The sequence below is a fragment of the Xiphophorus hellerii genome, chromosome 18, assembly GCF_003331165.1.
Source record: "Xiphophorus hellerii strain 12219 chromosome 18, Xiphophorus_hellerii-4.1, whole genome shotgun sequence".
Taxonomy (NCBI): domain Eukaryota; kingdom Metazoa; phylum Chordata; class Actinopteri; order Cyprinodontiformes; family Poeciliidae; genus Xiphophorus; species Xiphophorus hellerii.
The window spans coordinates 34334997-34442295 of NC_045689.1; the positions used below are offsets into that span (position 1 = coordinate 34334997).

The 107299-nt window shown below is 41.1% G+C and overlaps 2 protein-coding genes and 1 long non-coding RNA gene across 4 annotated transcripts; 2 read left to right on the forward strand and 1 right to left on the reverse strand.

Annotated features, from left to right (window-relative positions):
* Window positions 1-479: 479 nt before the first annotated feature.
* LOC116737496 (A disintegrin and metalloproteinase with thrombospondin motifs 15) lies at window positions 480-54758 on the reverse strand. The gene is made up of 8 exons (XM_032590672.1): window positions 53777-54758; window positions 47755-47887; window positions 39097-39264; window positions 35480-35763; window positions 35209-35386; window positions 7913-8088; window positions 3333-3508; window positions 480-1728 (listed from the first exon to the last, which is right to left on the reverse strand). Exons 1-8 carry the CDS (start codon window positions 54686-54688, stop codon window positions 954-956), a joined length of 2802 nt encoding a protein of 933 aa, XP_032446563.1. The 5' UTR covers window positions 54689-54758; the 3' UTR covers window positions 480-953.
* Window positions 27897-28320, forward strand: LOC116737497 (uncharacterized). Its single transcript, XR_004342835.1, has 2 exons — window positions 27897-28109; window positions 28240-28320. It is a non-coding gene; the product is annotated as an uncharacterized LOC116737497 (long non-coding RNA).
* Window positions 54759-61202: 6444 nt separating the features above from the next.
* LOC116737495 (A disintegrin and metalloproteinase with thrombospondin motifs 8) lies at window positions 61203-90246 on the forward strand. Of its 2 annotated transcripts, none has more exons than XM_032590669.1 (9): window positions 61203-62189; window positions 65933-66172; window positions 75515-75647; window positions 75762-75929; window positions 76692-76984; window positions 80339-80525; window positions 85841-86013; window positions 86929-87107; window positions 87694-90246. In XM_032590669.1, exons 1-9 carry the CDS (start codon window positions 61434-61436, stop codon window positions 88430-88432), a joined length of 2868 nt encoding a protein of 955 aa, XP_032446560.1. In that variant the 5' UTR covers window positions 61203-61433; the 3' UTR covers window positions 88433-90246. The 2 variants fall into 2 exon arrangements, with proteins under 2 accessions (XP_032446560.1, XP_032446561.1); XM_032590670.1 differs by having other exon boundaries at window positions 86932-87107.
* The last annotated feature ends 17053 nt before the right edge of the window (window positions 90247-107299 follow it).

Sequence of the window (107299 nt, forward strand, 5' to 3'; positions counted from 1 at the left end):
AGCCTGGCTTTGACGCAGCAAAGACGCACACATTACGCGTGGTTACACATGCAGCTGGTGGATTCATGTCAAAGCAAACCCAAAAATGCCTTATTTCCTTATGACAGGACACGTGTTGGCTACACATCAGTGGCTTTAGATTTAGTCTCCGAGTTGACCAGTCAGAAATATTCCAGAAAGAATACAGGCATGTCAAAACGAGCTCAAGTTGCTCTCTGGATATTACTGGCTCCGAAAAAGCCATTTCATAACATTATTGGTCTAATGAGGTGTCAATCAAAAGGGTGGGCTCTAGGCTGCCCAATAAAACCGTCGTAATGGACACCGGCAGAGTTTACAGAGGAGAAAAAGGCAGAGAATTCAGACAACCTAGATTTGTCCCATGGATGGGATGCCGCCAGTTAAGGAGTTAGAGTCTTAACATTTTTCTGGAAAATATACTTAACAGATGGATCAATCAAAAACTGATCTGACTGATGTCACATTAAGTTGGAGTATTTTTACTAGTCAGTCATTTGCACAAAGACCAGAAAGGACCAGTTACATGATTGTTCCATCAGTTCTCCAGTAACATGACAAGTAGCGAGGTTGATCTCACCAACCCTGATTTTTGGTATTAAAATTTCAGCCTGTGCCATTAAGACAAATTATTTAAGGTAGGGTTCTCATGTCTCACTAAACTGTATTGTCTGGAATGAAATGCACTCATGCGGACACAAGCATCATTCTGATAAAAATACAGAATAAAAAAAATACAGTAGACTAAATCAAAATTTGTGCCAGATGGGTTTAACATTTTTTGTCTTTAGTAAACAAATATCTTTCAATACAGTGGTGTATCTGAAACCCCATCACATACGGACTGTTTTCAAGAGTTCTTGCTCTTAACACAGCAGTGGAATTGTAACAATAATTTGAGAAGATTTCAATAAACCCCTAGAGTTTCTTTGGCACTAACATGATGTCAGGTTGCAAAGGTCCAGTTCCTGAGGCTTCTTCTTTCCAGAGCAGTGGTTTCTTGGCAGATTAAGTCCATTCTCAGTTGTGCAGCACACTGAACGTCTTTTAAAGCCTCTTCCACAGGACTTAGAGCACTGAGACCAGGTTCCTACGTTCCATATTGGACATGGATCCCCACAGGCTCTTACTGCTGCCGGCCTTTTAGTAATGTCACAATCAGTTGCAAGACGTCCTTCTGTGCTCTGACATTGAACGAACCGCTTCTGTAGACCATTTCCGCAAGTAACTGTACATGAATCCCACCCTGCTGTTTTCCAGTGACTAACAAGTCTCTTACCTATCACCTTATTCTTAATTACTGTATTTTTGCCATCGATCAAGACACTGTTCTGTGGCTTGTGGCTTTTCTCTTTCTGAAGAGTCTTTTCATCTTTATGCTCCTTTGACATGTAGAAGGAGTAGCGGATCCTGGGAGGAGTCATCTTCCCCACAGAGAGCACCTCTACAGTTAGAGGTTCTTGCAGAGGTCTGGTGGCCTGGAGAATCTCCACAGATGTAGAGGTGCCACTGTAGCGTAGCAGGGTGCCTTTAAGTAGAAGGTCTCGCTCTACAGCTGACACTACATAGTTGCCATTCAGAAGGTATTTACCATGGCGATTCTTCACAGCGAGGTAGTTTTCATCACTGACCATTCCTCTGTATCCCCGTTGGCGGATGTCAATATTAGAGGCTCCAGTGGGCAGCGTCACCACAAAGTTATAACCATTACTGAAAAGCAAGAAAGAACATTTTAAACATGACCTTTCCACATCTTACTAGTAAAAAATAAAACACTAAATGCTACGAATTATAGAGCATGTGAAGTGATTCAAGGAATTTCACCCAAAATAGGGCAAGATTTGTTCTAGACATTCAACTCCAGAGAAGATATGGAAACCTCTATTTGTTATAAATCTGTTGAAATCTAGACTCAGAAATCTGGATACAGAAAAAAGTCCAGGTCATGATAGGAATAGCTTAACAAAAACACATCGCTTTCTGCCAAGAAAACCAAGGGAGCAAAGAATGTCGACTATTTCCAAGGACTGCTCTGATGGTGTTCCAAAAAGACTGTTTCCTGTTATGCCATGTTTGGAAAAAAACACGGTAACACTTTATTTGACGGGGTGTGCATAAGGCTGACATGACACTGTCATAAACATGACATAACATCTGTCATGAACATGAAGGAGTCTTTATGAATGTCTATGACTGTTGTCACGAAGTGTCATTCGGCAAGTAATGACACTCAATGCAAAGTTGCTTTAAGAGTTGGATTAATAGTCCAAGTGCCAACTTTGCATGATTTTGTAAATGACAATTTAATACAAAGTTGGCTCTTTTAATGGACTTTCAATGCAACTTTTAAAATAACTTTGCATTAAAAGTGTCATTATTTACCGAATGACACTTCTGACAACAGTCATAGATATTCATAAAGTTCCTAGCAGGTGTTATGTAATGTTTATGACAGGTGTTATTTCAGTCTTATGCACACCTTGCCAAATAAAGTGTTACGAAAAACACTTGCTACATTGATCTAAACATGAGGCAATTTTGTGTAAATCAAGTTCTGCCACGCTTTTAGGTAGATTTCTTGTTTTGATGAGCTCCCGTACTTACTGTAATAGTGCATGTACATAAGGATCAATGATATGAAATGCCAGCATGGGGTGAATTAGTTTTCAGTGATATTACTGCCTCATTAAGATGTTTGTTGTGCCTTACTACATATATAAAATCAATACAGTGTGAACAAAAAAAGTTGTCAAACACCAGGTGGAATTTCTGCTGAACTACATAGGAGCGACTTCTCAGTGAAATTCTGGTAAAAATGTTGTTAAAGGGTTAATGGAGGAGCCATGTTATGACTTCCTGATGACAGAGTTTTTAAAGAGACAGAGACCCAATTTCAAAGTCAAAGTTTTTTCCAAGTCATATTTCAGAATCAGAATGCCTTATTTTGTTGTTGCCGTTTTCATCAGATTAGGTGAATTTATTTGATATTATATAGCATTTTTATAGCAACTGAACTTAACACGGTTACTCAATTATCCGTTAAATGGCAGTGTGCACTTGTAAAACACATCATGCTGTCCCTTCAATAGCTATCCAAACACAAGCAGACAGTTTTTAACTGCTTCCCTGATTAATGGTGGTTTTTACAGTTGTTATGATGTTGTTTTGCACTAATCTTATAATAACTTCACAAAACAGCTGCATTTATTCTGTGAGTAAATTACACCGATATTTATATTTTTACTGCTTATAGGCAATTGGTTGCACTGTGTTTGATTTAGGTGTATCAGAGTTCAGGAGGCTTGAATACTTACACAGGCTTTGTGAACATCCCTGAGATCTTCTTGCAGCTCTGGTTGTCCCCACCACACACACCACATTTGTCAAACTTCTTGTCAGAGTCCAGCTTGCCATCGCAGCCTGCCTTGATGCATATACCCTGAACACACACGGCTGAGGTGTCAGGGGAGCACGGCGTCCCATCCACAACCTGCCACATTCAGATCACCATATTCAAACGTTGTGATATTGTTTCAGTCTTCTGCCCTAAAGACACATGAATGAAACTTCATACACCTGAGAGGATGTACAGTACAGTAAGTATACACAAGACGCTGGCTAGCATTTTTACAACAACCCTGTTTCCTTGCTGAGTGTGTAAATTGTACTGACAGACTGCAGTTAAGTGGCTCTGGCTTGTGTGTCTCACTGCATGGAGTTGAAACTGCATCTAAAAGTCTAATAGCTGATATGCATCTATTCTGAATACAGTCCTATTAACTACAGAGTCCACTCTTTTAACCCTAACCCTAACTGGAAAATATTTGAAGAAAACCTCATTGCATTGTGAAAGAAGTCAGAATGTTATTTGCCTTAAATTTTAAAAGTCCCACACTCCTGTTAAACTTCCAGGTTTTTATTGAGCTAAAATTAAGACCATGATAAATCAGTTCAGAACTTTTGACTGTGATATTCTTTACAATTCAGGAAAAATAAACAACTTAATCAGAGAAAAATATATAAAAGATGACAAAAAACTTCAATGGCATGATTTCATAAGTCTTAAATTAAAACTTTGATTTAATTCCAGCATTTAGACTTTTTGAGTTCAAAACTGCCATCAGTGATGATCCTACTTCTCTGAGCCTCTCGAAAGATGGAGAAGCAAATGCACAAATTTGCTCCCAGCTGGTAAACTTGCTTCATTGTTCAAGCATCCATGACCACCCCTACACACATGCAAACTTGCACGCCTACACACAGTGGCGCAAAAAGTGGGTATGCACTATATGCAACGCATAGGAGAGCTGCTCTAGAGGGGGCGCAAAAACGATGTGGGGAATTTTTTTTCTAGTCAGCATTTTATGTACTTGACCGCTGTTTGTGTATGAAATGATCGATTTCATACACAAACAGCACTGATTAGGCGTCCCTCCCCTCCTGCCAGCCGCTCTCCCCTCCCGTACAGGTAGCTTGGGCAGCGGCCTTTCGAGAAAGTGCTGAGGCACATTTTTTTTCTTTTAAATTTGTAGTAATGCCTGGACAACAGGGAGCTAAAGATGGGGAGCAGATAAAAACTCTGGGGCAGAAAACGGAAGACGGGGAGGAAAAGCCAACACGAAGCTTTTCTTCGTGTTGGAGAGACGAAGAAAAGCTTTTCAAAGTGGTTGAAAGACAGTAGGTAAGTAATGTCAGTGTAACAACAAGAGAGTTGTAAATATTCAGGTTAGCTTAAGCTAGGCTACAATGACAGGCGGTTGTTTTCTCCGCCCGTATTGAACCAATACGGGACGCGATTTATTCCGTATTGCTATAAATGTCTGATAGACACACCAATCACACACATCTCAACAATAAGTGTTATAATAATGACCAAAACAAAACACGGGAAATATTAAGGTTAGCTAAATTGTCGTTGCGGGACCTAAATAAGAACTGACGCTGTTGTCATGGTTGCTTAGAGACTGACACTACGCAGCCGCGGTGAGCTGCTATCAACCCTCGTCTTTTTAAAATGTCCACCGATACGGACTTCTTCTACGGACACACAAGCCACAAGCTTTTACAGACGGTGGTCCGTAGAAGCAAAACCTCTGGCAAAAATAGAGACGGTAGTGGGAAAGAACAAATCATAAACATAGATTAATAGTAAATAAATACATATTGTGAATAGAAACCGTTTATTTTTTCAACATTAAAAACATTTGTTAGGATTGTGTATAGAAGAATGTTGATATCTTTTATAAATACAGTGTTTTGTGGTCAATATTATTTCACTATTTTATTAATGTGGGTTGCCAATTTGGATAAGGCTTCCTATCAAATTATAAGAATGATAGAAAACATGCTAACAAAATGCTTCAGACCTGCAGCCCAGAAGTCGCTCTTTGGCTCATATATTAAATGATGAAATATTGCCCTGTTTGTTGTTTCATTCTTTTTTATTGCTTTCTAGGCTGTAATTTATTCACACATATGTACATTTATTATTATTGATACTTTAATTAAAGATGAGTTGTACAAGTTTATGACATGGAGGAAGGGAAGGGCGCCGGTGACATGTTAGCATACACCTCAGAAAGTATGTAGTTGCGCCCCTGCATACACACACGCACACTGAAAGTTTGAACTGATCAGGGAGGCTAACTGTATCTGCATTTCAATTACAAATGTGCACAAAACGTCAACATTCTTCTGACATTGAAGATGCAATTTCACAATTGCTGTGTTTCCATTAAAATAAGAAACACAATTAAAATCACATGTGAGTAAGTTTGTTTAGGCGATAAATCAATAAAAACATGCTGCACCATGATCCTCCAATTACTTCCTGTCATCTTCTCCTTTTTTTGTGTCTATCAAGTGACTCCTGTGATGCAAAAAACTTTCTGCTGCAGTTTTGGAAATAAACCAATTGCAATAAAAACACCCACCTCATCATAGCACCATTTTCCATTTAGCAAATTTATTTGACAATTGTTAAATTGCACAATTATATGATCAATGGAAATGCCGCTGCTAAGAGTAATGGAGTTAATGTAACAATTCTCTATATTTAGACAAATGATCTGCAAGTCGCTTAGAGTTTTAAATGTTGCCAAATCTGTTTTAAAAAGACAACAAATACATTTTGATAAACATCTACTTTAGGAAATTTGTCATTATTTTATATAATCACAATTTTACGCCTGTTTTTAGGTCTTGAAATAAATAAAACATAAAACTTTTGAAAACAGAGGATGGATATGTTTTCTTCTATGTTGATAATTATGGAAAATAATAAAGAACATAGTTTACAACAAAATGACCAGACAAATAGATCTAAAAAATATTACTGGTACTTTTAGTGTCATTCTGTTATGGACGTACCAAGCAATCATTATTGAGAAAACCCCTGCTAAAGCATTTGTTGTAACCCAGTAAACCCTCGCTATAACGCGCTTCACCTTTCACGGCCTCGCTGCTTCACTGAGTTTTTTGTGCAGTTTTTTTTCACAGTGTACTGTGCTCTGCGTCCTGATTGGCTAAACAGTCTCCGCGCTTCTTCTCTACCTGTGCGCCAATAACGTTACGGTATTTAAATATACGTAATACAGCTTGGCAAATTTTGGCAAATATTTTTGCCCAGAAGAAAAAAGAGCAACAATAACTACCGATAACTATGTTCTCTCGAAAAAACACACCTGCACCACAGGCTTCAGAAGAAAAAGCCACTAGAGAGCGGAGTGAGGTCGCAGTGTCACAGTCAGAGGAACAGTGAAATACGCAAGTCACAATTTGTCCTACTGTACTTCGTATTGATGATTAAAATGATTAAAATACTGTAGTTATTTGTAAGAAAGCGTTCTATTTGTTAAAAAAATGTTTAGGCCTGAAAACAGGTTTTGTTCTTTGGTTTCAATGTAGAGTATTTAATTATGCTTTATAATAATTGTAAAAAATAAAGGTAACTACTTCACGGATTTGGCCTATCACGGGTTCTTTTCAGAACGCAACCCCCGCGAAAAACGAGGGTTCACTGTAAACATATATTTTAAAAATAGTAGTGTATTTATCAGTTTCAGCCAAGTGTCATTGCTGAACGTCCAAAGAGCCAATTGTGGCTTTGGAGCCATAGGTTGCAGACCCCTGGCGTAGGCTTAAGAAGTAAGCTTGAAGACAGAAGACTTTCCAAAGAAAACCTCCAGGTTTGGCTAAAATTTTACTAAGCTTTGCTGGAGAATGTGTCTGGTGAGACCAGACTGAACATTTTGGGTTATAATTGCAAAAGGTATGTTTGACACAGACGCAGCATCAAAAGAACACTATGCCTACAGTGAAACATGATAGAGGCAGCATCATGCTCCGTGGTTAGTTTTTGGTTTTGACTCAAATCTTTAATGTGTCTGCTAGAAAGTTCAGGATGAAGCAAGATTTAAATTTTCCAGCATCACAGTGAATCCAAATTACCAAAATATTTGCTTCCCCAGAAAAAAATATCACATCTGGATCTTCCTAACCAGAGAAATCCAACACCAAAAAGAGGAAAATCATCTGAGATCTGCAGTCAGGAAATGTCTTCATAATCTGGTAGAGTTTTGCCAGGTAGCCTAAAAGACCAGAGTAGATGGATATAAAAACTCCAGATGTAGCAAAATGTGCACTTATGCCACTATTGTTGCTTTTTGTTTTGTATGTTTACCCTTTTTTCTCCAAACAGACTTTTTCACAGTATTTTATCTTTTGATTTGTATGGCTAGTCCCAATATATATAACACATTTTCATACGTCTCAAAAACCTGGAATTTTATCAGTGGCTTGTTGACAAAAATGAGAGCTGGAGTATTTCTATGAAGGAGATACAATCAAACAGTGAGCCTTCCTGGGCCAAGTGTTTGAATGGCTGTGGGCAGACCTTTGGTGAAAGAACATAGAAGTATCCAGTTCCATTGGCTCGGCAGATAAGCTTGCACTTATCCTTAGGAGAGATGCCGGAATACTTAGGAATCCAAACCACACTGGATCCCAGTCTGCTAGTGTTCAGGTTTAAGCCGTTGAATGCCTCACACTGCTCCTCGCGGAAACGTTTGCCTGGAGTAAGAAAAACAAACAAAAAATGCACAAAATCTTTGCATTAACTAAAAACTTAATCTATGTAATCAGATGAACTGGGGCAGATTTTACAAACAGCATGAATAAAGATTAACCTGATGCTTTCATGAATATTGCTTAACTTTGCCTTAACAGAATTGGTAAAACTCCCCATTAACAAACTGCTGAAATATTCAAAAAGTACTTCCGAAGTTTAAATAATATTGAATATATCTTCACGTTAATGTAATTGCTATGGCCTTTGAATTATCAAAGCAGACAAAAACTGCTTTGATTTGATTAAAAAAATAATATTTTTGTGTCTGAGAAAAATGACCAAACCAGTCCAATGCAGAGCCAGACGTACCAGCAAGAACCTTTAACCAAAATAACAAAGTTGAGTGGTTGACAGTATCAAGGGTGTTGCTAAGATGAAATAAAACTAACATAGAACATGTTTCTGCATCAGTAGACACTGTGGTTTACATTTACTAAAAGATTGTCTGAAATGGATTTGAGATCTGCAGCCAACAGAAGCAGAGTGACATGGGTTCTACAATGTTTTTCTAGGACAATTTGGAGATAGGACAAAATTTACAAATCCGGATGGGTCCGTGTATTTTCAGGCAGTACGTTTTTTCGTTTATTAAACCAAAATCAGAAATCGGACAACTACTCGACTCGTTATCCGATTTCCCATTTAGTGCACAAAATGGAAATGGAAAAAACGGACAACGAGCGCTCAATTTAAATTTTTATAATTTCATTTTTGATAAGCGGTCTGATCCGTAAGTTCTCTCTGTCCAGCTTTCACACATAGACATCATACAGGCTGCAGACAGACAAGCTTGTTCATATCAGGCTGTCTACTGTAGTATTTTCTGCCAGCCACCAGTCAGTTCAAATACTGTGAGAAACAAACAATACCGGACATCTGGCCACTGAGAAAAATGGTTAGCCTGAGTTTTTATTTTGAAAAGACACAGCTCAGGGGCGTGGCTTTCCACACCATCCTGTAGCCATACCTGTCTCGTCTCCGGACCAGCAAGATGGCCTCCATTGCACTGTGCTACCAGCAGTGGTAAATAGAGCTAAGTACACTATTAAATTGTCACAAAAAGTTGTTTTTAGACTAGAAAGTAGTCCTCATCGCTTTCACCTATCAACTTAGTGAATCCACAATTAGGCTTCTTTGAAATGTGCTCTGGAGTTTTCGGAGCAACGTAGCTCTGCTAACGGGGCCAGGCGGCTCCAGGCTCAGCGGGCGAGTGGAGTGTGTTCTCCCCTTAACCACGGCCTGATCTCAGCAAGTCACCTTGTCGTGTTCCGCTGCTTGTTGTCCGTTCGTAGCGGCTGAAAGTTTGATATGAAGAATTTAATGTGTTTGTATATATACCGTTTGACACGTGTATCAAAATATAATATCCCTCTCTGGAGATTTTTATACTTCTGAAGATGTTAGTATCTTCTAAACCTTGACACAATGTTTTCTTCCAATACCTGTTACTAATATTCCCTTCCTCTGATTTTTTTTTTTAGTTTGTAAATTCATATTTTTGTGTATGTGAAATATACACTTCCCTTCAATTGGCTTCTTGCGTGCAGTGTGAACTTTTTAAAAATTATTATTTATTTTTTATTGTTTCATACAGGCGGCTCTTCAGGAGGAGAGGCCACAGCTCCAGGTTTGGATGCAGTTTCCCAGAATCTCCCAGTGATCCTCTTGCTCCTCCTGACATCGTCTTCTTCACTGTCTCCTCATCTTGTATATACTTAGATTAAAGGAATATTTGTTCATGATTCGTCAAACATGCTTGTATGTTAATGTAATAAATACTGTATATTTTTATGAATACATTTTAGTCCTGTTTATTTTATAAGATATAAGTTTATCATCAGTTTACTGATAAGAGAAAATAAGTTTGGTAAATGTCTAGTAAGTATTGTAAATAAATCCTCCAGTTATAAAGCACCAACTGGCTGGATACAGGCTGAAAATTTTTTATATGTATATGTATACATACATATTATATGTAATAATTATTTTGCTTCTTGCTTATCCAGAGCAAAGGAATAATGGAGAGAATCAATTCAAAAGTTATTTGTTATGTTCAATCGAGACCAATAATTTATAAGCAAATCTCATGAAGGGGGCAAAGGTTTTCATATTTTGTTGGACAGTCATACTTCACTGATAAAAGTGTGAAAAAGTATCATGTGGTGATAAACCACAGAAGAGAACCTGGGCCCCTTAACATTTAGCTAACACCAGCATTATTATTTCTTTAGATTAAAGTCAGTATTCTGACTTTTTTCCATGGCACTAATTCTATTCCTAGATAATTATTTATTTAGCTGAGCTTTTAATAATCTCATAGCATTGGCGCATTATTTCAAACTTTTCCTACTTGGTAGATATGGGAAATAGCTACATTTTTATTGTATCTTTTGCATAATCATATTTTTCTCCATGTGTGTTCGTGACGTAACATTTTATAATCGTTAAATGTGCAGCAAAAATTAGTGGTGGTAGAGGGCCGCACTGGGTTCAACTCGGGGAATGTTTTCTGTCTGACGCGAGTTTCAAACCAACTCCAGGTCACGTCTTTGTTCAATCAATGGTTGATTTATGTTTAGATTTTCTTGCTTTGAACGTTGAGACAAGGACTGAGACACAGACTGACCAGGTCAATAATGCATAACAGCTAACATAATTCGATAAGGCAACATAACCCGGTCAACAGAAATTATGACGACCCCGCAAACCCAACTTCCTGATACATACAAAGCCAGTGCGCCAGTAACCTGCCATTCATACCTGGTGATGGTCACGCCCACATAGACACACCCACCAGGGGCGCTGCCAGGAATCTTGGGCCCCATGACAAAAAATTTAATTGGACCCCCCCACGCAGCTGCTGTTACAATTTTTTGAGTCTATCTGACCTATCAAAAGTGTCACAATTTTAAAGGCTTGCAACTGTCTTGCTTTCTTTGTTCCAATACTGATAACTAGCACAATATTTACTGCTCATGAATTTTATATGCAACAGTCCACATACAGTATGCAAGTAGGTTGCTTAAATTTGTTCTATTAGTTTTAGATTACTGAAATGTCTCTCCCCACCAGTAACAGTCATAGGCAACATGCAAAATATACATGAAACAATCCAGACTTCTCATAAAATGCTTTGTAGTTGCATTTTATTCAAGCTGCAGTATATAACTTTAATAAAAAATATGTTTTCTCAATATTTGTTAAAGCTGTCACCATGTTGTGACAGTTTGTTATGAGACAGATAATCTGTGAAAACAATCAATCTCCTCCACCTGCTCCCTGAATTACTATTGTAACGTTCTGGCCAAAACAACCAATCAGAACCAGTAGGAGGGTCTTAGCGCTGTCAATCAACTCATTCACTCACTGCTAGGCCTGTTGCGATAAACGGTAAATCAATTAATCGTACGATAAATTAAAACTATCGACGTCATTTTAATTATCGGCATTATCGTCTATTCCGGCCTTTTTCTCTTTCTGTTAATGACACCGAATGAAAAAAGGCTCAACTCCGGTGCTCTCCACTGACTCCTCCCTTCCTCATTTCCTTAGTGTAAAGCCCAGCGCACACTATCTTATCCTACACGATCTTAGAGCTGTCGGCCGATTGTCGGCCCATTTTCAAAACCTGAGACCACACATTAGCCGACAGAAATCCTAGGTATAACGGTTCGATCGGATTCGTTCCTGCCGTGTGGTTTCCAACAATGGGCACAAAATAATGGCTACAAGTCCAGTGAACTAATTTTAAAACTGGGCATTAATCAATGCTTTACTACAATCTACCTGCAATGCATGTTGCTAGTGTCAGCGTAAAGTCCTGACTGAATGAAAATCATTAGAACCTAACGAAGAACAGCTGAAAAGTTACCGGGTTTATCAACTGCGGTAGCAATTTCGCTCCAACTCCTCCTCTTGTCATTTCTATATTCTTTGCATGTTGAATAAACATTAATGTTGTTTCCACATATCATCTCCGATGTCCGCTGGACTTCGGGTTGCGCCGTGTCAGCTGTTTGGGATTCCCCTCCGTAATTTCAGAAAGCACGAGGAGAATCCGCGCTTTCTGATTGGCTGCCTGTCACATTCAAGAGGCTGCGTTAAAGCGCCCAGTCGGGGAAAACCCCTGATTTGGATCGGAGCGGCCACGATGATCTACCGTAACACACCACGCAATCTTAGAAAGACCAACGTTCTAAGATTGTTGTAAGGGGAAAAATAGCCGCAAAAAATCGTGTAGTGTGAAATATTGCATCAGGTAGTCGATGGGCCCATCTTCTCTATTTAAATCTAATTATTACTGAAGGGCAACATAGTATACAGACTTCATAATCTGCACTCTTTTGGTTGAATGCAGTATTTATTTCCACTTTGGCTTTATGTTGTTTAGTTTTTTTTTTCAAGTGAGTTTTTTGTTAATGGAGACTGAGAATCCATTTTATTTTTGTTTGTTTTGTTTATTTTGTTTATCAGCTCAAGTGTTAAGTGTTCTTTTGAAAATAAAGTATATCTATCTTTGGCAGGAAATCGCCTGCATTATTACGTCATTTCCATTAAATCAGTGTAAAAAGGTCTTCAAACAATATTATCGTTTATCGCAATAATTTTTGAGACAATTAATCGTTGAGCAAAATTTGCTATCGTGACAGGCCTACTCACTGCTAAATGTGCTAATGGCGGAGAAACAACTTATCATTAAGTTAAGCTTAGGGATGAGCAGCTAGTGTTATAGTACCCGAGACCGGTCTTGGTCTAAAGACCATTTTTTGATGGTCTCGGTCTCAGGAGTTGAGGACTCGGGATTTTATTTCAAGACCAGTCAAGACCGCAACTGTGGAAGTATCACTGAACTTACAGCATACTGTCCAGTTTATTTGTTAACATCTTTGTTTTCACTGGATGCAAAATGCACCGACTAAACTCCAAGCAATAACATGACTTACCAATTACATGTTTGTTACTCTTCCACTCCCCACCTTTCACTCGCACGCAGCGCTCCAAGACATGCGCAGTGGGTTTTTTTGAGCGGCAGAAGATGTTTGTCTAATCATCAGTAATAGAATTGCGCTGCATATTTCATAAGAAATCCGATGGCGACAGCTAATTCAGCAGTGCTTCACTTTCACAGACGGTGGGGACTACGTCTAACTTTTTTGTCACTTAGAAAGAAGCTCAAAGAAAGGTAAGCTCCATTGACGTGATGTTAGCAAAGCTAGCTGTACAGAGACACATAAGCATTTGTGATGAAAAAAAAGTCACTCACTGTGCTGAATTATTGTGTAAAGGTGTTTACTAACGTGTCGCATATATGGGACAACACTGTGTCCAAAAGTCTGCAAACTAGTGATGTGACATTCATGAACGATCTGATTCTTCTGAACAGCTCTTTACTAAGAAGATAGGACTGGAGCCTCACTGAGAGCCGTACTTTGTTTTTGTAATGCTCTGCACACACTGCAGTAGCTATCATTATTCCATTTAATTATATAATTGATATTTATTTAATTAGCAAATAAAAAATACAAGAACGAAAGAACACACAGAGCATGTGCATTGCTCATTGATTGTTTTCGTGCAAATGTCTGCCTTCCAGTGGTGGAGAAAGTACTCGAACCTTAAGTAAAAGTACAAATAAACAGACAAAAATGTACTCTAGTAAAAGTGAAAGTACCACATTAACATTTGTACTTAAGTAAAAGTAAAAAAGTACTGGCTTTTAAAAATACTTCAGTATTAAAAGTAAAAGTGTTGCAGGTCTCGGGTGGAGGGACAGGCAAACAGATGCAGATAACCTGTTTTAACAGGAAAAGAACAAATGAGCCACAGGAGACGGTGTTGCTGTGCTGGTAGCTCTCATCCGAATTTAATCCAGATTATAACAATAAAGTCATCATACAACCCTGAAAATTGTGACTATACATTCACACTTCCACTAGTTCCTCTATAACACAACACCAGCTTATTACTATATCAGGAATTGTAAATAAATGCACCTTACAGGCGGTTATATAAAACATACGCATTCTTCGCGTACCATCTGAGGAAATCCTCCGAGCAGCTAACCGAGAGCTTATTAGCAAACCGCATAATGACGACATAAAATAACACAAACCAAATACACAGGGGACCAACGTCGCGACACTTAGTAGAACGACCATGTTTATTACGTAACAGTTTTCAGTTTAGACCTGGACCAACCTGTTTTAACAGGAAAAGAACAAATGAGCCACAGGAGACGGTGTTGCTGTGCTGGTAGCTCTCATCCGAATGGAAGGGAGCTTCCTCGACACCGCAATGATGCACCGTCAGTCCCGCAAGAGCCCGCTTCTGCCATCTAGCGGCGCACCCGTGTTACTGCGTGACATTGCTCCCCAAAACCTCAAAACAACTAAGATCACAATTTAAACTAGGAGGGCCAGGTTTTCGATTTCTCGCTGGATGGGCCAAAACAAGGCCACAAGACCCTGTCCAAACTGACCTTTGTGCGCCAGTAATGGCTTTATTTACAGAACAATAGTGCTTGATGAAACCAGATTATAGGATGCAGGCTAAAGTTCTTCAGGTCAAATGTAAAACGACCCTTATCTGGTCATTACCGGGGTAATTACCGACCTCCCCCCTGAAAGTCCTGATAGAGGGTCAAAAGACCCTGATTACAAAAACTGAGATTAGCATCCCTTCTTCAATTGTGAATGTGGTCGTTGACCGTCAGGCCAGAAGGTAGGGATGTGAATAGTCCATGTTGGGGGTGGGTATCTATGATATCTACAACTAGTCAGTTTAGTTTTAGTTTTGAAGCATACATGAAGTGTTTTTGGAGAGATGTGACCTTTTGCCAAATGTACATAGAGTTTGCAAAACATACAATCTGTTTCAAGAAATGTGCAAAGGTTTTTCTAAAAGAAATTAGTAATGTTTTTCTTTGAAATAAAGCTAAGAGGGTATAAAATGACAGTTCAGAAATAAACTAACCAAATCAACCTCAAAAAAATAAAAGGGTCTTTCGACCCTGGACAATCTCAGGGTCAAAAGACCCTGATTACAAAAACTGAGATTAGCATCCCTTCTTCAATTGTGAATGTGGTCGTTGACCGTCAGGCCAGAAGGTAGGGATGTGAATAGTCCATGTTGGGGGTGGGTATCTATGATACCTACAACTAGTCAGTTTAGTTTTAGTTTTGAAGCATACATGAAGTGTTTTTGGAGAGATGTGACCTTTTGCCAAATGTACATAGAGTTTGCAAAACATACAATCTGTTTCAAGAAATGTGCAAAGGTTTTTCTAAAAGAAATTAGTAATGTTTTTCTTTGAAATAAAGCTAAGTGGGTATAAAATGACAGTTCAGAAATAAACTAACCAAATCAACCTCAAAAAAATATATCCTGATAGAGGGTCAAAAGACCCTGATTACAAAAACTGAGATTAGCATCCCTTCTTCAATTGTGAATGTGGTCGTTGACCGTCAGGCCAGAAGGTAGGGGTGTGAATAGTCCATGTTGGGGGTGGGTATCTATGATACCTACAACTAGTCAGTTTAGTTTTAGTTTTGAAGCATACATGAAGTGTTTTTGGAGAGATGTGACCTTTTGCCAAATGTACATAGAGTTTGCAAAACATACAATCTGTTTCAAGAAATGTGCAAAGGTTTTTCTAAAAGAAATTAGTAATGTTTTTCTTTGAAATAAAGCTAAGAGGGTATAAAATGACAGTTCAGAAATAAACTAACCAAATCAACCTCAAAAAAATATATCCTGATAGAGGGTCAAAAGACCCTGATTACAAAAACTGAGATTAGCATCCCTTCTTCAATTGTGAATGTGGTCGTTGACCGTCAGGCCAGAAGGTAGGGGTGTGAATAGTCCATGTTGGGGGTGGGTATCTATGATACCTACAACTAGTCAGTTTAGTTTTAGTTTTGAAGCATACATGAAGTGTTTTTGGAGAGATGTGACCTTTTGCTAAATGTACATAGAGTTTGCAAAACATACAATCTGTTTCAAGAAATGTGCAAAGGTTTTTCTAAAAGAAATTAGTAATGTTTTTCTTTGAAATAAAGCTAAGAGGGTATAAAATGACAGTTCAGAAATAAACTAACCAAATCAACCTCAAAAAAACATGAAAAAAGTGTAAGCAAAAGAGCCATTGACCGTCGGGCCAGAAGGTGGGAGTGGAAAATGCTGTGGAGTATAAATAGGGGACTGCTTCACTGTAGTCCACATCACTGTAGTCCACATCACTGTAGTCCACAAGAAACAAAATGCAGAAGAGGCTCTCCGCTCAGCAGGCATTGGAACTGATTCAGAGCAGTGCCAGCCCTTGGGATTCAGATGGAGAAGACATCAACCTTCAACTGGATTCGGACTCTGAGCTGTCTTCAGGTTAGATTTCTCAACCTACCTAATATATTTTCCTGACTATTTCTTATTTAGAACAAAACAAAAAGTTAATTTGAAATTGTTTATCTTGCAGATGAGGAGACTCTCCCTCCACCTCCACCACAAAAGAGAGCTCGTTTGGGGAGTGAGCCGTCAGAGACAGCGAAAGATGGCACAGTGTGGCGTGAACAGCAAGTGGGGACACATCTCCATGTCACTCCTATAGAGCCATACGCCACAGATGGAGAGCCAAGCGCTAAGGCCAGACGAAGTATCCGGAGTCGCCTTCAGAGCTTCCTCTGTTTCATCACCATTGGCATGCTTCGTAGCATTCAAGAATGGACTACTCAACATGCACGTCACACTGAGCAGCAGGATTGGTTCATGGGTCTCCCGGAACTAATGGCATTTATTTCCGTCGTCATCTTGCGGGGGGTGAACAAAGTACCATCACTAGGTGACAGCTGGTCAGCAAACCTGGGAAACCCAAGGATCATTGCAACTATGGCCCGAAGCCGCTTCAAAAACATCATGCGACACCTACGTTTTGATGACATGCTTACACGCAGAGAGCGAGCGGAGACCGATAAGTTTGCTGCAATCTCCGATGTTTGGGGATCGTTTGTCACCAACTGCATCGCATCCTTCAACCCTGGTCGACACATCACTATTGATGAACAGCTTTATCCATCAAAGACTCGCTGCTGTTTCCTGCAATACATAGCAACAAAACCGGACAAGTTTGGCATCAAGTTTTGGGTGGCTTGCGACTTGAAGTCAAAGTATATCTGCAATGTCTTCCCATATCTCGGCAAGGACCCCAGTCATCCCAGCGGGGAGAGACTGTCCGAGTCTGTAGTGATGAGGCTGATGGAACCGTTCATGGACAAGGGCAGAACTGTAACCATGGACAATTTCTTCACATCACTGTCACTTGCACAACGACTGCTTAGCCGGAAAACCACTATCCTCGGCACAATCAACAAGAGACGCCGGGAAATTCCTCAATCCACTTCACAGACGGATCGCACTGCATTCACCACTCAGGTGTTTTCAACCACTGGTGCCACGCTGACGGTGTATGCGCCCAAAAGGAAGAAGGCCGTTTACATTCTCAGCAGCATGCACAGCGTGGTTGAGACTGAGGATACCACCAAAAGGAAGCCAAACACGGTCACGGATTACAACAAAACAAAGTGTGGTGTGGATGTGATGGACCAAATGGTGCGGGAGTACAGCGTGCGTGCAGGAACACGGAGATGGCCAGTTGCGGTGTTCTACAATATGATTGACATGGCAGCACTGAATGCACATGTGCTGTATCAGGCATGCTTTGGGGTGAAGGAGAGACGGGTAGACTTCCTTGTTGAACTTGCTAAAGAGTTGGGTAACTTTCATGTGAATGAGAAGAAGGCACACAAGGAAAAACTGCTTCGGGAACAACCTTCCACACCCAGCCCAGGCAAAAGGGCGAAGTGTCAGGTCAACCATCGATGCAAGACCGATAATGCGACTGTGAGATGCGTTGACTGCTACAGGTACACATGTGGCAAATGCACCAGGGTCATACCCTGGCAGTGCCAGGTATGTTCTGACAGTGCAGACGGACTGTGAGTGCTGAAATGCCAGTCACACAAGGACATGCCACTCAGCCCCCCATGTGCCTAGTGTAAATATGTGTGGAATTGTTTTATTTCTTGTATTTTTTGTGTCGTTTTTAATGACAAGAATAAAACGCATTTAACCAAATAACAGTTGTTCTTTTGTATATTTCTCATGCTAGAATTTCAGTCCTCTTGACTTAGACACAAATACTTCTGGTCATTGCTCACAGCTGTACCTGGCTGTAAAATGTCTAATTCTCCATTTAAAATATTATAATGAATTCATTGAGCTTGGGTGCGCCAGTAATGGCCTTATTTACAGAACAAAAGCGCCTGTTGAAAACAGTTAATAGGATGATAGCTTAAATCCTTCAGGCCAGTTGGACTATCTCCAGACTGAATAGGTATATGTCACAATGGACAACCTTCAGCCAATTGTACAACTGTGATATGCGTTGAGGCCATTACCAAGGTACTTAAGGGTACTTAGGCCATTTGGCCATCTCTAGCCTGAATATGAGTGTTGTCTACGTGGGCAACCTTCGGCCCTTCTAGTGTCCACCAAATGTGACCACACTTTGTGGGGGTCACACACTCCCCAACAAAGAAATTGACTCCTAGCATTAAAGAAAACATAAAACTTTCAGTCTTGAACTTAAACCCCCCTACAAATATTGCATCTTGAACTTCGGGGTTTTTTTTTTTTTTTTTTTATATAGATATATTCATAGGTGTATTAGTATTCGTTTCAATATGTGAAGGAAGGGACAGTGTATGGAATCATGACAGGATAAGATAGTGATATGTATGGTGTATGACAGGGTATGTAATGTGTTGCTGGGACAGAGGGTATTCCCCATGGTAGAAATGCTGGTGTCCCACAAAGTCCAATAGTGTTCACTGACCCCTGAGGCTGGTAAGATGGCTGGCCAAGGTACTCATATGTCGTTGGGGGCCTCCTCTCTCGCGCTGATCGCCTGGCCGATTGACACTGGGGTGAGGTAGGTCGGTCGTCATTGGCGTCCCATATGGCTGGGCCATCTTCCTCTCCAGTGTCCACTTCATCATCATCTTTTGCTACTTGTACATAGTCATTGCCACCTGCCCATTCCAGCTCCTGCTCACTGGACTGATTTTCCTTCCTCATCACAGGCTCCTCTGCTGTGGGCGTAGGCTGCAGTCTGGCTCCCCCTGGTGGTGTAGTTTCCTGAGTCGATTTGCCCGGGGATGGGGAAATCACTGCTTGTCTCTGGGGCATGTGGGGAATCATGGTGGGAGATCTGTGTGATTCAGCTGATCTGGACACTCTTAGCCAGTATTGTGTTCTGGAAATACCATCATCAGAGTCAGACGAGTCACTTTGTTGGCATGGTTCTCTCCTTCCATGCTGTTCTGTTTGACTCTTTCTCCTGCGTCTCCCTCTGGTTGCTGCTTTGTTTGGTAGCTGTTCATGTATGCCCACAGGCAAATCAGTTACAAGGTGGAGGAGATTTCTGTGAAGGGTACGTGTTTTACTGCAACCCGTTTCGGGACATACTTTGTAAACGGGGCTTTCATTCACCTGTTCTTTGACGACATGCACTGTTTGTTCCCAATAGGACCTCAGCTTTCCTGGCCCTCCTCTTTCACCCATGTTACGAACCAAGACCCTGTCACCGGGCTGCAGAACGACTCCCTTCACATGACGGTCATACTGCCTCTTGCCTCGTGCGCTGGACTGCTGGCTGTTCTGACCTGCTATTCTGTAGGCCTCTCTCATCCTCGCAGCCCATTTGTCTGCATATTCTTGGGGTGTTTCTGGCTTCTTTTCTGGGAACAGACCAAAAAGCAGATCTACTGGAAGGCGAGGGTGGCGCCCAAACATGAGGTAATGGGGAGAAACCTGTAGCCTCGTGTCTAGTGCAGTTGTATGCATGCACAATCTGTGGTAGGTGTTCCTTCCAATTACTCTTTTCTTCCTCCTGCAGTGTTCTCAACATCTGGAGCAGCGTCCTGTTGAATCTCTCAGCTGGGTTGCCCTGTGGATGGTACGGGGTCGTTCTGGAGTGGTTCACACCTGTCAGCTTCTGCAGAGTTGCAAACAGGGCATTTTCAAATTCCCGCCCCTGGTCATGGTGCAGTTTACCTGGGAACCCAAACCGCGGGATAAAGTCATTAAATATTTTTTCTGCAGTTGTCCGTCCTGATTTATTTCGTGTTGCATACACCTGAGCAAACCTACTGAAGTGGTCTACACATACAAGTATGTAGTCGTACCCTCCTCTACTCTGCTCCAGGTGCATGAAATCTATGGACACAAGTTCAAGTGGTGCACTGGTCACAATGCTCCCCATCGGTGCTCTGTCATGAGTCACAGGTTTCTTTTGCTTTATGCAAGGGCACTGTCTGGTAACATAGGCCTCAATGTCTTTTTTCATGTAGGGCCAATAGAAGCGTTCTCTTGCTAATCCAATGACTCTCTCTGCTCCTAAATGACCCATGTCATTGTGCAGGTGTTTAAGCACAAGAGGTCGATACTCTGCGGGTAAGACTAGCTGTTTCCGCCCCCCAGCTCTCCTGTACAGCAAATCAGACTCTATGTGCAACTTTCCCCATTCATGCATCAATCTTCTCACAGGGGTACTGACTTTCTTCCTGTCTTCTTCTGTGAGCACTGCTTTTGACTGTTTCAGCTTTATAATCTCTTTTATGACCTCATCTCGCCTCTGGGCTCTCACCAGTTCATTTTGACTAATGGTAGGTAATGTCGAACCCGTTGAGTCTGGATCTTGGGCCAGGTTGAGAGAAGCAACGTAGGCAACATCATGCTTTTTGGCAGCCTCACTTCCTTCCCACACAGAATGGATGGCATCCCTGTTGAGTTCCTCAGTGCATTCCTCTACATAGTTGTTGATGTCAAGTGGGAGACGAGAAAGAGTGTCAGCATCTGCGTTGACTTTTCCTGGTCTGTATTTTATACTGAACCTGAAGTCAGCAAGCTCCCCCACCCACCTGTGGCCAGCTGCATTCAGTTTTGCTGTGCCCATCACATAAGTAAGTGGATTATTGTCCGTATACACAGTAAAGTGTGGTGCATAGAACAAATAATCCCTGAATTTTTCGCATACCGCCCATTTTAACGCCAGGAACTCCAGCTTCCCAGAGTGGAGGTTGTAGTTCCTTTCAGCGGGAGTCAATGTCCTCGAGCCATATGAAATGACTTTTAGTTTTCCACTCTGTCGCTGGTATAAGACTGCACCAAGTCCCTGTTGGCTGGCATCTGTGTGCAGGACAAAGGGCAGCTCAAAATCAGGATAAGACAATACAGGTGGATGTGAAAGGATATCGATCAGCTGCTCGAGGGTGGTCTTGTGAGCATCGCTCCACTGGATGGGGGTTTTTGATGACAGCTGTGCTCCGTTACCCTTTTTCCCTTTCCTCTGTGGAGTATCTGGGAGTCCTTTAACTTGTAGCAGCTCATACAGTGGCTTGGCAATTCTGGAGAAGTCTTGAATATAGGTTCGATAATAACTCAAGAACCCCAGTAATTGCCGTACCTCTCCCACTGTGGTAGGTTTTTTTTCTTTGAGAGATACTACAGCCTGTATGTCTCGCGGGTCCACCCTCACACCCTCAGCTGAGACTAACCTTCCTAGGTATCTGACCTCTTTCTTGAACAGCTCACATTTTGTAGGCCGCAGTTTAACTCCATGGTGTTGCAGAGCTCTCAGAACACGACGTACTGCATCAACATGTTCACTGAAAGATTGAGAATAACACAGAATGTCATCAAGATAAGGAATACAGCATTTGTCACGTAATGTGGTGAGCATCTCCTCCATGCTGCGCTGGAATGCAGCAGGGGCATTGCTGAGGCCAAACGGTATCCGCACCCATTCATATTGTCCCCAAGGAGATATGAAAGCTGTCATGTGGCGGGACCCTTCAGCCATGTAGCCTTGGTGGTATGCCTTCCCCTGATCGAGAATAGTAAACCAACTCTGGCCTCCAAGGGTGTCCAAGAGGTCCTGGATTCGAGGCAGTGGGTGTCGATCAGGTACCGTTTTCTGGTTCAACAACCTGTAATCAATGCACAGCCTGAGTGTCCCGTCTCGTTTCCTGACACAGACTACTGGTGCTGCATAGGGCGACCTTGACTTAACGATCCAGCCTTTGGCAAGAAGATCTTGGATGTACTGCTTGACCTCTTGGTAGAGTGGCTTGGGGATGGAGGTGTAGGACTTTTGGACAGGAACCTCATCTTTGAGATTGATGACCATTTGGAGACTAGGTATGTCACCAATGTCATTATCATTTTGAGCAAAAGCCCCTGATTCCTCCCACAGCATCTTTTTCACCTCTTCTTGTTGCTCATCTGTTAGGTGGCTGACATCCACCGGCGGGTGCCACAGTGGTGTGGAAGGTGGAGCCTGCTGTTGGTTGTTTACTAGCCGGGGATTAATAGTGTTTACATAGGTGAAGTTCTCACCACTTTTAGGACAATCTGTCTCTACGACTTTAACAATTGCTTCAATGCTGCCTAGGACGGTTCGCCCTGGCAAGGTCACATCATGTTTGGAGTGATTTGCAATAGGTACTTTGATGAAGGGCCTGTCTGTTTTGTGAGTCACCACTAATCCTGCCCCAATACTCAAGCTCTCTAACCTCACACTGTTAAGTGCGGGCTCAAAAAGCACAAATGGCTCCGGGGGGTTAATGTCTGCTGGCACACGGCATGTAATGTAAGCTACATGGCCTGCTGCAATGGTGACTTTCTTAAAGCCCATTTTCACTGTAGCATTTTCTTCTTTTGGAACCTTCTGAGTCTGAATAAAATTGACTATAGTCTCTACACTGCCATTATCAATCTCCATTGCACCAGCAAGGAGGGTAGACAGAGTGGACATAAGCTTAGGTTGACTCTCATTATTTTTAATGAGCACCTGGATGACATTAAAGCCAATTATCGGCCTATCTAACACTAGGCGACTAACTAAAAACGGCACCCGAATGGATAAGTCTGGATCATTATTACCTTGCAGGTTCACCACCACTTCCACCCACCCATCATATGGAATGTCATCACCAGTGACTGCAGAAACATGCAGAGGGTCATCCAGTAGTTCACTGAGAGGTCGAACATCTTCACCCGGTAAGTACTTTTCCTTCCAGGCACGGTCGAGTAGGCTCACATTAGCTCCTGTGTCCAGTAGGACGGTGGCAGCTTAACTATATGGCTTTCATTAGATTTATCTTGTGCTGTTGTTGTGTTTTGGTTGGGTTGGGACGTTTGTTCGTACCCGGTCAGAGGTTGTCCCCCTGCCTCGACCGGGTCCCGTTTCCCGACTGCTTTGTTCTCTTCAAACAACCAACAGCTCGGTGGCCTTCCTCCCCACAAATGAAGCAGTGACTGCAATCACGATTAGCCAGTGTGACACATTTAGGACAACCATATGACTTTTGTGTTTTTCTCAAGGGCCTGGGTTGGTCAGATTGACCGTGATGAGTGGGGGAGGCATGTTGCTCCAGTTTTTGGGTCTGTGTCACTAACAGTTTCAAGGATTCCATTGCCTGGGTTAGGGCTTCAACTTGTGTACTCAGTCTCTGTATTTTATCGTCACTATTGTTCACAGTCGTGTTAACTTGGGCTTCAACTTGTGATCTCTGGCTAGGATCAGCCTGGGCGCTGTGTGTTTGAGTTACTTTGCGTGTCATGGTGCGACCCAACCTGCGCCTTCTCTCACTTTCCTCAGTTGTAGTCTTGATTACTTGTCGCAGCAGAGCCTCATCAGATACGGTAGGTTGGGAAAGGAGTGGCTTGAGCTCCTGTCTAACATGCTCGTATTTCTCCCCAATTCCCTGACATATTGTGTTTAAGAATATGCATTGTATTGTAGATGCGTCATATTTGACAGCTGAAGCTGTATGTTTAACTGTGAACATTATTCTTTGTTTGAGCCCAACCATTCTATATAAAAATTGCTGTGGTGTTTTGTTTTCATGTTGTTTAGCACACATTAGGTCTTGAAAAAGTTCTGTTCCGCTCTTTTCACCAAGATGGGACTGGAGGAAGCTTTTCAGCTCCGTGATGGTGAGGTCATCTTTGTTTGTCAACATATCTCTGAAGTTGCCAGGTTTGATTGCACGGAGAACCCCTCTTATGACCTCGCCCTCAGTATGTTTCTCTTTGAGTCCTTCGTCAATTTGTTTACATATGCAGTTATATGTGATGTCAGAGGTAGTGTCACTTACTTGGCCTCCATGTATCCTGAACTCTTTTCGCTGGAGATAGGCCAGACCTTGTAGAGAGACCAACCTCTCTGGCGTATTGTGTGGTGGGAGATTGACAGAACTCTGATGATGAGGAAGACTACTGGGCTGGGTCCCTGAAGGGTCTCCAACCTGATGGCGACCTAGTAGGCCAGTTTCCACAGATGTCGCCGCCGTGACAGTACATTCTTGTATCTTCTTGCCCAGCTCTTCATACATCAGTTGTAGCTGCTCCATATTTGGCGTGGCCCTGTGAGTGTGTGAGCTGGGATTTTGCGATTTTGTAGTGAAATGTGTTGATGCGATGTGTACTGTCGAGGTGGATGTTTGCAAATCATTATCTGAAATGATAGGCATTTCAGCTGAATCATCCTTTTCCATCACACTCAAAACAACATCATTCAATGACAACAAATGACCCAAACCCTCATCCTCAGACTTGGCCAAGTCCTCAGACTGCATAAATGTAAGGATATAATCTATGCAGCTTTCTTCATCAGCTGAACTCAGCTTGTCAGCTCCAGGCTGCTCTGTTCCCAACGTCCTGGCAACCTCATAGGCCTGAGAACCAGACAGCTGGAATATATTCTTTTTGATGCCCCAGATCAGTTCCTTGTGTGTTACTGACATAGTGTGCGTTAACGTGCAGCCCCGGATACCAGTTTGGTTCCCTTGAAGATCAAGACCCTCTTCCTCTGGTCCTCTTCCCTGGACACCAAATGGCCCACCCCTTAGCAGCAGTCGCGTCGCCTTGCTTCTGTGGTCACACACTGGATGGCACCTCACTACAGCCGTAGGTGGTTATCCTGGTCCCGGTGTTCATGTATCACTGGATCAGCAGCCGGTACATCTAAAGCAGTGGCGCCGATCCCGGACGAGCCCCCATGAATCTGTTGCAGGTCTCGGGTGGAGGGACAGGCAAACAGATGCAGATAACCTGTTTTAACAGGAAAAGAACAAATGAGCCACAGGAGACGGTGTTGCTGTGCTGGTAGCTCTCATCCGAATTTAATCCAGATTATAACAATAAAGTCATCATACAACCCTGAAAATTGTGACTATACATTCACACTTCCACTAGTTCCTCTATAACACAACACCAGCTTATTACTATATCAGGAATTGTAAATAAATGCACCTTACAGGCGATTATATAAAACATACGCATTCTTCGCGTACCATCTGAGGAAATCCTCCGAGCAGCTAACCGAGAGCTTATTAGCAAACCGCATAATGACGACATAAAATAACACAAACCAAATACACAGGGGACCAACGTCGCGACACTTAGTAGAACGACCATGTTTATTACGTAACAGTTTTCAGTTTAGACCTGGACCAACCTGTTTTAACAGGAAAAGAACAAATGAGCCACAGGAGACGGTGTTGCTGTGCTGGTAGCTCTCATCCGAATGGAAGGGAGCTTCCTCGACACCGCAATGATGCACCGTCAGTCCCGCAAGAGCCCGCTTCTGCCATCTAGCGGCGCACCCGTGTTACTGCGTGACATTGCTCCCCAAAACCTCAAAACAACTAAGATCACAATTTAATCCACCAAATGTGACCACACTTTGTGGGGTTCACAAAAGCACTTGCTGAATGTAATACCTAATTGCTAATACAATGTCATTAAGTGTAGCTATCGTATTTAATTTCAATACATCAGCAATACATTTAATGAACAATGCCACAGATAAAGCATGTTTGTATTGTGTTTACTCTCTGTGACGCGATTTAAATCTAGATTTACATGCAACCAAGGACGTAGTCAAGACCACCTAACCCAAGACCAAGACCAGCGCCCCCCGCCACATGACGAAATAAAATGTGAAATATGATCAAAATTGCTTCTCAAATTGATCTGAAAGATCCACATTCCCATAAAAACACATAGATATTAAATACTTAGAGCTGAAATAAGTTTAACCAATATCATCAATTCAAACTCTTCTTCATTCCGCTTTGCTTCCATCTCTGTGCTACAAACCGCAGTGGTCTCATGCCATCTCTAAAAAGAAAACGCCCTGGGCGTTTGCCCCTATTGCCCATGTCAGAAACCACAACTATCTGCACCATTACACATAGTGTCAAGAAAGCCCGAGCTCATCCCACTTCCCCATGCTGGAGATTTAAGTTTAACAGTAATAATAAATAAAGTTATCTTTAAAATGAATCACTCAAGTGACATCTAGGCCCAACAGTAGACTTGAATGTCAATAAAATCAATCTGGTTGTGTTTGTGTTGTTTTTGTCTCCTGCAATCTTTGCTTTAATTCTACATCTTTTTTCTATCTAATCATAAGAAATCATAGTCAGACAGAGAGAGTCATGAAACAGGAAGAGCAGGTTTCCTGGAAAAAGAGGAAGTAAGTTTCCAGCCTGCAGATTTATAAAAATAGCTGAGACCATTCCTTATTTTAAAGCATGAAAGTTTTAAAGAATTAAATCTAAACATTTTGAGTAATTGGATAAGATTCAAAGTAAAATACTTATATTAATATTGGTTTACTTATAATAATACTTACACTTACATTTGTGGGAACACTTACAAGAAAAACAAGTAACTGTAACTTTGGTATCAAATAATTAGAATCATGGATTATTCTTGGTTTCTTTTCAGAAAACATCTGTAATAACTCACATTAAGATTATAATAAGAGTAATTAATAAGTTATGGTTATAAAATTACAAATGAATACTAAATCAGAGAAGCTAAAGAAGTTATAAATGTGATTTTGACATTGAACTTGAAATGGTGTAAAAAGGTGTAACTGCAATTAAACATCACTGATAAACATATCAGTGATGGTAGATGGTAGGTGAAAGGTTAAGGGAAAAAGGGGAACTAACAGGAGAGCAGAGATGATCAGCGCCTTATTTGGAAACAGATTGTTGAACAACGTAAATGTTTCAGAGAAAGGGTTGTGCAGGCAATGGACATAGGAGGTTGAGCAACCCTGAGACATTAGCACAGACATCAGGACATAATGTCTCTAAGACAGTGATGGGTATGAGATCATCTGTCTAAGCAGTCAGCCAATTAAACAAGCACAGCAACAGTGCTAGCCAATGCAAACGCACCAAAAGGGTGGATAAACCCTATAAAAGGTGGGTGCAAAAGAGGAATCTTTGGTTGGATCCTCCAGGCAGCTTCGAGCCAAGATCGAGATGGACAAAGAACTCTGCAGCTGAAGAAGAGCCGGGGCCACAGAGCCGAAGACTGACCTGCGCATGGGGACCAACCGTCAGCCCCGCAACATGTGGCTTCAAATTGCACTTCTCTCATCGGCTGGGTTCAGACCACAAAGACAAAGATGAAGATAAAGGCAAAGACAAAGAAGAAGAACTGGTGCCTTCCTTCCTGCCAGCACCCAAGTTGTGTGTGACTTCACCATCCATGCGGAGAAGAAGCTCATCAGACCTACAGCGATCCCTGCCTTCGTCGATCAACTTCCTCCTCCTGCTGCAACACCTTCTTCATCATCAGGCCAGGTCTGGGGTTCGAAACGCCATACTCCGTCTGTCTCTCTCTGTCAAGTTAAACAGCAAATGGTGTATTTGTATGAGTGCAATACCATCTCCACCCAGCTGGCACATGGCTCACAGAAAATCAAGCACACCCGTCTCTCCCACTCAGGCCTTCAGGGACCTATAAAGCAACTCGGCACACCTGTGTTTGAGATAATCTCTACAAACAAAGACCTCATCTTCAAGCTCCTGCAGAAACACCACTGGTAGGAACTGAACTTTAAATCTGTATTCAGAGGACCTTGCTGGCTTTACAAAATGGATTTATGAAGTAGTTCATTTTGTTTATTTTCTTTTGATGACTTAAAAAGTAATTTGTACTTTGTGTGTTTGTAGGTTTTCAACCTGCTCAGGTGTCATGTATTGGAAAGAACAGTGATTTAAAGAAAAGAAAAGAAAAGAGAAATAAAATAAAGAGATGACACTGAGAAGAGTTGGTCCGGGATTTCTTTGATGGGAGCAAGCCTTGTCAAGTTTGGGCAGAAGCTAAGGTGTTTTGTAAAGACTAAAAACTTGACACTCTCAAAGGTTCCCTTTTTTAGTTCTCAGTGTCAGCAGTAGGGAAAGATAGACTAGATGATTGATTTTACTTATTTGATTATTTCTGCTACTGAATTAAGCTGTACTGACCCTTGCAAAAACGCCTTACTAATAAAATATTTAGCTTAAAGAAAATCTAAAAGATGTTGTGGACATTCAATTAATGAGTCACCTTAAAGTTCTTTTGATGGTTGTAAAATAGCTGTGATGTTTGATTCTGGAGAGGAAAAAGTGGAAAATGTTTTATAGGTTGCTGGTAGCCCATATGTAAAACATCATCCTTGGGACTCGCTGAGTCACTAAAACCTACCTGGTTCAATACCAAGAGCAAGTTGTAATAAAGAAAACGAGCGGCCGTTAACAGGTGTGCTCTGTGAAACTAGTTGGCTGTAGGCTGATCAGTCTGGCTAATTCACAGGGGGAAGAAGGTTGGGACACCTGGATGTAGGTCGTCAGAAACCAGGCAAATCATTTCTCGATGCCAGCTTAAACAGAGTTTACTTCAGTTCTGGACAGGATAAATCCCAGCAGATTTAGGAAACTCAATTAACCCGTTAGAAGGAGAGCTGGTGTTAAAGAATGTATTGAATCTCCCTGGCTTGTCCATCTATGCCCCGATTTGTCAGAATTCAGCATTTAAGCCAGGTAATATGGATGTAGTTTTTAAGCACTGGTTAAATAAGGGGATAGTTGCTGTTAAGGATTTATACAGTAATAATCACTTTGCTTCCTTCACGCAACTACAATCAAAATTTGGTCTTCCTTCTAGCCATTTTTTCAGGTACTTGCAAGCTCGGAACTTTGTAAAACAGCACCTCCCCCACTATGAAACCTTACCGGCACAGCATAGTTTCTACGAGCTTATAAGAAAGCCCTCTACCTCTAAAAACCTAATTTCTCAGTTTGTTAATCTTTTCAGTTCATCCCCATCTACTAGGCATATAAAAGAGGCCTGGGCTTCTGATCTACTTGGTGAGATTTCGGATGAGCAATGGGATTTGTCTCTTTCAAGAATCAAGACCTGCTCCATTAACTCTAGACTGCAACTTATTCAATTCAAAGTTATCCATCGGCTGCACTTTTCTAAAACTAAACTCAATAGGCTATTCCCCTGCGTCTCACCAAAATGCGACAAATGTAAATTAGATGATGGGACTCTGGGTCACATGTTTTGCTCCTGTCCTAAACTAATGGACTTCTGGTGCAAGATTTTTGAATTTTATAGCAATGCTTATGGCAAGCCTCTATGTCCGGATAGGCATTTGATCATTTTGGGTTGCTCTAAATCCTCTCTTGCTCTTCCCATGTCCCTACAACAGTCTCTAATGTTTGGTTTAGTGGTAGCAAAGCGGGTTATTCTACGGGAATGGAAATCCTCTACCCAGCCTTGTTTTAAGAAATGGCTTAATGATATGGTGTCCTGTATCTATCTTGAGGAGATTCGATACTCTTTGTCTGACAATCATCAGAAGTTCCTGGATGTGTGGGGTCCTTTCAATAGATACATACAAAATAATAGGCTAAAATAACTGTCGTTTACATCTGGTCCTGTATTTTCTAATAATTTATTTTACTCATTTACCGTTTCGTCATGTTTATTGTGATTATAACTTGTGTTCATCTTTTCTTGTTATTCCATATTCCATGGTGGGCTGTCTGTTTCAATGTCCTCAGAAATGTCTCTTACTCGCTTGGACTCTGTCTCATGCTCGATAACACTCTACAATCTGATGTGCATTTTATCCTCTTATCAGACCCTTTGTTAGCTGACAGTGTTTTGATTGTTCTGTTCTGTGGATTTTTGTTTTGATGACTCTGGTTAGTTTTTTTTAATTTTTTTTATCCTTGTTGTTTTGTCCTCTAATTTGCCTGTTTATTCTTGAAAATCATAAATTAAAAAAAAAAAAAAAAAAGAAAAAAAAAAAAGAAGGAGAGCTGGTTAGCACATCTCCCCTCTCAGAAGAGGAAGGAAAGAGTGAGAGAGTAGAGAAAGAACGGGGGTGTTGCGCAACAACAGGTGGCGCCCGAACAGGGACCTGAAGTAAACAGGGACTCAGGACGAATAATAGTAGGAAGGGCCCTCGTTTCTAGGTGTGTAAAAACAGAAGTGTGATTCTGAATAGCGCAATTAGTGTGATAATCCTAAGGGAGTAGGATTGTCGGTGACTGTCCGAGAGAGGACCGCAGTCACCACCCTCGCAGTAACTGTATGGCGTACAGGTGGAAACAGATTGTTGAACAACGTAAATGTTGTTCAAAAATCTTATCCTTTTATTGAGGATAAGTGACCAGATAAAGATCAATTAAGACAATGCCCTAATGGTAAACAACACTCAACTATAAACACTGTCCAAGGCGCAACAAGCAAGAAGTAACCAAGCAGAAGGAGCGCATTGTGATTCTTCTCACCCTCACCCGCTGGAACATCTGCCACCATGACGGGTGACAGTGAGCATGCTCTGCGTGCTCTTACATTCTTGTTTTATTTATTTGCCAATTAAATAAATCTATATATATTAATTAAATAAAATAACTACTGCAATGTAAGAGTCGTTCAGAAGAATTGGATCGTTCAGTACAGTACAGACCAAAAGTTTGGACACACCTTTCTAATTTAATGGGTTTTCTTTATTTTCATGACTATTTATAAGGCAAGAAATCCCACTTATTAACCTGACAGGGGACACCTATGAAGTGAAAACCATTTCAGGTGACTACCTCTTGAAGCTCATCAAGAAAATGCAGAGTGTGTGCAAAGCAGTAATCACAGCAAAAGGTTGCTACTTTGAAGAAACTAGAATATAAGGGGTATTTTCAGTTGTTTTACACTTTTTTGTTTAGTGCATATTTCCACATGTGTTATTCATAGTTTTGATGCCTTCAGTGTGAATCTACAATGTAAATAGTCATGAAAATAAAGGAAACTCATTGAATTAAAAGGTGTATATATATATATATACAGTACAGACCAACAGTTTGGACACAACTGTGTGTCCAAACTGTTGGTCTGTACTGTGTATATATATATATATATAGCAGACTTTTGGTCACAGCGTTGCCACATATATGCAACAAGTTAGTCAACACCTCCGCACAACAATTAAGCAAAATGAGTGACAATGTTTTTTCATGCGACATATGTGTCTCTGTACAGCTAGCTTTGTTCACATAGCTTACCTTTCTTTAAGCTTCTTTTCCAAGTGAGATAAAAGTTGGACATAGTCCCCACCATCTGTGAAAGCGAAGCGCTGCTGAATTTACATGTCGCCATATCTAATGATTTATGAAGCGATATGCTATTATTGACGATTAAACAGACATCTTTTCCCGCTTAGAGAAAATCACTGCGCATGTCTTGGAGCGCCGCGTGTGACTGAAAGGGGAAGGTGATGGGTAACAACAGACACACGTAATTAGTAAATCGCGTTATTGCTTGGATTTTACAGCCCCACCTTAAGTCCCTGAACTTCACATTTTAACGGAATAAAGCGCAATGCGACTTGAACGTAACGAGCAACGTGACGTTTTTGTAGAAATGTAGTGAAGTAGAAAGTACAGATACTTACGGTAAAATGTAGTGGAGTAAAGTCGAAAGTATCCAAGATAAAATCTACTTAAATAAAGTACAGATGCATGAAAATTGTACTTAAGTAGGTACTTGTACTTCGTTACTTCCCACCACTGCTGCCATTATGGCAGACATTACAGCATTGTGCTGGCTGGCTTCATGTAGTGGGAGAGAGTGTGAACATGGTGTCATGTAGTGCGGGGCACTGGTCTTTGTCTTGAGCTCTTGGGTTAGGTGGTCTTGACTACAACACTGTGAGCAGCCACATGAGATTATGATTGACAGCACTAACACTCTCCTGTCTCAGATTAGCTGTTTCTAGATAGTACTGGGAGAAGGAAGAGGAAATAGATTTTTCACAGATTATCTCTCATACCATACTGTCACAACATAATGACAGTTTTAACAAATATGTAAAAAAAAAAAAAAAAAATTATAAAAGTTACATACTGCAGCCTCTCAATGAGAGGTCATTTAGGAGAGGACGGGTCAGGAGGGACATGAGTTAGAGCTGCTGCTGACTGACTCATCTGTTGTTAAATGTGGTAAAAGATACAGGGACAAGAGTCAAAGCTGCCTGCTCACCTGTCACATCAATAATTACTTATTTAATTCATATGGCTCTTACAACTGGTATTCTTCATAAAGGAAAAACTTAAAAAACTATAGGGTTTAAATGACTGGCAGAATGTTCTACTCGCAGTTTGAGCGTCTTGAATTGTAGTTTTTAAACTAGAGCAGATTAAAGACTCTGAAGGTTGTAAAAAATTGGGTGGACTAGCCCTGTAAACATTTACTGAATCGGAAGCTACATTCAGAAGCCAACTTTAGCTTTGAATACAAAACAGTGTTAGAATATAAGCTCTGTGAAGGTATCATGATGAAATTATTTATACTTGTATTAATTGCCGTTTTGGACGAGTGTACACAGTGTGCAGGGCAGAGAGAACTTCTGGGTCAGAACAAGCTTGTCAAAAATGAAATTATAAAAATCGAAATTGAGCATTCGTTATCCGTTTTTCCCATTTTCATTTTGTGCACTAAATAGAAAATTGGATAATGAGCCGAGCAGTTATATGATTTCTGATTTTGGCTTAATAAACAAAAAAAGAAAAAAAACTGTCTGTTTTCGTTTTTTTTCATTTTTCCTTTCAAATTAAAAAATGAACTGCCTCAAAATACACGGACCTGGGTGGCATCAAGATTACATTTCTTAGTTCTAAAATAAGAGGGAACACGGAAAAACTGCAAAACTTGAACAAATTTGAAAGAGGGTAAGTACCTCTTCACAGCATCACATAAAAACAACATTACAATTAAAACTATTTCGATCATAAATCAAAATAGAGTTTACTAACATCCATCCATTTTCTAACACCCTTCTCCATAGAGAGGTCAGGAGGTCCTGGTGCCTATCTCCAGGTAAAGTTCTGGGCAAGAGGCAGGGTCACCTGGACAGGTCGTCAGTCTGTCGCAGGGCAACACAGAGACAGACAGGACAAGCAACCATGCACACACGCACACACACCTAGGGAGAATTTAGAGAAACCAATCAACCTGACAGTCTTGTTTTTGGACTGTGGGAGGAAGCCAGAGTATCCGGAGAGAACCCACCATGCACAGGGAGCACATGCAAACTCCATAAAGAAAGACCCCGGGCCGGGAATCAAACCCTGGTCCTTCTTGCTGCTATCAACAGTGCTACCAACTACGCCACTGTGCAGCCAGTTTACTAGCATAATAAAGTAATTATGTCATTACATAATGAAAAACTGTGTAGTCTGTAAGTTTCTAATCTGTCATTATGTGTACAAAAATACACAACAAATTTCACATCCCATTTAGTTACCAATGATGAGCCAATATGAGAAAACAGAACTAGATCGGCTGTAGCACTACAAACTCTCAGTAGTTGTTTTCTGGTTGGCTTTTCTCACATTGTTGTGAAGAGATTTTGTTGTATTACACCACCATTGTAATACAATGGTGGTGTAATACAACAATACCACACCATTGCTTGGGTTCTTTGAGTTCTACTTTTAATGTTAAATGAGAGTTTTCCTTTCACTGCAATGGATGGTATGAGGGATAACTGCAGAGGTAACAGCTCAAGGCTGTCAGCTGTTGACAAGTGCTTATTTAGGAAGAGTATTGTTGCAAAGTAACTTGGTGCAAACATCTGGGTTTCCTTTGATAGGCATAATAAACTGAACATTGTTTTATTAGTACAAGCAAATTAGAATGGATGTAATTGACTTTGAATCTGTCTATATGATTGGATTAAACTGACTACATAGTTCGGTATGTAATTTGAACCCACCACTCTCAATGTAGAATGACCATTAGTGGACAGCCTTTGTGGAGTACTTAAAATCTTTACCTTGTGAAAGTGTAGAATAAACAGGCCTCTAAATTAAAAAGACAGGTAAAATATTCTCATTAGTTTATCCCGCCTTGCTGCCCCCAATCCTTTTTTTCTTCTTTTCTTTTTTTTTATTATTTCTGTCTTTCTTCTCTTATCCCTGTGTGGGTTTTCACGTTTTTAAAAAAAGATTGGTGAAGTTATGAAAATTATGAAAAATGAATATATGTGAATAACTTTATATAATTTCTTGATAAACAAATGATAAAAATAAATAATGACCATTACAGAAATGACCAGATAAAATGGCAACAGTTGCTTCACAAAGGCCATTGCAGATGTTTTTCCATCTGATAACTGTAAGGCCAGTAAACTGCCTAAACTTGGTGGTCACAGTTATTATCAATTATTCAAGTGCATCACTTCATCTAGAGTTGTCCTCTAAAATCCCATCAAAGCAACAGGCGGTGTTCTTACAGATTTTCTATTTTGGTGTTATGTTACTTTAAGAAATGCCGATGGAGTGGCATGAACACTTCTGACAAGGCTGAAATTATTTTTGAATATTGTTTTCATTATGCCCTGATACATGAAACCCTAGAATGGAAATAAGGTACACTTTCTGAATATGCAAGTCTTTTAAAGGAGTTTCCAGGCACAGTGGCATTTTATAGCAAAATCAATTAATGATGTTAAGGCAACACCAGGTATGTAGTTGATGTGGGAATAACGTTATAACATGGTGTAAAACTCAGAAAAGTTGGTTTTACATAAAACTGCCACCTTAAGCAATGAGCCAACCTATTGAGTTCAGTATACCTGGACTTGAGGTTACCTGTTTCAGGACAAGCGTTGAGGTTACATGAGCGGTATTTGATGCGAAGGCCATAGCAATATTTCCCACCATTTTCAGGGACTGGATTGTCACACTCTCTCCTGGCCAGCTGAACACCTCCACCACAACTTCTTGAGCAGTCTCCAAATCCACCCCACTTCCCCCACCGGCCATCCACCTTAGTCAAAAGGAAGACCAGGCAGCATGCTTCACTGGTCAATGATAACAATGTTCATCTTAGACAGAGCATCGCTTTATTTCCCTGTCTCACCTTGACGTTCATTGTGCTGTGCTTGTCAACACAGGCGCCTCTGTTGCAGACTTTGCTGTAGACGCAACTGGTACCGTCAGCCCACGGAAAGTGTCGGGTCTGACAGACCTGCTGTCCACGAACGTTCCCAGTGCACCACAGCTTAGCACATGGTTGCATGTATGGGCAGGGCTTGGAGCCCAGGCCGAAAGCCAGCTCACACTGACGGTGCAGGCTGTAGCTGGAGCCAGGCAGGCTGTCCTGGAGGGTGAGCTGCTTCTGAGGCTGGTCCAACAGGCAGTCACCTGCAGAGGCAAACAAGATGATGTACAAACAGTCAGGCAGCAGATGAGGGAGTTAGCATAGCAGGAGGTCTCTGAAGAAGGGGCCCAGTCCAAGTCCAGAGAATTTGTGGTTGAACTTTAAAAAGGCTGTTTAGATTCAGGTGTTTGTCAGATTCACTCTACGTTGGGCTGCAGTCACCACTAAAACATCTTTAACTTGTCCTGTGTTCTGTTCAGTGATATTATATTTGCTATTATCATAGGCGCATAGGTCTGTCATGGCAATAGGTTTTGCTAGATGGTAAATTACCCCAGAAGTTGTTGTGATAAATGATTACATAAATTGTTGTTTTGAGACCATTTTCAAGTAATGTAATGGTGAATGGCATAATAATAAGATAACACTGATCTGATCAATGATACTTTATTGATCCCCTAAGATTGTTATCCTGAGGCTATAGTGGCTATAGTGCGTTATAAAAATTAAAAAGAATAAATTAATAATAAGGAACAATAGTAATGCAATTAATTATAATAAATTATATTTAGTTTTTATTATAAGAAATATAATAATGCAAGATCATATTCTCAAAGATCAGCAAACTGTCATGGTGAGAGGTTACCAGGACTCGAAGGCAAGCAACAACTACGGACACCAAACGCAGTTTAACAGATTTATTGAATAGTTGAGTGCAATGGGGAGAGAATGGAGAGGCGTTGATCTGCAGCAGCAGGGAGGAACCGGGCCAGAGGAGGAACTGAGGAAAGGTGAGCGATTAAACAGGGAAGCAAATGAAGGGAGTGATGGTGTAACCTGGTGATGGCTTACTGTCTGAGGGTTAGGATGAGCAGAGGTGGGTACATGGGTTTCCCAGCAATTGGTGCAGTGTGGGATTTCCAGGTGGAGGAGTTCCAGTATGAGACTGAGGGTGGACAGGCAGCAGCTGGCTGGTGGTCATGGAGGTATTCAGGAGCTAGGCCTAGCGGAGCAGCGAGGATCAGGTAATTCAGGTAGTCTGAGCACCAAGGAGTGATCAGAGCTGGTTCTCACTGTTGAAACAAAATCATCTGGCATCTGCCTCAGGGAAGCCGCTCCTATTTAAGGCCTTCGCTGATTGGTCTTGATGAGCACCAGCTGGATCCCATCAGCCTGCCACCCTGTAAATGTAGAGAAACCACTCCCCTGCAAAACCCAACACAAACTTTAAATTCTAATGAACATTTAATAATGGACTGCTTAAAAATGTCCTTGCAGAAACAATAAATAAAATGAACTATGAAATCTGTAAACAATATTGTCCTTCAGGGCTAGTTGAAAAGAAAGCATCAGACTGAAGATTTTTATCGTCCAGTTTTTGGTAGAGAGAAAGAAAGTAGAAAATGATATATCATGCAAATGGAAATGATTGAGCTTGTTTTAATTTATCATGCAATTAGTTGATTTTATACTTATTGAGGCAGGCCTTATTGTTGCTGTGGATTCTCCTTTTTATTTGTTTTCTGTTTTAGGCATTCTCTATCTTCAACACACATGATTTCAATTGATGGCTTATTCACAAGCTTTTGTTGAACTGCCATTATCCGAATCACATTTGTTAAAGCAAGGAAACATCTAAAACCTGCAGGGCCGCATGCCTTGAGGACCAGGCTTAGGAAACACTGTTATAGGGTGTTGACTTGGGTTCTCTCATTGCTTCTTTCTCTTCTCTATTCCTACTTCCTTCTTTCTTTTGAAACTTTTTCTCACCTTTTCTTCTTTTTTGGTCTCTGTGAAAAAATATATGTATATATATGTATATATGTATCAAGAGGGGAATCATGACAAAAGCTGTAATGCTCCACTTGTGAACGTAAATCTATTTAGCCTCACATTGACACTTAGACAACAATTCTGAGTGCCACAGAGCCAGATAGAACATAAAAAAACAAGCCTGGACATATCAACCTCAGCATTGGAGGAAGAGTACATCCATGGTGGAGATTTACTGATTTTTATTTCTGTTTGGCCTGAATTATAAACAGGTTAAATCAATGCTTTGTAAAACATAATGTTTTCAAAATGAATGAGATATCTGAAGAGAGTTCTTAGTACACAGGGAAACATTCAACACAAATCGTTTAATTTATGAACAACCAACTTTTTGGTACTCTGGATAATTTAACAGGCATTACGTTGGTCTGCGCCTGTTGTCGGAACATGTTGTTTCCCCATCGACATGTTCCTCCTACAGCTTGTTTCTGGCTCATAACCAACACTATGCTTCTGACACAGAGGAACTATGGCAGCAGTAAAAGACCAAACATAACCGGCTGGAGGAACCACATCTCAATGGAGAAAGGCTGATCGATGTAACTCCGCCACAGTGAGTTGTAGGAACTCAGCAAACAGGAAGTTCTGGATTTTTCAAACATTTTGCAGGATCTCACAAAGTAAGTCAGGATATATTTATCATTATTCTCCATGTCCCTAGCGGGATTCAGTACAGTTTTAATTTATTGGTTTTCTACAAGATGCTGAGTCAAAGGCATAGCGTACTGATCAGTTCAGCTGCTCTTATGCTTTAACTCTCATTATTTTTATCTCATTAATGACTTATCTGCAAGGCCAGCAACATCGATGGAGTGGAGCTGTTAGTTGACAGTGGTGTCAGAGAGAAGGATGCAGGCCATCTTGGACAACGAGTCTCATCCACTGAATGACGTGTTGGCCGGATACAGCAGCACCTTCAGCCAGACTCATTTTGCCAAAGTGAACCACAGAGCAATACAGAAAGTCATTTCTGCCTGTTGCCATCAGGTTTTACAATGCCCAAGTCTGAGTAACTTAAAATGAATTTTCTCTGCGCTCATTTATAGATTATTTATAGATTAACATATTTGATGGGCATGCTTGTTATTTATTTATAATCAGTCATATTGAATTACTTACAGCACTCTTAGGTGTATATATTTCTTCTAAGCTTTATCTCTTATGGTTATATTCTATTAATATTATTCAACACCTTACATGGAGTAGTTTGTCAACTAATAAGCAATTTCCCCTTGGGGATCAATAAAGTAACTATTCTATCTCTTTACTAACTCTCTCAATTTTTTAACAAACAAAATGACAATTAAGTTAATGGCAAAATTTGATTTCTCAAGCCTTTCCTTTTTATTTTGAGTTGTCAGTCGGACTTTTAGTTTTAAAGTTTTTTTCTACATTTGAGGTTAGACTAGTTCTTTGTTATGTCTTGATGGATAATAAAATCAAGTTGCAGGTCATATTTTTATGGATGAAAAAAATTTAATTGCTAGCGGGCCACAGTGATGCCTGAACAAAAATGAGTCCATATTCAGAAAGCCTTGACTAACCATGACCTCTGTCCAGGAACTCTGTGATTATTGCTGCGCTGCACACTGACCAGGGCCGACTCCTGTCAATCTGAATCAGTGTGGGAGACATCATGTGGTTGTCCTTTAGCTTCCCAAATACCTCCTCACATGCCTTCACATTGTCATGGGGCATGTTAAAGATGTGGCCTGCAGAGAGAGAGGGAGCAGACACAACAGGGTCACGGCTTTGGCAGATACAACAAGTTCTGTTTCCACTTTACCTTCATTAGCAATACTTACAGGCAGATGCAACAAACGTATGATGACAACTCATAAAAGTAAAATATTTCTAATTACAAACATGATGTTGTCTAGCAGCACAACACAATACAGCAGCGGAGAACATATAGTATATATCCAGCATGACTTTGTGTCTGAATCAAAGTAAATATCTTCATTCTCTAAATATTTATTTTAACAGTCATATAAATTTATAAACTCAAAGTTTATGTTGTTTGGTCTTAAAGTGAACTGCTCTAAGAAGGAAATTGAGAAGTGATTTTCTCTCATTGAGTTAGATTTCTCCAGTTGAGTTTCAACCAGGCCAATCAGTGAACAGGAGGAGTTAGCAATGATTGGTGGCGAGTTTCTGTGCTGTTTTAGAACTGCAGTCTGCTTGTGGTTGTACAGTAGTTTGTCAATGGCAGCGAAGTGAACAAAGCCATTCTGGTAAGCGTCATAGAGCTTGCGCATTACATATGTCACAGCCAAACGTTGGCGATTGGGTAAAATCAACTTTGATCATTTCAAACGTCAACAGAATTCACACATTCAGCAAACAATCGTTTCTCAATAGCCAAGAGTTCAGACCCTCTGAATGAAGCAAAGTGTAGAACAAGGGGGTGGTTCTTACCAGGCTACTAGAGACAGGAAACATCTGGTGGCGCGAAAAAACAACCAGTGAGTAGATGAAAAGGGAAGTCGAAGCAAGAAACAAGCAAGTTATGGCAAAGGGAAGGTGTAGACTAGGAATAAGGCAAGGTCTTGTGCTGTGCTCCTGAGCTAAGTACCCACAACCTGACAACTTATTTCTCCTTGACTTGATAAGTTAGTCGTTTGCCTGTTTTCTAGAAGGAGAACTCCTGCTGCACTGCTTGGCCTCAAGTGAAATGAGATACTTCAAAAACCTTCACATTTATTATGCTGGCCTCTTTTGCCCAACAATGAATTGAACTTCGACTTGTAAGGTCTTTAAAAGAGATTTTTTGGCCTTGATCTTTATATATGTCTTTATTGTGATGTTTTTTTGTTGTACTGTTATCCATACCTGATCCAGAAGAACATTTGGCCTGATTACACATCATGCAACAGCCCAACACCTAGTCACGGCGCTTTTATTTCAGTTGCCAAAAGTTGGCAAACCCACTTGATCACGGTCTTAACTTTAAACCAATTAGCAACATTGCAATGTTAGGGTTAGATGATTCATAGAATCATCTATGAATTATGCTGGGTCAGCCCTTTTTGAGAATCTTACATATGAGAAATTCAATCAAATTATTCCCAGGTGGTCTGAGTGACAAAGACAAGCATATGTGCCATCATGAACTCTGTTGCAAGCTCATGTACTCCAGAGTACATGGACTCCGGACTCAAGCCTCTGGTGAGCCATCCATTTCCACTAGATGTGAACTGTTGTTTGGTATTAGCTCTGTCTCCTGCATATGTGTTTTTTGTGGAAGTTATCTTGGTTACTAAGTGAGTCACATTTATGCATTAAAGTATACAAGCTTTAAGAGCCCCGGAGTTCCTGTAGAGTACCTGGTATTTGGGTATGTGTGACTCCTTGTGTTGTCTTGGGGTCAAAAGTGACACACTGCCATGTTTAGCTGTAGAAAAAGTACCTTAAACTAACTTTTTCCAACTTGCAATTTTATGACTTTTCCTAAAGGGACTAAATCATTTGAAAAAGTACTTTTTTTTGTTTATGTTTCCACGTGGGCTGTACACTACTAGGGTAAAACTTGGATCATTTTGGACCCAAAAAGTCCAAAATGACTCCATGGGTATGGTCTTTGAACTTTTGAAAAAAAGTTCAAAGGCTACAAACAAACTCTCTCTAATATAATTTTTTTATTGTCATATATGCAATGTTACTTACCTGAAATATTTTATTGTGATGTAATATCCTTGATTCATGCAGTTTTCTGTGCCACTCAAACTCTGTGGTAGCAATCAATAGGTCGATGTCCTTTCTGGCAGTATATGCCCAATGTCGCATACTGTCCTACATGTGCTAAATAGTTGATGTTGAAAGTTGTTCACAAAATCAAGTAACACTTTGTTTTGTAGTGCTATGAGAGAAGTATTTTTATATTTCTCTTCCTATAAGAAGTATATATATATATATATATATATATATATATATATATATATATACATATATATATACGGACATTGGGATGTCATTCGGACTAGAGAAGTGTGGTCGGCTGATCACAAAGAGGGGGAAGGTCATCCGCACAGAAGGGGTCTCACTCCCAGAAGGAACAATAGCAGACATAGAGGACAGTTACAAGTACCTAGGTATACCACAAGCAAATGGCAACCTCGATGAGGTCACAAGGAAAGGAGCCACAGCTAAATACCTCCAACGAATAAGGCAAGTCCTGAGAAGCCAGCTCAATGGCAAGAACAAAATCCGCGCAATAAACAGCTATGCCCTGCCAGTAATCAGATACCCTGCTGGAATAATTAGCTGGCCAAAGGAGGAGATAAAAGCCACTGATATTAAGACTAGAAAACTACTAACAATGCATGGAGGATTCCATCCCAAATCCAGCACCCTGAGACTGTACACGAGCCGCAAGGAAGGAGGCAGAGGACTAGTGAGTGTGAGAACCACAGTCCAGGACGAAACAACTAAGATCCATAAATACATCAGGGACAAAGCCCCAACAGACAATGTGCTCAGTGAATATCTCAGACAACAGGGAACGGAGGTTGAGGTGCCAGAGATACCATCATGGCAGGACAAGCCCCTACATGGGATGTACCACCAGCAAATAACCCAAGTGGCTGATATCAGTAAATCCTACCAATGGCTGGAAAAAGCTGGACTCAAGGACAGCACAGAGGCCCTCATCCTGGCCGCCCAGGAACAGGCCCTAAACACCAGAGCAATAGAGGCCCAGATATACCACACCAGACAAGACCCAAGGTGTAGGTTGTGCAAGGAGGCCCCTGAGACAGTCCAGCACATAACAGCAGGGTGCAAGATACTGGCAGGGAAAGCGTACATGGAACGACATAACCAAGTTACAGGCATAGTGTACAGAAACATCTGTGCAGAATATGGACTGGAAACCCCGAGATCAAAGTGGGAAACACCCCCAAAGGTGGCGGAGAATGCCAGAGCTAAGATCCTGTGGGACTTCCAGATCCAGACAGACAAAATGGTAATGGCGAACCAACCAGACATTGTCGTAGTGGATAAACAACAGAGGAAAGCCGTTGTGATAGATGTAGCAATACCAAGCGACTACAACATCAGGAAAAAGGAGCACGAGAAACTAGAGAAATACCAGGGCCTCAGGGAGGAACTGGAGAGGGCCTGGAAGGTGAAGACCACAGTGGTGCCTGTGGTCATCGGGGCCCTCGGGGCAGTCACCCCCAAACTGGACCAATGGCTACAACAGATCCCAGGAACAACATCAGACATCTCAGTCCAGAAATGTGCAATCCTTGGCACAGCCAAGATACTGCGCAGAACCCTCAAGCTCCCAGGCCTCTGGTAGAGGACCCGAGCTCAGAGGATAAGAACCACCCGCGGTGGGTGAGAAGGGAATTTTTTTATACTATTGCTGGAACCCCCAAGGCTCCAGCAATGCCCACGCTCTCGCCACCGCCGACGCTCTCATGCAGTTCCCCCAGCCGTCCACCAGGCGACACACACCGACGTCTTGGACAGTGCTCCCTGACGACGCACAAGCGCAGTCGAACTGAATTGGAAATTCAAGCTATTGGGCTCTTTAGAAACTAACAAAGTCTCTATCCTAGTAAGCATGTATGATTTACAGCAGTCTTACTCAAACTGTGGTAAGTGGACCATTTGTGGTGCGAGGGCACCCCCTAGTGGACAGAAATGAACTCCAGGACTACTTGTATGATCAGAGGAAGCCAAGTTATAGCAACTGGAACGGTTAGTGATAGGAATCGTTCCAGTTAGTCAGAACTGCTCTTTGCTTGGTGTTGTAACAAGCGCACGTTGTACTTAGAGAGAGTGCTACAGTTAACAGCAGTGGTTATTGAGGTTATGCAGCTGTGAGGGCTACTCAGTTGATTGCTTCTTAACTGGAAAAGCCCATAACTCTTGAATTGTAGGTAGTTAAAGGCTAGTTGAGTCTCCTTCAACACCAGCTTAGATAGATCATCTCTACTAGACTTGCTTCAGGGTAATACTCGAAGGCTTAGAGATTTTCTGGACCCGTTGGACGGAGACCTGGTCAGTAGTCAGTCCCTGGATGTTGTGAGGTTGAGGGCGGGGCTGACTATTGCATAACGACATTGGTAATGAATGATGCTCTGCTTTTAGGTAAACAGCTATTGTTATTTAAATTTAATTTTGTAAATAACTCAAAATGCCCAAGGAGATCTCTTCAGTGCTTTGTTGTGGCCAGTCACATTTACCAAACAGCACCACTCTTAAGATTAAGATGAACAAAGAAAAATACATGAGTGAAGAGTTTCATTTCAGGTTGTATCATATATTAAGATGTGTTATTGCAGGGGCAATTTTAAATTAAGTGGTCTTTGACAGCTTGTTAAATGGGTTAGCTGGCCTTCACCCTGAAAAAGTTTGAGAAACACTGACTTAGAGATGTATGCAAACTACAAGGGATTAGAATTTGCAATTCAAACATGATCACATGCTCCCGACAACAGCCAGTGTTGAAAGAAGGATTTATTATCTCAAACTGTGGTCCCTGGAGGATTTGTGGTCCAAGGGCATCCTCTACTGGACAGAAAACAACTCCAGGACTACTTATACGATCAGAGGAAGCCAAGTTATAACAACTGGATTACAGTTAGTTGTAGGAATTGTTCCAAGTTATTCCATTATTCCAAGGAAGTTATTCCATCTTGATGTTTAATGGTGAATGGCCAAATTTGAGGCTTGACCACGCTCACATGCTTTGACATTGGAAAATTCCTTTGATAACTTTTGACCTTCAATGCCTCAAGAATGTGCTAACTGAGTATGAAGCCTGGATCCCGAAAGCTGGAGGACGAGTTCGCTCAGATATGACGTCAATAAAACGTCAATAAAAGAGACAAAATGCAGCTTTGATTCAAAATAGCTGACTTCCTGTTTTGTTTGGACTATGGCTCCAAGAGACTTTTTTGTAGGTCCTTTTTTATTTATTTTGCTTATCCGTTCCAAGCTGCTTGCGGTTTTAATTTTTATCTTCTCTACTGTTTGTTCAATGAGCACATCAACAAAGAGACACAAACTACACCTTTTTATGTGACTGGAGTTCTGTTATGAATGGCAATGTTTTTCAAGAACAGTATTTGTATTTGTTGGAATGTAATTACTCTGTCATGCCATCACAACCAGACAGTTACCTAAAAAAGAAGTAATAACTAGGTATTATAGACACATTTGTCATTTTCACAACAATACCACAAAAGACTATAACAAATCTTTAAGTCCATATCACCCACCCCTACAGTCTTGGATGACTTGGAAACATCTAGAATGTTTCCAAGTCATGGACATAAATTTGCAATACTTACATCTCTGACCTGGTACTCTGTCTTGCTAGAAAAACCCTGTTTGTCACCAAATGGCTCCTGGATCATTCCAGGGTTATGGTCTGATGAGGGGGTTGACAAACAGGGCTTCATCAGAGAAAACTTGAGCCCAATCCTGTGAAGTCCAGTCCTAGTACTTCCTCATGAATGTCAATCTATCCTTGATTTTGAATACCCTCTTCAAGAGCAAAGCAGAACCAAAGTCACATTCCTTGTTTTTGTGCTCAAACTATGCAGAACAAAAATATAAACGCCCCATGTCAAATATTGTTGCCATGTGGAGTTAACATCTGTAAATGAGCATTTGCTGACATTTTATTGTACAAAAGTAATATTTCTCTTGATTTGTGAATAATTTTTAATCCAACTTGCTTCTCAGAGAGCATTACTCAGTGAGATGTGTTTTTTACTCAGCGCATGGGTGGGGCATGTCCACTGGGCGATCAGACAAAATGAGCAAAAACTGGACAATCCTTGGACTAGACAATAAAATTTCCACCCGAAAATGTCAAATTTTGTCACAAGTCATAATGCCTCAGATGTCTCAAGTTATGCAGGAGCATGCCATTGGCATGTTGGATGCAGGGACTTCCACCAGAGCAGTAGCTGCACGGTTCAATGTCCATAATTGGACCATTGGCCATTTAAGAGTTGGTTTCCAACAGACTGGCACTACTGCAAATCGACCTCATCCTCGTCGGCCATGTGTGACCACTCCAGCACAAGATCGCCACATCCGGCTCATCCATCTGCAGGATCGGCTAAATCCAGCGACACACACAGCTGATGATTCTATTGGTCTGCACAACAGACGCATCACACCTCAGACTGTCCGTAACCACCTATGAGAAGCCAACTTGGTCAAAATCAAATTCCTCAACCTGACCCCTATCATGTTCAAAGGACTGTCAATCCACTACAAATGGGCATACCACAATGTTATCAATGCTGATATGAAGATCAGTAATCACTGAAAATATATTTTGAGTTTCTCTATATATTGTGAAACCCAAATGATCATAAAACTCTCATATTTGACATGGGGCATTTATATTTCTGTTCAGTGTAGACCAGGGGTCACCAACCTTTTTGAGACTGGGAGCTACTTTACGGGTACAGAGTAACACGAAGGGCTACTTATTTGATACAGACAAATTTTCTTGGCTCAGCCTTTATAACAATAATACATATACATATATATAATTACATGCGGATTAATTATATTAATGTTAGGGACTACTCACATAGTTATCAGTAAGGGCAGCTATGGTTAATTGCTATTATGTGACCAGAAGTTCTTAGTTCAAAGTTTTAAGTTTGATTCCCTTTTCTGTGTGATTCTAAATTGCCCACAAGTGACTGAGTATGAATTATTCTAGTTGCGCCTGCAGCTGTACAGCTGTACGCAGTATGAGAACCTTGAGATATTCCTTTGCATAAAAAAAGAAAAGAATAGTTACTGTATGTTTTATTATCTAACCCTCTTTACTATTAACAAAATTGTGGAGAAAAAAAATATATTCTGAGTCAAAGCATCTTGTACGTAGAGCACATCAGTGTGAGTCTGTGGGGGTGGGCGCAAAAGACTCAATCTTATTGGTCACTCAGTTTATTTTTATTAATTTGGCACTTTTTCTGTGAGCTAAAAATGAACGAGCTCCTCCTGTTGGACTAAGGTCCCGCCTGAGCTTCTTACGGTTCTGACGGGTCGCCAGTTTATTAGCCTTTTTGTGGTTTCGAGAACTGAAAAGCTGACGGGTCACCTGTTGGCTGACACCAGCAGATGCCGAAAAAAAAAAAAGTTAGACAGATCGGAGAGTAGCATACCTGTACACCTGACCAGCACAAACCTAAACCACAAAAACAGCTGACTTTTTTTTTTTTTAAAAAAAAGATGCTAAATAATAAAGACATGAAAGCGAAGCCGACCCGTGTGATCCAAGGAAAGAGGGGATGTTGGTTCCCAGGTTCAGGTGGAGTCCAGAGGAGGAGAAGGTGATGCAACATTGATTGCTTAATTTCTACTCTTTTGGGGAACGTTTCGTCTGAGACGCTCAGTAGGAGCAGCAGATGTCTGCCATCCGGTGACCCGCCAGAACCGCGCACACGGTAAAAAGCTCAGCCGGGATCCAAACAATCGCTGATAGGACTACGAATGGGATCAAACTCCACTCATTCATTTTTAGCTTACAGAAAAAGCGCCAAGCCACCAAATAAAAGTAAACTGACCAGTAACATTTAGGCTTTGATGTGCCCTTTGACCTCCACAGACTCGCTACGTAAAAGATGTTTTGACACAAAAGAATTTTTTTTTCTCCACAATTTTGCTAATAGTAAAGAGGGTTAGATAAGAAAAAGTCCAAAAGTTAATCTTTTCTTTTTTAAAGGAAAACCTCAAGGCACCAGAGTGGATGCAGCCGTACAGCTGCAGGTGCTGCTGCCCTCTGATAATATCCTGCAGGCGTCTGAGCATAATTCTGAACTTTAACCCTAGAAAAGAGTTGTGTACATACCTACAGCAAATTTTAAACGTTTTCATAATTCACTTTTAAAAATATTCTAAAAATAAACAAATGTTATTTCCAGGTAAAAACATTTAATTGAATATTTTTTTTGGCAGTGCTCCCTAATGACAATGGCTATTTTTAGAACTTGCTCGCGGGTGACTGACAAGGTCCCCTCGGGCTACCGGGTGCCCGAGGGGACCATGTTGGTGACCCCTGGTGTAGATGATTAAATCTTATTCTGATTCTGAAAGGTGTGAAGTTTTCAAACCAAGTCAGTCTAGGTACCAATGAAACAAGTATAATAGGAAGATACAATAAGGGCCCAGAATTGACCTATTGTCTGAAAAGGATAAGCAACAACCAACTATTTTACCAAGCTCATGGGCTGTTGTGAAGGCAGAGGGTAAGCCATCATCCTCAATGACAGAACAACTTCTCTTGGGGTCACAAATGGTTCCAACATCAGCCATCCCCAGTGTGTCACAGGTTGTGGCTCCGCAGAGATCCTGATGGTACAGAGACAAAGTGGTTACCTCTCAAGAACCTGATTCAAGATTTTATTTTGACGCTTTAAGATGTTTGGATTTTTTAGCATGAGCTGTCAAAATTTTATAACTGGACACAGCATCATGATGAGGTGGACGTAGGACCCAAATGCAGAGACGGAAGTGGCAGCTGACTAAAGGGGCGCCATATAGGGGGGAAAAGTTATGATAACTATAAGGGGCCCTGACCAATAGGGGGCCCTCCACAATTTTTTATTTTTTGCTTATAGAAATAAAAAAAAATAAAAAATGGGGCCCTGTCAATTACAAAATTAATCATACTGTATTTTCGAAGATTATTTTTAGCAGTAAAAAATAAATGTCCCCCCTCCCAGACCAAAAAGTACACATTTGTCCTGAACCCCCCTGGATCTGCATGAAATGGTTCGTTCCTGCTTAGCTTGACGGTGACGGTGTTCAGCAGCAGTCAGAAGACAAGAATGACTGTGGCAGTTACTGTGCTGCTAAGAAAAATAATAAAGTCAGGTTTTCAAAAAATAGAGAGACAGAGAGAGAAAAATGTAAAAGTGTCAATTTGTAACCCAGTTTTTCTCCAAGAGACGTGGGTAGACTGTGTGAGATTATCAACCATTTAGCATAGTTAGCTTAGCTACAGACTGTTTGCCTCCATTTCACTAGCATTTAATGAATTAAGGAAAGAAATTACCAACATATTCATGTATTGAACTTGTCCCTGTATCTTTTACCACATTTAACAACAGATGAGTCAGTCAGCAGCAGCTCTAACTCACGTCCCCCCTGACCCGTCCTCTCCTAAGTGAAATTAAAGCTGCAGTATGTAACTTTTATATATATATTTTTTTTTTACATATTTGTTAAAACTGTCATTATGTTGTGACAGTATGGTATGAGAGATAATCTGTGAAAAATCTATTTCCTCTTCCTTCTCCCAGTACTATCTAGAAACAGCTAATCTGAGACAGGAGAGTTTTAGTGCTGTCAATCATAATCTCATGTGGCTGCTCATCCCTATGCTGTAGCTAGCGCAGCCTGTTGTGAATGCTCAGTCTAGTTAGCATAGCTACCAATGACAGCAGATAGACATTTTTCCTGTAATGATAAGTTGTTTTTCCACCATTAGCACATTTAGCAGTGAGTGAATGAGGTTGATTGACAGCGCTAAGACCCTCCTACTGGTTCTGATTGGTTGTTTTGGCCAGAACGTTGCATTACTAGCAATAGTAATTCAGGGAGCAGGTGGAGGAGATTGATTGTTTTCACAGATTATCTGTCTCATAACAAACTGTCACAACATGGTGACAGCTTTAACAAATATTGAGAAAACATATTTTTTATTAAAGTTATATACTGCAGCTTGAATAAAATGCAACTACAAAGCATTTTATGAGAAGTCTGGATTGTTTCATGTATATTTTGCATGGTGCCTATGACTGTTGCTGGTTGTTAGAAAAATTATCTAAGTTCATTTCATATTTGAAAGGCTATGTTTTCATATTATTATTCTGTTTGTTGTTTACTTGGCTCCTTTCTTTTGTGATAAACTATTAACTGTTTTTTGGATGTTTGTCTGGAGGCTAGAAACATTTACACATTTCTTTGTTATCAGCTGCCTGTGAAAGTGATTTGTAATGGTCAGCTTCATGCCCTTGTAAGGGCATGTCCATAAAAGGTTCCAGAACAGCTTGTGGTAAAGATTATTGATCAATTGTTTGTGTGACTGTGTGAAAAAGCCCAACCTCCTTCCTTGTAATCATAATAAAAGGCAGTTGGGGACTGAGAGCCGGCGGAGTTGATCACAGACAGTGTTTGACGGCGGGTTCTCCGAGTCTGGCTCTGCTCCCCTCTTCTGCAGAAAAGTAATTTGTGTCTCTGGTTGATTCCTTGCAGGTTATGAACTAAAATAGACCCAACACTGGTGGGGAGAGACATTTCAGTAATCTAAAACTAATAGAACAAATTTAAGCAACCTACTTGCATAATGTATGTGGACTGTTGCATATAAAATTTATGAGCAGTAAATATTGTGCTAGTTATCAGTATTGGACCAAAGAAAGCAAGACAGTTGCAAGCCTTTAAAATTGTGACACTTTTGATAGGTCAGATAGACTCAAAAAATTGTAACAGCAGCTGCATGGGGAAGGGGGGGGGCAATTAAATTTTTTGTCATGGGGCCCAAGATTCCTGGCAGCGCCCCTGACTGAATATGATGAGTTAATGAAAAAAGATAAAGTACAACAACTTACAAAGAAACCACAGAAGCCATGGCAAAACAAAAATAATAACTAAACAAAACTAAACAGAATACAATCACTAACAACAAATAACAGCACAGCTAAATTTGGCTAACCTAAACACCCAAAGTGAAAATAAAGAATTTTGAACTCTAGATACTGTCATGATGTGTGGCATGATGGACCCAAATGCAGCAAGCAAGAGACATGGTAGAGTTTGAAAATGTAATGAAAACGATTAAAGAATCAAACATGCAAAGTATGAGAGTTCAGGGAAACAAAATCCAAAAACGAAGCCGAACTAGGGACATGTTGAGATAACAATGAGACCGGGGAGAAATGAGAAAAGTGATGAAAACGGACTGGCGATTTGTGACAGAGAATCAAGAACTTAAATACTGTGAGGTTGAGAGTGGGAACAATGGGCCTGGCCTCATGAGCCTGGTTGGAGCAGGAGTCAGGCTGAGGGCAGAGGACAAGGTGGAACAGGGAACTGACAGGAAACACAAAGACACAAGGGAGCTGGAAATAATTCTAACACTAAAGAAACACTAAGACTAAAGAAAACATGCTCAACTAGAAAGAGACAAAGACATGAGGAGAAACTATTAAAGAACTAAACAGAAACAAGGCTGAACTAATAATAATAAAACTCAGAAACACAGAAACTAGAATAACCAAAAGGACTAAACAAAGAAATAAAAATAGAAATAAAAAAAGAAATAAACCTCACTAGAAACACTGTGAGAGATAGACGTAGACTCAGACATAAAAGAATAACTAAACCTAGAGTAACTAGAAAACACTACAATGAGACTGAAATAAAGAAACAAGAATGAGAAAGATCTAAGAAAAAATCAGTAACAACATATAATCAAGAAGAGTAAAACAAAAAGTCAACCAAAACATAACTGATAAATAAAAAAATGAACAGGAAAAACACAGAAGTACAAAAAACCAAACCCAAACACCCAGTGTCTTAACAATTACAAATATTCACTTAAATAAAAAAACGTATCAAATCAAAGATAATACAAATTCCCCCTTGCCAGCAGGAATTAGTGGTGCAGTCCAATCAGCATTTAAGCCTGCTGATCCGCGGCCCCGTCTTTTGTCTGGCCAATCCAAAGCAGGTAAGAACCGGCAAAAAACCCAACAAGACTTAATATTAAGCAAACAAAATTAACTTTAAGTTGTGTGCTGCCAACAAATAGAACAAATGTATCCAAATCAACTAATCAACATTTTATTGAAATGAAAAGGTTGTTGTGTTTGTATGAAAAAAATAAATTGTGCATCAAAAAGAGTTACTTACTTAAGCATGTGGCCCTGGGCCATCACAGGCCTTTGTGAATTAATTAGTAAAAGTACGTTGCTAGATAGACAAGGAGTCAAGACTAGATAAGATGAAAATACTATCACTACTACTACCATATCAATTTTTTGCACTAGTCAGAGGGTCCCTACGGCCCCCCAGGGTTTCAGGGGCCCCATAAATGCTAATATTTTAACACAGATCACAGATACATAAGTGTAACATTTGTTTATTATCAATGCTGCTATATTTGGTTTAATGGTTTCAGCATACATAAATTAAAATATTTTAAATTGTTTAACATTTATATGTAAGATTTTAAGGAGCTGGCAAGTTGACTTTGTAAAAGTTCAAATAACAATATTCATAGTTAGATTGTTTTGTTACCATAGCAACAATCTGATGCTGTGAGTTTAATCTTTGAGTATGAGCTGTTTCTTCACAAATACAAATTAATAAACTGTAATTATAACGGATTGTTTTCAGGTTGGCCAGTTAATCTACTCTCTCTCTCCCAGATTAAATCGAACACAGAAGCTGTTAGAGATGCTGATGTTCTTAGCAGCAAGAGGGGCCCCTAAGTCAAATTCTGCTCCAGGCCTCATAAAGGCTCGGACCGGCCCTGCATGATGAGTTAAATGCGCTGCACTGCGCATAGATTTGTATTATAAACTATAATACATAGTTTAACAAAAACAAACACAATATTAAAATACACAAAATATACAATAAGTACAAAATAGGATTTAAATGTTAGGATCCCGGGTTGTTAAGTTGTTTTTGTAGTTTGATTTGATTCTAGTTTCATTATTATTTTGTCTTCTTATTTTGGTTAGATCTGTCTTATTCATGTTTTTCTTGATGAAGTTCTTAGTGCTTCTAGTCATGTTTATATCTTGTTCATAGTTATTCTGTAGTGCCAGATTTATTTCCTTCTACCCTGGGTACTCTCCCTCGCCCCCTGTGCCACTTTCTCTCTCTCTGTCAATCTCTCTCTTCTGCTTTCCCCTCACACCTGTAATCAGTTAGCTAATCAGTTGAGGTCTTTTGTTCAGCATTCAACCTCCCAGTATTTAAGCACCTTTATCTCAGTAAATCCTCACCAGTTCCTTTCATTTCCTCCTGTCCCTTCCTCGGTCCCCATGTTCTCCTTGTGTCCCCTTGCTGGTTTGCTTCTTGTGTAGTTTTGATTTTGTTCTTACTCCTTGTTTCTCCATGGATTTTTGTAAGTCTTTGTCCTCATATTTCCTTTAAATTCATCATCATCTACTCTTTGCCTCTGTCGTTGGGATCGGGGCCAACCTACAAATTGTCTTGTTTATTGTCTTCTACAGAATAAATAAATATGGAAGAAACCACAAACAACTTGTCTGTCACACCTCTGTAACCGGGTTTGTGACATGTGCATGATTTTTAGCCCTGTGTGTCTCCATGTTGCCATGTCATTGACCAATAACTGACCACTGACCTTGACCGATTAGCCAGGTATAAAAAGAAATTGATAGATTAGTCATTTTAATCCACATATGACATGTTTAGTAATTGTTGTGGGAGCTTCTTCTCATCCCACTTTTTGGAAGCCTTAACATTAATCACTTTCATCCATTTAGAGTTGGCAAACCTAAGCAACCTGCTGTGTGAAGACGGCCATATTTGAATGAACCCAGCAGTGTTTTACAGCGCAGCTGGAGATCAAGTTTCTGAACTGAAGCTGAAAAAATAAAGTTGCTTAACAGCCTGGATGAAATACAAAATGGTCACATGCAATCCAGCAAGAATTTTCAAGCACAATATGAGCAAAAATCTGCAAAGTAGGAGGATGTGAATAATTATTTGCCCAGATTCCAACCATTATAAAAAGAGGAAAAAAATAGTGCAGTTTACTCAAAGATGCAACATCTAACACAGCAGTCTGCAAGCTGCAAGTGGCTCTGTGGAGCTTCACAGTGGCCCTTATTCATTTGGATAAAAAAGTGCAGAACAAACAAATTTTATTTTGTATGGAAAAAATCCTGCATTAAACTTCCACAAAGGAACGACACAAATATCAATAATGTTTTTGTTTTTTTACCCATTATTACGTTTTCAACTGAAGGTTTTTTGTGTGTTTAAATCATTAAAAACATCCCATAGAAGAAACTGAAACTATCCTCTTTTTAAAAGTGACCCAAAGTTTTCTGTAGTAGATACTCATTAAAAAGTCTAAGTTACCAAATATTATGCGACATTTGTGGCTATAAACGAGTTTAACGCAGCTGGACTGAGGGTGAGACTAAAACATGGCTGTCGGGGTGAAACTCGGCTTGCCTCTGTGGTACCCACCTGCTTGGTGAACAGGATGGCCGTGTCCCAGTACTCTGGGTGCTTATCGTTGGGTTTATTTAACTTCTTCTGCCAGGAGCAGAAGTTGCGAAGAGTCAGAGCAGCGTTGCTGGAAACCTTTGGGCCCTTGTCAGCTTCATTTATCACCATGAACCCCACCACCACTATGTTGATGGAGTTCAGTATGCTGGGGTGTTTATACAGCCTGGCCGCCACTGACATAAGGGTCAGGAGGTAATGCTCGAGGTCAACCCCGTGGAATGCAACCATGGACTGATCCGCCACCACCATCACCTCCACGAACCTGGGGATGGACACGAACCTCTTGGACCTGCCCAGGGATTTCAGCACGCTTTCCGTGAAGCCACCGGCGTCCAGCTGATCCAGGTGTTTGTATTTCTCCATGGAAACGCTGAAGTTAGTGTCGGGTGTGACTCCACACCTGCTGGGGAAGTTGGCCCCTGGATGCCCGGAGCTCATTCTGCGGCTGATCCTGTGCGTTTTTTCCAAAATGTGTCCATATTCAGCTGCTGTGTCCTCGGTGCTTGCAGTGATGAAATACTCCATGCCTTTATAGGTGAAGCCCCCCCGTAAACCTTCGCACAGGCTGACCGCCACAAAGGAGTCCGGGTCTGCGTTAACGTCCCCGGAGTAGAAGCATTCCCTGAGGCCAGATGAAGCCCTGGATGCTGCAGATCCGCCGCCAGTGGCCAGGAAAGTGGAATCTGGTGTGAGGTGGAGGTAGAAGTCCTGTCTGAATGCGCTCAGTTTGAAACCAACACTCGCTCCTTTCGGATGCTTTTCATGCTCAAGGCGAAAAGGTTTGCAGAAATCTACCTCCATGCATGATGTTAGAGTCAAACGAAGCGTGAACGCTGTGAAAAAAAGTAAAAACGCAGGAAACGCAGCCATTTCTGCGTCAAACTGAGCCGCTGCGCTCCAGTCGCGCGGGTCTTTCTAAACTTCTGCCCACGCGCCTCCTTCCAGCTTCTTCTCATCCATCTTACACAGTTTCCACTCTGGCCACGATCCTCTCCAACTGCAGAGCTTTATAGCTGTCTGCTGTCCAGTGAAACCTGAGAGCTTTAACTCTCCACATTACTTTGTTTCTGCATTTCATGTAAATCAGGAACTTCAGCTTCTAATCCTCCCTGCTGGATCAGAACGAAAGGAATGAAGCCTGGTATGTATGTACGTAAAATGTGAAATATGCTATTTTTCTTATTGTATTCAAATGTGCTGGTTTTTTTGTTTGTTTGATTTTTTTTACAGAATTTTTCACAAATATCAACTTCTTCTTTTTGCAAACATAATTGGTTTCATAAACACAAAACCCAGAAATAAAATACTTACTCCTTCAACATCGCTGTAGATATTCTACAAAACTGAGAAGTTGTCTGTTTTCAGAAGGTGATGTTTGCGGCTCTAAAGTATTTGAAGTTGTACTGAGTAAAACGGCTTGTAGGACAGCAAAGGTTCAGATTCCTGAGCTGAACTGAGGCTTCGCACTGCAACCAGTGCAGAGCTGCCTCAGGAATGGCAGCAAGGCCGTGTTGAGTGTTTCTACAGGCACTTTTAAATGCTGGCCTGGTGTCAATCAGGCCAGCATTTAAAGTCCAGGACTGGACTGCAGGGAGGTCAGGTTCTGGTGTTCTCTATGGTGAAACCTCCTCAGGTTGTTCTGGACATCAGGAGAAAAAGCCTGCTCAAAGTGAAGCGTCCACTCACTTTGCTTAATGATCCAGAGTGATTAGATGATGAACAAGGATTTTTCATATGCCATATTATAAGGCAAAGTGATTACTAATTGACCCTGGAGTCCAACATTGAAATTTTTGTCTCTTTGGCCAGAAAATTTACCAGATTTTAATCCCATTCAAAACCTAAAGAAGCTTTACAGAAACATAAAGTGTTTTTCATTGGAAGCTTATGGAACAAGAGGTTTATTAGTGCAGTGCAGTAATAAGAAGCAGCAGGAAAAGAGATCTAACATTATCAGTTTCAAAGGTTATGGACCACAATTTGGATGACAGCAATTAAAACAAATCAAATGTAATTGCGGGGAAACAGCGACACCAACAGGTGACAGAGTTTTTTTGCTGTCGTCTTCCGCCATCTGCTGTTAGAAATATGACAATGTGCCTAGTGAAGGTTGGTTTTGGATTTTGAAGTGTTTGTGTTGATTTACATGATGCAGGTAGCAGCTTTGCTTTGCTCTAACAGCACAAGAGAAAATCCTCCACAGTATCAGAGCTGACATGTTTCTGACCTGAACCTCTGTGTGTGTTCACTGTCTAGTCCAAATTAAAACGAAACCAAAACCAGAAAATAACAGCCTTGGCTCGGTCACAGCGGCTCTGAACACTGATACTCTTTTACTCCTTCTACAAAAATAAATAAAAAATATTTAAATAGATTTATAAGAATAAACTTTAATGAATGCTTCTGGTTGCAATTTATTAAGTTAAAAAATGAATAGTTATCTATCTATCTATCTATCTGTCTGTCTGTCTGTCTGTCTGTCTGTCTCTTGACAGACAGACAGACTTGTACTAAAACACTTGTACAAAATGACAATATTTATAATAAATGCTCTATATTTCCTCCATCCATACGTCTGTCCTGCTTATCCCTGGGCGTCTGGAGCTGGTGCACAAGGTCAGCAGTGCATCACAGACAAGAACTATTTGTTTATTTACAATGTATTAATCAAATGGATGTAAGATGTATTTGTACAATCAACAGTTTAGAAACATAAGGATAAAAGTACATATTTAAAAATTTCCCAACTCAAAATATGAGATAATATAAATTGAACACCTACAAACTAGATTGACAATATACCTGATTGACAAGGACATATTTTCTTGTGCTGGCTGCAGATATTACTATGTACAGACAAATTTTATGAGTGCAGAGGATTCTCTCTGTGAAAAAACGATGAGGATCTTCACTGTTTCTTCTGTCAAGTCATCTGGGTTTACCTCTGTGTTGAAAACCAAAACCAAAATGAAGAACTGGTTCAAGCATGACCAACCTCTGGAACAATAATACTGTTAAAAATTACATCAAACTATTGAAATCTGTCCTAGTAAGGTGACATTTAAACTTCAAATGAACCTTCTGCTTTTTAATGTTAATATTGTAATCCTCCTCCTTCATCTGGGTTTAGGATTTCCAAAAGAGACATTCTGGTGGAGTAAATGTATTTATTATTTTGCTGTCTGATCATGTGTGTTTAACAGTCTGAATGCAGAACAGACAACATTTGCTGTGAACACAGCTGGTAGGCTGTGTGTGCTGTTCCCTCTCCAGTATTTGTTTCCATGCTTTACCTCCCAAATCACAGTGCACAGTTTTCATAAGGCCTTACTGAAGTCTGACCACTTTTTTCAGTAACAAGTAATCTAACGCATTGCTATTTCAAATCCAGTGATCAGATTAAAGTTACTTATCCAAATCATTGTGCTTTACTATTGTTTTTTGTAATTCAATTTAATTTTCTTTACGCATCTTGGGGAGTGATTGCCATTTCTATGTGACAGTTATCAGCAATGAGAGAAACGTAAACAATGGAGGGAGGAGGGAGATGAGCATTTTGTTGCTGGGAAAACAGAAACTATTTTGAGTTTCTGTCGCCAACTCCGATTATTATAAGCAGCTGTGGGCTTTTTTTTTTTTAAAGTCGCTAGCAAAAGTAAGGAGTTGCGGGTTGCGCTTTTTGGGTTTGTTTTTGAACCTAAAGTTACTTATTTGGGCTTGGAAATAAGCAGAGACATATAATAAACCCCAGAATTTATCTGACATCCAATTAGTTTTAGTCAGGATCTCTCTGTCCATCATTTCCCGGATGATCCGTCCCGCTGTGTCTTTGTTAATGTCAAGTTAATATATGGACATCGAGCTTTGCGCTGCCCTCCAGAAAACTGTAAACATCGAGACTACTATGAACAGCGCAATAAACGTGAAAACAGCCACAAATGAAACGTAAAGTTGTGCAACTAAACACCATTAGAATTGTTAATATTAAGATAAATTAAAACAAATCTGTGCAGCAGCCATCCAAGTTGTGGAGCTGCAGGAGAAACTCTGGCTGCGCTGGGACAGCAAACGCAGGGCCGTAACACAACCTGGAGGCTGGGGGGTCTAAAATCTTATTTAGAGTTCCTATTTCCCTATTTTCCAGACAATAGTGGAACACACAAAAGTACTAAAGTTTTTATTTTTGTACTGTAACCATTAAAAAAATCTCCACTTCAGTTCAACCTTATAAGTAGAGACACATTGTTGAAGTTGCTATTATAAAATACAGTAGCTTACAATTAAGTATTGGCAAAGATCTATGTAATTTTCACAGCGTTGTTGTTAGCAGCTGCTGAAAGTAACTAAAAAAGTTACTTTTAATGTAACTTAGTTACTTTCCAAATCAAGTAGTCAATATTCTAAGTTACTTTTTCAAGGAGTAATCAGTAATGCAATTAAAGTTACTTTTTCAAAGTAACTATGACATCACTGATGCACAGTAACAAAGTTATTGGACTTTTCCTAATATGTTGTCATACAGAGAAGAAAGTGTTTTTGAAGATTTTTTTTTATTGCAGTGTTTGTAACAGCACTGCTAGAAATGTCTCCTTGTTGTGAAGGTTTTAGATAGAATCCCCTGAGATGAAGAAGACTCCAAGTTTCCTTGGATCATAATGAAAAATTGCCCTTCCAAAATAATTTTTTTTATTTAAAAAAAAAAGATCGCTTATCTGGTTTTATTTTTTCCCCATGCAATGCTTCCATGTTATAACATAAAGAAATGGCTTTATTATGTTGAAATTGACATTGACTTTGATTTCTGAATATGTCTGGGCTGGTTGTGGATGACGGGTGGGAACTAATAATTTTAATCTCCATTATTTTGAGTAGGAAAATGTATTTCCAAACAAGAATTTTTGAGGTAGGTAAAAACTGTGTCAGAACAAATTAAACTTGTTTTTAGAGGCTCAGCTGTTACAGGTGCAAGTTTGGGTTTTTTTCATATGCATCTTACACTGTCAATATGTGTTGTCCTTAAGGACCACACACTGTAAAACATTTGAAGGTGGTTTAACTTGAAAATAAAAGTCCACTTGCTGCCTTAAAAATGCAATTTAAATCAACAAGAAAATTGTTTTGGTTTTTACTCAGAAATTAAAGTTCATGAAGTTGATTTAACAAGAGTCAAGTTGTCTAATTTATTTTAAATTTATTAATCTTGAATTGTGAGTTTTAATTTAATGACACAATTTAAACAAAATAATTATTTCACAACATGTAAGAAAAAACTGTGCAGCTTGCTGCTGCTGCCCTCAGCTTCCTAAAGGAAACAATGAATGACACGTAGCTCTGGTCGGACTGTGTGATCCGATAAGTACTTCTGTAGCTCTGTGTCCAGTCCGGTCTTCGTCTGAGGCAGCAGTGGCGCTGCCGGTTCTACTGCAGCAGAGGTACGTTAGCATTTTAAAAAGCTTCCAGTGCTGCCTGTCTCTGTCTCCCAGTGTTTTTTGCTCCAGCACCAGCAAGATTTAGGCACTTTGTTAATAAAAGCGCCTAAATCTTGCTTTTAGGTGCTTTTAAAAGAGCTTTGAAAAGCGCTTTTAGGCACGGTACTTTTAGGATTACCTAAACATGATCCTTAAGATAATGATCACCTGTTAGAGCCTTTGTCAGTTTTGTCTGTACAAATGAATTAAAGTATTCTGGAGAGAAATGTTTAGGCCACAAATGTAGGTCCTTCGGAAGTTGTTTGGCTCCGGCTCTTTCTTACTGCACTCTTCTTTTTGTGTGTGGGAAATGATCCACATTCACATCACGTCATTTGTTTGTTTGTTTGTTTTTTTTGTAATTATAGCCAATATTGACACATTGTGGGATTATGTAAAATTATGCCAGTCAAACGCAATATGATAAACAATAACTCAGGTAAAGTTAGCCTTCCTGTGTTTACTCTGTAGATTGGAGTACAGAATGGACCAACATGCATCATCAACCATCAATTCAGCAGGTGAAGAAATGGTGACGTGGGTGAAAAATATAACAAAAAAGATAAAAAAAATTTAAAAGTAATTATGAGTTTTGGCGTATCACTAAAAGCAATTAATTAGTTAATAGAACAATTACAACTTATTTAAGCCAACATGTTTCACTAATTTTGGATCCTTTTAAGCTGCTGTCACAAAGTTAACCATCATGCCATGTATGTTGGTGTATAGAACACGTATTAGCAGGTATCAAATATTAGAAAATAAAGGGGATTTTGTGGAACATTGAGTCATGTCACATAATTGAAGTATTTGTGTTGCTTTTTATGTTCTCCGATTCTGAATAGAACATGTGTATTGGAATCAGAGGTGTGGAATTCAGTGTCTAGCTGTGTAATGATGAGGTATGTTACTTTTGCATTCTTGTTCTACTATTTAAAAAAAAACCAATTATTCAAAAATCATCTTACCATCTCCAAATTAACATGTATCCAAACATTATATTGAAATGTTTATTTCAATATAGTGTCTATTACATTATAATGAAATGTAACAGCTATGACCCCAAGAGGTCAGATGGTTATTTCCTAAATGAAGTCATATAAAGTCAAAATGTCAATTTTACTTTGACATTTTAATCAGATTCAATCATTCCAGGTGATTGAATCTTTATCTGGGCAAACAGCAGAGAGTTGTGTTGGAATAAGTAAATGTTATTTGGTCATGATTTTTGTGTCACAGTACGTCCTGTTCATTGGCATTGTCAAAATGAAATGCCATTAAACGGACAGATGTGGTCTGCAGATGTATGATAGACATTTGCTTAGAAAACTTTTGATGAATGTAAAAATGAAACTATTAAACATTCGGTGAATGTTGTGTGTTTACGAACTGGTTTCATTCTGATGGTAATGGTAAGGTTCTGAGAATGTTGTCTGAAACGCACTGCTAGCTGGGAAAATAGAGTCAGGTGAAACATTTTTGTCCTATAGCAGTGTCTTACTAAGTCATTTAAATAAAAGGCAATTAGCTAATAATATGATCTAATGTAATAATTTTAAATTAATGACTAACACTTTACACCTACAAAACAGTTTTTTTCTTTTTTTACAGTGTAGTGATGGTCTATTGTGTAGAGAATAAAGCAGGTCGCCCCTGTGGACTGATCTGTGAGCGCGTGGGTGTGTGTGTGTGCGGGGGGGTGGGGGGGTTGTTTGTGTACACTCTCACATATCTCCAAAATAAGCCCCTTAGTGGACTTCCAGATCCCGCCGCTGCCGCTGCCTGCAGCAGGGCTGGTTAATAATAGGACTGCGGTTGTCAGTCCCCTCCGCAGGGCGGAGAGTCGGCCCGCTCTCATTGGATGACTTTTTTCCCGTCAGTTTCTCGTGAAGTGCTGGTGGGAGGAGAATTTCCAGCAAGCAGGGATATCAAAAATAAACCCCCGTCATGTCCGAGGGAAGAGCAAGACGTATAAATACCCCTGATGTGTCCAGACTGCAGTGCTGTTCAGAGGAACACAGAAAGATTTCCGCAGACAGTTCATAGACAGAGCGCTGCCTGGGAGTGCAGGGGATTTAAGGATAATAGTCCCTGGACTGGACTGGGGAGGACGCACAGCTTCCTAAACATCAAGCTGTATTTTCCTCATGGCAGCTCTCTGCGTTTTGTGTCAGAAGATGCGCGTCACGCCGCGTTTCGTCTCTTTGCTCCTCTGCCTAGTTAACGCAGCACTTGCCTCCCAGTTTGAGTGGGAGGATGTTGTACCTGTTCGGATTAACGGCAGAGTCGGCGGCCGCTTCTGGAAGAGAAGCGAAGAGAACCCCATTTTCACCCTGAACGCGTTCGGCAGGAACCTGACTCTGAACCTCATCCCAGACTCCAGCTTTCTGTCGCCGGCCTTCAACATCCAGGGCGTCAGCGCCGGATACACGGCCACTTTACGCAGCGCTTCAGGTGCCCAGCCCGAGCTGCGCTCTGACCACAATGGCTCCAAGAACCGGACACAGGAGATCGAAGGACGCCTGCGGAGATGCTTCTTCTCCGGAAACGTCGGTCAGGACGAGAACTCGCTCGTAGCGGTCAGCCTGTGCTCGGGCATCTTCGGCTCCTTCATCACAGAAGGGAAGGAGTATCTGATCGAGCCCAAACTCCGCAGCGGCCAGCGGCCGGACTCTGCAGAGCAGCTTCATGTGATCAGAAGGAGGATACTCGCCGAGAACCTCGGAGTTCCCCTCCTGCTTACTGGCGCTGCGGAGACGCTCGGAGCGGAAAGTTTTACGCGCGGCGGCAGTGATGCACGGAGGGAAGCTCGCCGGAGACGCTTCGTTTCAGAGCCACGCTTCATAGAAACCCTGGTCGTAGCAGACTCGACTATGACCCACTTCTATGGAGATGAAATAAAGGTCAGGAGACGTGAGATCTCTCTCTCTTTCACTGCCAACTCCAGCATTTAGATTGCGCTTTCCCGAAAAATCAAAAACTCATTTTAACAGCATATTATAGATTATAGATCGATGAACCTGCTTTACAGCGTATAAGACGGCTCCAGTAACAAAATAGCAAACTTTAAGGGACCATAAGAACCTAAGTTAACAACTAAATAAATAAACCAAATTAACTATGTGATGAAAACCAAGATATTCTGCTCCACCCCAGCTTAAATGTAAAGACTTAAAATGATTATTGTTTTGAGAAGCTCCTATTTTCAACGACAGGTTTTTCTGAAAAACAGCCTCCCCCAAACACTAATGGTCACATCTGGTTCCATCCAGGATTGAGGAATGTCTGGTAGAAGCTTGTCAAAGTCCAGAATGGTAAAATGGTAAATGGTAAAAATTCAGGCTGAGTTCTGAAATGGACTGACAGTCAGTACATGAGGCCCAAAATCGAGTGATATGATCCTTTTTGTGCAGCTTTCAGTCACTTCAAGGAATATTAATCAATATGATGTGTTCCACAATTCAACAAAACAGATAAAACTCACCAATTACTGTCTCAGACTGATGTCACAACCTGCAAACGTTAATGTGATGGCAAAACCTCACTTTCGTCAAATATCTCACTAACTTTCCTGGCGATGCTCATCACCTTAGTTCCCCCAACCTATCAGGCTGTTGAGCCTGAATTCAATGCTGGAAGAAAATACACCAGGCATCAGTTTGTTTTCCTCGGCTGCTTCTTAGAACATGCTTTTGGCGCAGAGCGAGGTGGAGAGGAAATCGCTGGGCTGCTGATCTCCACAGGCTGAGAGAAGGAGTCAGGCAACAAAAATGCAAAAAATGCTGGAGCACATTCCTTTAAGCTTTGTAACACATTGGCGGCATTGCTTCACCATCATCCCAAAATATTCATGGGGTTTGCAAGATTTATAGAATGCCATTTTCCTTTCAGAGCATCAGAAACTGGTTAAAGCCAATATCTACAATGAAGAACGAGTTCTTTGTCAAGGTTTTGACACACCTTGAACTTCTCCACATTACATATTTAAGTTAATGTGACAGACCAAGATACAATAGTTTTCTAGTAATTGGGTATTTGCAGTTTTAGTTTTCTGCTGCATGGAAAAAGGTACATAGTGTCTTGTTTGTTATATGAAATGAAATAAAACACATGTTGGCTATATTTAGGTATCAGGAGCTGGGGGATGGGGTGAGCTTGTGAAGGAACTCTGTTTGCACATTGACCAGCTTTCTCCTCACACTGCAGAGCTTTCAGAGGTTTTCTGTGTCTGTTGAATGGCTGAATATCCATCACTTTGGCCAAAGTTCACTAAGTTTCAAATCTGATTTATGTACAGCTTGCTTCACCAAGGTGAGAACGCCTCAACTCCAACCGCTGAGCTCAAAGTTTTCTCCACTGTTCTGATCAAAACAGCTGAAGCTCAGTCAGGTTGGATGCAACACAGATTCTCAGTTTGATTTCAGTCTCAATATTGACTGTACCTTTCTAATGCATGAACTTGGTTTAATCCAAATAATGAACCTTCCCACACAATATAAACGGTATAGTATAAAGAGTTGGCCTCTGATAGATATCTGTAGTCTACTGCTGCTCAGATGGAAGTGTGTTACCCTGATCTGACCCTAGTGTGTTATTTAGGCAAATGTTCATTTTAATGCAACTGTCAGTTTGCAAAGCTTGAGGATAATGTGGTGTTCACACTAAATGTTTATGAGCAGAATTCATTGTGGTGTTTAATAGAATTCATTATCAGATCAGAAATGTAGTTCATGCAATTCAAAACAAAAATTTAAATTATTCTAAAATAAATAAATAGTTATTTTAACTTGATATTGTGAGTGAAAATAACAGTGTGTGCTCTTTAACTAGGTGAGGGAAGTTTTTTCTTGCATACTGTGAAATAATTATTTGGTCTAAATTGCATCATTAAGTCAAAACTCACAACTCAAAATTAATTAACTTAAAAAACAAGGTTTAGACAACTTGTCTCTTGTTGTTAAATAAACTTCATGAACTTTAATTTCTGAGTTAAATACAATACAATTTTCTTGTTGATTTAAATTGCATTTTCAAGGCAGCAAGTGGACTTTTATTTTCAAGTTAAACCACCTTCAAATGTTTTACAGTGTGCATATACATATGAAATTAAGTGACACACATCTTGGCTTTATTTACTAGAGGCATCAGTGTAAAGGAAGATGAGTAAAAAATGCCACATTTTTCATGTTTTTCAATTAGTAAAAGATAAAAAGAGGTGTGGTTTTCTTCCACTTCACTATTAGAAGCTGCTTTGTATTGAACTGCAACACAAAATCCCAATAAAACACACTGAAGTTCAAGCAGCAGAATGTGAAAAAGTTCAAAAGGATGATGTAACGTGAACATCCTGGCGCTGCTGCCTTTAAGCAAAACAAAATCAGCAGACTTTTTTAAACCTCGGAGAGCTCTGTCTGTTTGCATTTAGCCCCGTCCTCGACTGCCAAGCCCTCTTAGGCATCCATACAACCAGGATCAGATGAACTAAATCTCTCCAATACAAACACACATTTCAAATTTAAAACACATCCCCCCCCACCTGTAGCTGCTCATGTAGATGTGGAAAACTTTCTATGTGGGACTCTGAAAAGTGATGTCAGCCACATCATAGCATGTTTTCCAGCTTTTTCTCTTACACACTCCAAGTCAGCAAGCAAATCATTTGAGCTCTAGTGTCTGAAAACCTGTTCCAGGCGTGCCATGACAAGGCATCCCAGTTTTAGAGCTGATCAGTGTCTCATTTCTCCACGTGCCTCTGGCTTTACATTCTAACTGACTTTAGACCAAGATGTTTTGTTCCCATTAGACGCAGAAAGGCAAGCCATGACTTTATAATATTAGAATGATCTATCTAACAATAGTTATTGCTACCTTGATTTAAGAAGATGGGAGCATCATATGATTAACCTGTATCTTTATGCATTTGGCATTAAAGCTGCAGTGTCCAACTTTTATAAAAATGTGTTTTTTGCATATTTTTAAAAACTTTTTCTTTGTCATGATGATATAGTAGGAGAAATGTAATCTGTGATAAAATGGAACAGAGCCTGCTGCTGTGGGGAACCATGCAGACAGCAATAGGAGCCACATTTTTTTGCAGATTACCTGTCTCATGTTATACTGTCATGACATAGTGAAAGGCTTTAAGAAATATGTAAAAATTACATTTATATAAAACTTACATACCTCAGCTTTATTAATAAAACAAGCATAATATGTTGCATTAGACCAGGGGTCTCAAACTCCAGTCCTCAAGGGCCGCAGTCCTGCAACTTTTAGATGTGCCTCTGCTGCACCACACCTGAACAGAATAATTAGGTCATTAAGGCTCTGGAAAACTGATCTACACAAGGAGGAGGTCATTAAGTCATTTCAATCCAGCGTTTTGTACCTGTGGCACATCTACAAACTGCAGGACTGCTGCCCTCGAGGTCTGGAGCTTGAGACCCCTGCATTAGACTAAACCTTTTTCATTTAACTTAAATAAAGCATATTCTGTGTAACACATACTAAATAATGACTTATAAGGCATAACTAGTAAGCAAGAGATTGTGTCAAAAAATTGTTTACCTCAAAAAAAGTCTGAAACGCAACATTCTAGTTTTACTAAATAGAAAGAAACATTTTGTTCTTTTGCTTTTCTCTGCAGCACTATGTCCTCACCCTCATGTCCATGGTGGCCCAACTGTACAAGCACCCCAGCATCAAGAACTCAGTGAACATAGTGGTGGTGAAGATGTTGGTGGTGGAGGACGAGGAGGCTGGACCGGAGCTGTCCAGCAACGGAGGCGTAGCTCTGCGCAACTTCTGCTCCTGGCAGCAGCTTTTCAACCCACCGAGCCAGAGGCATCCTGAGCACTACGACACGGCAATGCTGTTCACCAGAGAGGTGAGGGGTGGACCACTGGTCTGTTGTGTGCTTGTGATGAGCTCAAGGTTTTACCTTATGCTGTGCTTTTAGTGAAATTTGCTCAGAATACGATGGACTGATTTAATCTAGATGGAACTGCTGAATACTGTGTGCCAAGCATCAGAAAGTAGAGGTGAAGTATCATGAGTGGAGGGATGTGTTTAATAGTCAATCACTGAGCTAAGATCTGCTTGTGGATGTATTAAAAAGTCTCACCTGCACTCAGGGGAAAAGCTGTCTGGAAAAGCTTTAAGCTAAGCGGCCAGGTTAAGTTATAACAGAGCGATTAGTAATGTTGTCTATCACATCCATGAAACACATTCTGCGTCTGGCAACTGCTTGTAGCAGACATCCAGACCAACTCGTAAAAAGGTTAATTTTCTGTAAAACTAATGGTTATATTGATGGCAACAACTGCCATCAGATAAAGTGAAATTAGATTGACGTTTTTGACTTTGACACTCCAATACCATCATTTTTTGGCTCATTCAAAGGAGGACTATCGTTTTTCACATAATAATTTTGTCCACTTAACAGTTTGATCTTCGGGCATTTTCATGCCTCATAGTCCAGTAGACTTGGTTCTATTCAGGACCAAAACTCCAACATTTGTTCCATTTTCAGCTGCTGCAGTTCTCTTCCAGACTGCACTGTGATAAACCATCTAAAGCAGGGGTCTCAAACTCCAGTCCTCGACGGCTGCAGTCCTGCAACTTTTAGATGTGCCTCTGCTGCACCACACCTGAACAGAATAATTAGGTCATTAAGGCTCTGGAGAACTGATCTACACAAGGAGGAGGTCATTTCATTCCAGTGTTTTGTACCTGTGGCACATCTAAAAACTGCAGGACTGCTGCCCTCGAGGCCTGGAGTTTGAGACCCCTGATCTAAACCATTTGAAGAAATGGTTCCCGCCCTCGCCTGTGGTGGCGCTGCACCAAGAGCCACTGAAGGAAATAACAGGAAAACCTCAGAAGAAGACACTGAGCACAACTTCCTTCTTCACAAAATGGAAACAAAAGTGGAGGGGCATCAGATTTTAAAGGTTGTAGGATTTCTCTTTTTTCTTTGGATAAAGACTACAAGCCATTTCTCTCACTAGCATATACTGTAGGTCTTTCACAATAAGTAATAAATCAATTAACGGCATGATAAATTAAAAATGTCTATATGCATGATTCATGATTTTTTTCTCTTTTCTCTCAAAAACTGGATATTTGGTCTCAACTATCCTTATTTTGAAGGATGATTTCGTTTACGGAGACTTCATTCATTTTATGTGTTGTTTCAGTTTTTGTTTATTTATTGTAATTAATTTAAATATTTTCCAGTTTCCTACACAAGTACGTTTTGGTTGCATTTACCCAGAATGCCCTGCTCTGTATTCCTTCCTGCCTTTGGAGTGGTCTTCAGTTTGCTTGGTGTTGACAGGCATTCAAATCGCACCACAGTTCACTTCACCTGTACCATTATTGAGGTTTGTAGGCAGACCAGAGTTAATTTTTTCTGTTTGTGCCAGAGTTCAATTGCATATTCATGAACTTAAAAGCAGTCATATTTCACCATGTGAGTGAACTTCAGTGTTCTCTGTTGACAGCTGGAATATTTCATAGCAATTGAGCCACATGTATTTTATGTAATGCTGAGACGCCACTGGGTTGCATAACTGTGAAGGCCAGATTAAAGTTTGAGTGGAAGAGCAACTGTATGGGTCTTACTGACTTAAAGTATGTCTATATTTACATGCACACCCTCTTTTTTTCTGAATGAGTGTGGTGTGTGCAAACAGACTTCATAAATTACTCCAGCTTCTACACTGTCAACAGAATGTGAGGGCTGAATCAGTCATCTTTGGGCTGTGGACAGCTGAGCAAAGCACCACAAAAGATCCCGAGAGACAAAAACAATTCCAGACAGTTGTTTGTTCTCATAGACTTACAGTAGGCAACTTAATACATCTAGAATTGTTAAAGTGGCTGAATGAATAAATGAACACTTGCCCAATACAATGGGATTTTATGAGAAGTTGAGTGGCAAGAAACACTGTGATAATGAATAAAAATATATTTCTCTGAGTGTCAAAGCCTTCTGAAGGGTGAATCATACGTGATCTTAAACTAATCTTGTATTATTACCTAAATCAATTCTCTCTACTTCTAGAAATTTCTGTAATTTATCATTTGGGCACTAGGCTGCTAATCTAATTCCAGTACTATGTGTTTTCAACTTGGTTCGGTTCAGGTAATTTTTTTCATGTGATGGCACCAAATCAAAATAAAAGTTGCTTAAAAGCACTTCACATAAAAATCAAGTAAGCCCAGTTCAAATCCAATTACATGTATTTTAGTCACTGAAATGTTTGGATTCAATCCAAAGAGTTCTGTTTGACTCAAATGAAATTCCATGGGAAAAATATCTGATTTAGATTACTCAGTATATATTTTTTTCAGTGGTAGGCACTGCAAATTAAAAAGTCATTTTCACTTACCCTAAATGACTAGAGTCCCCTCAACAGAGTCAACTTTGTTATTTCACACAACCTGTACTTCAGGAAGTGATTCTCTGGAGCAAACCTTTCAGAGGAGACTATGGTTTCATTCTTATAACTATGTTGCCAAATCTGTTGCTCATTGACGATGGTAGTGATGTTAAACCTAAAACAAGACATAGCACAAATGTTTTCACTGCATATTTTCTACAACTGTCATAAAGTGGTGTGGTAGCGGTGAGGGAAACGCAGCAGACCCAGGTAGCAGTGAGAGATGAATGGTTTAATGATGAAAATAGTCCACAAAAAAGTCCAACAACCAGGCAGCACGGCAGAGCAGAAAGCCAGGGCTCAGCACCGGTAGCAACTGGAGGCAACGAATGGACAAACGACACTGACTAGAAGCATCGACAAGGACCCGACAAAGACGTAGAGACACAGGTGACACTAAATACACAGGAGGTAATTAGGGAATGAGACACACCTGGGAACTAATCAAGAGGAGACAGGACAACACGGAGACTCAGAGACACAGGAAACTCAAAATAAACACACAGAAAAACACGGAACATGACAGCAACATTAGGAAATTGTTGGTTTTATGGAAGAAAAATAGCCAAGTTTAGCTGCTATCATATTAAGGGATTCTTGTCTTTATGTCTTGTGTTGTGGTCTATGGGATTACAAAACATGGAAATAGAACGAAGACAGACAGGTCAATTATGGATGCAGAAAACAGATTGAAATGGAAAAGCTGGAATCCATTCCAAGCTGAGGGGAATGTCAACACAGAACAAACAAATTCTGCTTTACGGAGGCCTCAAGAGGAAATCCTGAGGGTTTGAGTTGTGAGAAACCAGCTCTTCTGTCAACTTCTAGCTGCTATGAAGATACTAACTATGCTTTAGGTGAATAAGTCATCTATTGTTAAAGTTTTATAGATCAGCTCTCTGGTGTTGAGGTTAGTTTAATGACAAACCTGGCATTTATTTGCTCTCTGCTTGATGCTAGAAAGTAAATCTGGCACCTGGATCAAGCGAACAGTGAACAGAACACATGGCTTCTCTCTGTCTTGTGTTGGACCTGTTGACCAGCTTTCAATCAGAGGAAATCATCAGTCATGCAAACCCAATTTTTGATTGTTTTCCATTTATGTAGCAATACGGTTTGAAATGTAGAGGGCAGAAGACTCCTCATGGACAAGCTGACTTTTGTTTCACTAAAAATCAATTCCCTGCTATGTTGAAGATACTTCAAGGGTCAGAGCTTAAATGTCTGGCTGGCTCAAGGCTGTGAATGCATGCCAAGCATCTGTCAGAAGGAAACTCTGTTTGCTGTTGTAAACCTATAATAATTGTGCTGTTAAACTGTATTTCATTTAGTGGAAACATTTTTTTCTAGTATTTCTTTTTAGCAGTACTGCTTGCTAGTATGCTTCTATGATGGCATAGTGTTTCACGTCTAGATCTAGTTTTGCATCAGTGCCGATGCTTACCAGTGTGATTGCCACTATTGTGGAACACTGTGTACCTTTGCATGCTGGGGAGCATATTAACTGTCTGCATCTTCGAGTCCAGATGTCTTTTGAATCCCAGAGTTTGGGGTGAGGTGAGGTCATAAATGCAAGGGCAGGCTTCTGTCGCCACGGAAAAGATTTCTGCTGCACTACCGTCTTCTTTTTTCCAAATCAGAGCTGTGGACAGCTGCATGCTGACATTTAACATCTTTACTAAAGAACAGATGCTCTGAGCAACATGTTTATTTGAAAATAGGTTAGTATGACAGATGGTAAAACATTAATAATTAAAAGATTAAACAACCAGCAGCATTTTGTGCAAACAGTCCCAACATGTTTATATCAAGGCAGGCAAATGTATTTATCATAGATTTGACTTTATGCCTTCCGGTGAGCCATTACATATTTTTGAAGGAGCATCCAGAGTCTGTGGCAAGATCAGAAAACTGCTGTTCACAAATGCTCTGCATCTAATCTGACTGTGCTTCAGCTTCACTAGATGTGGAAAGCTGATGGAGACAAACCCTAAAAGACTAGTAGCTGGAATTACAGCAAAGTATTCACTCAGAGGGGGTGAATACTACTACACATCACATTTTTCAGTTTGTTTGTAAAAAAAAAAATTCTGAATGGTGTACAGTTTTTTTTTCTACTTCACAATTGTATACCACTTTGTGTTGGTATTTCAGATTAGGAGGAGCTGCCCTTTCATTATATAGAATATAATAAAATGTACTTTATTGATCCCCAATGGGAATTGCTATTAAATATCAATAATACAAATATAACCATATGAGACAAAGTGCCTATATATATATATATATATATGCACTGCCTGGCCAAAAAAAAAGTCGCCACCTGGATTTAACTAAGCAAATAGGTACAAGCCTCCTATTGGATAAGTACTGCATAGGCGATTATCTTTCAGCTGGCAACAAGTTATTTAACCCCAGCTGATGCAATGAGTAACTCCTCATTTCTTAAACAACCATGGCAAAAGACACATCCTGTGGTCGTGGAAAAGACGTTAGTCTGTTTAAGAAGGGTCAAATCATTGGCATGCATCAAGCAGAGAAAACATCTAAGGAGATTGCAGAAACTACTAGAATTGGGTTAAGAACTGTCCAACGCATCATTAAAAACTGGAAGGATGGTGGGGAACCATCGTCTTCCAGGAAGAAATGTGGTCGGAAAAAAATCCTGAATGATCGTGATCGGCGATTACTTAAACGTTTGGTCAAATCAAATCGAAGAAAAACAACAGCAGAACTCAGGAGTATGTTTAATTGTGAACGCAAAAGCATTTCCACATGCACAATGCGAAGGGAACTCAAGGGGTTGGGATTGAACAGCTGTGTAGCCGTAAGAAAACCTCTAATCAGTAAGGCTAACCAGAAAAAAAGGCTTCAGTTGCTAGGGAGCATAAAGATTGGACTCTGGAGGAATGGAAGAGGGTCATGTGGTCTGATGAGTCCAGATTTACCCTGTTCCAGAGTGATGGGCGCATCAGGGTAAGAAGAGAGGCAGGTGAAGTGATGCACCCATCATGCCTAGTGCCTACTGTACAAGCCTGTGGGGGCAGTGCTATGATCTGGGGTTGCTGCAGTTGGTCAGGTCTAGGTTCAGCAACATTGTGTGCCCAAAGAATGAGGTCAGCTGACTACCTGAATATACTGAATGACCAGGTTATTCCATCAATGGATTTTGTCTTCCCAAATGGAACGGGCATATTCCAAGATGACAATGCCAGGATTCATCGGGCTCACATTGTGAAAGAGTGGTTCAGGGAGCATGAGACATCTTTTTCACACATGGATTGGCCACCACAGAGTCCAGACCTTAACCCCATTGAGAATCTTTGGGATGTGCTGGAGAAGGCTTTGTGCAGTGGTCAGACTCTCCCATCATCAATACAAGATCTTGGTGAAAGATTAATGCAACACTGGATGGAAATAAATCTTGTGACACTGCAGAAGCTTATTGAAACAATGCCACAGCGAATGCGGGCTGTAATCAAAGCTAAAGGCGGTCCAACAAAATATTAGAGAGTGTGACCATTTTTTGGTGGCGACTTTTCTTTTGGCCAGGCAGTGTATATATACACTGCTCAAAAAAATAAAGGGAACACTCAAATAACACATCCTAGATCTGAATGAAAGAAATATTCTCATTGAATACTTTGTTCTGTACAAAGTTGAATGTGCTGACAACAAAATCACACAAAAATCATCAATGGAAATCAAATTTATTAACCAATGGAGGCCTGGATTTGGAGCCACACACAAAATTAAAGTGAAATAACACTACACGCTGATCCAACTTTAATGTAATGTCCTTAAAACAAGTCAAAAGGAGGCTCAGTATTGTGTGTGGCCTCCACGTGCCTGTATGACCTCCCTACAACGCCTGGGCATGCTCTTGATGAGGTGGCGGTCTGGGAGGAGATCCTGAGGGACTAAAGCATCCGCCAACTCCTGGACAGTCTGTGGTGCAACGTGACGTTTGTGGATGGAGCGAGACATGATGTCCCAGAAGTGCTCAATCGGATTCAGGTCTAGGGAACGGGCTGGCCAGTCCATAGCTTCAATGCCTTCATCTTGCAGGAACTGCTGACACACTCCAGCCACATGAGGTCTAGCATTGTCCTGCATTAGGAGGAACCCAGGGCCAACCGCACCAGCATATGGTCTCACAAGGGGTCTGAGGATCTCATCTCGGTACCTAATGGCAGTCAGGCTACCTCTGGTGAGCACATGGAGGGCTGTGCGGCCCTCCAAAGAAATGCCACCCCACACCATTACTGACCCACTGCCAAACCGGTCATGCTGAAGGATGTTGCAGGCAGCAGACCGCTCTCCACGGCGTCTCCAGACTCTGTCACGTCTGTCACATGTGCTCAGTGTGAACCTGCTTTCATCTGTGAAGAGCACAAGGCGCCAGTGGCGAATTTGCCAATCCTGGTGTTCTCTGGCAAATGCCAAGCGTCCTGCACGGTGTTGGGCTGTGAGCACAACCCCCATCTGTGGACGTCGGGCCCTCATACCATCCTCATGGAGTCGGTTTCTAACCGTTTGTGCAGACACATGCACATTTGTGGCCTGCTGGAGGTCATTTTGCAGGGCTCTGGCAGTGCTCCTCCTGTTCCTTCTTGCACAAAGGCGGAGGTAGCGGTCCTGCTGCTGGGTTGTTGCCCTCCTACGGCCTCCTCCGCGTCTCCTGGTGTACTGGCCTGTCTCCTGGTAGCGCCTCCAGCCTCTGGACACTACGCTGACAGACACAGCAACCTTCTTGCCACAGCTTGCATTGATGTGTCATCCTGGATGAGCTGCACTACCTGAGCCACTTGTGTGGGTTGTGGAGTCCGTCTCATGCTACCACGAGTGTGAAAGCACCACCAACATTCAAAACTGACCAAAACATCAGCCAGACAGCATAGGTACTGAGAAGTGGTCTGTGGTCCCAACTGCAGAACCACTCCTTTATTGAGTGTGTCTTGCTAATTGCCAATAATTTCCACCTGTTGTCTATTCCATTTGCACAACAGCAGGTGAAATTTATTGTCAATCAGTGTTGCTTCCTAAGTGGACAGTTTGATTTCACAGAAGTTTGATTTACTTGGAGTTATATTGTGTTGTTTAAGTGTTCCCTTTATTTTTTTGAGCAGTGTATATATATATATATATATAGGCAGAAACCATAACCCTACCCTATACAAGCAGAAATGACTTTCTGTTCTCTGTGGTTCACTTTGGCAAAATGAGTCTGGCTGAAGGTGCTCCTGTATCCGGCCAACACGTCATGCAGTGGATGAGACTCGTCCAAGATGGCCTGCATCCTTCTCTCTGACACCACTGTCAGAGAGTCCAGCTCCACTCCATCAACGCTACTGGCCTTCTGGATCAGTTTGTTCGGTCTGTTGGTGTCCTCCACCTTCAGCCTGCTGCCCCAGAACACCACAGCATACAGGATGGCACTGGCAACCACAGCATCACAAAACATCCTGAGCAAAGTCCAAGAGATGTTGAATGACCTCAGCCGCCTCAGAAAGTAGAGGCAACTTTGTCCCTTCCTGTACACAGCATCAGTGTTCTTGACCCAGTCCAGTTTTTTTTTATCAATGTGGACACCCAGATATTTATAGTCCTCCACAATGTCCACACTGATTATTGTTAAATTAATTGTGTAGTCAACAGGATGGTAACAGGGGTCACCGGTCAAAGGTCTCCTGATCCTCCTCCTCAGATCCACCACCAGTTTCTTGGTGTTTGTCACATTGAGCTGCAGGTGGTTCAGTCCACACCATGTGACAAAGTTGTCCTCAGCAGCCCTGTACTCAGTCTCATCACCCTCTCTGATACATCCAACTACAGCTGAGTCATCTGAGAACGTCTGGAGATGACAGGTCTCAGTGCAACAGCTGAAGTCGGATGTATAGAGCGTGAAGAGAAAGGGAGAGAGGACAGTCCCCTGTCTGACTCACAGTGTTGCAGGCTCACAGACTGTGGTCTGCCTGTTAGATAGTCCACAATCCAGGACACAAAGGGGGGTGGGGGGTCCACCTGCATCACCATCAGTTTCTCACCCAGTAGAGCTGGAAGGATGATGTTGAATGCACTTGAGAAGTCAAGCAAAACTATCACAGAATCTGCATAACACAACATGTCTGCATTTCACATAACAGAAAAGACAATTACTTTATAAACATGTAGAAAGGAATGATTGTGATCACTGTATATGTGTTTTTATGGGGGTGTTGGTCATGTAGCGTTTGATTGGTCATGTGACAGTCATAATAATGACACAGCACAAGAAAATGGGCTGCTTAACTCAAGCAGAAAAGCAATGTAGGTGCTTTAGGTGGTATCAGATGTGTGGGGAAATTCATATAATACAGATGATGAGGAAAATATTGGTCATAAGAGGAAAAATAATATTGTCAACTTCCTAAAATAATGGCCTCAGTCATTTTTTGCATTAAGTGATTTGTTTTGGCAAAAAATGATCTAGTCCATTATTTTAGGAATGTGACCATATAGGATATTGATATAGGAGCACATTTCCATATTGGTGCCTCCTCAGTTTAGGGCCTGTGAATACTTCTGTACACTATATGACCCAAAGTTTCGGAATACAGTGTGAATGTAAGAGATGGTGCATGAAGCTATGGTCTTTTACTGAAGAGAGAGCGTAAACAACACAGCTGTTTGGGGAAAACATTTTCCTTATGAGGCAGTAAACACAATCCCAATTGTTTGGACTTGCTTTTTTAATTACTTACCCTCAACTGGATCTGAATTTTTCTGCTTTATCATTGCAGGACATCTGTGGACAGAAGAGCTGTGACACGCTGGGTGTGGCAGATGTTGGGACGATGTGCGATCCCAAGAGAAGCTGCTCAGTCATCGAGGACAATGGCCTGCAGGCCGCCTTCACGACTGCGCATGAGCTCGGTGAGCCTTTTTTAAAGTCATCGATTAAGCTGCTGAGGGCGAGAGAAACCAAAGGGGGAAGTAGAACAGCTGGGCTGAGATTGTTTTGATAACCTGCTGACTCTCCCCCTGCAGGCCATGTGCTGAGCATGCCCCACGACGACTCCAAGACTTGCGAAAAGCTGTTCGGAGATCTGGGAGGGCATTACCTGATGGCCCCTCTGTTTGTTAGTCTCAACAAATCGGCACCGTGGTCTCCCTGCAGCTCTCTTTACATCACTGAGTTCTTCGACAACGGCCACGGTGAGTGATTCTGTGGTTCAGGCTTATGCCTCAGAGCGGAAAACTTCTGCCAACTTGGACATCGGCTGTGGTTTTCTTATGGGGCTGATTCAGGATTCAGAATGTTTTGCTCTCATGAATGATGTCTTTCCTGCTTAAACATGCCGCTTCCCCCCAAATTGCAGGTTTTGGTGATAGTTTATCTTGCGCGAGCTTTCCACATCCTCTTCTCTCCCTTTTGGGTCTCAGGCTTTTTTTTCACTGAGAGTCCATCTCCAGTTCTGCCTCTCCTCTACTGTGTCATGTGTTTTGGATTGTTTATGTCCTTACTAGACCAATTGGTGAACCTTTCTTTCCACTGAGTCATGGCATGGACTCCTTCCTGTTCTCCACCTCAACAGCCAAATGCAACAGCTGGTGCTGAAAAAAACTGTTCTTTATCTGATGGAAAACATCTCTAGTAAAAAGTCAGGTTGCTCGAAGTGTTCATTCTGAAATGCTAATGTGATTATCACCTACACTCGAATGTAATAAATTTCATTTGAGGAATGATGAAATGCCTTGTTTTTTGATTAGCCAGCAAGTTCAGATTCTACGTAGTAAGCATGATGCATCTGTAAGGATTACAATTTATTTCAGGACATGACTTGCCCTGAATTTTTGCCTCATAGTGTCATACCACATGGGGAAAGAAACACATTTACAACCACCACAGCAACACAAAAACTGATGATCTCTACCAGCCTGAATGGAATCCAGTGCTGATGTGTTCTCTAACCCTAGGAGACTGCCTCCTGGATGTCCCGGAGAGCACCATTCCCCTGCCACCAGAGCTGCCGGGTACGGTCTACAACCTGGACCAACAGTGTCAGCAGATTTTTGGGGAGGAGTTTGTCCACTGCCCCAACACGTCAGACAGCGACATTTGCAGCCAGCTTTGGTGCCGAGAGGACGGTACAGGGCAGTGTTCCACTAAGAACGGCAGCCTGACCTGGGCCGATGGCACTCCTTGCAGGTCCAATGGGACCTGTCTACATGGAGCATGCAAGATGACAGAGGAAGTGATACAACCACTGGTATGATCATTACTTTGATGTTTGATTTCAAAGAGATATCTTTGCAAAGGTAAAACATCAGTTTTTAATTGTTTCAGATTCAGTGCTGCACCCTGCCACCATTGTCACAGTAACACACAATGGGTGGTTGTGCATGTGCTCAATGCTGGAGGGCAAAAAAGCTATTATTTTACTTGCCATCCATAGCCAACAACTCCGTTAACTGAGTGAAACCTGGAGATGTCGGTATTATTCATTTAGCACAGTGCCCTACAGCAAAGAAAATAAATCAGAAAAACCATTGAAAAAGTCAAAGCCGCTTGTATTCTTCATTTTTCTAATCTAAAGTTATGTAAACTTACTTATAGAAAACAGTTTGTTTGGTTGAAGTGAACTCTGGTGCCGTTCAAATGCATATATGAATGTCAGCGGACCAGAGACCAGAAGCGAGAAGCAGATTACAGTGCAGGGTATTCTGGGCAAATACAACCAAAACAAACGCACAAGTCGAGTGCTAGTTTGAGAAATGGCTTGTGATCTTTAGCCAAAGACAAGAGAGAAATCATCCGACCTCTAAAACCCAACGCCATTACAGTTTTGTTTGGCCTCAGGCTGCACCCTTCGCCCCTCTATGAAGTGTGGACTCAGTCGAAGTGCACATAAGGGTTCGAGTGCGCAGGTTACAAGTGTGCAAAGATTTGAGAATTGAGACAGTACGCCCCTGTGTCATAACTTCAACATCTAAAATGGCGGCACTGGTCACTGTTTAACCATTTGTGCAGCTCAAAAAGTACAACTACACAAGAAAAATCGAGTTGACATGTACAGTATAGGGATTTTTGCTTTCCTAATTTACTGCTGAGATATTTGACTGTACAAATGTGTTTTGTTATGACTTGTTGAATACAGAGCAAAATTTGATGTAATCACACATTCTCAGTGAAACAAAAAATATTTCAGTACTTTACATTTGAAGACTGACTTTTTCTCTTTCTTTGCGGAAGACACAGTCAAGATGACAAAAATATGCATTAAAATGTATTAATATTCAGTTCAACAATCTGCGATTTAACTAATTTGAGACATGATTAAATATTCAGCTCCTCCTCAAAAACATGTATTTTATGAGGCTAAAAGTTAGTTTGGCATAAATGTATTATAAAGTGGAACTAATGTGCTAACAAGCGTCAAGTTAAGGACAAACGTATGGCATATATAAAAAAATATTTTAAAAAATCCTGATGCTACATTGAAAAGTAAAACGACTAATGGAATTAACATGCCCTTCTTTAAAGAAACCATGATTGTTGGGACTTTGTAGGCCAAAAAATGTTACAAGAAATTCATGTCAGGAACACTTTGACATCAATGTAATTCCCCTCTAGCCAGAGACGAAACCCAGGACTTCCCCCAGTGCATTATAGGCCTGGCGGGCTGCCAGACTTTACATAGCCCCCCACCAGGATAAGTGTTGTGTGTTTTTGTTTTAATTAAAAAGAAAAAAACATTTTTTTAAATTTATTTATTGTTTTTAAATAGGACGGACTGCAAGCGTCTCTTCTGCGGTGAACATTTCACTGGCAGGGCAGAATTATTCCTGACAGAAAGATGAGATTATAGTTTTTAATAGTGGATGCATTGAATAGGGAGCACACACCAAACAGAACACTGACACCTCTGCATTGGCCGCTTCGCATGTGCTGTCGTGGCTTGACCTCTGAAGTTCACCTTTGCCGGCCCGAGCCTCCATGGGGCCCTAAGCGAAATTTGGTTTTTTGGCCCTCTAGTTCTGCTAACAATGTGGACTGGCTGCAGTCAGCAGTCTGCTCATTAGGTCATTCACACACCTGCTATAAACTTATTGTATCTCTGGCAGTGCTGTTGACATTATATACATACAGTATATAATATAGGATACATTTATTGGCTAACTGATTTATCGACCAGTTGATTTCTGGGCCCCAAAATTTCCGGGATCGTGATCGGCCGATACTTACACGTGAAGCCCATCTTAACCCCTGATCCTATCTTCATCAGCAAAGGTTTATAAATCATCTCTGTCCTTTTCTGCTCTACAGTGAGAGGTTTGACAGACTGACCCACCAGGTCAGGTCTGAACGTTTACAGTTAACAATATTCACCCCACTGTTGCCAACTCAGTGACTTTCTTGCTATATTTAGCAACATTTCAGACAAAAAAATTCATATCAGCCAAAATCAAAATCGGCAGGTCAGGCTTTTTAAAGATCGGAAACGAGGGATCGGCTAGAAAACTGCAATCGGTGCAGCTCTACACACATATTTATGACATTCTTTGATTAAATACATTTCTCTTCAGTGTTACTCCAATAGCTGAAAATGTAATTTATACCAGGTGAGTCTTTCTCCCCTGAGAACAGGTACTGGACTGATTCTGTGCATTCAAATGACTTTAACAGAAGTTTCTCATAACTTAGAAGTTAATGTAAAAATAATGTTTGTTTTAGCCACTAAATGATTTTGCTCAGCAGCAGACAACAAATCCCAACTGCAGCTTAGAGCAGCTCATCCATGTAGCAGCTATGTAGCCTGACGTAAAAACATTTAGTTAGACAATGTCAAACATTGAGAAGTTTTAATTATTCTTATCAAACAAGGTGTTTTGAAGCCAAAAATACCTCAGAAATATCCAGAGCCATCATGAGAATCGACTAATTTACAGTTTAAACTCAGTTTCACACAAACACAAAGACCCACTTTTTTCTTTTTATCCATAAAATAATGATTTCTACATACATTATCAAATATATATATTATTGTAAAAACAAATCAGTTCATAGTGAAATTGTATGTTTTTGATATAATAATGATGACATAGAAATTATTACAAAAAAAACAAACAATCAGCTCCACTGATGGGGCCCTTAGTGGCAAAAAAAAAGAAGAAGAAAAAAGGATTTCTTGGTACCTTTTACGCTTTTGTTTATCCTGCATGGTTCCATCGCCCTGTTCCATTTGAACTTGATTGTTCTGATACATACACACATCTCTGTGTTGATCCAGCTGGGATATTTGCTGGTCTGAACTTATAAAGCCTCCAGAAATGAAACCAAAACCGCAACACCAAACAAAAACACACTTAGTTGCCACATAAAGTCTTAAAACATGCGCAGCTTCTACTAGCTGTGAGTGACACATGTGGCAAGAATGTGGGCAGACAGAGACGGGCGCGTGCCGCACTTCAACACAAATTTAGCCCTGAGTCTGAGCATTCTAACACACTGTGCAGCCTCAAACCCAGAAGCCCAGACTGTGGTTACGGCTGCACAGCCTACGGCTTGGAGCTCAAACCAACAACTGTGACTCCTTCTTTTCGTTCTCTGTGTTTAACCACAGAGGGCTGTGGATGGCAGCTGGAGCTTATGGGGACCATGGCAGCAGTGCTCCAGGACCTGTGGAGGTGGGGTGGAGTTCTCCTACAGGGAGTGCACTGATCCTGTGCCTCAGAATGGCGGGAAGTACTGTGAGGGACAGAGAGTTCGATACCAGTCCTGCAACACAGAGCCTTGTGACGCCAGTGAAGGTAATATCAATTTAACTTTAAAAAGGTCAATGGACACTTTACACTAGAACTGTCTGTCAAACTGTGGTCCCCAGATCACAGCAGGTCCGCGGGCGCCCCCTAGTGGTTCACAAGATACAGCATGTCAACGGCCATTTATTTGCCATGAAGTGAGTTCAAAGTATGAGCTCACTTCATAACAAACACAAAGGATTGTGTTTAAAAATAACAATGGATAAGTGGCTTAAAACCGGATCATTCAAAAGAAGAGCTATTGAGTGGAAAGAAAACAATGCCATGTAATGCATGTCTGCAGGAATATTTTTTCGTTTTTCTGGTTAAGTTGCAGAACTTTTGTTTTGAGGGCACTATTAGGATACATAGCATTTCACCGGTATGCTGATGTAGGTTGGATATAGGAGCTATGGAATCATTCGACTCCATAGCTCTTCTGTAAAATGGCCGACAGATTCCCCAAAATGTCGCATAAGCTGGTTGAAAGTATAAGGGGTATGTTGCTCCAACGCCTGAATAAGTTGCCGATGTCTCCGTGATGGCTGATCGATGAGGAGTGCTAGCAGAATGGCTGAATTATGAATATATCTTATGTACGTCCTTCACTGCCATAATTTGCAATTACTTATCGCATGTACAATTTGATTTCATGCAAAATCAAAACTCAGAAACTCCAAAATTACAAATTTGTGGTTTTTTTCATACAATATAGAATGTAGACAAAGATTTGTGCACATTCGTAATGGAAATGCAGCCACTGACCTCCATTCATTTCAGTAATAGATGGAGGTAATCACTAAAATTAATGCTTAGTAATGACTTAAACATTCATGTTAATGTCAGGATTTATCCCTAATCCTAACACTTTCTAACTCCCCCCATGTTCTTTACAGTAACCTGAACCAAAACGTCATTAAGACCATAGCTATAAACTGTACCCCAACATCAGACTGTTTCCATCATTGAACTGATTCAGATGGAAGTCATTGTGACACTCAACCGACCGTCACTTGAAGAAAGGGGGTTTGTTGCATTAGGACTGACCTTTGGTCAGCATATTTCAGCAGTGGTGGCCCTTCCTACTACTGCCCGCCAACAAATTAGTAGATTTTGTTTTCAGGAGAAAGCAGGTAACCTCGTCTCCCAGTACTCAGCTGTACTTACTTCAGTACTCATGCCATGCAAGTAGAAGGAAACTTTTTCTGGCAACAGCTGACAGTCAAGAATTATTGACTTTATTGAAAGTGTTATTTGTGATAGAGTTGAATCAACACTCTCAGTAGTTGAAATTTAACACACATCAGTGTTGATTTACCTAACACTAGTGTGTAGTGTCAAAAGTTAGCACTATGAATGTGTTAATCTAACACAAAAGTGTTATATATATATACTGTATATCAACATAGAAATCTGAATTTTAAAATACTACTTGTGGTGGTGCAGGGGTTAATCACAACCCACATATGGAGGCCTTAGTCCTCTATGCAGCTGTTGCAGGTTCGCTTCCCGGCCTTTGCTGCATGTTCTCCCCGTTCTCTCATTACCCATTTTACTGTCAATTCACTATCAAATAAAGGCCACTAGAGCCAATAAAACCTTCAACAAAAAATACTACTGGCAGTCAATAATCCCCAAATTCACTATAAAAAACATTAGATGCCACTTGAATTTACAAAAACTCCAACACAAGTTGCGGTTTGAATCTACTTGTATTTCAAAACAAGAACATCATCAAAGAGCACTGACAGCAATATACAGCAAAGGTCATACAGTATGACCTTTTGCTTTCTTTTTCTTTCCCACACATTTCAGAAAACCGTTTGCTATAGGGACTGTAATAAACCAAGTCCTTAACTGGAATAACATAAAACAAATCCTCTTATTGATACAGTATACATTTAAATGATCGTAATAAAGACTGTCCACTCTGCCAGGCAAAATACAAGCAAGTATATCAAGTCTCGTGCAAAAATCCCATCAATGTTGAAAACTGTAGGTGAAGAAGTTGTCAAGGTATTCATGGTACTTTGCACTGAAGGTGAAGAGAACTTTGAAAGTTCATCGAAAGCTGCCATGGATTTTCATGTGATCACTGAAGGTGAAGTACAGTACAGTATTGCGAGGGAACGCAAAAGGTTTTGCGTTCCCTCGCAATACTGTACTGATCAGTTATGCGGCATAACTGAATACTGTAAGCTTTTCTCAACTCAGAAATAGTCCAAATATTTGGATGTATTTTTATTTATTTCCTACTTACGGAAAGTTTCTGTTTATATCAAAGGTTTGTTGTGCCTTTCTATCCTGAAGAAAAAGATATAAAACTTCAGATATTTCACAAGGAGATATTAACATTCATGGAAAAACCTTACATAACCTTATATTAAAGCAGAAAGTACGGCGGCCCCGTAAGAAAGGCTTACAGTATTCAGTTATGCCGCATAACTAATCAGTAGATTATTGTGAGGGAACACAAAAGTTTTGCGAGGGAACGCAAAAGAAAAAAATTTCCCATGTCCCCTGGAGGGCTCTGTAATTATTAAGTGTATGTATAGAAACATAAACATTTTGGCTTAGTTTTGATCGCATAGATCACGTGACTGCTTCATTTTGCGTTTTGGTTTTCAAAATAAAAGCGCAATGAGCCATGTTGCTTCATGGGTTGTTGTAGGTCATTTGGTCACGCATCAGAGGAGAATATTTGTCTTCAGTGGCCAAAATAAAAGGAACATTGACCAACATATTTGATGTGTATTGATGATGGCACTCATCAAAATGTAATGTTTGGTACTGGTTTTCTCAATTGTCGATTATGGTGTTTTTTATGACTTTATGATGTAAAGCTCTTTGAACTACATTGTTGTTGAAATGCGTAACACAAATAAACTCGATTGATTGTCTGAAATGGAGACAGCAAGAGGAAATTCTCTGACATATGGGAATACTTTGAGATGATCACTCACAATAAAATTCTTCTTAAATAAAAACAATTAACCCCTCCACCTCCCAATTTCTCACCTTCTGGGAATTTCCACTATTATTTGTAATCTGATCAGCAAAGATATATCAGTCTTGCACAGCAGAAACAAATGTAATGCTGTTGCAAGACTAAAATTCTGCATGTAGCCAAATATAAGGGATCAGAGCCAATTAGAAATCCAAGAAAAAGCAAATTCCCCAACAAGCACTGCACTCCCAAGACACTAAAACATCAAATGTATTTATTGTCAAATCAGTATATGGCATAAAAGAAAACCCAAGACAACCACTGATGGTCAACATATACCAGGATTAGATTGGCTACAAATCATTTTCATAATTAAAACATATGACTACGGTGGCCCTGAGGTGCAAACCACTTCAGCAAACTGAAAGCACAATTGCAAATTACAAAAGAACTACAACATTAACAAAACAGAAGAGGTATGTCCCAGTGGGAGACCTAAGAAACCGCTGATTGGACTACAGCTTGTTTTTACTTTTGAACCGGAAGTTATTATGGCTTTAACGTGTTTTTTAAAAACATGAATGTTCTCAGTGATCCAAAGCCTCTTGCCACAACTGCTAGAAAAGTTTGGTGATGGCTCAACCAGCTCTTTTCCACAGTTTGGGCAATACATGGCGACATGACCGTATTCCCGCTTGCTTTGCTTCTCATTAAAACGAAGCACACCAGAGTAACTTCCTGTTCAAAATTTAAAAAGAGCTGTAGTCCAATCAGCTATTTCTTAGGTCTCCCACTGGGACATACCTCTTCCGTTTTGTTAATGTTGTAGTGCTTTTGTAATTTGTAATTGTGCTTTCAATTTGCTGAAGTGGTTTGCACCTCAGGGCCACCATATATGACAAATAAATATGATTTAATTGATTCTCCACATGAGTTTGATGAAAACGTTGTGACAATATTGCATTTACTAATTTTTGGAAATATGATCCAACTGAGTGACAAGGCTGTTACAGTTTCACCAGCAGATGTCACTAGTGAGTGATGAATGAAGCATCGAGTAAAGAACCTATTTGCAAAGCAAAGGGTTGGAAAGCTTCATTGCTTCATGATGTTTCATTTGCTCATCACCAGTTAACCACCCAACACCTTGTGCTACACCTGCTTGGCTAGCTCTAGCTGCTAACAAAAATACCAAACCAGGGGTGCTGAAGTTCAGTCCTCCAGAGCTACCGTCCTGCAACTTTTAGATGCATCCTTATTCCAACAGACCAGGATCAGCTCTGAACAGACCTGACGAGCCATTCGTTTGATTCAGGTGTGTTGGAGCAGGGAAGCATCTGAAAGTTGCAGGATGGTAGCTCCGGAGAACTGGACTTGAACTCCCCTGTGTCGTATATACCGTGATATCCAAACAAATAAATTATGTTAAGCGAGCTATGTATATGACTCGATACTCTCAAACAGAAAATTAATGCATCCATAAAAAATAATCAAAAACATGATCATCTTAATATGGAACTTACTTTGTTACAATAAGCTCCAGACAAGACGCCATGCTGCTGTCCCCGCTCCTGCTAACACGTGACGTTAATTGTGGGAGCAATTCTGTCTGGTGTTGATTTCAGAATCAACATAAATAAATAAATTGATTTCAGAATCAACACCAGACAAGAGTTGCTTAAATTTAACTCTCTGGAATAACACCAACTCTGTAGGGAAACTAACACTGATGTTGTTGAATTAAACTAAACAAGTGTTGAATTAACACTGGATTTTTAACATACAGCACCAACACTGGAAATCTAACACTTTTGAATTTGCTGTGTACACACGCCCACGCACACACAGGCATAGTTTGTATTTTATTGGAATTTTGTGTACCAGACCACTGTAATGGAGCACATACAGTATATTTGTTCACGGAACATCTATATTTATACTAGAGCCAAGTTTAGAAGCAAGATCAAGTTTGTACACAAAAAGTATCACAGTTCCATTGGCATCAAAAGAGGCAAGTAACCTCTTCTGGCCTTAACAGCATGGCGTATTAATGATTGGTCTCCAGCTTTTCAACTGATTTTTATTTTGATTTATTACAGGTTGTCCCAGCAACAAAAATGAATCCATGCTTTAAGTGAAGGTGGAAACTTCATACAACAATCCAGGATTTTTTTGGTCATAAGTCTAAACAGTAGCCCAGCTTCAGAGTTGAAAGTTTTTGACATATGAACCCTTTATTGCAAGTCAATCTGCAGCATTTCTAGAGCAGTTCAAAATAAATTTTAAAAAAGACATGTTGTGACATCTTTGCTAATAATGAGATGATTTGATTATAAGAGTTCTACATTTAAGCAAAAGTTCTATATCTCATGCGTAGGTAAAAGTTTCAGAGAAGAGCAGTGTGAGAAATACAACAGCCCCAACTACCTGGACTACAATGGAAATGTCAAACAATGGATCCCAAAGTATGCAGGAGTTTCCCCCAGAGACCGCTGTAAGCTGTTCTGCAGGGCCAGGGGCAGCAGTGAGTTTAAAGTATTTGAGTCAAAGGTACAGTATCTACATGGAACTGCGCAACACAAGTGAAATATCAATTTGGTTCGATTTTTTGAGATTAATAAAATAATTGTGCAAGCATATTTTTTTATATTATTTGCTATCAGATATTTTTTAAGTAGTGATTTATTTCACAGTATAGATCTACCTGCACTAATGTCCTTTATTGTAATGTTAGGAAAATTTGGGGGGTCTTCTGAAAAATGTTACTGATTCAGTAGATGTTTCATTATCTTTCTGCTCTCATTTATACCTTTAACTGTGAGGGTAATAATCAGACCTAAGCTTGAATGTTTATTTTTATCTGGATTCGCTGATGAAATCTTGGAGTTAAAACTATCCTTAAAGCTTCAGTATGTAACTTTTATAAAAGCATGTTTTTTACATATTTGTCAACTATGTCATGACAGTAGACTATATGACAGATCATCTGTGAAATAAATTGATCTCCCCTGGTCCCCCTTTGGTCCAGCTGCAGAAATGCACTGCTCAGTCAGAAACGTCCACTCAGAGCCAGGAGGAGGGTCTTAGTGCTGTCAATCAATCTTGTGTACTCCTTGCTCAATGTGCTAATGGCTGAGAAACAACCAACAGTTACAGGAAACTGTTTATTTGTCATAATCAGTGGGCAAGCTAACTATCCAGAGAGCAAGAAGGAGGGTGTGAGCGACAGGGGTGGATTTCTGCCTCCACAGGTCAGAGGAGGCAGAATTGCTCAATTTTTTCACAGATTATCTGTCTCATTAATGAGACAGTCATAGTGAAACGTTTAACAAGGTTGTCTTCCCTGTATCATTGCTAAGTTTTGTTATTGTTTTTTTTTTTTTAAATAAAAATGCGGTTTTATTTGAATACTGCTGGTGCATTACATCTATAATGATACCTGTGCAATTTCTCTCCGCGCCCCAGCAGGTGATTGACGGGACAACCTGTGGCCCTGACACCACATCAGTGTGCGTTCAAGGCCAGTGTGTGAAAGCAGGCTGCGACCAGGTGATAGGATCTAACAAGAGGGTGGATAAGTGTGGAGAGTGTGGAGGATCTGGGCTCAGCTGCAGAAAGATAACAGGCTCCTACAACAAAGGAATGTAAGACCACAACAACAAGCAGACACATTAAAATCTGCCTTCATTAGAAATGACAAAAGTTGGAACAACTACTGAAGTCTCTGCTTGCTAATCAAACAAAACAGCAATAACCCTTTGAGCTCATTTTAGAAAGGCATTTTGAAGCTTATCAATGTTATCACAGGATAACCTAGCTTAGCTTAGCATACGGTAGGGTAATATAAGACTTTACTAACAGTTAATATATCAGCTGAAGTAAAAAAACTTTTGGTAGCACTTTATAATAACTAGACCTTATTTAGCCATAAATAGCCAATAATAAATAGTTAATACTCAATCTTTATTCATGAATAAGCATTGAGTGTGTTGGTTTTGGGAGTAATTAGTCATTATAGGTAAAGCATTCATAATTGTGTTAATTTATAGCTTATTAAGTATAAATCATCCTTAATGTTGTTAATGAACTTTTTATTAATAGTTCAATATGGCTAAATAAAGTGTAGTTATTATAAAGTGCCACCAAACTTTCTTAGCACCTGACGTTGATGAAACATAAATTTAGCAAATGGGAGTGTTATCTAAACGTGTTTCCTTTTTGCTCTACTAGCTATGGCTACAGCGACATTGTCACCATTCCCATTGGTGCCACCAACATTGACATCAAGCAGAGGAGCCATAGAGGAATCAAGCATGATGGGAACTACCTGGCTGTGAAGCGAGAAAACGGAGCGTACATCCTCAATGGTAACTTTTCCGTATCCACAGTGGAGCAGGATATTCCCATACTGGGAGCTGTGCTGAAGTACAGCGGATCCTCCACCACATTAGAGAGGATCCAGAGCTTCAGGCAGCTGAAGGAAGCCATAACCATCCAGGTCTTGGCCACAGGAGGGGATGCCAATCCCCCCAAGATTAAATATACCTTTTTCATCCCTAAGGACATAGCATTTAACAAATCTAAAGAGAAAAAGGGCTTGTACTTGTCTCTGCATATGATCAGCGATGTCTCTGACTGGGTGCTGGGAGAGTGGTCTGAGTGCTCCAAGAGCTGTGGCTCTGGGTGGTCAAGGAGGAGCATCGAATGCAGAGACGGCGACGGCTTCTTCTCCAGCCAATGCGACAGGGAGCTGAAGCCCACAGACATCCGGCCTTGCGGAGATGCACCGTGTCCCATCTGGCAGATGGGTCCTTGGTCTGCCTGCTCACGAACTTGCGGTCAGGGCGAGCGCCGCCGCAGTGTGTTCTGCATAGACTACAAGGGGAAGACTGTTGAACCAGAGATGTGTGATCCAAATAAAATCCCAGAGCCAGTCTCTGGGCAATGTAACAACCATGACTGCTCATGAAAAACATGATTACAATGAACAGTCTTTATTTTTTTTTTTTTGGTCAGAGTGCACATACAAATCATGGATGGGAGCAAAAGTAGCAGACATTTTGGAACAAACAGCTATAGATATTGGTGATTACCAAGAAATACAAGAAGACCTGGACTCTACATTTTAGAGAAAAGTCTTCAACTTTCAACTAAAAAGAAATGATAAACAACTAAAATGTAAAACCGCCTTGGTTTTATTCCTAAGAATTATTTCTAAGATATGAGCATTATTGAAGGGGGTTGGATGAACTTATGTTGATATTCCCAGGAATATCAACATAAGTTCCAGTCCCAGTCCCACTATAATTTGTCTTTTGTTAACATTTGACATCCACTATTAAGATTCGGAACAGTGACAATCTACCTCAGGATGCACATGTGATGCTATGTGTAAATGCTAGTTTTTGATGTAGTGTGTGTTTTCTTTAGAATGAAATTCAAAAGCAAAGAATTAACTTCAGGAATAAATTTGGCATAATTTGCCATTTGTTTTCTAGATTTAGGTGCCACTGTGAGTCCAAAACATTAGCAAGAGCCAACACACAGTCTGTATATCCTGGAGAATTTCGATTGGACAATTAAGACATGAGGCTATTTAAGCCTTGGGGAAAAGTGTTAATCTTGATTAAAATCAGATCTGAGTGAATTCACCATGATGATAATGTCAGTTCCTTCAAAACCATCCATTTCATACCCTTATTTATAAACCACTGCATCCATATTTCCTATGGAGATGGACATAAAAATCCTCAAATCTCATGTTTAATTTAATGTAATTTCATATCATCTCCTGAAAACTTTTCATCTGGCCATATTTTTGTAGTTATCCCTATTTTTGCCTATCAGCTTTTATAAAATGTGACAAATTGTAACCTCTGGTCAACCATTGAACAAATGCTTTCCTATTGATAGAAATTATTCAAGAGAATCATAAAACTGCATTATTTTAAAATTCTTATCTTCCCACCCTCACCATCACCATGTAGGTACAAACTTTTACATGATTTGTGAAGAATAACTAAAACTATAAAGGTACAAAAAGATTATTCATGACTCTGTTTCTGGCAGAACATGCAGTATAATTATAAAAGAAAGTCAATCAATGAAAAACTAAAATTCACTGTTCATAACTAGGGCTTGCACTAAAAGACTTTTGCTGAAAAAAACAATTTTTTTCTACAAGTTATTATATTGTGGATTATGTTTTCGGTGTTCTTCCAGTTTATTGTTTTTTTTTTATTAATTCTGAGCCTTCACCAAACAAGACAGACTTAGTCCAAAGCCACAGAAGCTGAAATTATAAAAACATGAATTTGTTCCAATTTAAACATTGTGTGAAATGTGTAATCTTTATTACAAATACAAGACATCCTCTATCTGGTAGTTTGAGTAGTGATGAAATATTTATTGCAACAAATCTTTTTTTCTGTTCCTTTATGTCTTATAGGGCTAAGTGATAAACATGATATCTTTGTTGATTTAAAAAAGTACTGCTAATTTAATTTTCTTTCAGACTTTGTGGTCATTTCTGACTCCTGTATGTATATTTAATGTATTCATTCCTTTTGTTAACTTACAGTATAAGATAAAAGAAATGGGATGCAAGGCTGATATTCCTTCAATGAAGGACAATGCTAAAGTATTGTTACAGCTTTCTAAGCTATTTATTTTTGTAAAGTTTTTACTTTGAATATGTAATTATCATGGTATATGCTGCTGTCTTTGAATGTTGTTAATTTTTTGTTTGTTCATAAAATGGTTAAATAAACACATTTATGTTAACAAATGTCTCCTCTCTGCACACAAGTAAAGGAAAACCCACAGGTAAAACCATACAGGACCTGATGAAAGTAGTCAGATTTTGTCAGATTAAGCCATAAACTTCAATGTTTTTTAAATGATAGAGCAACACAAACTGTAGCGTAGTAGTAAAGTGAAAGAAAACCAGACATGTTTGTTTTGAAGATAAAAATCTTGAAAGTGTTGCATACATACTGGTTCAACTCCTTTTGATTAATTAATTGATCGATTGATTCATTTTATTTAAATGGGGCCGTGCATATTAATAACTACAATGATGTTGTAAATATACCAGATTTAGCATAATGCTAATTTCCATCCATAGTCCTCTAATAACTCAAATTGACCTAATTACCAGGAGAACTGTCCACCTCTGTGTATTTTTTTGTAAGTTGTAAATCAAGTCTGGAACACAGGTATGTTTTCCATAAAAGGTCAAAATTGTGGAGAAGTTTAAAGCAGAGTTAGTTTCTAACATCTACGCTTTGAGCATCTTACATTTGTTCAATCCATCCATCAGGACTGTGACACACTTCAAACCTGCCAGATGACTGCCTACATAAACTGAAATATTTAGCAGAGAAGCAGCCAAGAGCCCCAAGGTACCTCTGAAGAAGCTGCAGAAATCCACAGCTCTAAAGGGAGAATCTGTGAAAAAAGGCAGCATAAACCCTGTCCTTCACAGATTCAAGAAGAAAGCCACAGTTTAAAACTAATATGGAAGAATATGAATGTGAGCCCAAAACCGAACTTTTTTGTTGACGTGTCACTAGTGAAAATCACCATCTGATTACCACCATTTAATCAATGAAGCTTAATAGCATAATTGCCTGAGACATTTTTTGGCCAAATTGAGATATATGCCTAACTTTACCCTCCAGAGTCTTTCACAGTCAGCTGATTTAGACCCCGGAAGTCAACACAAAACCGTGGTTCAAGGGGGGGGGTTTGTTCACAATGACTACAGGAGCTGCCCATGGTCCAGATGCAGGTTCAATGCTGTTATCCTCTAGCATCTTTTGTACTTGTTCTTCAATGATTTGCTTTTTAGCTGGAGAGGTGCGGTAAGGTGGTAGGTTAACTGGCTTTGCATCCCCAGTGACGATGATATGTTCTGCCAGAGAAGTGCGACCTAGGTGACCATCAAACAGATCACTGTAGTTATCTAGCAACTTTAACAGTCCTCCTTTTTCCGCAGAATTTAAGTTAGCGTCTTCAACTTTTTCCTTAAGTGAGATCTGTGGAGTGTTCTGCAGAGTCATCGTTCCACACTCAAGATCAGCCTCCACAAAGTCGTTTTCACAGGGTTCATCCAGAAATGGGGGATTGTCATCCATAATTACTGTTCTGGTTGGGACATGAATTGTTAGCGAAGTGCGAGTCATAAAGTCCATCCCAAGAACTAAGGGGGATGACAGGCCCTGCACTATAACAAATCGTTGATAGACTGACTTGCCCATAAATCCAATGGTCAACCAAGTTACTCCCAATAGATTGCAGTCAGTGCCGTTGGCCAGTCTTATGGGTGGGGAATGCCACTGATTCTTTAATGAGACATTTTGGGTCTTTTCAGGTATCAAGTCTGCATTTACTGCTGAAAGCGAACAGCTCTGTGGCCTCCAGAGCTGTTCCTTTTAAGTTCACTTTAACTCTGAAAGGAGTGTTCCAAGATGATTGTGAAGCTCTATCTTCAACGTGATTGAGCATAGGTGGTGAATTTGGGACTGACACAGGCAATGAGGGCGGAGTTACTGACTGGGGGGAGGGTTGGCCTTGTGAAAAACTCTCCCCCCCTCTGAAGTTTCCCTGCTTCCTACCTGTTGGGTTTGGTTCTCTCACCACGTTAGCGCTTTTTGGTTCTGCAGTCTGTGTCACAGGATGATAATCTGCAGGTGGAGTTTGTGGCAGGTCTCGTAGAATGTCGAGCTCCATAATACTCAGTGGAACAATTCGGACATGTGCGGGATGCAACACCAGGCATGGAACATTTAAAACAGTAGGGTCCATCATCAGTTCTATTTTTCATCTGGACTCTTGATGGCTGTAATGGGCTGGTGCCGAGAACAGAATGTAGCTCATGGGCACGCAGCACCAAATCAATTACTGACCTGATAGGTGTTCCATACAGTGCCACTCTGTACTTCTCTACTGCATGTTTACAGATAAGGTCAATCTGCTCTTGCTCAGACGGAGGGTTCCTCAGTCTTTTGAACTCACTGAGCATATGGGCTGCAAACGTTGGGAGAGGTTCTTCGGGGTGGTGGAAACTGTCCAAGATGCCTCTCATAATATGCTCCTGGTTGTCAACAGGTAAGAACACAGTTCTGAAAAGTTCACAAAATTCAGTCCAAGTAGATACATGAGAGCTGAGAACACTAAACCACTTCCTTGGTCCCTTAGCTAGGAAATGTGGTAGTTCTCTGAGAATCTGTGTGTCTGTTAAGTCCAGTGAGGTCTTGTAAGCATTAATAGACTGCAGCCATTCCTATGGGTGAAGACCACCATTATTAGTGATGGTGGGTTCTAATTTTGCTTGGTGCAAAGGGGCAGCGAGGACTCTGGTCGTATTAATAAACTCCAGTGAATCCGAATGGGTCTGAGACAGAGCCCTCATGGACTGAGTGGGGTCAGGTGCTGAGTTGTATTGCTCTTTTTTCCTGGTACGTAGACTAGGCACATATGGAGTAGATGACACCTGAGGAAAAGGTTGAGTAACCTGAGCACTTGGGACTTTAGGGACGGTTTTAGCTTGTTGAGTCCAACGCTCCAAAATATTTTTCTGTAGATCCAAAGATTCATGTAGACATTGTTGAAGCATGTCCACCTCTTCTTTTAAACTTTGTACTTTATGTTCCAGGTCAGGGGTATTGTGTCTGGCAGTATTGTGGTTCGGGAGCAACCTAAAGTCCAAATCATCACATAGATCAGTCAAGTCAGGATGAGTAGCCATAATGCACACTTATCTGTTACCCAAGTCTGTATAATGCAAGTTCTGCTGGAATAACTTCAGTTTTGGTCACACAGAAATAATTCCAAGAATGTTAGTTATTAATTTTAGCAGTGTGAAACGTTGAAACACATTTAGCTGTACACAGACATAAACTTAGAATTTGACAGGGGTAGATTTTTTTTTAAGTCAAACACCCTTAAAGATAGTTTCCAAATAGGAACCTTCAAACCAGTAAAATCAAAAGTCAGCAGTTAGGAACACCTTCAAATTATTGTTTTTTTGTTGTTGTTTTTTACTGTCCTCCTTTGTCTTTTTCAACAACAAAAAAATTATGCTGCTGCTGAGTCCGACGAATAGCTTCCGTATATTTGTTTTAATCCGATCTCAGTCAGAGTTTAAGACTTTCCTGTGTCCCATCTTCTCTTATTTTGCTTTTCGAATACTCACGGCTTCAGTTCGTATCTTCTCAGATAAATTTGTCTTGCAGCTCTGATCCGGTACAAAGCTGAGTCCAGTGAGAAAGCTCCGAAAGATCGTTGTTACCTTGATAAGTCCAGAACAGGCTGGTGTCTATTTCGGCTCGTTTGCTGGTAACAAGCTCATAGGCCAGGCATGTCCAAAGTCCGGCCCGGGGGCCAATCACGGCCCGCGGTCAGATTTCATACGGCCCGCAGGTTCGGTTTTATAATGTATTATTTATGGCCCGCCTGCACTGTGAAACAGAATAAATAAATCATAAAACTTGAAACTGTAATTCCGCCTTTCACCAAATGGTGGCAGCACCACTTTAATACTATCAGTCTCTGCATCCGTGCCGCGAACCCCTCTCCGCTCATTTCTGCCATGGCCACTGCAAAGAAAACTAGGAAAGTTTACAGTGAGGGCCGCCGCTTTCAAGAGAGATGGGAATTACAATACTTCTTCACTGAAAATCAAGCCAATTGTGCTTGTCTAATTTGTAATGAGACGGTTGCCTTGTTTAAGGATTTCAACGTAAAGAGACACTACCAGAGTAAACATGCTAACACATGCAACAAGCTAACAGGAAGTGACCGTGCTGAAAAACTGAAGCAGCTCCAAGCTGCACTGGCATCACAACAGCGATTCTTCACGCGGGCCTGTGAGTCAAAAGAAAATACCACCAAAGCAAGCTATGATGTTAATGTTAATAGCTAAACATGGCAAACCTTTTACTGAAGGTACATTTATCAAAGACTGTGTTATGAAAATGGTGGAGAACATTTGCCCTGAGAAGAAGCAAGAATTTGCAAAATGTTTGCCTGGCACGTAACAGTGTGGCACGGAGAGTTGAGGACATATCGTCGGATATTCAGAGACAACTGGGGGACAGGGGAGAGGCTTTTGATTATTTCTCATTAGCCTGCGATGAAAGCACAGATGCATCTGACACTGCACAGCTACTGATTTTTTTAAGAGGAGTTGACAACAATATGAACATAACAGAGGAGCTGCTGGACCTCCAAAGCATGAAAGGCCAAACCAGAGGATCGGATTTATTCGTTTCTGTTTGTGAAGCTGTTAATAATGATATGAAACTACTATGGAGTAAAGTTTCTGGGATCATTACCGATGGTGCGCCTGCCATGGCTGGTGAGCGAAGTGGGTTGGCCACACTGATCTGCAATAAAGTCAGCGAAGAAGGAGGTAACACTATTAAACTTCACTGTATAATTCACCAGCAGGCTCTCTGCGCCAAACATCTCAAATTTGATCATGTTATGAAATCAGTGGTAAAGGCAATCAATTCTATTCGCTCTAAAGCACTGTACCACCGACAGTTTCAGCAGTTCTTGTTTGACATCTAGGCTGAATACGGAGACGTAATATATCACAACGATGTGAGGTGGCTAAGTCGGGGGTCCGCACTGCAGCGATTTTTCGCTCTCAGAGAGGAAATTGGACAGTTTTTGAGTGAAAAGGGGCATCCGATGGAAGAACTGTCCGATCCTGTATGGCTGGCAGATTTGGCTTTTTTGGTTGACATAACGAAGCATCTGAATGTTAATCTTCAAGGACGAGATGCAGTGGTGAGCCAGCTATACGCTCACATCAAGTCCTTTGTAACCAAGCTGCAACTTTTCCGAAGACACTTGTCCCAAACAGAGCCCTGCACCACACACTTCCCGGCTTTGAAAGAGGTCATTGACAGTTTCTCACAGGACAACATCGGTGCGCAAATGAAGAGTTATGCAACAGCTATTGCATCTCTTTCTGTGGAATTTAACAAACGCTTTCAGGATTTTGCTGTTATTGAAAAGGACATGCTACTTTTCTCTTCTCCCTTCTCCGTGGACCCTGATGATGCTCCTCCACAGCTGCAGCTGGAGCTCATTGAGCTGCAGTGTGACGATGAATGGCGCGGCAAACACCAGCAGCTTTCACTTGTTGACTTTTACTGCAAGCTGGATAAAGACAGGTTTCCAGAAATGCGAACATTTGCTAAGAAAATGCTGAGTTTATTCGGCTCCACATATTTGTGTGAGAAGACATTCTCTGTCATGAACTTAAACAAGAACCGATTGAGGTTAAGACTAAGTGACTCCCACTTGCGTGACATTTTACGCATTTCAACCACTGCCTTCAAACCAGACCTGGCCTCTTTACTGAAATCCAGATCTCAGTATCACCCTTCTCATTAGTGTCAGCAAGTTATCTGTTTCTTGATCAATCTGAAATTGAGTATTTTGAACGGTAACATCTGTCACTATCAACAGTGAAAAGCCAAAGAACATTTATGCACTTGGATTTATGGCACTTATTTTTATTAAACTCTTGAGTAAGATTTGGTTATTACTGTTGATGTTATGAACCTGTAGATGTGACACAAACTATTACTTTCTGAAAGATATTGTAAATGACAAGAGCAAAATTCACTTGTTTTAAGATTTAATAATAACAGACAACTTTGCATTGCTTATAACTCCTGTTTAAAATGTTCTTGAGGCAAAGATATTTTTAAGCTCATGTAAATTTAAGGTATTTCATACAGTTTGTTCAATGTTATCTGACTCTCCAGATATGAATGAAAGGCAGAATTTGGGTTTTTAGAGTTGTTCTCATCTGCCTGAGTGGCTTATATTTGGTTATTTTGTCATTTGAAAAATAAAGATAATTGTGACAATGAAAATTGTTTTATAACAGTGTGTATTTGCATGAAACTTTTGTAGTTAAAAAATGTCCGAACAAACTATTGGCCCCCAGGCATCTTCACTTTATCAAATCTGGCCCTCTTTGCAAAAAGTTTGGACACCCCTGTCATAGGCTCTGCTCTGCTGGCGGCAAAACAAGGAGGAGGCAGATGAAGAACTTGTGGAACTTTATTTCTCTTCTTGGCAAAACGAGACAACTATAACCACTCCACCGCTCGAGCCTCTAACAGCTAACACACTTACTCTTCTTCTCCGTGTTACTACTGATTACTCTCTACCGCCCTCCCTATAGGGAGAGGCTGGGCCTGTAACACTACCCCCACTCTGGATGATGTTTAAACATATTTAACATTACTCCAGCAAACATAACTGGTTAGAACAAATCCCCCAAAATCTAAACTAGAACATTTCGTCGATGATCTAATGCAGACAGAGACTACAGTGTTACAAGACAATACACTTGCAGAATAACAAGCCAAAGTCAACTAAAAGAAAAAAAATAATACTAATAATAATCCACGGCATGTAGTGCATTACACTAGGAACTGGAACAGGCATGCTGTATACATTTTTTTTTTTTTTTTTTAAATGTCCACCATCTGAACCGGGCAGCGATCCGCCTACACCCAGATTCAGGCCAATAAAGAAAAGAAAACAAAAAAAAAGTTCATTCATGCATGTGGACATCTAGCCGCTGACCCACTGACCAAATCGGTCAGGGGGTCTGCGTCTCCTTTGTGGTCTTTGCTGAGGTCCTGCTCTTTGAAAGACCAGCGGCAGCTGCTCCTTCGCAGAATCCTCGGTGTCAACTCCTTCTGGTAGAAACTGGCAAGGTTCGTTCTGAATTTGGTTGTCTCCATATGAAACTGAATGGGTAGGCAGAGACTGAGATGGATGGTCCATAGTAGATCCCTCCATCTCTGAGAAGCCATCCCAGGGATTTAAAGGCCCATCATGATCCACATCCGAAGAAGCTTCGACCACTGGTGGAGGCACCTCAACTGATGCTGGGCTATAAGTGTCTTGGAAAACCCAGCTATTGTCCAATGGGGTTCTGGTGTAATAAAGCTTAAGCTTATCATGATGAACCACTTTAGCTCTTGACCTTGGACCCTTCTTAATGCAATAAACAAGGTCATCCAATGTTCCAGTGACAAAATAGGGACCCTCGTAGGAAGGGAGGAACTTCCGTATTCTGTTTCTCATTCTCTTGGTGCCTTTAATCAGGAGCCAAAGAGCTTCTCCAACCTTATACTGCAATTTGTGCATGTTTTTATCATACTGCCTCTTTGCTCGCTCAGAAGACCTACCCAGCCACTCCCTGGCCAGTTCATGGGAGAGTTGTAACCTCTCTTTCTGTTGCATGACACACTGTGGAATGTTGGCACAACCATCGTCAGGGAGGGGAACAGCAACAAGGTCGATAGGCTCGGTTATCTCTCGACCAAACAGCATCATATTAGGCGTGAATCCAGTAGAGCTGTGCTTGGTGGCCCGGTAAGCCATAAGAGCATATGGAAGCATCAGATCCCACTCCCAGTGGCATCGCTCTGCAGTGGTGGCCAGAATTTTCTGGAAAGTGGCATTAAACCGTTCCACTTGGCCGTCGGATTGGGGGCGAAATGGGGTAGTTCGCGTTTTTTCGATGCCCAGCAGCTCACACATGCTCTGGAAAACAGCAGATTCAAAATAGGTGCCCTGGTCACTATGGAGTGAGTGTGGGGCTCCATATCTGCAGACCCATTCAGACACAATCTTCTCCGCCACAGTGGGAGCTTGCTCGTTAGATAGGGGATAAGCTTCCACCCACTTAGTGAAATAGTCCTGCACCACCAATATATAGCGGTTATGTCTCTCAGTTTCATTTAAGGGTCCCATCAGGTCAACTGCTACCCTTTCCATAGGTGCACCAACCCGCACAGTTCCCATGGCTGCCTGGGGTGTTTTCCTTGGCCGGGCCTTGGCTGAACAGCTGATGCAGGTACGGCACCACAGAGTAACATCATCTCTCATATTATGCCAATAATATCTGCTTTTCAGGCGTGACAGAGTCCTCTTGGCCCCAGAATGACCACCCACGGGCCCATCGTGCAGTTGTTCCAAAACAGAGCTGTGGTAAGAGTGTGGTAATACTATCTGTGGGTAGAAACTTTTGCCCTCATTGCAATAAAACTTCCTCAACATGATTCCATCTTTCCTGTAGAGTCTCTTCCACTGTGACCATAGAGCTTTGGTGGCCGGGCTACACGCTGCTATGCTGGCCCAGGCAGGACGACTTTCCCCTCTATCCATCCATTCCCAAACTGGTCCTATGTCGGGGTCGTTCTTTTGGGCAGCAGCAAGCTGCTCGTTAGTCCAACCACGGAACAGGTTAGGCTGAGGTGCTTCGCTCACCAAGTGGATACTGGGATGAATAGAATTCTGCCTGTCACCATTTATGTAGTTGCCCACTACCCCCACTAGAGGCTGTCCTGGGGAATTTGAAAGGTCATTTTGGACTGATGAGCTATCCATTAGGTCACACTGCACAGCCTTGTGTTGAAATTGCTTCCTGCTCAGTTCTGGATCTGGTATGTTACATGCACAGTTCTCACGGCAGGACTTCCTGGAGAGAGCATCCGCATTTAGGTGTTTAATTCCTGGGCGGTGAACCACTTGGAAATCATACTCAGCCAGTTTCACTAACCAGCGAGCGAGTTGACCCTCAGGTTCTCTCAGTCTGGTGAGCCACCGAAGGCTGCTGTGATCAGTTCGAATGGTAAAGTGTCACCCCAGCAGGTACTGTCTGAAGTGTGAGGTGAACTCCACCACAGCTAAGAGTTCCCGTCTGGTAGTGCAGTAGTTCCTCTCGGTAGCCGACAGACGTCTGCTGCCATATGCCAGGATTCTCTCCTCCCCCTCCTGTATCTGAGAGAGAACAGCACCAATACCACAGTCACTGGCATCAGTATCAAGGAGCAACTCACCGCTATCCAGAGGGTAGCCGAGGACAGGCGCTGATGTTAGGCGTCGTTTTAGTTCTTCAAAAGCCTCCTGGCATTGAGTTGTCCAGTTAAAACGTGCGTACTTTTTGGTGAGCTCGTGGAGTGGCTTGGCAATGGTGGCAAAATTTTCCACATAACGGCGATAATATGAAGCCAGCCCCACAAACTGCCGCACCTCCCCCACGTTTTGAGGTGTGGGCCACTCCTGTACCCGCTGAATCTTCTGGGGGTCTGTGGCAACACCTTCAGCCGAAACCTTGTGGCCTAAGAAAATTACTTGCTCCCGAAACAAGCAGCACTTGGAGGGTTTGAGCTTGAGGTTAGCTGCACGCAGCCTGGCAAACACATGCTCCAGTCGCTCCAACATCTGACCAGTGTCTCGTCCTAGAACTATAATGTCATCGAGATAGACCAAACAGGTCTCCCATTGCAGCCCTGCCAGGACATGGTCCATGAGCCTTTGGAAAGTGGCTGGAGCATTACATAGTCCAAAAGGCATCACGTTCCATTCGAAAAGCCCTTTACGTGTGCAGAATGCAGCGGTTCTTCTCGCCCAAGGTGTCATCTCCACTTGCCAGTATCCAGATGTTAGATCGAGTGTGCTGAAGAACTTCGCAGTGGAGAGGGTGTCCAGGGTTTCTTGAATCCGAGGCAGTGGGTATGCATCCTTAATTGTTTGTTCATTCAGGGCCCTGTAATCTACACAGAACCTAGAGCTCTGATCCTTCTTTCTTACCATCACAATTGGTGCTGCCCAGCTGCTATTACTGGGTTGGGCAAGACCAGCCTCCAAGCTCTGAAGCACCTGCTGGTCAGCTGCTTCTTGTTTCTGCCGAGCCATTTTCCGGGGGGGCTGTTTCACCGGAGGCCCTACAGTGGTCAGGATGTCATGTTTCACGATGCTGGTGCGACCCAAATCATTTGGGCCAGTGGAGAACACATCGGCGTATCGTTGCAATAACTGGCCCAGTTGACGGCGGTCCTCCTCCAACAATCCACCACAGCTTTCAGCATACAGTTTCTGGAGATGGTTCGGCATAGAAAAAGAGACGGGGTTAACAGGTTCATGCACATTATTGGCTCTGTCAGCTCCAGCTGCCTGAAGCTCCTTTCCTGCAACAACCTGTACTGGCTGAAGCACTCCAGCCACCTCTCCCTTCTTTACCTTAACAGGGATAGTGCTGGGGTTGAAGATCCTGATGGGTAGGCTGGCTGACTGTTGCTGCTGGACAACAACATGGGCTACCAGAACATTGTGCTTTTCAATGAAGGCTTTAGTGGGGCTTAACATGAGAACCTCACTGGCTGTATGGCAGGGTCGGGAGAGGCCAGGCACCACATACTCGCGCCCAGGCTCCAGGACTGTGGTACGGGCCACCCTCACAACATGTACTCTAGCCTGGAGGTCAAAACCCAACTGAGGAACCTTCTCTCCAAACAGAGTTATTTCCTTACGCTCATAGTCCAAGCAGGCACTTGACTGCTGCAGGAAGGGTTGACCCAAGATGACCTCTGTGCTTTCGGCTGTGTCAGCAATGATGAAGTTCACATCCACTATCTTGCTTCCAACATGGACTGGGAGATCAACCTCTCCTAGCACAGGCAGCCCCTCTGGCCCGATTCCCTGCAATGTTTGTGCAGCTGATGGTTGGATGGTGGGTCTACACTCTAAAATAATCGAGTTAAAGTCACGCAGAGACAGCACATTCCTCCGGGCACCAGAGTCTAAGAGGGCACATATTTTTATTCCATGGATCAGAATTTGAATGCACATTTCCTCCTTCCCATTTTTAGTGCAGATAATCACAGTGTCTGGTGCAGATGGCTTTTTGGGATGGGTGTGCTTGACTTTCAGTTGATGTGGTGAAGGGCAGCTTCTCCGTAGATGACCCGCACCAGAGCAGTTATGACATATGACATTGCTTAAATGCTTGTTCTTACTTGAGATGGATTGCTGTCGATGTTTCTTGGATGGCTCCCATTGGGACAGGTTGTGGTCCTCATGTACCATTGCTAGCCTGGCCCCCTGAGATGTCAGGTTACGTGTGGTGGGCCGCATCAATTGTGTGACCGCACGGGCAGCCATCCTTGTAGCTTCATATCTTTGGGCGATTCCATAAGCCAATGAAAGGGTGCGCGGTCGCTCCTCTAACAGTTTTTGGATCAGATCAGGGTCTGCTAGAGCATTAGTGAATATCTCAACACTAATGCGATCTTGCTCCCTCTCTGTACAGTTGGCATAAACGACGGACACCTTTTCATAGATGTCATCTCTTAGTACATGTAGAGCTTCTCCAGTTTTCCTAACTCTTTGCCTCAGTTCAATGCCAATAGCTGCAGCATGTTCCGAACAAGGCCCGTAAAGCAGCTTCGACCTCCTCAACAATCCGCCGATAGCTCCAATCAGCTGATCTGGGATTCTTATGGACAATGGCTCCAGCCGGACCAGTGAGGCAGAACATGACCTCACTAAGGTCATGCATTCAAGCTGTGCCTTAGCATAGTTTGAATGCTGTGCCTGAGCACAGCATTTGAATGCTGTGCCTGAGCACAGCATTCAAACTGGTAAAGGAAGCCTTTCCATGAACCTGTTCCATCAAAATGGCCTGGCTGCAGTATTGGGATCTTCTCATTACATGTTTGACACACTGCTGTCTATGTCATTCAACCTATGCACAAGATTACAGGAACCGGAGTGCTGATTGCAGACTGTGTTTTGCGGCTGGGGTGAAATACAAAATCTGTGGTTGTTTTCTACTCGGCCAAATGGTGTGTCTGTTATTACGCAATAGCCAGCCCCGCCCTCTTCATCACAACTCCTTTGGGCTGACTACTGACCAGTTCTCCGTCTAACGGGTCCGGAAAATCTCTGAGACCTGGGTATTACCCTAAAAGTGCTCTATGAGAGATAATCTGTTTAAACTGGTGGCGAAAGCGATTCGTCTAGCTCTAACTACCTCCAATCCAGAAGTTATGACCCTTTACAGTTAAGAAACAATCAGCTGAGTAGCCCTCGCAGCTGCATAATTCCAATAACCACTTCTGTTAACGGTAGCTCACTTCCTAAATTATAACTCGCTCTTGGAACCGGCTAGATTAAGTTTAGTGACTTAGATATAAGTCCCAGGGTCATTATTTACACTCACCAAAGGAAATTATGAAGCCTCCTATTTACTGGAATCATGTACATTAGTTTTACCTCAATTAAAAGAACGGAAAAATGATTAAATGACTCAATTAATTCCAATGTCCACCAACCTCATTAGAATTTTATAATATAAATTTATTAAGCAAGCTTAAGCAGGGATATGTGGCATACAGATCAATAATCAATTGTATATAATTCAAGAGCAGTATAATAAAATTCACATGTATAACCATACTATGCTGTCTCCTTTCCCTAACTTATGTCGCTAGTTCTGAGATAGATTTTTGGGGGCAGATTCAACTCACACCCAGTTGATGGTGAATCTCGGCAACAGAAACATCCAGAAGCCTTGGTCAGAATTTTTGTCCTTATGTGGGAAAAATTCTCCTTAGAATAGTAACAAAGCAGAACGGGTCCAAATCCTTTAAAAACCCAGCTCTTTATCCCTCCGGGATCTTCGTCTTTTCTCCAAGTCTGTTGCAATATCTGGGCTGAGATAAGACCGACGGTCGGATCAGGAACCAGGGCTTGGGCGTCCGGAACTTGTCCCTTCTTGGCGGCGTGGAGTCTCAAGTCTCCCGTGGTTCCAGGGTGCGGTCTGTTGCTGTTTCCTCAATCTGCTTTCCTGTGTCGACCTCTCTCCAGCGCCGTGGACAAAGAACCTCTGCTTTCTCATTTCAGCCTCCTTTTATATTGTTCTCCTCGGTGTGTGTGTGCGTACAGCTTGGTCTGCATGACTTCCTGAACATCTGCTGCTTCTCCGGTGGAAAGTACCGGCCCCCCATCCTGTTTACTGAGTCCAGCAAAAAGTTCCTCTTTTTTCCAACTTGCGACATTTCCTGTCAGCCGGGCCTCACCCATCCTGCTGACTGTATTGTTCCAACTTCCTTCTTCTCTATAACTGCCCTCTTTGTCTTGTTAACATTATCAACCATATTCAACAACTTAGTATTGAAATCATTTAAATCATCTCAGCTCTAATATTCATTAAAACGTACATCTGTTTCAGATTATAACTCATCAACCATAATTATTTGTTATCATTTCAGATCGTTATTCATACATTTCAGAATCATTCAGTGATTACTTATTCACATACACATATTACCAATTGTACTAATACATGTTCAACTTAATCATTATAAATCAAAACACAAGATTGCTTTATTTCTTTCAGGCCTTCATGCACCTTTTTCTGCGTGTACCTGGAAAGATCTCAAACCCCATACCAGTTTTCTTGACAGGTGCTATGACATGATGTACAGAGCCTCCGCGCATGTGAGGGAAATCCAGTCGTGCAGGTGGACAAATTTGTAGTGTGTGGCCAAACCCATCCGACTGATGAACAGGCGGTACCATGTGGGTCAGCGATGAAGCTACACAGCGTTCCCAGTTCGGTGCAGTCAGCGGGGAAAGAGGAAATTCGTCAACAGCAGCTACACCTGGCTATCAGTCTTATCACCCATATATCATGTCATCACATGAGGCGTGGATGCTACGTTTCCAGCACCACCATGACTTGGATAGAAATGGGCTAAAGCCTCACCGAAGTTTGTCGTTCGCTGGTCTGGTGTTGTAAAGGGGTTGTAGAGTTCTGATGGCGGCGGGGTAAGCGGCCATGGTGGAGCGTATTCGGCAGCTTCGCTCGCGGCTGGAGTTAATTCCATACTCGTCACCCGCCGATCATCACCACGCCACTCCATTTCATCACACAAACCCGCATTGTCCTGTCGGGTCTCTTCTACGTCCATCACGAAGGGGTTTAAGCTTACTCTTCGGCTCCTTCCCTCTAAGTGCGTCGATACTTCGGCAGCAGTGTTGGCGCCAGTCACAGCCATCTTGGGAATTCCCACAAAGTTCTTTAGGCTTGCTTCATCCATTCCTTGCCGTTCCCCACCCGTTTTTTTTTTTTTTTTTTAGCAGAGCGATCCAGGAGCGAGCCCCCAGTGTTACCTTGATAAGTCCAGAACAGGCTGGTGTCTATTTCGGCTCGTTTGCTGGTAACAAGCTCATAGGCTCTGCTCTGCTGGCGGCAAAACGAGGAGGAGGCAGATGAAGAACTTGTGGAACTTTATTTCTCTTCTTGGCAAAACGAGACAACTATAACCACTCCACCTCTCGAGCCTCTAACAGCTAACACACTTACTCTTCTTCTTCTCTGTGTTACTACTGATTGCTCTCTACCGCCCTCCCTAGGGAGAGGCTGGGCCTGTAACATCGTTCAGGGAAAAAAAAACAAAGCTTGCGGCGCGGCTCAGCAGATCACATTCAGAAATTATAAAGCATAATAAGTCTCACGTCCAGGCAGCGCAGTTGATCCAAAGTTGTCACGGCGAAGGGTTTTAATAGGGAACCATATTATATACCGAAAACAGCGTTGAAGACTCCGCTCGTTGCCATGGAAACGCTCTGTCATCTGTGTCTGGGCTAGCCTGGTCCGTTCCCACGAGGTATGGTGGACATCCACTATTTTGCAAAGTACCTCCTCAACGTTTCAATCATCAGCTGGTAGAAGATACTGCATTCTGAGGTCCAAGATAAAATGTTCGGACGCCATTTGTAACGCTTGGGTTGTGTTTAAGGGAGGAGAGGAGGCGGCAGACTCCTCTGGGCGATCAAAAACGCACAACCACACTGGTACTGGGAATTCCACAGTGTTGTCTTTTAATAAACACACTCTTCACCAACCTTACAAAGCCCGATTGAACGGCTTCTATAATATCAGACATGAAAATGAGCAGAGTTCAAACAACCTGTAACGTTACTAAAGAAAGTTAGGGAGCTAACATGTCCGTCTAGCACGTTTCTCCCACGCTCACTACAGAGAAGCCTTGGGGCATACTTGTGACATCATTAGCAAAACTACAGTATCTTAAAGAGACACTACACAATTACGGCTGTTACAGTCCCCTGACCAACAGGGGGCCCTCCACAATTTACTTATTTATTTTTTGTTCATAGAAATTTAAAAAAAAATGGGGCCCTGTCAATTACAAAATGAATCATATTGTATTTTCGAAAATTATTTTTTAGCAGTAAAAATTTTATGTTCCCACTCCCAGACCAAAAAGCACACATTTGTCCTGAACCCCCCTGGATCTGCATGAAATGGTTCGTTCCTGCTTAGCTTGACGGTGACGGTGTTCAGCAGCAGTCAGAAGACAAGAATGACTGTGGCAGCTACTGTGCTGCTAAGAAAAATAATGTTAGGTTTTCCAAAAAAAATATAGAGAGAAAAAGGCAAGAGTGTCAATTTATAAAGCAGTTTTTCTCAGAGACGTGGGTAGACTGTGTGAGATTATCAACCATTTAGCATAGTTAGCTCAGCTACAGACTGTTTGTCTCCATTTCACTAACATTTAATGAATTAAGGAAAAAAAATACCAAGATAATCATATAACCTGTCCCTTGTACCTTTTACCACATAACAGGTGAGTCAGTCAGCAGCAGCTCTAACTAACCCAAGTTCCTCCTGACCCGTCCTCTCCTAAGTGAAATTAAAGCTGCAGTATGTAACTTTTATAAAAATATATATTTTTTCACATATTTGTTAAAACTGTCATTATGTTGTGACAGAGATAATCTACGAAAAATCTATTTACTCTGCCTTCTCAAAGTGCTAGAAACAACCAGTCAGTGGCAGGAGAGATTTAGCGCTGTCAGTCACAATCTCATGTGGCTGCTCATCCTTCCTCCCCCTCGCTCTGTGAAATGCTGCAGCTAGCATAGCCTGTTGTAAATGCTTTGTCTAGTTAGCATAGCTACCAGTGACGGCAGATAAACGATTTTCCTGTAACAATAAGTTGTTTTTCCACCATTAGCACATTTAGCAGTGAGTGAATGAGTTGATTGACAGCGCTAAGACCCTCCTACTGGTTCTGATTGGTTGTTTTGGCCAGAACGTTGCATTACTAGCAATAGTAATTCAGGGAGCAGGTGGAGGAGATTGATTGTTTTCACAGATTATCTTGTCTCATAACAAACTGTCACAACATGGTGACAGCTTTAACAAATATTGAGAAAACATATTTTTTATTAAAGTTATATACTGCAGCTTGAATAAAATGCAACTACAAAGCATTTTATGAGAAGTCTGGATTGTTTCATGTATATTTTGCATGTTGCCTATGACTGTTACTGGTGGGGAGAGACATTTCAGTAATCTAAAACTAATAGAACAAATTTAAGCAACCTACTTGCATACTGTATGTGGACTGTTGCATATAAAATTCATGAGCAGTAAATATTGTGCTAGTTATCAGTATTGGACCAAAGAAAGCAAGACAGTTGCAAGTCTTTAAATTTGTGGCACTTTTGATAGGTCAGATAGACTCAAAAAATTGTAACAGCAGCTGCGTGTTGGGGTCCAATTTAATTTTTTGTCATGGGGCCCAAGATTCCTGGCAGCGCCCCTGCTGGAACCTGATGGTAACCTTGCACCAAGTCCACCTTAGAGAAAATGGTTGCTCCGGCCCATTGCTGGCCCAAGCCTCCATGGGGCCCTAAGCGAAATTTGGTTTTGGGGCTGTGATGGACCTAGTTAAAAACAGGAGGAGTCACAGAACATATTAGAAAATAGGGTTGGTTTATTTTAACCCAAAGATTATAACTGACAAAAGATAAACTGAGCTCATAAAAGAGGTCAAAGAAACAAAACTGAACTCAGGCAAAAAATTTAATCAAACTGGCTGCACAACAAACATAACTGACCTAACAAAGAAATGACACACTGGGGTTTATATACTGGCTGAGGGGTAACTAAACAGAATACAATTACAAATAA

What these genes read in the sequence shown, in the direction of transcription:
- LOC116737496 (XM_032590672.1), bottom strand. Translation starts at nt 54,688, where the DNA reads ATGGCTGCGTTTCCTGCGTTTTTACTTTTTTTCACAGCGTTCACGCTT. An exon ending in CACAACAGCCCATGAGCTTG is followed by an intron (nt 39,265 to 47,754) that starts GTAAAATAGTTG and finishes CTCTCTCTGCAG; the next exon opens with GCCACATCTTTAACATGCCC. An exon ending in TCTATGTTCTTTCACCAAAG is followed by an intron (nt 3,509 to 7,912) that starts GTCTGCCCACAG and finishes TGAATGTGGCAG; the next exon opens with GTTGTGGATGGGACGCCGTG.
- LOC116737495 (XM_032590669.1), top strand. Translation starts at nt 61,434, where the DNA reads ATGGCAGCTCTCTGCGTTTTGTGTCAGAAGATGCGCGTCACGCCGCGT. An exon ending in GCCTTGTGACGCCAGTGAAG is followed by an intron (nt 80,526 to 85,840) that starts GTAATATCAATT and finishes TCTCATGCGTAG; the next exon opens with GTAAAAGTTTCAGAGAAGAG. An exon ending in TTAAAGTATTTGAGTCAAAG is followed by an intron (nt 86,014 to 86,928) that starts GTACAGTATCTA and finishes TCCGCGCCCCAG; the next exon opens with CAGGTGATTGACGGGACAAC.